Source organism: Lethenteron reissneri, chromosome 41 (assembly GCF_015708825.2).
Source record: "Lethenteron reissneri isolate LAM-NWPU_2019-01 chromosome 41, ASM1570882v1, whole genome shotgun sequence".
Classification (NCBI taxonomy): domain Eukaryota; kingdom Metazoa; phylum Chordata; class Hyperoartia; order Petromyzontiformes; family Petromyzontidae; genus Lethenteron; species Lethenteron reissneri.
Window position 1 is genome coordinate 10,063,162 of NC_083819.1, and position 144,179 is coordinate 10,207,340.

Sequence of the window (144,179 nt, forward strand, 5' to 3'; positions counted from 1 at the left end):
ATTGGAGGTGGATGGAGTGGTGTTGCTGATGGACGCTAACTAGCGAGTCGAGAACAACATCTTTTGCCTCTGTGGGTGTGGACGATCGTGAAATTCGCTCCTGGGCATCAGCTGGAGGGTGCCAGCGACAACGGGAGGTAGCGGATCAACGCACACGAGCAGGGAATGTGTCGGGGGCAGATACCCTGCTCGTCTGTGTACAATGTAGTTGGTTTGCTTTTTAGCTATTCCCGGCCGTCAGTCCACATCCGCTTGGATGTACACAGACCGTAATTGAAATAACCTTGATTTGAAATTTTCATGACTGAAAGGATCCATACTCTTTGGTTCTTTCGGTAAAGTCACGTAGATGAAAAATAATAAAATGAAAATAACTAAATTCAATCACGACGTTTCAGAGGCAACACAAGCTTCCGTCATCAGGTAGTGAATAGTTATTCACTACAGTAATTTTGCTGTGGCTGTTCCACCTGATGACGGAAGCTTGTGCTGCCTCCAAAACGTTGTGATTTAATTTAGTTATTTTCATTTTATTATTTTCTATTTTTTTCATCTACGTGACTTTACCGAAAGAACCAAAGAGTATGAAATAACCTTGAGCATTGTGGTGTCTGGAGATGGCGACGTGGCTTCCGGGATCTAATACAATGTCAGTTGCACTAAACTGGGACTGTTAAGTTCCTGGTCTTGAATATGGGTATCAGCCACACATGGTTAATGCAGGTTATCAAGTGTAGGGGAGTTTATGGTTATTACTTACACAGGAAATCCAGTGACTCCACACAAAATAAATCTACTTGGTCTGTCACTTTATGCATTATAGACCTACTCCCAAGTATGAAACATGTTGGTTTGATATCCATGTCCCACTTCTTGCAGGACATACAATGGGTGCACCCAGTGGAGTGGATATAACGTCTTGTAGGATTGCAACATTTCCAGACGGCTGCTCTGCAACACAAGGTGGTGCACTTCTAACCGGAGTTGGGAGTAATTACGAAACGCGGAAAATTCTTCATCTCGTGATAAACAACGGGACGCCGAAAACCGCAATCGAAATCTGGGGAAATCGTTACAATACGTAATCACGGAGTGACATCCAGGATGCAATTGAACTTCTCCCAATGCACGGCCCCACTCTGCCTCCCTCTCCAACTACCACGACGCTGGTGAGTGAGCCGTCGCTGCCTGGATGGATTGTTTTGTTGTCCTTCACGCCCCCCCCCCCGCCCGCACCTCCGATTAGCACGGTTGGCCATGTACGGTGTGAAAAAAGTTCGACATGCGTACATACAAGGGGGCGAAAACACACGCTTAGAGGTCTTGAGTTCAGTATACAAGTTTTATTCCCGAATAGTGTTCCCATTGACCCAACTCTTGTCAATGCCATTCATTACAAAATAAAACAAAAATAACCCTCTATACTTATTACTGGAAGAAACAACCGTATATGTATTCTTATTGAACAATTCCAAAAAAGTCAAATGTAAAATCTCAAATACAATTCAGAAAAAACAGAAATCCCTTTACCGAAAGGTTCATTAGAAAAAAAAACTCTTTATTCGGCATGCGTCTCAGACGTTGAATTTGAGAAATTCATCAAAAAAAAACTCTGAATCCCTGCCCTTCATACCTTGCATAGATAACCAAACAGCAGAACCACCATTATACAGCACGCCCTCCAACAAACGCAACGTTATGCTGTGTGTATCAAAGTCTTAGCCTATAAAAATGTATTTCCAAATAAAATATATGTACACCAAATATTTTTAGGTTATTTTCTTAACGCAGAACGATAAATAACTTTTTTTTCTCACCATGATTGTTTTTTTACAACGAGTTTGTGTTTTTATATTCTGTAATATAAACTCTTTTTGGTGCTACGAGCACACATATAGCCACGCAGTGTTCCATTTATTTTAACCAATGTCGCCTGATCGGAGGTTTCACCTGCAGATCCTGAAGGCTCCAGTCATTGCATTTATAGATATTTAGGGTTTGGTAATGTACACTGGGGGTTGCGTGATGGTCAGAGGTCAACTCAATACATCTACCTTGTCATCTCTCCACAGTCGACGAGTAACACGCTCTGTGGGCAGTCAACTTTGTTTGAGAGACTTGTTCCTGCCATGGACATGGAGAGTTCACCACCACTGGCTTAGGGAGGTGACAAAGATAAGCAACGGTACTGTGCAATGTGATAAACGGATGGAAATAAATCGTTGCAGTGAAGCCTGTTTTTGTTGGTTGTTCGGCTATTTTATTCAATTCAATAGGCCCAAATCACGAGTTGGCCAGTAATTTTTTTATCAAATTTCTGGTGAACGTGTTGATGCCTCCATTTACCAACTATGGCACGATTCGCCGAGGCAATGCACTTGCACCATACTGTAAAAAAATGCCAAGCTGAGGCAATGCACTTGCACCATACTGTAAAAAAATGCCAAGCTGGAACAAAGTGGCGATGCGCATCTCAGCTGGGGGCCCAGAGCTGGTGGTGGGAGCGTTGCTTGAGAGCCACCGAGAAGGGAGCGAGTGCTCTTACCGGTGCAACGACAGTGGTCGTGAAATGTGGTATTTGGTCACAGCTCAGTAGCATGGCTTGAAATGAAGGTTGGTAAAGCTGACGCGGGAAGGGAGGAGGGGGCTGGGGAGGCGGTGAGCTTTAGAGGGGAGTCGGAGGAGGCGAGCTCAGGCAGCAAGTCGGAGAGAAGGGGAGGTGTGAAGGGTTGGGGGTCAACTCAACCGTTCATCTCTCCACGGTGAAGGAATTAACACCACTTTGTGGGAGGTCATTGGTGCTTATCCTTTGCTGAAAACACGGACGTGGAAAGCCAGATGTGAGGAGAAATTATATGTTCCGAGATGAAGCTGGCTTCCGTATCTTAGATAAATGAGACTATTAAGCCCTTTGTGAATATACTGCTTTCTTTTTTAGAATGTTATTTACCAGGTGAAGCCCAGAGCTATTAGTTATTTTTCAATGACGACCTAGCCACACATGATAGCTTATCGACGTGGCTTTTCATGTGGGAATTTATAGTAGCAGCCAAATAATCTAAACGCATGTTTCTAAAAGTGGAGGGCAAAACCGGAGGAACCCGGAGAAAAATCCACACGACCATGGGGAGAGAACACGCAAACTCCAAAATGTATAGGCATCGTCAGGGTCGGGATCGAACCCACGACCTCCTGCATACCAGGGGAGAGAGATAACATATCCTCTCCACTGCTGGAGGACGTTGTCCCAATGAGCATATGCATGCTGATCGTTCCATCTGACCAGGTGTATTTCCTCCCTTGGGGGGCTTGTTTGATGCTTTTGTAGGAATGTAAAAAAATTCGACTACTGGCCCTGGGGCACCAATGAACATGAGTGCAGCTCCACCACTGACTTGTGCAGGGCGACGCGGTGGTAACTTTAAACCGCTTTCCCTGGCTGCATGGCGTGGCGGTTCGAGTGTTCCACTCGCAGTTATAGTGACGCTAGTTGAGATCAGGTTTGACAGGTTTGACTCCGAACACCGTCAACATCACCCTGGGTCCATAAAACGAGTAACACTTTGTGGGAAGTCAGCAAAAAGCAGCTGTTCTACATTGAGATTATCCACAGCCACAAGGACATGGAACTTCTCGCACTGGCTCAGGACTGCCAATAGGATGGGTGGTGGGTCCCACCTCAACGAACCTTTCAGTGTGCGAACACTGACACTTTGCAAACTAAATGACCTAATGGGTACTGGACATAGACAGTGTGTGCGTTCAACACGGAGTTAAAGTAGATGGCTGGAGGCAGGCCTTGCTGGATGGCACATCAATGTTTAGCCCAGGTAAATAAAGCACTGTGTAATTGCCCACGCTTCATATTGCTCCAACAGGCCTGTGGTTGGGGAAGCACTAAGTGAATATGGAGAAGAATGCACTGATCACTCCGACACAACCGCCACGAGGCCGATACGTTTCACGAGGTGCTGGCAGAATGGTGCACAGGGTAAGAGGGGTAAAGTTGGCAACAGCAGAGAGAAGCGTCCACATTGCCCATGCTGTTTATTCACAAACAAACTTACTCAGATCTGCCCATCTCCTGAACCCCATCTGTCCCATTCTCCCTGTCGGCGCTCGTCCACACGCACCTCCAGCGCTTGTTCGTTAATTCCCGCGGCCTCACATTTGCTCGTCGATGACGAGGTCGGAGTCGATGAAGACCATGTCTATCTCTTCGTCACACCACGTGTCCGGGTGAACAGCGGCTCCTCCCTGCGCACTCGGCACCAAGGCAATCGAAGCCTGCTGCTGGGTGCCGACGACGACGCCACCACCGTCGATGCGCGCGTTACCAACGCCATCTATCGCGCCGCTGCTGTTCTTGCCGCCGCCGGCTCCACCCAAGTAGGGGGGTACGGGGGCGGCCGTGTGCGCGTTGGCGCACGAGTTGGCGGTGGCGTTGTGTGGCCGAGCGTTTGGCGCGTGGACGCTCGCGAGTGACGGAGGCGGCCGCTGCTGCAACGGGGGCTGCACAGAGGCAACTCTGACCGCGGCAGCTGCTGCCGTTGCTGCGATCGTGCCAATGTTTCTGAATTCGGCAGGCGGATGAGCGTTGCCGGCGTGCACGCTGCTTGCCGAAGACGGTGGGTGGGCTGCTGTTGCTGCCGCCGCCGCCGCTGCCTGCGCGGTGGCCGTCGCCTTGCGAGCCGCCTGTCGCTGCTGCTCCTCCTGCTGGCGGTGCGACTTCATGTGCGCGTTGCGGCTCTTCACCTTAGTGAACACCCTGTGCGCGCGTAGGTTGGTCAGTCACAAGAAAAGTGCACGCGCGTACACGATCATGCGGACGGCCGTACACGTGACCGCGTGTACGGCCGCGCCTATCCACACGCAATTGAAGGCATGCTTACACGCAACCACACTCGGACACACATGATGAAACTACAAACTATTTTAATTTGAGCAGGGAAGGCCCACTGAGCTATATAGCTCTTATTCAGAAGTGACCTGGCCACAAATGACCGCTCAACGAAGTGGCTTATCACGCGGAAAATTATAGCAGCCAAATACTCTAAAAGCATGTTTCTAAATGAGGGAAAAACCCGAGGATAAGGAGAAAAATCCAGGTGACCACGGGGATTACATGCCGACTCCAAATATACAGACGTTAGGGTCGGAATCGAACCCACAACCTCCCGTATACCAGACGAGGTAGTTAATATCCCGCCATCATGGTACCTCATGATCACAACAAATATGATCAAATGTATGCGTAGGCGCAAACAACCACGATTCATAATTGGTTTCTGGGTCAGATCGTGTAAGTAAAATGTGTTTCGTAAACCCTCTTCTGCCCAACACAGCCAATTAATAATGTTGTCACATGATGAACAAAAGTGCCGATGTATTGCTGCCTCAGCAGCACACCGGTGTGGTGGGAAAAAATGTCAAAACATTTAACAACTGGGTATGATGTTTCGATAATAGTTAGAACCAGCAACATCAGGCAGTAGCCAGAATTATGAAGACGTCTTGAGTCTTTGGAGGGGACCATGTCCAACACACACTACTGAAGCGGTAATACATTGCCACTTTTGTTCACGTGATAACTTTATAAATTGCCTGTCAGGTGGACGAGTGTTTACGACACACGTTTTACTCACGCGATCTGACCTATTGGTCGCGAAAGTCTATGTGTTAAAAGTACACTTCCACATGTATATGCATACAAAGATCACGTGTATGCACAAAAACATACAAACACATGTCTTACACACGTCTACACATACACACACGACCACATATACGATTACACACAAATCCACAGCATACGGACAAAGACAAAAACACAATCAAAACTGACCTTATAAAATCCACATGCGCACCCTCTAAATACTTGTCTTATTCATATTCTATGGTTCTTTTGATAAAGTTACGTAGAAAAAAAATAACAATAAAATAATAAAAATATCATGACGTTTCTATCGCAACACAAGCGGTCGTCATCAGGAACAGGGAGGTTAGCCTCTGAGGGCAAGCTGCTTATAAAGGTTTAGAGATGGGCGGGGCAGCTAATGTTAATGTAGGAGAGGTCTCCGACACTGGCAGTAGGTTTACACCAATCAAAGAGCTCTTTGCAGTCACGAAAGTTTTGAGTCAAAACTTGTCTTATCCAAAAGGCACTTCTCATAATTGGCAATGGCACCCATGTCATCCTTCAGGGCAGCATTCTCACTAGCACAGGCAGCCACTATGTGGGCAGTGGAATGCCTCTTTATGAGCGACGCGAGAGCGAGCGCCGTCTACTACTAACGCGCGCGTGTCGGGGCGGCCTCACGCACTTGCCGCACTCCTTGCAGGGGAAGATCTCCGTGCCGTCCTCGTCGTAGTGACACACGGCCATCGACGCCTTGGTGCGGTTCGACGACGAGGTCTTGGTGCGAGGCCCCGTGTACGCGACGGACGGCGCGGGAGGCCGGGGAGCCCTCACCGTCACCGTCATCGCCACGTGCTGCTTCTGCTGCTGCTTCTGCTGCTGGTGCTGCTGCTGGTGCTGCTGGTGCTGCTGGTGCTGCTGCTGGTGCTGCTGCTGCTGCTGGTGCTGCTGCTGGTGCTGCTGGTGCTGCTGCGTCAAGGTCGGTAGCCTGGGCCCACCAAGGTGCGTGGCCGCGTGTACGGGGGATAGCCGGGGCTGCGCCGCCGCCGAGGGGGGCGCGGTGTTGGAGGGGGGCACGGCCGTGGGGTGCTGGGCCCGTTCTGCCGGGGCCGGCGGCTGCGGTGGCGCTGGGTTGGGCAGCCGTACTGGGGGCCCACGGAAGGGAGGGGGTGGCGGTATGGCGGGCGGCCCGGGTTTGGCGAGGCCGGTGCGGAACGCCAGGTCGATGCCGCCGTGCACACGGGCGTGGCCGTTGAGCGCCTGCTTGGATGGAAAGATCTGGGGAAGGGAGGGCATCCGGCAGTGTGAGCGGACTCCTGGCGCTGTTTGTGCTCGTGTGTAGCGCGTAGCACGGCGGTTAGCGCGCTGCGCTACGATCCCCGGCGAGCCGAGTTCGATTCCTGCTCACAGCCAACGTTGGTGACGAATATCTGAACCGGTCCTAGGCCTCCCCTAGGTCGACTCAGCCTTAAATGAGTACCTGGTACGGTGTGTAAATATCACCACTGGGGAGAAAAAAGCGAACGAGTGTGGTGTTTCACACACAACATGTGCCCATTAACACCACTTGCCCCAACAGCTTGTGCAAGCTAAATGTAGGATCTTTGTATGTGTGATAAAGTGTGCTTCTGGGCACTACAGCAGCAGAAAACTCCGGCCTCACACTTGCTTCTTTTGACTAGTGCCGGCCCGCGACAGGGACCCCTTGAGGAAGGTAGCCAGGCTTTACAGACCACTACCAACACTCATCAGGATGAGCAAGTGTCAGGCCGGCATTTTCTGTAGCAGCCAGAAGTACGATTATTACATGTGGTGACGTATGTATGTTGAACTTCTTTCACACCGTACGTAGCCAACCGTGCTAATCGGAGGTGCGGGGGAAGTGCAACAAACTAAACACGCGCCACGTCCCCATCCGCTATTTTCGTGAACGCGTGTGCACCCGCAGAGTGCGCGCGCATTTTCTGCATTTCTCACCGCCCCACAGCGTGGCACGTCGCACGTGAACGTCGTGGCGGCAGCGGCAGGAGGGGGGGGCGGCGGCAGAGGGTTTGCGGCCACCGCAGTCCGAGAGCCCCGGTGCGAAGCCATCACCTCCCCTTCCTCCTCCTCCTCTTCCATCACCGACGACGACGACGTGGGAGACGATAGCGACGGAGAGGGGGACGAGGACCGCCCAAGGTCGTAGCCGCTGCTCTCCAGCTCCTCCTGAAATGACGAGCGAAGCCGCGGTGATTTTTTGATGTCGCACTTTCGCGTCAGCAAACACCGGGGGGGGGGGTAGGGGAACCTTTGCGACCGCTGGTGGGCCATATCCGCGACTTAAATTCGCACGGCCTAGCACTTCACACAATGGCCCGCAAAACGATGCTTTCTGTTCATCGCTGGACGCATCTTTTACTGGTAACGTGGCATTTCTTATTGCAGCACGGTGACTTTTAAGTAGTGCAATCGTCTCCACCATTGACTCACCGACCTATAAACTGTCCTGATTTCTGTCTGAGACCTTACAACAATTCACTGGTAATACCACCTCTACTGTACGTAACTCAGCTCACTTGGTATCGTTAATTAAGGACATTTCACTATCTCCAGGTGATTTGCTCGTTAGTTTCGATGTAGTATCTTTGTTTACCAAAGTTCCTGTGCCTGACGCCATTGCAATCATTGAAGATTTGGTCCAACAAGGATTGAATGCTGATGTACCGGCCCTGGTGAGACACTGCCTCACCAACACTTACTTCACCTGGAATGGAACATTCTACAAACAAGTTTAAGGAACCCCAATGGGTTATCCCTTATCTCTAGTTGTGGCCAATGCTTTCATGGAAAATTTTGAGACAGATGCCATCCAGGCATCCACTCTACGTCCGTCCTTGTGGAAGAGGTACGTAGTTGACACTTTCGTCATCTGGCCACATGGCCCGCTAGCACTGAACCAATTCCTCAACCACATCAATTCCATACACCCAGCCATCAAATTCACCATGGAGGTGGAAAAGGATGGTAAGCTACCATTCTTGGATGTTTTAATCGAAGAGAGACCAGATGGCTCAATGAGACACTGTCTACAAGAAAGCCACCCATACGGATGCCTATCTAAAACCTGACTCCCACCACCATCCAGCCCAGAAGAATTCCCTCATCAAAACTCTACACCATAGAGCTCGATGTATTTCCAACCATTATCACCTAGCCAGTGAACTGGAAAAAGTACACCAAGCTCTCAAGATGAATGGATATTCAGACTACACGATCTGTAAAACTATCACCCCAACCGTTGGGAAAGAACCATCTGAGGACCCAATCAAAACCATCACCTTGCCATACATAGCAGGAGTCACCAAAAAGATTTCCAAAATAATGAGCAAACACTAGATCCAGGTTCGATTTAACACAGTACATACAATTCGTGATCTGATCCCATTTGTGAAGGATGTGATCCCTGACATGCAATACCGCGGTGTCTACAAACTAAGCTGTGTCTGCGGCAGTAGTTACATTGGGGAAACTAAGCGACACGTCTCAGACCATGTTGGTGAACATAAGGCAGATCTGAAACACAGTAGGACCAATACCTCGGCCGTGGCTGATTATTGTTTTAATGCGGTGGGCTCACACGAAATTGATTTCTCTAAGATGAAGGTACTTTGCAAACCCACTGACTATCAACAAAGATTAGTTCATGAAGCCATCCATTTATACAGACACAATTTCAACCAAGAAGATGGGTACAAACTGAGCAATCATTGGAATACGTTATCAACCACTTTAAGTCATAACTGGCTGTGATGTTCCCATCCTACCACCTTCCGATGTTAGTTGTTATTTTCGGCTCTCCGATTTTACATTAACATGCTGATCTCTCACGTTAACATAGCAACCTCAGCGCGCTTGCCATGGAGGCCGCTTACCGATTTTACATCAACATGTTCATTTTTACCTGGCAGCCCTTCAATTGGTGGAAAACCAACCACCATCGCGGTCGCCGCCCACCACTTACATTAACATTAGCTGCCCCGCCCATGCTGCTGACATTTGGGCTATGCCCATTTCAAACCTTTTATAAACAGTTTGCCGTTAGAAGCAAACCAACTTTTCCTGATGACGACCGCTTGTGTTGCGATCGAAACGTCGTAGTTTATTGCTATTTTCTTTGAACCTATCTTCGTGACTTTACCGAAAGATATATAGTTCTGAACGCACAGTCAAAAACGCACACAGTCCTCGTGTGATCAACGTTTCAACGAAAGTGTGGTTGATCATCAAAGGTTTGAATTATAAGGTTCCCCCAGTCAAAATGAATCCCTGCTCAAGAGGAGGTGCGGCGCTGCTCATCGATGTTTGCATCAATTGAACTAGTTGTAGAAATTCCATGATCCCATGGCGGGCCCCACCGATGAGAATGCCACTGCTGTGCTGCCAACTGATTGTTATTTCCCCAAATTTACATCGGTCATCCCAAAGCAGGAATCTCCTGAAAAAGTATCTTGGGACTCAGCGAGGCTTTCCTGGCAAAGAAAACGGCATTGGCATTGTCATTACGATTGTTAATACTTTACATGCCCACCCATCAATCTGGCAGTTTTTTGAGTGTACCGTGTTATGAACCTGATGACCCAAGTACGAGTCCTGGCCCCGGCTAAGATCAGTGGTAAGTGAACTGGTGCTGGGCTCTCCCCTTCACCAACCCCACACTGACGTGTGCGGTCAAGTCCCATCGAACAACTCCCAACGATCGACGCAGGGCGAGGAGGCATTCACTCGGCAGGCGACTGACAAAGAGCTGAAAACCATCGAGGTGTTGATACTCCTCCAACCGTACACAAGCGCAAACAGACCAAGCCCACCCCGCTCACCATGTCGCCGGGGCGCATGCCGCAGAACCGCGTGTGGTGTCGTCGGAACTTGATCACCTTCTTCCAGGTGTAGTAGTACTCGACGCACTGTGCCACCGTCTTGTTCTTAATCTGGAGGCAAGGAGCGTGGCGCGCACGTGCCGTTAAGAGCAGCAGCACTCGCACATCTAGCGTGCTGGAGGTCGGGGGGACATACGTTTGATACTTTTGTCTATGTTTTATGCGTGTGGTTTCTTCTATTCTATTTTGTATTTATAAAGCGCCTTTCACCAAGGTGCTTAACAATGCTTGTTGACTAAAGTACAAAATGGAAAGATAAGGGATGGAGGATCAGGTAGTGACTAGGGTGGAGGGAGCGAGGTGGAGGCTACGGCAGTGGAGGCATTAAGGGCATTAGGTGGTGGTGGTAGGGGTAGCGGAAGAGGAGGGGGAAAGGCAAGAGAACAGAGATAGCACCGGAGGGCAGTGCGAAAAGAGGAAAGTGAGGAGGAGGAGTCGCTTGTGGAAGAGTTTGTTTAGACCAGCCGAAAAACAAACCAAGGGCCCCTTTCCACTGACATGAGTGTTGTAATGTCACGATTGTAATCTAATCAGTCTATGAAGACAGCTAAAATGTTATTTTTTCTACGTAGAAAAATATGCAGATGTCATTCAGTCATTCGTACACGATTCAGGCATCGAAACACGTGTGCCAAAATCAATTTACATTTCGGTAAATGATATTTAAATTAGTTCAAAAGCCAGATTCTGGAATAAAATCAAAACTCAAAAGTGATACAGTTCATCGGGTCACTAGGGGGTTGAATCTTCCCATGCCCAACTATTAATAAAACTGTTGATGAAGAAAACCCAAGCACATATTTGCTATTCACCACAGTTCATCAAGGGAGTTCATAGCTAAACGACATGTTCCAGCCCTTACAGATTACACTACATTTTAGTGTCCTGTTTAAAGTCTTCCAGACGTACCACCACCTCCAATTAGCACGATATGGCTACGTACACGATGTGAACCAAGTTAAACATACATACATACAACAGGGGACATGGAACGCTACAGCATGCGAGCAGACACAAGCCAGTCCCTCCAGAAAAACGCGATTATGCGATCGCAAGTTTCCACGCAAAATCAGCCAAAGTCCGCATATTTATGCGGGGGGCGCGTTTTTTCAAATACGCCGCACTTTCGCCGCATAAATTGCAGATTTCCGCGCGCAAAATATGCGGGCTTGCATGATTTCATAATCCCCGCATTTTCGTTGCAAAAAGTCACATATATCTTAGCAGAAAGTTGAAAAATGTTGCGTTTACTTCACACAAGCGCAGCCAATTCCCCTGTTGCTATGGGAACGTTATGAAGTGACGTCACTCATTACAGTTGTAAGATTGCACTTTTTTGTTAGTAGTATATAAATTTACATTACTGTAAGACTGTACTGTTACTGTATTGCTTACGTTACTGTGCACTGAAAACACTTATTTTAACAGAAGATGTCTGTTTTGTATAGCTACCTCTGTAAAACAGGAAGCACACATTTTATTTTTAAATATTTTATTTATTCATTTTTACAGAAGTTGTAGCATATTCATTTTGTAAAGCTACAGAACTTGTTCGACTCAATGTTTTGTAAGTTTGAGCCATCTGTTTGTTAAGGTCTGAAATAAAACAAGATGAGAACTTAAATATTCCCAGCACTTTCTGTGATGTAGTATGCTTGCTTATCATAGGAAGTAATAAGAAATGACTCTTTACATTAAAGTAGTAGCCGAGTGAATAGGGTGTTGGGGGAATCACTTTTTTTTCTCTTTTTCATCAAACCGCAATTTTTGCAAGTTCCCGCAATTTTTGCAAGTTCCCGCAATTTAATCGCATAAAATTGCATAAATATCCCGCATATTCCATCGCATTTTTTAAGAAAACGTGCCGCATAATCAACGATTTTTGCCCGCAACAATCACCAAAAAACTCCGCGTTTTTCTGGAGGGACTGACAAGCGCGCACCTTCTTGTGCACCAGGATGAAGTCCTTGTTGTGAGCAGCGATTGCCTTGTAAAAGAGCTTCTTCTCCAGCGGCGTCCAGTTGTCCGACCCTGCAAGTGGTGCGAGGTGATAATCAATGACGCATTTCACGAGCAGCCAGCACAATAAGTTCACATTGGCTGTGCTATTACAGAGAGATTAACCCGACGATGCGGATTTGTCCACGAATGACTGGCTCAGGGCTGTCAGGCTGCATGTAGGCACTGCCTCGAACTCCAGGCATGGAGACACTTGATGACTTGAACCTGTTTGTAATGCGATGATGTACACTGTGTGTTTGTGGATAGGTAGGACTAGGTGTCGCTACAACGATTACATTACTTTATATTAATCCAGTCATCTCACACATGATATATTGTTGTCCCCCACCCCCGCACCTCCAATTAGCATGATTGGCTACAGCCCGCACGAAAGAAGTTCAACATACATACACAGAACGGCACTCCAGTATTCTGTATTGCGATGGTGAATGCCACTGCTTTATATTGATAGATGGGCAAAGGTGGTGCCGGGACGATGGCAGCACGCAATCAGGCCGCGAGTTAAATCCTCGTTGGGAGTCAACTCGACCCATCATCCCTCTGTAGGGATAAATTGAGGACCACTGTGTGGAAAGCAGCGGTTGATCTTCCAGAGAGCCTGAATTTCCACCGCTGGTTCAAGGATCCCCCCAACACTCGTTTGCAGCTGGGAAACGACTCTGACTGTGCATTACTCTTAGGAATGTCACGGCGATGCATCAATGCATCTGTTTAAGAGCGATCCTAATGCTCATGGTACAAGTAGATTATTAGCAATGTGAAAATTACATGCAAACGACACAATGTGATCCATACACTTAGGCGAACTGAGCAACAACAACTATAAACACGTGAAAAAATAAACCCTCAGTGAGACAGTGAAATAATGGACAGAATGAATCAAATCTTGATTGGAATTGCAACCAGGAATCATGAAAATCGATTTAATTGCTGGGGTATTCACTGTCAAATGCCTAATAAATGTAACACGACCCAAAGTCTAACGTGGCAGTGTTTTGTACCGAGAATGAACATATTAAGAAGCTGTGGGCAGCAGCCCGTAGATCTGCATGGCAGTAATTGGTGCATACTAGCATTCATGCAGTGATACCCAGCGACCTTCATATGAAGCATTCTGCACCTTGATGCCGTCAAAGAAAAGACGCACAAATGTATTTACGCTGAACTTCTTTCGTACCGTACGTAGCTAACCGTGCTAAACGGAGGTGCGGTGGAGGGGGGGACGACAACAAAACAATCCATCCATGCAGCGACGATTCGCTCACCAGCGTAGTGGTAGTTGGAGAGGGGGTCAGAGGGAGGCAGAGTGGGGCCGCGCAGCAGGAGAAGTTCCATTGCAGCCTGGACACGTGCACACGCACGGCACACGCGGAGGAGGAGACGACACGCGCAACCGTTACAGCAGAGGTGGGGGAGCTGACAGCATGCGGGGGGTGGGGGGGGTATTCCGCTTCGTTTTATACGGCCTGTGGCCACGTGGGGCTTACCACTTTAAAAGGCCGGCAAACGATATTCATCGGTCACTGCAAGCAAACCAAGCTTGATCGGACAATAGAGGAGAATAGTTTTGGCGTGGTAACACCGCGTTTCTCATCTTAGCACGCTCAGTTGTTTCTGTGGGCCAAATACACCTCAAATTTTCATTGTATATGGAACCGTGGCCATACGAGGCTGACTACGTGCAAACGACCCACAATCGGGACTTACCGAAAGAATCTTAGTCACTCTGATTGGGCATTAGAAGGGACTATTTTCTATCTGGCAAGGACCTCTTGAGGTGACAGAAGTGCGACTGCGGTGCGTTGTAATGTTGCTCAACCAAAGGTTTTTATTAAAGTCATATTATGCCTTTCCCTACCCCTGCATTATATGCTGCTGTGGGGGAAGTGTGTTAACCCCCTGGCCTAACACCAACAATACCATTTGCATCCGACTCAATTTATCGTGAATGAAAGACGCAACCCAAAAAACAAACAGATGCTGTCTTGTAGATACACACCTAGGCTGTGTCACGCAATGTCCAACAGGCGTTTGAAGATTCATAAATGAGAAAAAAAAGTCGAAAGTTAAAGCCACGTTGACCTTCAGACTCACTACAGCCAGCGCCGTTAGTGGCGACACAGCCACGCTGGAGGCCCCTCACCTCCACCCGCGAGGTGGTGGCCCCTGACCACGGCTACATCCATGACAGGTGGTGGTGCATGCTGGAAGCCTCCTCAAGTTAGTCTAACGGAGCCCACCACATGCAGGGAGATTTGAAGCCCATTATGGTGGCAACGGCCTTGCAGCCCATAGCCAGGATGAGAGGCAAAGCATTCGGTTTCTTTGTTCACGCAAGAAGGCTTTTACTGCCGTGTTTTGGTGAGGCATCATCAGCCTTGGTGCAAATAACTAAAAATAAGGCCTCCTGTCCAATGTCACTCCTCCTTACAACCCCGAACTTCTCTGGCTCGAGGGCCCCGGTGCAGTTGCACTGCCTGCACACTTGGTAGCTAAGCCACTCACCCAATATTGTTTTGGTTGGGTCTTCCTTTCAGGAGACTGGGACACTGATTCTCCCTGATTAATTGGTTGTCTATGGGCTGTGTGTGGAGGAGGTGGGGAGTGGTAGTGTAGTGGTTAGCAAGCTATGCTACGAACATGGTGACCCGAATTCGATTCTGGCTCAAGGCCACCAGTGACGATTATCGGAATACGTTCTGGGATTCCCCTAGGTCGACTCAGTCTCAAATGAAAACCTGGTGCGATGTGTAAACATCGCCGCTCGAGAGACAAAGGCAGCCGGGCATGGTGCTGGCCACCCACCCACCCCCTTTGCTGCCGTGCCGGCCTTCATAAGTGCTCGCAAACAGCACTTGCCCCAACAGTATGTTAAAGGCTATATGGGGGACCTTTGTATGTATGTTCAACTTCTTTCACTCCGTACGTAGCCAACCGTGTTAATCGGAGGTATGAGGCGGGCACTGTGTGTGTGTGTGGGGGGAGTACGGGACATGAGGAGGAGGGGGGGGAGAGAGGAGGAGCCGCACCATGACATCTCCATGGCTGCGGTGCAGGCAGTGCAGCGCCAGCTCGCGATTGGTGCCACCACCTGGCAGGGCGCTGGAGCACGCGAGGTTCAGCACCTGCTCCACTGCAGCACACAGAGACAAAGACCCCACGTGTAGCCTTAACAGACTAAATCTTGACTTAAAGCTTTCGTGACTGCAGGAATTCATATTCTTTGGGTCTTTCGGTCAAATCACGTAGATAGATTCAAAGAAAATAACGTGTTAAAAGTACACTTCCACATGTATATGCATACAAAAATCACGTGTATGCACAAAAACATATAAACACATGCCTTACACACGTCTACACATTCACATACACACACGACCACACATTCGATTACACACAAATCTATGGCATACGCACAAAGACAAAACAGACCTTACAAAATCCACATGCGCACACACAACACACGACTGGACACTTTGCCATGGACTCGCACACTCTAGATACTTGTCGTATTCATATTCTATGGTTATTTTGGTAAAGTTACGTAGATAGAAAATAATAATAATAAATTAATAAAAATAAAGTGAATAAAAAAAAAATATCACAACGTTTCGATTGCAACACAAGCGGTCATCTTCAGGCACCTATCGACGTGACTTTACCTTAACAGACTGTTGGGGGAAATGTTGTTAGCAAGCACCTATGAAGGCCGACACAGCGCAAGAGGGGTTGGACGCCAGCACCACGTCCGACCATTTTTGTCTCCCGAGTGGTGATGTTCTTACACACCGTACCCTGTACACATTTGAGGCTGAGTCGACCAAGGTGAGGCCCAGGACTGGTTTAGATAATCACCACTGGTGTTGCCCGTGAACGGGGATCAAACTCGGGTTATCAGATTTGTAGCGCAGTGCGCTAACTGCTACACTGCCGCTCCCCACACACGTGTGCATGTACACATAAGCACAATCATCCACACCAATACAATAATAGATACGCAATTATACAAGCATACATAGGAGCCGAACAAAGATACAGGCACACACGCGCATAACAACTACAACAGCTGCCATTTGTCACTAAGTGGCAGTGACGTCACCACAGCGCACTTTGAAGCCACGTGAAGTGTCGATGGCATCCTTTGACACTTCACGCGCGCACACACTCCCACGCACATGCAAGTACTTACGCACAAATGAGCATATATGCACCGACTTGCACACAAGCAAACATACACATGTACAAAGGACAATGTTACCCCCCTATAGCCTTATTGACTGTGAAAGCCAAGTGCCGTTAGTGAGCACTTATTAAGGCTTGCACACAAGGGGGTTGAGATATGGCCAGCTCTGGATCCAACCAACTTTGTCACACCCCAGTGCACATTTACACAGCATTGAAAGCTGAGTCAGCTAAGGTGAGGTTCAGGATGGGTTCAGACAAACCACTCGCCACTGCGATTGCTCATGGCCGGGAATCAAACCCCGATTGCTGATCTGTGCACAAACCTCAGCACCATTGCTCCATAGTCACAACCAAACATGTGCACACAACGCCACGCACCTTAGCATACAAGCAAACACAAATACAATGATTCCCCGTGTAGCCTTTAACAGACTGTTGGGGAAAGTGCTGTTAGTGAGCACCTACAAAAAGGCCAGCACGGCACAAGAGGCGTGGGTGGCCAACACAACGCTCAGCCGCCTTTGTCTCTCCAATGCTGTGGCTGAGTCGACCTACCCAGGACTGATTCAGAGAACCATCACTGGTGGTGGCCGTGAGCAGGAATCGAACCCGGGCCGCCAGGTTCGAAGCACAGCGTGCTAACCACTGCTCCACCGTTCCCCATACATGCACAAAAAGACAAAGATCCCCCGTATAGCCTTAACAGACTGTTGGGGCAAGTGCTGTTAGAGAGCACCTATGAAGGCCGGCATGGAACATGAGGGGGTGGGTGGCCAGCACCACGCCCGGCCGCCTTTGCTCTTCCGAGTGGCGATGATTTTATACACCGTACCAGGTACTCATTTGAGGCTGAGTCGACCTACAGGAAGCCCAGGAGCGGATCAGGTAATCGTCACTGGCGTTGGCTGCGAGCGGGAATCGGACTCGCGTCGCCGGGTTCATAGCGCAGCGCACTAACTGCTCTACTACCGCTCCCCACGACAAGAACACATATGAACACGAGGGCTCCAGCAGACTGCACGAATCAGCCCAGGGAACCACCACCCGGGCAGCAAGCGAGCGAGCGAGCGCCCATCCTCGCAGCGAGCAGCAGTCACCTTCGGCCATCGTGTCGGGCTTGGCGAGATCGGGCCACGGCTGCCACACCATGTGGGCGGGGTGCTTGTCCTTCTCCACGAGCCGCTTATCACGCAGATGGGGGATGTCGGCCTGGAACGCGGGCCCGATGTTTATATGACTGCACACAAAGACAAAGATCACCCGTATAGCCTTAACGGACTGTTGGGGCAATTGCTGTTAGCGAGTAGCACCTATGAAGGCCGGCACGGTACACGAGGGGGTGTTTTTACACACCACACCAGGTCCTCATTTGAGGCTGATTCAACCTCGGGGGAGGTTCAGGACCAGTTCAGATAATCGTCACTTGTGTTGGCCGAGAGCGGGAATCGTACTCGGGTTGCCAGGTTGGCATCGCGGCGCACTTACCGCTACACCACCGCAAACCTCTACATACACGAAACAAAGATCCATGTACTATTTCTTCAAAGACTGTTGGGGAAAATATTTTTTGTGAGAACGAATTAACAACCATAGTTTGGTCAGTGTCATGATCTCGTGTCAATTCTTCCCCTTCCACGCAGCCTTGCTGTGCAACAACGTGTGTGTGCTTGCGTGTGTGCATTTGCTCAAGGGGTGTGTGCGCTCAAGTGTCTGTGTGTGCGACTGTCTGCGTGAATGAGCCGATACATTGGTGTGCACATGCACATACATGTGTGTGTGTGTATATGGATGTCTGTTCTCGTTTAGTCCGAGTGCATGTTTAACTCACGGCTCAATCTGCAACTCTTCCCCTGCAGATGTGACCGCACTGCTCGTCTCTGCACTCACTGCAAGGCCAGACGACGCCACAAAGACGAAGGCACCTCACTTAGACTCATTGATGATACGGGCATTCATATGTACATGGCCTATGATTCACACAGAAGTTGCTGGGATCGTAGCACAGGAGGTGAACGACTCTGTCACTCGTCCCCAAGTGTAAGCAAACACACACAAACACAAATATTAAACAAATTTGAATATAAAATGTGACAAACTCTTTAGTACACATGGTATGGCCAACAACACCACCCCCCTGGCCAGCTTCGTCTCCCCAATGCTGATGTTTACACACCCCGCACAAGGTATTCGTTTAAGGCTGAGGTGGACCAATGGCGGGTCAAGGAGCAGTACAGACATCACTCATCACTGATGCTAGCCATGGCAGGGAATCAAACTAAGACTGTGAAGTTTAGGGTGCAGTGAGTGAACTACTCCGTGGCCAACTTTGCCACTATTTCCCACAAACACACAGTCTTCCAATCACTCATATGCGTACCAACGCACGCAACGTTTGAGACACACTCGCACAGCAAACACCCCCGGCACAAATAGCGCAGGGGTGGGGAAATCTTTCCCATGTGGTCCACGAGTGGTACAACATTGAGGGCGCCACGGTGGCGAGATGTTAACTACCTCGCCTGGTATACAGGAGGTTGTGGGTTAAATCTAGACCCTGTCGCCTGTATATTTGGAGTTTGCATGTCTCTCTCCCTCTGGTCGCGTGGCATTTTCTCTGGGTCCGCCAGTTTTTCCCTACACATGCGTATTTGGCTGCTATAAATTTCCACGTGATAAGCCACATCCGTTGAGTTATAATTTGTGGCCAGATCGCCTTTGAAAAAAAAGATCTATACAGCTCAGTGGGTCTTATCTGGTAAAATTAAATACAAATAGTAAAAAAAAAATTGTAAATCAAACAGCGGGCCGCATGTGGCCTGCAGGGGCCCCATTGATTCTCAAAAGTGCCGCGCGACCAATCGCCAACGGCGGCGGCAACCGGTGCGGTGCGGTGCGGTGTGGTGCGGCCACCTCACCGGTGCGGTTGAGCAGCGTGCGCGGCGTGGTGAACGCTGGCGTGGCGGCGCCGCTGGGCGGAGCCCCGGCCGCTGACAGCACCGTGCTGAAGTAGAGGCCCGTGCCGTGGCGGATGGGGCTCAGCATGGGCGGCGGTGTGTAGGGCGGCACCGCGGCATCGGCCGCCAGCGCGCGTGGCGATCGCAGCTGGCTCTGGTAGAGTGTGGCACCCGGGTAGGACTGCGACACCGGCAGGGTTCCCGGAGGAGGGATGATGAGCGGGTCGGGGCGATGCCGGTACTTCCACTTGCCCGGCACAGAGTGCTTGCGTGTGACCTCTTGCCGCGACGATGGACGCTGTGGGAACGACATTGAGGCGGCTGGCTTAAGCACGGAACGTTGGCTTCCCCGATGTCCGTTTGTTGTGTGTATGTGTTGTGTGTGTATGCCAAAGCACGCATATCAAGCGTATCCTCTTTCTAAGTTGAAGAAATTCCACGATTTGATTAAACATGAAGATTGATTTTTTTCTTGTACTCTCTCCAATTGTATACTACCGTCTCGTTTGTACGGTCTCCAAACTCTCACTTTGTTTACGTTTCATTTAATTCTATCGGCCTAAATAAAACATTTGCGTAAATTTTAACTATATCTTACACGCACAATTTTGTGCACGTACCTGAAATGGTAAGAACTAATTCTTGATACATGCACAATATTGTACGAGTATCAGTTATTAATTAACAATTAATGTAACGGTTTTATGTGATTCCTGCTGTGATTACAGGCTAGTACATTCATGGATTCTTGAATCTTGACATTTCACTGCATCACATGGGGGTGGGGCACATTTTTTCTGGTTTTCATTCGAAATGGGCTCTCAATTACTTAATTAACCCTCAATTGTCAATTTGACCTTTTTCATTGTTTTAAGCTGTTAAGCAGTTGGAGATTTCAACATCTCTCTAAACCCTACAGGAAGGCAGCCCTTGAAAACCTCAGTTGTGTGCCCCGGGCCTAGTGTGTGTGCTCACATGCTCTGTCTTCGTGTGCGGGTGTACAGCTTACGCGTACACAATTGTACGCAAACACACATCTGCATTCAGTTGTCTGCGTGTGTGGTGTGTGTATCTGGATGCCCAAGCACCTGCTGTTTGGATGGAAAGAGGGGGATAAAATGTATGCGGCACGAGCTTCAGAAGAGATAGATTGATGTGGTACAGAAGTATGTGGATCTGATTGATCTTGCTGATAACCTGTCCGAGTGTTATCAACATCTGTGGAGAAGGCTCGTGAAGAATGCCCTTGGGCAGTTAGAGGCAGTCGCCCTCCAACAACGGAGAGCAGAGGAGTGACACTCACAACAATGAGTAGAGGCGCTCGGCAGCTAAAGCGCTGCAAAGTTGGCACAGTGCAGAGTATAGAAGGTGCATCTGCCAATTATCTCAGCCAAACGAAGACACTAGGGTCTGTTCCGTGACCTCCTGCCAGCGAGCATTTTACTCTTCACTTGGCCTCAAGGTGCACCTAGCCTGGCAAAAGTACCGTGGTGATGTCACCGCCGCTTAGTGGAGAACGGCGGTGGATGTTGTTGTGCGTGCGTGCATGCATATACTGGCACGCACAGCATGCACATCTATGCGTATGTCACGTGCGTGTAACTAAGCGAATGCTTGCGCGCGCTCTTGCCGTGCGCGTGAGCTGTGCGGCACGCACGTGCGGCGTGTCCGCGAGGACCGTGGGCGGCGTCACGGCCGGCAGGGTCGGCGGGGCGAGCGTGGGAGGCGGCGGAGTCTTGGCAGGACCCGCCTCGGAGACACGCTTCAGCACAGGCATGCGGTCATCCGGCGCAACGCCCTCGCCGGACAGCGGGCGCACAGGCACCGACGACACGGGCACCGACACGGGCATGACGAACGGTGCCGGATCGCTCTGCTGCTCGTCCGGGTCCTGCTCGTTCCAGACGACAATAAATTGTCCCAATCACCACCACCAGCGCCGCCGTCGTCGGCATTAATTTGTAAACTCATCACTGTAAAAAGGAGTCTTTAACCACAGCACCACACAGCAATACTGTATATATGTCTGCCCAGTGCAGGGTTAGGGAACTTAAGGCCTGCACCAGCCACATGAGGCCGCCCACTTTGAAAGGGCCCACAAATGTAGTTTTTGGGATTAAAACCGTAGTAATGTACCTGCAGCAGTTCTGTGAAACGCTTCCCAGGCTGGGAAACCTAGAGGCTGATCTCTAACATTGGGTATGAGGCTACCTGGTGCAAATATTTCCAAATAAAGATTATCTTGTAATGAGGCCAATCGTAAAATTGTAATGTTATTATTTTTGTTTACAAACGTGAAGAAACAAAAGAGGCAATGTATGCCACACTTTTGACAGTCACACCCCCCACACCCAATGACTTAAACGAAACAAATCAACCCCATCATAATAATAAGTGGTTCTTTACTTCATTTGGAATATTTCAGCACTGAATTAAACATTGCTGGTTTAAAACCCAGGGGATACACAGCTCTATATCAGGGCATGTCACAATGTGGAAGAGGCAATTGAAGGGACCTCGCTATTGATGTTGACTGCCCCCCATCCCCCCCTTCCCACCTCATTCCCCCCCCTCACCCCCCGCCCAGAAGTACTTACCCGGAAATAGGGTACGTCCTCAGATCGAACGTCGGCATCCAGGCCTCCCGACAACGGAGTGGTCATTGAGTGCTCCAAGGCATGTTGGGATAGCTCTGGTGGGCATGGCTCACTTGCTGGCTTGTCTGCCTGCATACTCGCTGGTACCGGCCTGCATACAAGCAGAGTGCAACTTTTCATAAAGGACAACCAAAGGGTCCCCGGGTTAAATCGGGGCGTTTCCCATTTAGCAAGCCAGACATGGAAGGACGCTATTTCGGTAACTGCATTAAACAGAACCCAGTGATTGTTTTTTCGTTGCATGTTCCTTTCAAGACTATTGTAAGAGTACCATGGACTCTCGCGCGCGCACACACACACACACACCGACTCCTACCGTTTCTCGCTGCTGTGCGTTGGTGGCTGGGGCCCCAGTGCAGCCATTCCAACAGGAAGGCCAGCTCCGATCACCTCCACCGCTGCCTGCTGCTGTTCCCGTGCCTGCTGCTGCGCCAAAGCTGCTGCTGCTGTGGCCCCTGCGAGCACCACCTGCTGCGTTCCATCAGTCAGCTGCGCCAGTCTGTTGCCGCCGTGCTGCAACTGCAAATGCTGTTGCTGCTCTTGCTGCTGCAGTTGTTGCTGTAGCTGCTGTTGTTGCAGCTGCTGTTGCTGCTGCAGATGCTGCTGCTGCTGTAGCTGTAGTTGCATCTGTTGCTGCTGCATTAACTGAATTTGGTACGGATTTTTTTGGTTCATCGGGTTATGCTTAAATTGCTGTTGCAGTTGTAGCTGATGCAACTGCTGTTGCGACATAGGCATGCCTTGTTGTTGTTGCTGCTGCTGTTGCTGCTGCTGTTGCATGGCATGCGACTGCAGCTGTGGCTGCATGTCAGCAGTCTGTTGCACTTGCAAGTTATTGTTCCTCAACTGCTGTTGTAGCAGAAACATCCCGGCCAGATGTTGTTGCTGCTGCATTTGCTCTTGTAAACGTTGTTGCTGCTGCTGTTGCTGCTGCTGCTGCTCCTGCTGCTGCATTTGTTGCTGCATTTGTTGCTGCTGCCGTTGCCGCTGCTGCATCTCCATCTGAATTTGCTGCTGTTGCTGGTGAGTGCTCACTTGTGTGGACTGTTCAGGTTTTACCACCAACAGGTGTCTCAGAGTGCTTCCCTGGAGGGTGGCTTGTTGCTGCTGCTGCACTTGAGAGGGTGGCGGTTGCAATCTCTGCGCAAATGTCTGCGTGAAGGAGTTCAAGTCATGCAAGGCTCCAGATGCTGCCCTCTGCTGCTGCTGCTGTTGTTGCTGCTGTTGCTGCTGCTGTTGCTGCACCTGCTGCTGCTTTTGTGGCTGCTGTTGTTGTGGTTGCTGCTGCTGCCGCTCATGCACAGTGCCCTGCTGCTCCACACCATATCCGCCGTACTGCATGCCCACGTAGCCCACGTAGGCGCCCACGCTGTTGGGCCACTCGCCCAGCGACATGCCGGTGTCCGCTGGCGCCACTGCCTGGCTCCCGTGGTTGACGGTGTGCGGGAGGCTCGCCGGTCGTGGCGGCGGGTCTATATCAGTGCCTCGGTGTGGCGGCAGCAGCGCTGGTTGGAGGGCCGATGGCTGCTTGCCCGCGGGACCCGACACTCCGACCGCCGCGCCCGCCACTTGCGCTTCGGTGGCGACGCCGGCAGCGTTGGCGGCGTCGACGGCGAACGCGCTGCCATACAGGTGCGAGTGTGGGGCGCCTGGAGGCTTCCCGCCATCCCGCGAGTGCTCCTCCATTTCTCTCGCGCGCGATCCCAGCCGCGGTAACCGCAATTTGGCTCAGGTCAAATAAATAAAACGCATGGGAGGAACTAAACGGCTACGGTGATAGGGGGTGGGGGGGGGTGTGGGCACAGCGTCATCAGGAATGTGCAAGAGGAATAATCGCGTCGGGGGCGGTTTTGTCGACACTGCCGTTGCTCCGGATCAATGGCAAAATCAAACGTCGAGTCCCTGAGACATGAAAGCTTGAGTGAGTCTCGTAAATTTCCACTTGTAGTATTTCACTGTCGAAAAATAACACGGCAAAATGTATTAAACTATCGCTCTATTTTAATGTAGGTTGTCAGGCCTTACCGCCAACCAAACGTGCATTGTATTTGGAGGGACTTCGATATATATCCGTCTTCCCACTTGTGAGCGTGTCTCTGTGCGTATTTGGGGTCTTCTCTCCCCCCCGTTCCCGTGCTGCGATGGAGTGGGTCACATTGCGGGGACGGACGCGATGGTGACACTAATCCAATCAGGGCCCAGGTCTCTCATCTTCCTCTGCGGCCTGCAAGACATAATATCAAAGCCGTGTAAAGCTCTCTCCCAACACATTACAATGCATGGCATAACATTCCATTAAGGTGAGACAAAGGGAAAGATCGTTTCCGATTTTTATAAGCTCAGGTCCGGCACCTCGATAGCTACATCCATGAGTTTACAAGTGGCATGTGGTGTACAGGTTTGAGTTACCCTTTATGAAGGATGTGTTGTTGTATGGTCTCCCTATAGCCATTAAAATAGGGTTTTTTCCCCTGCACAATTAGCATGAGGCAGTGCTCATATCTGTTGATGGCAAGCAGAGAAAATATTTAATCTCTATGTCACTGTCCAATCTATCCATAGGTTAAGCACTATTCACTTGCCACAAAGTGGTACTCATTTCATAGAAATTTAGAGGTTCTGATGAGATGAACCAACTCCTGATTGGGATTTAAACTTATGACTTTGCTTAAATGTTGTACCACTTCTCGTAAGACTCTAATATTTCAGATTATCGTCTCTATCTATGAAAAGTTAAAGTCTGAGCGCTGTGTGTATGAATAGGATGTTGTTTGAACGGAACCTGTTGTGTCCAGTCCCTAAAAAAAACGAGTGAAGTTTAAAAAAAGACGTGTCAACTGAGTCTCCAGCTCCAGGAGCTGCTCTTTAACAAGTTAAATAGAAAATACAACTTCTGGGCTTTTGGGTAACAGTGCACGTGGAAGACGCAAGGAATTTAACAGCAGGATATAGGGTAGCCCACATGGACGTTCTGATGCCACGTGTCAATGCGTTGTCGATGTCATTATAGAAAAAGGAGGTCACGATGGGTTTGGCACATGTGCACGACAAACGGCGGCAGCTGATAAGGCCCGGGAACTCAAGTGGCATCCAGAAGCTGAGGACTAAGGGGAAAATAACAGGACGGTGGTGGTGGTGGTGATGCGACTGTTAGAGCTGACCTCCGAAGTCAAATGTCAGATGTGTAACAGCCGAAGGATCCTCGCACAAGGCAGCGAAAAAGTGAGGTGCGATGGGCATTATTGACCTCTGGATGCCGATCCAGATCTAGTTTTTCCGCTATCCCTAGACGCGAGCGTGTTAGGGGTGTAACGGGTTGGTTTTGTGTCTCCAGCTGGAGCGCTCACCCACGGCGTGGCTGGAGCGAGTGTAGTCAGACTCCGGGTGCAGGGACATCTCCCACGCAGGCCTCAACGCCACTCCTGCCGGCAGCACAAAAAGGGGTTCTGCTGTCATTCATGTGCACACGCAACGTCCGCGTTCCTTAGGGCGCGAGATGTTGACTACCTCGCCTGGTACACAGGTCGTGGGTTAGATCCCAACCCGGACAGCTGTAATAATCTAAATACACCTCATTTAATCAGATCATGGAAAGCGAAGCAGACTTGAGCTTGTATAGTACTTAGATGGGTGCACTCTACACAACAGGTTGCTTGCTATAGGCTGTGGGGCTACTTAGGGGGCAGCAGATGGCAGTGCAGTAAAATCCACTGCGGAGGAGCGACGCTCACAACAACGAGCGGAGTGCTGGGTGGCTAAAGCACAGCAAGTTGGCACAGTAGGGGGCACAGGTGGTGCATCAGCCAGTCATCTCAGTCAGTCGACCCGTGGCATCTAGGTCTGCCCCGTGACCTCCTGCCAGCGGGCGTTCGACACTTCACGTGGCCTCAAGGTGCACATGGCCTGGCACAAGCGTCGTGGTGATGTCACCGCCACTTAGTGGCGAATGGCAGTTGTTGTTGCATTCCGGATCTTGAAATATTGTCCTGAATTCGAAACAAATAGGCCCCTCTTGTTATTTTGGTTGCCGACTCGTGAGGCAGATGCTGTCACCTCGCTAGGCCACTTATCCACACTAGGTGGCGCGCCTTCGTAGGCCTTGCCAAGTTATAGCCATTGCGTCACAAACCCTGGTGGTGTTTAGTCTTCGGAGAGAATGAAAATGCTGAAGTGACATTTTCTTTGTGCGCAGTCATTCGTGACTGTGGTGAGACCATCAACATCGCTAAACTTGAGAATCTGGTTCAATCACAATACAGTGCCGTCAATGCAAGACGGACGCACGCACATAGCATCACAGCAGCGGTGCTGGTTCAGTGCTCTTGACGCGGTCATTATCAGCCTTCTCAGTGTCACTGGAGCAATGACAAGAACATTACATACACACAAAGCTTCCCTTCGGCTGTGTGACTGGTCCAAAGCCAGCGATGCTGTGCACCGCTGCAGCGAGCAACAGAAATAGCGACAGACGAGGCACGAGCGTGTGAGAGCACTGCTGTCGCTACTATCATTGGCCATTTAGATGCCATCGGTCGTGTTTAATCAAGGCTAAACCGTAGTGATAGCACACACGGCGTTGGCAGCCAGGCCATGAATTTGCCAAAGCCAACACTGTACCAGTTCCGTGAGGGGGGGGGTGCAGGCATGCGCTGGTGCCATTGCCAAATTACTGGTGCCCAGTTTTGCCCAAGTTTTTGTTGTTGTTGCTTAAACGTCAAAATCCACGAAAAAAACGTGTAGAGTTTGGTTCAGTATTATTTTCTTTGACTGAAAGGCAACGCGCTGTGAGCACCTGGTAAGAGGGTATGTATGGCACAATAGGGATGGTGTGTGACCACCATTGTACACGCCTGAATGTGTCAGTGCCGATGTTGGTCACAACGCCCCTCTCGCCAGATACTAAGGCAGAGGTTGACCTAGAGGATGCACGTGCTAGGTTATGATAACATTTAAACTTGTGCTGTGAATCACAGCCAAGAACCAAGCATTTCAACCACGGTGCCATCTGGCCGATTCCACGATAGTGTTCAATGTTTAAAGTCAGACCCCCCCCCCCCCCCCCACGGAAGGAGACGCAGAGTGGATCACAGTAGTTACACTGGCTGGTGATGTCTGCAAATGGAGGGAAAATATATATATTTCTGTGGTTGGGAAACTTTACTACAATCTAATGCCCTTGACAGCAATCAAAAAACGCTACATTTGCATCTGGAAGATGATACGCACACTGCACAGGAATTATCCGTATCAAATCAACACGACTGAAGTGATTTGTTCAGAAATGCGAGAAATCCGATTATTTGACAATATTGGGCCAATCTTATGGATCTTTATAAGGTGCAAATCAGGGCTGGATTAAAACCCCCCCACGGTTTACGTATCCTGGAGATAAAGACGAAGTGTCCCCTACTTCATTTGGTGTTGCTTGAATGGCAGTTAAAGCATAATTACAGTACATTCAAAGAACATTCCATTTAGTAAACATAAAATTTATATTAATAAGAGACTGCAATTAGAGTATACATGCATCAGCGTTGCACAGTGAATTAACAGGTCTCTTTTGCAAGGCAGAGCTGGGTTTAAATATTGGAGAACATAACATTCTATATTGCTGCAGCAATCAGTAATAATTACAAAAGCCGAAATGGATTTCACTGCTCAATTGAGCACGAAGCAGCGTTCATCTCTGTCGGGAATCTCAAGATAACGGGTACACAATCCACATTAATAATGAATGGTGGTGGCCAGTTTCTCCCTTCACGGGATGATCAGTAAACTTGCCACAAGGCAGAAGTAATTTTCCTTCAGGGCCGAGTCATCCCCAAATGGAATTTTTATTCTTTATTTTCCTCAACAGCATCGCCGCCAATGTTGGATGCAATAACATTTAAAAAGAAAAAAGCGACACATTTAATCACAATAGTAACAACAGTTATTGTGATTATTCATTCAGATGAAGCTTTCTGGCCCACGGTACTCTTTCAGGAGAGTCCTTCCTCTGAATGTTTGGCTAATTCCTATGTTGTGCACGTTTATACGTTGTTTTCTTTTAATACGATCTCGCGTTTCAAACACCGGTTCAGGCAACGAACACAGCACGGGTGGGGCATTTTTTTGGTTTCTTTACCAAGGGCTGAACTTTCAAATTCCTTTGAGGGGCTCCCATTAACACACCCCGGTCACTACTGTCGCTGCAACAAAAGTGACTAAGTGCACTAACATTAGAAACTCAACATTACCATGTTGAAATGTTTACCCTTTATTTACCCAATTGGTGTGGCTAATATCATAAATAAACAACGATTGGGGCTTTTTGAAGGCCGTATGGACATGTGATACCAAAAGTTTAATAGAAGTTTCAAAAGTGTATAAATTTACACTATGGGAACCTCATTTGCCAGTAAAAATATGATAATTGGTTTTTTACCCTTCTATCTGTCAGTTTTGTTGCCAGATAGAAGGGTAAAAAACCAATTATCAGTGTATAAATTATCCGAGTAAATGACACATTGAGCTATACAGCTCAAGGGTGACTCGGCCAGCAGACACACGGCAGAAATAGTTAATCAACACGATATCAAATAAAAAAAATATATAAATAAAGGTAATTACAACCAAATGATCTGATAAAACAATTACGGACATTCACATTTGTATAGTTTCGACCTCAACGATGTCTGTTTAAAAGAGTTACAGAGACGGCAGAGTGGTGATCCCCAGAGACGAGAGCAGTTGGTTAACAAAACTTTGGAGCAGCAGTAACACAAAACGCCTTTAAGCCAAGTTGCGTATGAAATCTAGGAATCGTAAACAATCAAGTTTGTATTTAGTATTTTGTAGCGGTATTAATACATCTGAAAAATAACGTGCAGATCTTTGGGTAACTGTATTATAAGTGAATATCGCCCAATGACAACTTCTTCACTGCTTCCAGGGACATTAGCCCTGTCACGGCGTGAAGGTGCAGGCCGGTGCAACCCTAGGCTCTCTGCCCTGGCCAAAGAGTCAGCTGTTTCAATGCTGCCGGCTTTGCAAGCAGGCGGGCAAAATCGCCCAAGGACAACTTCTTCCGTGCTTTCAGGGCCATTAGCCCTCGGCTCTCCCCGTCCAGGCCATAAAGTCATCAGCGGTCTCAATGTTGTACGCACCGCGTCGGCTTTGCAAACAACAGTCGGGCAAAAGCACACCACGCTCAGCGAGCGATAGGCAGTGATCTCACAGGGAGTGGCAGTGGCGGTAATCGAGGTGTTTTTGCTGCAGTGGTTCGTCACTGAGTGCTCCACGTGCGCCACTTACGACCCCCCCCCCAACCGACCCGGCTAGAACACCTAAATTGAGCCCAATTCTGCTGGGGCAATCGCAATTACAAGAGGCACCAGCGTGCTTGGGTCGCACGTGGCTCGTCAAAGACTCTACGGGCAGGTGGCTGGGTGGCTGGGTGGTGGCTCGGAGCGTTTGTCGAGCTGCTGCCACTTCAGGGATGCAGAGTCAGAATCCAGGTTTTCCGTCCCACGTGACTGAGCCGCGATGCGGCAACACTTAAAACTTTGCATTGGAAGACACAGCGGGGAAAATTCCCCATGCTACGTCCCGAGAGTGATTGAAAATTTGCGAACCGTTTATGTTACCACGACGCTCTTCGTGCGTAATTTGTGCAAAATTATTTCACGAAACCAAAAAAGTACCACGGATGTACGAACTTTTTTGAGCAACGCGATGATGATGCTTAAATCTTATATTGCTACATTATAAACCGTTACATAGATTTTTCGTATTAATTTAAGGAGTTTCTGTTTTGCTTAAAATTCTAAGCCTGCGTGCTGTTGTTGCATTTGCGATTATAATGTTTTTACATGTGCATTGTATTTGTAACATGTGTATCGCATCAACCTTTGCAATGAGAACTTTCAGTCTCAAAAAGGTCCTCATCTGGTTTCAAACAAAGCAGTTGACATCGATCGGCCCGGTCAAAAATAACTGCACCAAAAAAACGCATCATTGTCGTGTCGGAGTAGAAGCACTGACTGACATTTGCAAGGTTGCCAATTAAAATCCTGGTTGAAGGTCGACCTGGCCTATAAACCTTCCATAGTTGATTCAATTGAGTGCTCCTTTGCGTTAAGTCAAATAATGAGCACCCCCCACCAACATAGGAGTGTGGAATTTCCAACACGAAGATCCGGGCTGTTAACAGAAACGTCCATGCTGTGTGATCTCCAAGGCCACATTTCCAAGTGGATGCTATTGGATCACGTGGTGCATTTACATACGGCGATTGCACATTTCTGCCTAGTCATAAAAAAAACTTCACGTGAAAATAATTGCTTAGGCATAAACAACAACAAAATCACACGTCACCGTTTGCAAGAACAAGTTACCCTTTACCTGCTGTCATTTACAAATTTGAAAAAAAAATCACCCACAATTATTAAAATTACCCACTGCTGAATGACTCATCACTGAATTCTCAAGCAAGCAATGGGATGACATCCCCCCCATGCCCCCACCCCATGCCGACCCCACCATGCCCCCACCCCCATGTTCTCCCACGCGCCTCCCCCCAGGCATTGCGCATCACAATTCGCAAGGCAGAGGGGGGAGGGGGCAACCACTGTGGACTTATTACAGAAGTAGTCGTCGTTACATAAACCCCGGGTAAATTATTATCGGAGTAAGTCTCCGACTGGAACTTGACATTTTGAGACAGCGAGTTTAGTGCTGCAACCGCTGCACCACAAGTACTTATGGGCCCTGTTCAAAGCAATAGGTGGGTGGATGGCATTCACGTGTGACTGAAGAGCTACGTGCTAGGCATCTAAAAGTGACCGATCCATGCTTCCCACACCTCCGATGAGCATAGTCGGCTACGTAATGGAACCCCCATATGCATACATATGGGTGTTCCTTAATTGCTTCTCATGGAAGGAACCCCCCATTATTCTATACGCACGGCATGATGCACACAATTAATCCAGCAGGAATCGTCACGTGTGCGAGTCATTTGAGCTGCATGACAAAAGAAGTGGGGCCTGTTGAAAAGCCGCATAGCAAGTGGGCCACTGAGTCATCTGCGAATGAACACATCCCCATGTGTGTGAGTTTTCTCTGGGAATCTGGCTTCCTCCCACGCGCAAAAATACATTATTCATTAAATGTGAACTCCGCAACGGTCTGTCCACTACCGGAAAAAGCCCCCCCCCCCCCCCCCCCACATGCTGTTGTCATCCCTCATGGCCTTGCGAATCCCACTTATCCATCTTGTTCTCATACCAACAGTCTCGTCCATAAGCCAACTTCCCCTACAACAATGCGTCTTGCCCAACCAAACATACGTTCCTTACATGTCCGTTGCATTGCACTCTCATGCCTTTGGATTGCACTCTCATGCTCACATGCCCTTTGGATTACACCCGTTGGGTTGCACTCCCTCGTCGAGGAGGCCGCTCTCCGTTTTTCTACAGTTACATGCTAATCTCTCACATTAACAACATAATATCTCGCATTAACATAGCCACTTCCGTGCCCTCGTCGAGGAGGCCGCTTTCCTTCTTTTCTACAGTTACATGCTAATTTCTCACGTGAACATCACTAGCCTCGGCCACTTCTTTATGACCCTTGGGCTTCACCCATTTCAAACCTTTTAAAACAGTCTGCCTCGGCAGAAGACCAAAAACGTCGTGATTTATTTTCTTTTATATCTACGTGACTTTACCGAAAGAACCAAAGAGTATACTTTCCTTAGTGATCAATATGTTTATCATTTGTGTTCATTCCCTGAACCATGTCTTCCTATTTCTGTCGCTCATCGTAAGTAATACTTGGCATGCATCTCTTGTATGCTTCGTGTAATTATTCTTATGAGTGGAAATGTATTGCAGCTAAATACTCTAAGTGTACGTTTCTAAATATGATGGGAAAACCCATAGGACACGGAGAATCCACACGACCACGGGGAGAAAGACGTGCAAACTCCAAATATACAGGCGTGAGGGTCGGGTCGAACCCACAACATCCTGTATATAAACACAATTTAACTGGGAACTCGCGCAGTGATCAGTATACCCTCACATTGTGTTCGAGAATAACAACCCACCCCAAACCCCACCGACAAAAGTTTCAATTTGAGACCTTCTTGATTGTCAGTTGAGTGCTATAACCACAGTGTGACCTGGCCGGTTTTCAAGGCACCTTTTAAATTAAGATCATTGACGCTAAGTTGAGGCTCCCCTATAGCAACGCGTAGATTCTGCAGCTAAAGTACGTCATTATTCTCACGACGCACGCTCGAGTCACGCATGGGAGTAACAACACAAACACCGTGGGGTTCGTGTACAATTTTGCAGGCTCTAGATTCTACGCACACCACAGTGGCGAATGCAACCTCTGTTGGGCCAACTCCTATACGAAGGGTTTTGCATGTGGAGGACATCCAAAGGGATAACACTCGAAAGTCCACACAACCTAATCGGTATCCTACTTTCTATACTACTGCCAGTCTTGACCGCCCCCGCAGTCCAGTGGGAGGTTTGCGAATCTCGCAGCTCACGGTAACCTCACCGCCGCCGTCAAAGTTATCGCTTCATATCCTTAAGGCTTGCGCACCTCTGTGGCAACGGTCTGCATTTTCACAGCTCGCCGACTGCATGCGTTCTCATGCTTTATGTAATGTGTCTCAATTATGCACCGCATGTTCTTATTTAATTCCTTAATAACCTTATGGCGCCACCACGGCCAGCCCACATACGCACCGTCAAGAGTCCTCTCGGAGCGTACATGTCACACGTCGAGCACGTGCGTGTGATTGTGCGTCGTAAGTAAGTTTTAACATGACATTTTATGTACTGCACGTGAAATGTTAACTCGGACATCAAGTAGAACAACATTTGGCATGTAACGATATAGGCCATGAACACATGCACAGGGTCGAGGCACAGTTGGATTAAGCGTAGTCGTGTGTGTTTGAGTGTCGTGAATATGTTTAAAAATTACATGTTATGAACTGGCGATATTCAACAGCCACCGATGCACTTGACACTGGGCCAGTTTGCACCGACTTCACGATTCAGGTCTGGCCAAAGGTGAGCAATTTCTGCAGGGAATCACGAAAAGTTGACATTAAAGACTCGTTGGCGACATCATCAGCATTCTCAAGGACGGAAACATCATGTGCCAGTGTCAAACTCCGAATGTGAAATGTATCTCCTTACAGTGGCAAGGAGGGCGCCTCTGTCAAAGCATCCGACTCACTATCGTTTGGCCGATGGAATTTTTTCTCCGTTTTTTCCCCCCCTCCACGTTTAAAAACCACATGCGGTTAGAGCAGGGGTCGGCAACCAAAACAACAAAAGGGACAATTTTTTTTCGAATTCGGTACAAAACTCATGTGAATACATACACACATATATTACGTCACGAAGCAGTAGTTCAGAGCCGCATGTTTCCAACCCCTGTTCTAGGTTATTCTCCAACACAATGTGTGGGTATACTGATCACTGTGCGAGTTCCCAGTTAAATTGCGTTAGTCTACAGGAGGTTGTGGGTTCGACCCTGACACCTGGATATTTGGAGTTTGCACGTCTCTCTCCCCTTGGTCACGTGGATTTTTTTCTCAGAGTCCTCCAGGTTTTCCCCTCTACATTTAGAATCGATGTGCTTTGAAGAGTATTTGGCCGCTTCAAATTTCCACAAGATAAGCCACCCCCCGTTTATACAATCATTTGTGGCCAGGTCGTTTCTGAAAAAAAGCTACGAAGCTCATTGGGCCTTACCTGGTAAAGGTAAAAAAAAGTTCAATTCCAGTTGGAGCCCGACTCGGTCCAGGCCCACCAACTCGTTAGGGGGGGGGGGGTCTACATAGACTGTCCTTTGGCCTACACCGAGGGAATGTGCAATTCCGCCAATGCCTCCGGGTGGACAACGGAGATGCCCGCCGCCCACGCGCGTGCGTCTGGGCAGGCGGGCGGCTTCGACTTTTGTTTGATCCACAGCTACGAACGTTGACCGCGTGTGCGGTGACGCGATGCGAGGGATTCTGAGAGAGTGTTAAAGTCGGCAATGGTTCAAGGTGGCATTGACGATGTCTGTCCAGTTGCACACAAGCCGCCACACACCTGCCCAAGTGTATGTATAAAATATAACCCCAACGCGCCATAGTCAGAAAAACTGAGGCTATTAAAAGCACTTTTCGGCTGTAAGCTGACACAAGCACAGCAATGCTGCTGTATCCACTGCACGTGTGACCATGAGCAGAGTGGCCCGGACGCCAGAGCCCAGGTCAGATGCATTGAATGTCACTGCTGTTTCATCAGGCGTTCCAGCCGATGTGCTGCCAAGTCAGACACCCCGGCGGCTTAAAATTCCTGAAAATTACGCACCAGGCACACACAAACAACGAGCAAGTGCACACTCGCGCACACGGAGACCCGTACGTAGGTGCACTTGCACGCACAGACGTACACAGGCATGTGCAGACATACGTGGATGCACACACAAAGACAGGCCTGCATACACATGCACACACGAGCGCCTACCAATCTGCAAAGTAGCACACAAGTGCGCATGTAAAGCCCATGCAAGACGCAGAGACATGCATTTGTGCGCTTGACTACGTTAGAATTTCTGTACCCTTTATTTAGATGGCCCAGGGATTAGTGGTTGGTTGCACAAAACAACTTGATCGACATCAGTTTGCAATCGAGTTCAGTGAAAGCAAAAGCTTGATTTGGTGAACTTCAGCTCTGAGGATTCAAACTGTGGGTTTGATAGCCATGCGACGATGAACACAATTTGCTGCGCATGTTAGGCTGCATCACATGGCATGGTAACAGGATGTTTACGTGACTTCAGATGACTGCGGATAGAGGACATGGCAAGCTCGATTTGCAGATGAGGGCACACTGACACACAATCAACTAGAATACTGCAGGTTACTTCAGATGAAATTCTTTGACATCTTCCAGGGCCGTTCTAACACAAGGCAGCAGTTTCAAATCAATAATTAACAATCTTCTAACACGACACTCATAGCGCATTTGGAATATAACTTGGATGGCATTTTAAATCAGACGTTGGTGATGTCGGCTGAGACCGCAACTCGCCACACTTGAGAACCCGGTTTAAATCACAAATAGCCCGCAGCCTGGATAAGAACCCGAGACCTCGGGCAGTGCCGGGCTCAGTGACTTGGACATTACGAGTTCACTTAGTGACTCAGACACCCAAGCACTGTGAAGGACGAACACACAAAAGGGGACATCAAATTACACATACGAATGGTTCAATAACTGGAAACACACACACAAAACTGCATGTGCACTATAAATAATGTCAACGCTTACCACGATGAACTTTGCCAAAGAGGTTTGGCTTTTCTCAACTCTTTCTTCTTCATTCATATGGCAGTCGGGAAAGGCAACAGTTTTTGAAACGTGTTATAGTTGAAGGCTACGGTTTTTTTTCCAACCAATACAAGAAGGCATGAGAAAGCTGCGTGGATCGCAGCAACACTGCCAGGACATTGCATGGATGGCGGATTCATCGATGATGAGTTTGAGATTTAAAACTAATTTACTTTTGTGTATAGTTTGTTGTTCTTCCACCGCACTTCCGATTAGCACGGTTGGCTACGTACGTGGCAAAAGAAGTTCAACATATATACATTCATGGTTTGGACTTATCAATGAGATAAAGACATGAGTAATATCCTGGCGCAGAAGATAGATTAGTGCTAAATACAACCACATTTCTCATGTGATTTATAACTTTGATCCTTACCCATCTATCGATCGTCCAATTTTTATGTGCAATTATATTGGGATACTGTGCTGCCTTGGTGTGGTCTGGGAATGTTTGCTGTTGTTTTGCTGCCTTGCCCAAGCTTGGAAAATTATGTACTTATGCAATTTTTACTTGTATACTTTTTCTGATGTATTTCTTATTAGTGATTTGCTTACCTTTCTGATACTTTGCACTCCTATCGTTTAAGGTATTGTTTGTTGTTGTAACGTTCTGACCAAGAAAAGGGGCTTCATAGCTCATCGGATTTCTCCAGGATAAACAAAGATTCAGTATTAAATCACTAACAATGGAAGCACAACCAACTAACAGTAAAGAGCTGCAGTAGTGGCAGCATTTATTTAATTCAGAAGGACATCCTCAATGGAATGTTTTCCATTTCAATCTTGGCTCGGAGTATTATTATAATGCACGATTAACTTGCACACAAAAACAAAGAAACCCATAGAGCATTAAATACCATTGGGTCAGGTTCTGTTAGAAAACGCCTATTGCGGTTGGCACACCACGAGGAGGGGATTGGTGTGGCCCTGTATAATGCCCGACCAAGTTTGTTTCCCCGGTTGTGACATTTATAATAACCACACCTGGTATCAATTTAAAGCCAAGGCGACTTAGGCCAGGTTTAGAAACGACTTGCCACTGATATCAGATGAAAACTATGACAACTATTTTGTATATTTTAGCAGATAAGGCACACTGAGTTACAGAGCTCTTTTTCAGAAGTGACCTGGCCACAAATGGTAGGTCAACGAAGTGGTATATCACGTGGACATTTAAAGCAGCCAAATACTCTAAAAAGCATGTTGATTCTAAATGTGGGGGGGGGGGGGGGGGATCGGAGGACCCAGACAAAAAGCCATGCACCACAGACAGAAAGACATGCAAACTCCAAATATATAGCAGGCGGGATCAAACCGACGACCTCCTGTATACCAGGTGAAGTAATTAACAACTCACCACCATGGAACCCCAGATGGCTGAGATGGTCATGTGGTGAACTAACCTCTAAACTATTACTCCCCCATATACGTATACACACAAAGACATAGGTCCCCCCAATTAGCTTGACACAATGTCAGGGTGAGTGCTGTTAGCCAGAATAACAAACGAGGGGGTGGTGCAGACAGTTATCACCAATGGCGGAGCCAGGATTTTCAAGAAGTGGGGGCAACCCCTCCAGCAATGAAAAATGATAGGAGTTGTTAGTAAGGACTTGTCCCTTGCTTTTTATTCGACGCGTGTGCGGTGATGGCGCAGCCATCGATCGAGGGTCGAATTCGAACCGTGTGTGATCGGCATCGCGCTCGCCGAAGGTATGCCTTCAGGGAAGTCATGTACTGCATACGCAACTGCGCACAATTCTGTGAGTCACTTATTACTGCTTTGCCGTTACTTATTGCCAATTATGGACTCAGACTTTTGTCCTATCATCTCATAGAGTCCCTGGCACGTAATAATATGCTACACAGTGACAGTGGAGTGGGGGGGTCGCAAAATGACGATTTATTACTAATAAACCCCAATGATCTGATCGAAATTAGGGATTTCGATCGGATCATTGGGGGGGCATGTGCCACCCCCCCTCCCCCCACTGGCTCCGCCAGTGGTTATCACTTGTGCAAGCAGTCACATGCAAGTCAACAAAGCGGAGGCTCAGTACAAGTTCACTGGTAGGGAATCGAACTAATCTTTGCAGATTTGTAGCATAAGAATATTAACTACTGCACTACCGCTACCCTCCACAACACAACAATATAGCCTTTAATAGACTGTAAGGGCAGGTGCTGTTAGCCAGTAGCACCTATGAAGACCGCGACAGCACATGAGGGGGTGGGTGGCCAGCACCATGCCCGCTCACCTTTGTCTCCAGAGTGGCGATGCTTACACCACCATATACTAATTTGAGGCTGAGTCGACCTAGGGGAGGCCTAGGACCGGTTAAAAAAATCGTCACTGGTGTTGGCCGCGAACGGGAATCGAACTCGGGGCACCGGGTTCATAGCGCAGCACACCAACCGCACTGCACTACCGCTCCCCACCGCGCACGCACGCACGGACGCACTTTGCACTAGCAGGGAGATAGCGGGAGGTAGCACTTGCCAGCGAGCGTGGTGAACCCTATACCGGTCACAGATACTTTGCCGCAGTGTCAACACGGACCGTGAAAACTTGGGGAGTGGGGAGGGCAGTCACATGCCGTTGTTTACCGATGGCGGACGGGGCCGCGGGTAAATTTAGGAGCGGCAGCACAAGTGCCTACAGGGCTTCATACCACAAAGAGGAGGAACAGCCATTGCGCCTGTTTAAACCAAAACCATACTAGTTTTGTTTTACTATTTTTTTTTATTTTACCAGGAAAGGCCCACCAAGCCAAATAGCTCTTTTTTCAGAAGCAACCTGGCCACAAGTGACAGCTCAACGAAGTGGCTTATCACGTGGAAACCGATAGCAGCCAAATACTCCCAACGCATATTTTTAAATGCGTAGGGAAAAACTGGAGGACTTGGAGAAAAATCCACGCAATCATGCAAACTCCAAATATACAGGCGTCAGGATCGAACCCACGACCTCCTGTGGACCAGGCGAGGTAGTCAACACCTCAGCACAGTGGCGCTGGGCGTCAGTGGAAGGACCAAGTTACCATTTGCTAGCAAATAACAGCAACCCCAATATAAACAGGTGATTAAGTGGCTTAAGGGTGGCATGGTTACTGTGACAATTGAACTGACACAGCCATCACCAGAGTACTGAGATTGAGACTGCGAGCCCCAGGTACTGTGCCGTAGAGCAGTGTTGCAATCTACAGGGTGCTCCAGATGTATTGTGACCCCCCCCCCCTCCATTTAATTCTCTAAAACTTCATATATATTTTAAAAGTTACATTTATTTAAATCAGAAATGAATATGCAAAGGAAAAACATTTTAGGGGTCAATTAATTGGTGGGCGGGGTCAGAAGACATCTGGAGCACGCTCTACATGCGTCCACATCACCATGAATGTGACCGATCTCCGATTCTTTTAAGCAGGCTGAGCCTGGTGAGTACTTGGATAGGAGATTGCCTGGGAAGATCAGGCGCTGCAGACTTGGGCTATGAGATCAGAAAAGTTGACCTCGATACCAACTCGAACTCACTGACTGAATGCAAAGCCGACTGCTCTAACGGCAATACCAGCCGACCAGCGTTATTATCGTCTCTACTCATCCAGGAAAGGCTTTTTGCAGAATCAGGGTTAATTCTCAGAGGAGTTCTGCTTTAAGACATTCGGCCAAATCCTCTTTTAGTAGTTGGCACGTGGAGTACTAAAAATAACAAACTGTTCCGCCTATTGTGGACACTATGCATATGCCCATTGAGCGCGGTATCTTTGGAAAGTTGTTCTGTTGTGGTCTTCCAGAGGGAAAATCTGACCCATCGTTTATGGCTACAATCAATCGTGTTGACAAAGTTTCTAGTTGCTTGAGAGACAGCGAGTTGAAGACACGGAGAAACAACAACAACAACAAGCCAGGAGAAGAGGGTCAGGAGTGGTGGTTACTGTGTCGACCGGTGGAGAGAGATCTCGGGAGTTACCTTCAGCCCACGGTGCCTCTATCTTATTTCGTATGGCTGATGTCGATGCAAAGCAACAAACTACATACTCGTTGGTTCTTTCGGTAAAGTCACGTAGGTATAAAATAAAATAAATCACATTTCGGGCGCAAATCACGACGTTTCAGGCGCAACACAAGCATCCGTAATCAGATGACGGACGCTTGTCATCACGCAGTATTAATGACAAACATAGCGAGTTAGGTTTTTTTTTTTATCGGTGCTTGTGCAGGGCATTGTCGACAAGGGGTCCCCCCCTGCCTAGGGACTACAACGTAAATAAGTCAAGTGGCATTATAATGAAACTGCGAGCAGCGCACTGCAGGAGTAGAGATTTGCACAACGATGTAGGGTGTCCGGCCCCACAGCCTAAAGTTTTATTTTATATCTACGTGATTTTACCGAAAGAACCAAAGAATATGGATTCCTGCAGTCACGAAAGCTTCAAATCAACAAACTACAATTTCACAATCAGGTGGTCAAGCCAGATAACCGTGTCAGGAGCAGCTAAAGTGTATCGCTGCGATGTCTGCTTTGTATTTGTGGATCGGGTTATTGCGTCGTTATATGCTGTACGTTCTGTTCAGTAAACAATCTGCTGCACCCAAAGTTTTTTTTAGTTTCCATTTGTCCATCAGGTATCCGCATCTGCCATGGTTTGTACAGATGCGGTTTATGGCGGACCATGCGATTCATGAAAGATAAAACCCAGGTATCTTCTGGGGTTTGATCTTGCCTGTGATCTCTGTGGAGGGGTGTGTCATTAAAACACTGGTCTTGCTAATCACTAGCGAACTCACCAGAATCCAAACATAACGACCGTCTAAGGTGCCGAAGGATTAATTGACTCCCCGATGCAAAAGAGGTCAACGTCCTTGGATACTGACTGCATACTGATAGGATATATTACAATATCTCTAAATCTGCTGTCAAAAGACAGCTAATAATATCTTGTTGCGCCGCGAGGAAAATAAACTTGGGGGCCGTCCATAAATGACGTCACGCACCTGGGGGGGGGGGGGTCAGACATTTGTGACGATGTGTGACGAGGGGGGGTTGAGAAATGTGACGTCACATCAAAATGCGCAACTTTTAATAAATATACACAACGGTTCTACTTAATTAAATGGACTTTTACATAAATGTTGTCTCCTACAAGATCAGAGTGCAGCGCCACATTAAATACTCACTACAATGACAATAGTTTATAGCGATTTGAAGCATGTTTTATTTTTCGGAGGGGAGGGGGGCAGAGCTTTGTGACGTCATACTTGAGGGGGGGGGTCTGACTTTGTGATGCCATGTGACGAGGGGGGGGTCAAAAATCGCATGACGTCATTTATGGACGGCCCCTTGGGTGCTGACCACCTAGATCGCCAGCCATCTGCTTCCCACTACCCCCCACCTCAACCAATCGGTGGCATGCGGCTGATTGGCTGTCATCTAACAAGGGCAGGGCTTGTCGTCTGGAGTTTGGGTGCAGCAGATTGTTTACAAATATTGAGCACTGGCCCTCCCTCGCTCTTCAGTCCACCACGCTTGTAACTTTCACTGGAGAGCGTGACGTTTACACGTATTCCGCTGCAGAGGGAAACTCTCCTACCGTTGGTCACGTTCACATAGGTAAAACTAGTGTCACTATCGGCACTTTCATTACAAAACCTGCTGCTTTACCGTTTCACAGCGGCAGCTATTAAGTCTAGTTGTGTCGCGAGGCAAACATCGCCATTGCCGCTCATGGTGGCGAGGTGTTAACTACCTCGCATGGTATTCAGGAGATTTTGACCTAAAACTTTCGTGACTGCAGGAATTCATATTCTTGGTTCTTTCGGTAAAATCACGTAGATGGAAAATAGAATAAAAAGAATAAATGTATTATTTTTAATTTGATCATTTTTATTTTATTTTATATCTACGTGACTTTACCAAAAGAACCAAGAATATGATATTCAGGAGGTCGTAAGTTCAATCCCGACCCTAACGTTTTTATATTTGGAGTTTGCATGTCTCTCTCTCCCCGTGATCTTGTGGATTTTTGTCCGGGTCCTCCAGTTTTTCCTTTCAGCAACATTAATTTAGAATATTTGGCTGCTATACATCTTCACATGATAAGCCACGTCGTTGAGAGATCGCTATTAAAAAGAGCTATACAGTATAGATTAGTAGGCCTTACCTAGTAAAATAAAAAATAGTTGTTTTTGCAGTTTAAAATACAAATAAAGAGGGAGCTGAAGCTTGAGATACTTTAATCAAAGCGTCAGCCACATGTGGCTAAAACAGGTCAACACGTTTGAAGAGCTGATGTCCCTCAAATCAGTCACTCTCATTGCAATGTTATTCTAATTGCACTCTTAGCATAATTCCATGAGACAACACAATATCAATGAAAGACACTGTCAGTGAATAGTGCCTCACTTTGTGACGGAGAACAACCTCAGACGACAATGCCTTGGAAACCCTGGACAATACTTGTGTACCTCTGGAGACCATCTGCTGGGTTTCTTATCTGCACGATGCAGCGTGGTCTTGTATGCCCTCCACAGAGTGTTCTCGTCATAGGGCAATTAAACCAAAGCTCTAATTGATCAACGCTGGAATAACACAAATTACGTGACAAACCAAGTTGAGTTTAACAAAAATTAAATATGGGGTCATTAGTTATCAGGCTGAGACTATGAACTAAAAAAAGGTTTAATCACGGGCAGCTGAAATCTGGAGTTGAACCCAGGGTTTTTAAGCAGTGCTGGCACCATGCCCAGAAATGGTCATACAAAAACAACTTGTAATCACTTTTTGGACTCACATCCGGTTGTTAAGACTTTTGGCTCAATGATGCATGGACTGCTTTAAAATAAAACATGTTTTCATAGATCATTAGACCTCCTTTGCCAGTACCAAAATATAATAATAGGGGTTTTTCCCTTTTTTCTGGCAACAAAACTGAAACCTTTTTACGAGGATTCATGTCTGCATTAACCACAATACTTGAATACTTGAAACTGATTGGTCCACACCAAGGGACGACCGTCCCTTGGTGTGGACCAATCAGTTTCAAGGACAATGCATATACAGTATTATCATAGTGTGTTTTTCGTTTGCATTTGACTGCAAGTATTGTGGTTAATGCAGGCATGAATCCTTGTAAAAAGGTTTCAGTTTTTTGCCAGAAAAAAAGGAAAAACCCCTATTATTATGTTTTCATAGCTTCATGTAAACATAGCGTTCCTTATATATATAAAAGAGTGTTCAATATAAATGCTTAAAAAGTTTAGAAAATGTCTGCAGATTCAAATACTGTGCAGGGTTATGAGCTTCTTAGTCTACATGCACAGGGAAAAGGATGTATCGTGGTAGGTAACCCTGGGTGCAACTGAGACTGGTGCAGTGTGGTAGGGTATGTTTAAACTTAAGTGGGCTATTGTTTTGGTGGAATGCTCTGACAATGGACATGTCCACAGTACGATGGCAGAAATTGGCTGGTTCATCAATGGTGCGTCAACTGCAGTGAGGCATTCTGTGCCTCAATGTCAATCCCATCGCAAATATGGCATAAATAAACCTACCACATCTGTCATTCACAATGCCTTATAGAAGATTAATTATTAATATATATGTTGAACTTATTTTGCACCGTACGTAGCCATGGCTAATGTTTTACGTACCAATGCTTCAAATGTTCACTTATTATATATTTGCTTTCTGTCATCACGCAGTATTAATGATAAACATAGCGAGTTAGTTCTTTTTTTAAAACGGTGCTTGTGCGGGGCATTGCCGACAAGGCCCCCCCCCCTCCCTAGGGACTACAACGTAAACAAGTCAAGTGGCATTATAATGAAACTGCGAGCAGCGCACTACAGGAGTAGAGATTTGCACAACGGTGTAGGGTGCCCGGCATCACAGCCTTAAGTTGTTGCACGCCAAACGCCTCCGTGACGACAGCATGCACACAGCGGGGTCATCGGCGAATATTGCCATTTTCCACCCGATGTGGTTTATTGATTAATGCCATAAGTGCCGCAGTAAAATATCAGAACGAGCCTCACACGTGCTTACGACGACATTGATGCTGTGTTATCCCCATTGCAACCGGCCGGCAAACTGCTATTATCGACTGCGTTGTTAGTGGTCGCAGTGCGATAGATGCGTACGCGCGGGTCAAATGAAGCAGTTTCTCCAGGCACACTCAAGAACTGTAGAGGAGACTTGTAACAGGGCCCCATAGCAGCAGCAGCAGAAGTCTTAGGGCGTTACCACTGTTGGCAATGATCAGTCCAGGGCTGCAGGGAGAACCCGGCGACCCAGACCGTGCCGGACTGTTCCTGGAACATTCCTGGAGCCACCCAGCACGCGTCTCAAGTCCAGTGACAACGGGGCGCTCCTTGAGTTTGGCCTGCCCCCTCTGCCCCTCGCCCAGTCCCTGCTCCTCTGCAGCCAGAGGGGTGTACAGTATAATGTAGTGGAGGTAGCTGCTGCTATCCTAAGCTAAGATCTACGTAGGTTGATTATCCGCCGTGTTATATCTATATATATGTAAAAGGGAAATTTGTGAATATGTGTGTCTGTTTAAAATGTTTAGCGTACTTCCCGACATGCAACAAACTTGAAATTTGCCACGTGGGTACTTTCCAGACTGTACACCATGCAAAAAATATAAAAATAGACTTTGTATTTTGCACGGCAAGTGAACTGTGACGTCACATCTCTGTCATGTAACCCACATGCGGAAGCATGCGGGTTACACCCACTTACGCACCCCCCCCCCCAACCCTCCGCGAGTAAAGTGCCATGCAAATGTGTTGCAGGTCTAAGGCGTTCTTCGCGCAGCATTGCTTTATTATTTGAGTCGTTTACTGCCGTACGCACCCTGAAAGTTGTCTGTGTCTGCAGCAAGCGCCTGTATGTGTACCTATGGACAGGCGCGCATGTTTGGGGGGGGGAGCGGTAGTGTAGTGGTTAGCACGCTGCGCTACGAACACGGTGACCCGAGTTCGATTCCCGCTCATGGCCACCACCGGTGACGATTATTTGAACCGGTCTTGGGTCTCCCCTAGGTCGAATCAGCCTCAAACGAGTAACTGGTGTGGTGTGTGAACATCGCCACTGGGGAGACAAAGGCGGCCGGGCGTGGTGAATCCAAGTCCCGGGCGAAGCCGGGTAGTAAAGCGAGTTACGATATAAAGCACTGCCCTTGAAGTGGACCTGTGGGACGCACCATAAACGACTACGGGTCTCTTCCCCGTAGAACCTGTGACGTCACTCGTCAGAATCGCAATTATAACATTTATTTATACTGGAAGAATCCGATGAGTGGCCCGACAGAAAGCGGGCAGCGTCCTGAGCCAAAGGGGCTACTACGTAAGTGGCTGCATTAGTCCTGGGCATAGCTCGAAATCAGCTGTGAGAACGAAGGTTATTATGTGCTTGTGAGAACACAGCATGGGGGTAATAACCCTGTATATGTTAGTCTGGTGGGCTGACGCTGTGGTTAGAGAGGGCTCGACTCGCAATTGGAAGGGATTGTGAGTTTAAATCCTAGGTAGAAGTTGAATCGCCTCGGCCGTCCTTCCAGAATCAACAGCGGTCATCCACAAAGGTTGTGATAAAGAGATAATGGCCTTTGCCACAGGAACGTGGAAATTCCATGACCAGCTCGGGGTCATCAACCGAGAAAAGAGCACCGCCAAATGGTAATTTGAATCAGGAGACAAACTTTTTTCAACTTCTCTAAAGAAAGTAATGTAATAATTCATGCAAGAAAATCTCATCATGTCTCAAGAATCAATTGCCTATTAAAATTATTATGCTGCACGTTATGAAAATGTCGAAATGAAAATATTAAATACATAAACATCCAGAAAAGCTAATGACGTGAACAGTGGTAATACATTTGATATTTATAGGAATGCAATAATGCAAACCAGGTCACAGATCGCCAAGATTTCGCTAACGGAGGGAGCGCGCAGTGGGTTGCACTGCCCAGTTGTTGGGCTAAGATAACGGCACCATATTTCCAACTTCCTGCCCCAGGGCCTTGACTGAGTGGCACGCAGGGAGGTGGAGGAGTCATCTCATTGGTCGGAAGCGGATTCAACTCTCGCCAAGTGGGCATGCGTCAAAGACTTGTTGCGTATATTTTTCAGTGATTGTCCTATGAAGAGAACAGACCTGCCATTGGAATATGAAATTTCTATAACTGGCTCAGAGCTACCATTTGAGATGAGTCCTGCACAATACTCGTTAGTGTAGGAAGAAAATGTAATATTGCGTGTTTTAATGGTTTTGCTCCATTTTGCAAAGGACAAACTAACGAAAACGTTTCTGGCATGATGTTTATCTACCAGGGGACTAATGCTCAGATAACACACACTAAGATGAAAGAACCCGGCGACCCAGACCATGCCAGACTGTTCCTGGAACATTCCTGGAGGAACCCAGACCATCGCAAGTCCAGTGACAAAAATGATAAAATCTTGCAAATCTATTAGAGTACTTTGTGTGTGTACAGCAGACTCACCCAACTCAGTCACGAGTCAAGATCCTTCTTGCTCAAATCGTTGGGGGATGTCCCCCTGAGCTCGCCGTGAAAATTCCACATTGCTATGGCAAAGACAACCACCGTGACAGATATTTCAATGACCTCACAGAGATTGTGGCCAGAGTCGAATCTGACCAGGGTTTGAACTCGTAAGCTTCCGGCCATAAGCTGAGCGCACTGACCAGAGGGCCAGCTCTCTCTACAGTCACGCAGTCTCAAAGCAGCATGTTCGTACTGCATATTTAACTTATTCTGCACAGTACACAGCAAACCTTGCTAATCAAAGGTGCGGGGCAGCAGAGGAAGCACAAACTAAACACAAAAATCAACTGTAAATAAATGAGTTTTCAATCTCGATTATTTAAACGCACACTGCACAGGAGTTTTACTCTTAATGTGAATCGCAAGTGAGGCACGGTCCCCTGATGCTCTACACGACGGACATTTAGCAGTTTAACCCCGGTTGCGCATGCACGTGTACAGCTACCTTGAAATGTAGATCTTGTAATAATAATTAAAATGTATAATGCGCATTCATCCTAGGTTCCCAATGCTCTCGATGAGGGGGCCTCCCCACACCGTGCAGGTCTTCCGCACGGCCGAGTGCAGGCAGGTAAATGTGGGAGCACAGAAGTGTAGTATAAAAAAAGATTGTGTATGTATGTTGAACTTCTTTCGCACCGTACATAGCCAACCGTGCTGATTGGATGATGCTGGTAGCCTTCTAGCCCCTTTTCAAACTTGTTTATTCTTCTCATTGGTTCATTCGGTAAAGTCACATAGAAGGGAGATAATAAAATAATAAAAATAAAACATAATAAAATAATACAATTCTCACTGTGAGAATGAATCCCTGCAGTCACGAAAGCTTTAAATCGAAACTTGTTTATTCTTATTCGTCCATCTATATTGTCCACACTGCATTGTTTTTGCACAATTTATTTAGTCTCAATCACTTCCTTCCTGAGTGAGTCTGGTGCCTCAAGATGAACTGCATGGGAGGGTGCTCTATAAATAATAAATGATGACGATGGTTGCCTAAATGATCAATTCAACAGCCCTTCACAGTAGCCCTGCTATTATACTGCCACAAGCATGCCAATCAAACAGACCAAACACTCCTCATGGGGTCTCCATTCAAAGCACATTGGCGGTGTAAACAGACGTGCAAAGCAAGATTTCATCCTTCCCAGCCTGCTGCGAATCCTGCAACTGACAGCGTGTGCAGTTCCCACAAAAAAACGATATCACCAAGTTGAGAGAAATCTCAGTTACGCAGTACCACGGGAACACACACCATACACTGAAATCCAAACTGGAATATGGTAGACAAAGTGTAATAATGGCGGCAATGCTATAGTAATGGTGAATTCGAATTACATTATTATAGTTAATATCACAGGCGTTGCTGCGGAGTCAAACAAAGACATTTTAACAACCGCGTTTACTTCTGTTCTCTTTCAAAGTGGTTTACGTAGTCCATCAAAAAGCAATAGTGTTGGTGGAATACGTATCGTGACCTCCTTCTCACAAACCCTGTAATTAGGCACACGTGTTGGGCACACGAGTAGGCCGCATGGCCACGTTGCCTAGGACACGCATCGCGAGTGGCACTCAGAAGTCGGCAAGCCAAAGGAACCATCCGGTGACGACGGGATTGTGAGACCAGATCTTAACTGTGCCCACGGCCAAGGGATTATAACAGAAGCGCTGGCAAAGGTGTGGTGGCATCAGTGGCAATGACATCGTTGCCCCTTTTTGATCTTGGTGAGAATGAAATTAAAAGCACAATGAAGATAGCTCAAACATGAGGATGGGATGGCCACACTTTCTCAAAATCGAAGAGTTGGGTCGTCTGAACGACAAAATGGGCACAGATTCAGTTATTTTGAGCTGGTGGTCAGGATAAGGCTGAGGGATGTTGCACACGCAAGGCACACCTGTGTGTGTTGTTCAATGTATCGGTCTCCAGCCTGCATTCGTTTTTCAGCTGTGATGGGGTTTCTCATCATGTATACATTTTAATTACACGACACAGAAACGAGCTCTTGGGTGCTTCCCACTGGCCTGCTTTAAAGCACTTGACGACATTAAAAGGAGAACACGTTACTGGCGGTACGGTTTAGGCCAATTATGTTGTTTGCTCTTTGCTGCAATTTCAATCCTGCGAAATGGACAATATACACAGAGTACTATTATACAGTGTTTATGAGGCGTGTAATGATGCTGTACTGGCCCAGTGATGCAATCCATTTTCACGATATGAAGTTGCGATTCTAAATCAAGAATAATGTTTTGGTATGCAATTGCTATTCCAGCTGTTCAAACAGTGTGTTTACATTGTAGTGATAACCGCATGGGGAAAAAACGGTACCAAGTTTGCAGCACATTTGAAAATATTATTTGCATATATGGTAAATGTTTGAGTCTCACTCACACAATGAGATGGATGCACCATGAGCCTTACACTCCACTTGAGTCAACGAATCAATGTTTGATTCAGGCCTAGTCCACATGTAGGACGGTCATATTTGTACCGTTTAAACCTTGACATGTGATTGTGAAAAAAGCACATACCCGCCGCATAGGTTCACAAACTACAAGGTTTTCGGCGGTGCATTCTCTGTTGACAGGCATCGACAACGCAATTCCAAGTCCTGGAATTCCAACACAGCCCTGATAACGGGTGCGTGTGCAGGCATATCTCAGTGCGCGTGTGGATGCGTGTGGGTAGGGGCGGTGGGGTGTAGCAAAGCAAAATGTTCCCTTTGCTAATGCACAAAGATAAACTCAGCTGTTTAACAGTACAGGCTGTAAGGGAGAGTGCTGTTAGCACGGTGCGTTGGAGAGGTGTGGTCAGTACTACTACGCCCAGTTGCCTCCGACCCCCCCCCCCCCATCATTCGTGTAATTTACACACCGCCCCAAGTACTCATTTAAGGTCAAGTTGACCTAGGGGAGGCCCAGGACCGGTTCAGATAGTCGTCACTGGTGTTGGCCGTGAGCAGAAATCGAACTCGTGTGGCCAGGTTCATGGCGCGGTGCTCTAACCGCTGCACCGCCGCTCCCCACATGCACACACACTTAGGCAAACCATAAACATGAGTAGAGACACGGAGGGAGAGACCCAGGAGGGAGAGGGAGAAGAGACGGATTTCCCTGACTGCCTGTTGATGACCCCACACTTAGAAACACCGACATTCGAAATCACTAGAATTAGACAGTCGACAAACATGGCTGGACAAACAACAGGATGTAAAATTAAACACTTGGCTGGTTTAGTCACACAGATGTGGAAGGTGCGATACGCACCTGCATTGCATATGGGGAAGGCTTGGGAAGAGTGGAGAGACCACATGCTACGGATGTTGAGCATGGTGGAGATGGAACCCAGTTTGCCAGTTTGCAGCATATTGCACAAATAACTGCATCAAAGACAAAGATCCCCTTATACTGGTAGGAACGAAGTGGACCAGACCACCAATAGATTAATGTGTCCGTCCGTCCGTCCGTCCGTCCGTGGGAGGGGTGGTGTTGAGGGTGGTGTTGGAAATGAAAGACTACGAGTCTTTAAATCTCACAGCGTTTCTTGTCAAAACAAACACTTTTAATTAACGTTACACTAGAATACAGTATTTTTTTCTTTAACTCCTCTATACCTGGTCGATATCTCTGTACCGGTACTAAGTATTATTCCTACCAGCCCACCCCGCAGGGTCCTGTTCGCCTTAAACGACTGTTGGGGCAAGTGCTGTTCACGAATAGCGCCTATGAAGGCCGGCACGGCACACGAGGGGGTGGGTGGGTGGCCGGCACCACACCCGAATTCGAATTCGAACCGTGTGTGATCGGCATCGCGCTCGCTGAAGGGAAGTCGTGGACTGTATACGCAAATGCGCACAATTATGTGAGTCACTTATAACTGCTTTGCCGTAACTTATTCCCAATTATGGACTCAGACTATTGTCCCATCATCTCATAGAGTCCCTGGCACGTAATAATATGCTACACAGTGGCAGTGGGGGTCGAAAAATGACGATGTATTACTAATAAACCCCAATGATCCGATCGAAAGCGTATGGGAAGCAGTGGCGCAATGGCTCACGTACTGAGCCATGGTCTTGGTGAAGCTTGTTGCCATGCACTAACATTGCTGGCAAGTGGTATCCAAATGTGTTCTGGATCTCCCCTAGGTAGGTTGACTCAGCCTTAAATAAATATGAGTGCGTAAACTACGTCGGGGGGATAAAGTAGATGCTGGCTAACAGCACTTACCCATATAATCTGTGAGGAAAAGGGGGGTTTTTGGGTTTTTTGCTGTGTAAATGTGTGTGTGCAACAATGCATATCTGCCTTAATACTGTACTACTTGTGTTTTCTACAAGCACTTGTCTCAACAAGCCTAAACAGCAATGCACGGGAATTTTGTCGGTGTGCAGAAGGCAACATGTTTAGTGAGCACAATATGAACCCAGCGATTCAGGTTAAATTCCTGCCCAGGATACACATGATCATAAATGACAAGGTGACACATGGGCCTACCCTAGGTGACCTGAAACGAAAGTGAGCAATCGTGGTGGTGACATTAACAAAAATAATGGAAAGACAAAGGCGGCCAGATGTACATAGTTACATCACCCCTTCAAATAGCACTTGCACCCCAAGCTAATAATGATAAACGGGAGATTCACATTTTCCAATAATTGACTCAAAATCCAAAGTCATTGGTTTCCCACTCCAACCAATGTGGCATGGGTCCACAAATCTTGTTAAAAGTATTGAGCCAATGGTGTAAATTGCGCATTTCAATGGCAGGGGTGGGTCACTTGATAGCACAACTGTTGATGACTTTCCATTGAGTTGCCACTAATATTTATCCACCCGGAAAGGATGTGGCTCTGAGTCAACCCCTGGCCAGGATTTGTGCTCACACAACCATCGAGACTGCCAAGTCGTGCATTCTCACCAATGCACCACCTGGCTGGATAGGCGAGTGGCGAGTGACAAGTGAAAGCAATATTACTGGTAGGAACTCACTGGTTCCACCAGCCCACAGGGGATTATTGTGTGCGTACGTCGTGCATGGAGGGGCTGGGTGGGGAGGGGAGGGTGGGGAGGGTGGGGTTGGGTGGGGAGGGGAGAGTGGGGAGGGGCTGGTCACCCCGTGGTGCCCTTATAAAACTCAACGTTTAACCTACTCACGCCGGCTTGTGCCCGCCCTCACAGTCGGGCATATGTGCGGAATACACCACGCCGCCATGGACCCTGGCCATTGACCGAGCAACCCAACGTTCCTAACAGCTCCCTCCGCAGGAATGTGTTGTTTGTGGTGGGGCAAAGTGTGGGTGGTGTTGTTTTCGGTAAGGAAGATGGAACATGTCTACACTTCTCCTGGCAGGAGAGAGGGGCAGGGGGGGGGTTCCGCTTGTTCTTTTCAGTGCCATTCGCCCTGTGTGCATTACACAACTTAACCCCAACCCACCTTCGCCTCCAACACACGTATTAATAAATACACTCAACCGAATCGGACACACTGCTCTGGTGTCCACTTTCAAAAGCCCCGAGTGGCACACGGGCGCGCGCGTGTGCGTGTGTGACAGTGAAGGAGTCGTGGTTACTCACAGAATGAGGGCAGAGGAGGGGGAGGGGGTTTCATTACAAGGGATTCTAAAGCCAGAACCCACTTATGTAATTACGGTATTTGTACGACTGATGCATCTTAGACGAGCAGCTCGGAATTTATGCGCGGTAAAGTCACGACGGCCGACGAGCAGGAACAACAGGGTACCCCCCCCCCGCCCTCCTCTTGGGGCAGGTGGGTGACAATGTCAGCCGCAGCAAAAGCTGCTCAACTGCTTTTCATAAAGGTTTGATTCCCGCTTTAGGGCCGGCAAAAAGGCAGAAGAACAAAGATCAAGAGGTCACCACGGCTCATGCCACCGCACTTGACCAACACCCCTCCCACCGGCTTCCACCACATCCTGCAGCTGCTGCACAGCTCACACGTGACCTTCGAAGTCTGCTCTAAATAGGGATGTAACAACTTGTTAATTAAAATGAATTCTCGCACTCGTCGGGCATGCATCAAATGATGCAGGATAAAATTTGAAATCTTTTTAGTGATTCATTTCTCGAGGGGTTTTTTTTCTTTCTACCACTAAAGATTCTATTAGGAGGGGGGGAGGGAATAATAATCAAAATGTGAACATAAATAAAACTGTTTAAGTGGGAAAATGTTTACATCGATAGCTCCATCTGCCTTTTCGCACTCCCCTTGTTGCCTGATCTCTGACACCATGACGCACACACAATGTTTTGGTTATTTTACCAGGTAAGGGCCCACTAAGCTATACTGCTCTTTTTCAGAATCTACATAGTTGCAAATGATAGCTCAACAAAGTGGCTTATCGCATGGACATTCATCACAACCAAATATTCTAAACGCATGTTTATAAATGTGAAAGGAAAACCTGGAGGACCCGGAGAAAAATCCACCCGACCATGGGGGGGGGGGGGGGGGGGAGAAAGAAAGACGTGCAAACTCCAAATATAAAGGCGTCAGGGTCAGAATAGAACCCATGACCTACTGTATACCAGGCGAGGTAGTTTACCTCTCTCCTCCATGGCGCCCCATGCATCGCATCCTCTCTCCCATTCCTCGCTCTGTTCTAGCACCAAATATTTCTCAAACTGCAGAATTCTACTTGGCAACCCACTGCTTACGTGTGCTCACACGCACACGGATATGTAAACATACACACATGGGCACTTACACACATGAGTGCAAAACACATATAAAATTAAAAAGCACACATGCGTATATGCATTTCCAAACATGCACACTTGTCCATTTACATTCCGCACACACTGGCACGCACACACGTAGATATCCATGGAAACGCAGATGCACAATAAAGACAAAGATCTTCCGTATAGCCTTAACAGACTTGCCGGGACAAGCGCTGTTAGCGAGCACCTATGAAGGCCGACATGGCAACGAGGGATTGGGTGCCAGCACCACGCCCGGCCGCCTTTGTCTCCCAAGTGGCAATGTTTACACACTGCACCACGTACACATTTGAGGCCGAGTCCACCTAGGGGAGGCCCAGGACCTGTTCAGATAATCGTCAATGGTGTTGGTCGTGAGCGGGACTCGAACTCGGGTCGCCAGGTTCGTAGCGCGGTGCGCTAACCGCTACACTACCACTCCCCACATGCACACACACATATAGGCACAAACATAAACACGGAGGGAGATACCCAGGAGGGGAGAGAGAGAAGAGACGGAACTTCCGGACTGCCTGTTGGTGACCTCTCACTTAGACACACCGACATTCTATAGCACTATAATTAGACAGGGTTGAAAAAATTTACTGGACAAACAATGGCATTTAAAACTAAACGCTCGGCTGGTTTAGCCACACAGAGTGTGGAAGGTGCAATATGTGCCTGCAATGCATATGGGTAGGATACGGTAGGAAAACGACAAAGGCATGCATGCTGAAAATGAGTCGCAGGTGATTAAGGGTGCAGTCGAGCAACAAGGTTTCTGAACATCAAGGTGGTTGAAGACCAGAGTTTTGATGTCTTCACCTAATCTGGATGGGTTGTCTCAATGCATTCCAATTTTATCCTCACAGTAAAATAAAACCCTTCAAGGAATTGGTGAAATATCCTCGTATAACCTCCCCCTTAAAGGGCCAACTTAAGCATGAATGAATAAAGGTTTATTTCACTATTATCTTAAAACCGGATCCACACTTTAAATTGAGCACCGGGGAGCGCCCATGACCATCAGCTGCCCTGAGCCCGTGCGGAAATGCTACGTTTCTATAGTTGTGGTCAGTTTTGCCATAGAATAGCCCACAGCAGTTAGCTTCCAACTGGTAGTAGAAAGATTATGGGCTGAGAACACCCTGACTAACGTACCTTCCGACGGAGAGTGCATTCCTCCGCCAGTCAGAAGCGGTTGTCCGACGCAGACACAGCGCCGAGCATAGCAACGTGGAATTGACACCGCTGATTCAGCGCCACCAATGAAGAAAAATCCACCCAACAGCACAGGGACACCCTGTTGTTCACTTTTACGACAGGCCTTCCTTCACTAAAGTTATATAATTATTTGTATTGCAGTACTTAACACAATCTCTTATTATATTATGCATGCAAACTCAACGGTGCTATAATATAGCTAATTTGCAATCTTACCGGTGTGCTTTCGGCACTCAATAAGAAATTCATCCTGCCCGACGTCTTAGAAAAGTGATGACAAAACCATCTCGCTCTGAAAACCACGAAAACCTCAAGATAGTGCCACCAGTCATGTACAAACACAGACAATACACCTACCTACATGTCATCAATGCTGCCTTACAAGATTAAACAAATGTATACAATTATTAGGGGGGTTCATCTAGCAGTGGATTGACAACGAGATGAACATTATTATTTATTCATAATATTTAGGGCAATGACCATTCTTCACAGGAGAGGGCTGTCAGCATATTTTGCTTGATAGTTGGATACCAGGTAAATTAATATTTGACCAGTTAAATGTTTTGACTTGCAGCTCATAGGTCCAAGTATTATTTCTACTTGCCCTCCCTATGCACACCGAGTCTGGCCATGCGGCACTGTGGTTACAGAACTCGAACCGACGATCATAAAGCCGCACGCGTCAAAATCGTGGGAGGAAGTCCACTTGCCCCGTAACCTATCTATAGGGTCAATAAAGTCAACATCACGTGGTGGGAAGACAAGTGCTTGTGCTATGGATATACTTGCTCCCATCACAGAAATATGAAATTTCCACCACTGGCTCTATGCCACCAACAAAGATGTGCACCGCACCCCCGGCCTCTGGCGTGTTTGATCGCAGCAACACTTCAATGTGCTCTGAAGGGGCCTCATTATTATTGTGGCTAATGCTAAAAAATTATGCGTTTTTATGTTACAGGGCAAAGCTAATGACAAAGATGGAAGCGAGATGTTGTTAACACGTGCGTGCGCACACGCACACAGTGGTCCGGATCACATCGCTAATGCTGGCGGCCAGCCAGGGTCCTCCCCAACCCACGGTACACGACAATAAAAATGACGCAGCCACAACACACGGAGTGTGTCTACCAGCCAGCGTGGGGACGAGCGAACGGTTGTGTAATGCTGCATTTTGCTTAAGGGACCAGAACCTTCCCGTGGGCACGTGCAGCAATGTGCAACGCTTTGGCGACTTAAGTCTCATCACAAACGCAGCGTTGACGCATTGCAGCGGAGCCACAAGAGCCCGACTCCTACCACGGAATGGCAGTGCCAGGGAGGTCTCCACAAACGCACAGTACCAGCCGTGTAACAATTCCCCCCCCCCTCCTCTTCCAGCGATTTCACGAAGTGTCGTCATTTTGGGTCGCAATTCGACGAAGCAATTATGTATTTTAGTTATGTTTTATCCGCACTTGTTTGTCTTCTCATTGTTAATGCTTTAAAACTACGGTTGAAAGAGTTTATGGATTAGATTTGTACATCGGTCTCTAATGGGTGGACATAAAGATGCTCCAATGAGTAATCCTGCAGAGTAAAGTTGTGCTGCTGTTAGGGCCCTGCCCTCTTCAAAATTGGCGAAAGAGATTAAAGCACTGCCAAAAACTGAGAAATAAACTATTTGCAAATATGCAAAATGCAGTTTGCCCTGACAGATACCCATCGCTTGTCTGTACTGTGAAATAAAATACTTTCAAAGACAAACGCATGTCGGAAAGTAACATGTGTAAGCATGACTTCTCCGGACTTGTTTCTGTCTGGTCTGCTGTTTTGTTCACTCCCTTACTTTCATGTAAAATAGCATATCATTTATGTACAAGTTTGCCTAAACTGTAAATAGACGATTTTTAAACGCACGATTCCATGCTTTTATCGTGAATACAAAAACACATTTTTTTTAAAAATCGATCACTCAAGTGATGCCCCGGACTGCAGCAGACAACGGGAGATGGCAAATAAAAAAAACTCCCCGTTAAAAAAAATAAGGAATAAAACCGGCACCTTATCGTCAGCTGGTGACATGTTGGCGAATTTTTTTTGTAGTCACAAATAACAGGTGCTTGCGAAGTCATAAAGAGTAGGATTGTTGAAATCCCTGCGTCTTTTCCTGGTCTGAGCAGCGTCCACGAAATGGTGTCTGGGTGTCTCTGCTGGCATTACACGGCAGACGCTGATGAGCGACGATTAGCCCGGTGGGAACACTGCGACACAGGTGTGCCCTTGACCCAGGATGAAGTCTGACGTACCGACTGGTTATTGTTGTTCCACTCACGCAACAGCTCTGCAGAGGCATGATTTTGCACGCACGTACGCACGCACGCGCACACGCGAGCACGGGACAGCTGGCTGCGGCTCTCGCAATTTCCCCTGTGGGCGGTTTCGTTTGGGGGGGAATAGTAGAAAAATGATGCAAACCTAGCTTCCCTTGGCCACTGTCTTGTCACATTTTATGCTGCCTGTCATTTGGATCTTGCTCGCAGAAAAAGCGTTACGTGCGTGGACATGCGCATGGTGACGGCATGATGATGAATGCATGGCAACGGCAGTTCATTTGATGGTCACGCGCACACATCGCATTTTTCCATTTTAACCTGGCATCTCACGTACCTCGCCTACACACCAAACTGGCTTGGGCCTTGCGTAGGTCCAATTAGCAAATAAACCAATTAGCCTTCACGCGGCCAAAGGACACCCTACCAGGAGACATTTTCCCACCTTAGCGCTCCTTATCTCTGTGTAGCGGCAATCAATACCGCAGGGAATATGCTAATTTCACAGCTATGAAGCACGCAGGCACTGACAAAAATCGCATTACTCTCGGGTGCTCTGCGTCAATAATCGGCAGTGGGAAGAGACAAAAGGCGGCTGAGTGTGCACGGTTCTCGACCAGGGGTCAGAAACCAAAGTAACAAGAAGAGACTTTTTTGTTCGAATTTGGTATAAAAAAAACTCAACATTTAAAGAGCCACAATGCATGTGGTCCGTAATAAATAACGTCACGAAACAGTCCTTAATGAGCCGCAGGGTGTCGACCCCTGCCCATGCTCAACTGGACTTCCATGGTAAACTGGACTTCCCCGTTCAGGGGTCAGCAACCAACATAACAAGAAGAGTCGTAACAGTCCCTTAATGAGCCGCGTGCGACTTCGGAGCCGCAGGCTGCAGACCCCTGTTCTAGACGCAACACTGTGTACCATACGGCTCTCAGCAGGTGCTCACTAAAAGCTCTTGCCCCAAAAGTCTCTCAGGGTTAACAGGGGGATATTTCTTCTTTTGTGAAAATACGTGGTGATTTTGGTCCAATGCAGTGACCCCATCGGCAGGAAGGAAGGATGGACAGACTTTTAAGGGGGGTTTTCCAACACCCACACAACCCATTCAAATCAGCCTCACCACTCAAAGTTGCACGGTCTAAATGTTGTCGTTACTTAACTCAGCAGTTCCTGCAAGCGTCACAAAACTATTTTTTGCATTTTTTTGAAAGGCATAGAAGGAGGCATAGAACTGTAATGGGCCCATCTGATTGATCTCTTTACTCATTTTTGAGGACACCACTAATGCTGCAACTTTGAGTGCATTCTCCCCATACTTTTTAAGTCAGAGGTGCAGCTTAATCAAGAGCGAGAGTCTATTTACAAAGTCAATAAGTCAAACTCCATTCTCCAACGAGACATGCACTCGTCGTGTTCAATTTGAAGCCATGAACTAGTGCTGTATATTTATTCCACGTTGGTTTTCCTACAAAGTTGTCCACCTTTCTAATGACCCCACAGGGAACGATGGGCTGAGTTGACTCCCAACCGAGATTTAAACTCGGCACCTTTTTATTTTAACTTAAGCATTTGACCCCGACGCCGCCCGGTCGGATTTAGCAGTTTATGTATCCGAGGATAGGGTCATTTAGTTTTCACATTCATCGGCGAATGGGCTTAATGTGCCAAACTCAATATACCCAAGCATAACCCACCATAAGATGTTTAAAAAATGTGTTTGTCTTACACCAAAACCCTGGCTGTCTGAAATTAGTTTTGCCCCTCCATGAGTTTAAAGTGACATTTAAAGTCTTGTTTTCCTGCTAAAGAGGTATCAAATGTGTACTAGACAATAAAAATAGGCTTCGTACGCAGTGTGGCTTTCCCTGGAAAATAACAGTGTGTTCCTTTAAATCACGAGTCTCATTTTGGGGTTTGAAGCTACGATTCCTGGAGGTTGCAGGAAAATCACTGCAGCCACGATGCGCCACTGCTCTGCGCATGCCACAGCCGGCACGAAGTCAAAGGCGGAAGACTTTTTTTCAGTTGCGAGCCGGACTAACGTGAGCTGGTGTTTTTCTCTCTCTCTCCGTCCCTCCCTCCCTGCCCCGCTCTTTGCAAGAATGCAACCACAATAGATAACTTGGCGAGGCTGGGACATACAGTTGCCGCGCCTACGCTCAACACAAGCTGAGCAGGCCTGTCCACAAAGCGAGCTTGCCACCAGCTCCAAGCGTGCCAGCACCCACATTCGACTTTTAGCGCTGCGTGGTGAAGTATGGTCAACCCCCCCCGCCCACCATGACCAACGCACCCAATCCAGCGTGCCGGCATCCTTAATTTATTCACAAGTACGATTACAAGTGACATTGGCCGAGTCTGTGTGTCACTTTTTATAAGATCAGGGCGCAAGGAATGTTCACTTGTCGGCTGTGACATAAACATGCAACGACCTGCTCTTGTGAATCAAGTAGCATTGTCTTTCAAACGATACAAAAACAATATGGTAATGATGCAAAAACACGATGGTATTCACATTGCTCCATATTTCCACCTCAACAAATAGGTAACAATTTGTATTTATTAATATCCAACCGGGGTGGCTCAGGTGACTCACAATGGCCATGACAGAGCATCGGGTCTGCACCGTTGGAAAAAAGGGATTTGAAACCAGGCAGCCCACCTGTGGTTAAACTATGTTCGGTAGTCCAGAAAGTTCATTGTCTTGATCCAGTCAATGAAACGTAAACCATGACATAGATTTATTACGGGCTCAATTAGGACCCCCTGTACAGATGTAGAGTGGCAGTAACCACCCTATAAATATATCCGTCACTAGTTCAGGGGCCTTTGGTGCAAACGAGCGCCGCCCGCCGCTTGTTTGAACAGGTAATCGCCTTGACTACATTAGATGTTCAAATTCAAGGTAAGATAGGGTCCGTAGAAGATGCCAAAGGCAACGAGATCGTTTTGGGGGGGGGGCTTCATCCTCCACGTTCACGTGTGTCTGCCATTGAAGGAAGTTTTCAACGAAAAAATTATGATTTGCCCTTTGACAAACTTCTACTAGAAACCGGCCGAATGACTAGGGACAAACAGAAAAATCCCCAAATGCTAAAAGCATGGTACTTGACCAGAATAGCTATGTTTATCAAGTGAAGAGGGTATACATAGAAACGGTTAAATGTATCATCACGGAGCAAAACCACTTGCAATCAGAAACCACGGACTATCCACCTTTGGCATTAGCACTGCCGTATACGACTCAAGTATGCACAGTTGTCCAACGGTTCAGGCAATTGACTTCCTTCAGTGCAGGGCAGCCAGACTGACTTGCAACTTGTTCACAAGTCAGTGCACGACGCCTTTCAAAACTGAGAACTTTGCATCGAGCTGATGCGAGCAGATTTTCATCAGCAGCCATTTCAAAGCAAACCGATCCTCAAACGGTCAAATAGAGGCACGCATCGATTACAATAATACACAAACGAGAGGGCGGAAGTGAAATATATTTTTTACACACCAACTTTAAGGGCGACATAATTGTTTTACCGGTTTACACATGAATAACCGTGAATGGGCGAGGTTGAAGGATGATGACGCATACATCCCACTGCAAACGCCGCAATATGTATGCGCTCTGTGTGCTCCGCGGACACACTGTAAACCCTAATTTGCATAGTGAAATGAGCCTCTGCTGCTGATGTTACTTACGTTAAGCGATAACGCATGCGGTCAAGTTTAAGGGAGGATTTTTGTTTTTAATTCCTCCGACTAATCGTTCTCCAATTACTGTAGAGCTGCGGCCTTACGTGCACAGTAAATTAGGATGCTCTTGGCCTTTGCGAAAGTGCATGCAAATCGTTGAGGTTTAATCAATCTGATTAGTTCATACACGAAGAATGGAGGAGAAAGATTCCACCTGGTGCTGCGACAAATGTTACCGGCGATGAGCAGCACACAAAGGGAATGTGAGATAACCCAACGTAAACAAGCTGCATTTTTCACAGGGATTAGATTTTATCTCAAAACTAAATCCCACTGCAAGCAGGGGTGCAAACAAGTCTATATTTTTTTAAAAATCAACAGCGTCCTTGTCGATATGGGTCCAGAGTGCAACGCAAAACAAGGACCCATATCTTTAAAACAGGGTCCATTGGCAATCATTTAGAAACGTGCGCTGAGAGTATTTGGCTGCTATACGTTTGCACGTGAAGGGCCACTTCGTTGAGCTATTATTTGTGGCCAGGTCACTTTTAAAAGGAGATACATAGCTCAGTGGGGCTTACCTGGTAAAAAATATCAACAAATAAAACACTGTTTGTAGTTTAGTAGTTTATAACATCTCGCAGGTCGCCTGCATTGATCCAAGCAAGCCTGACTGCTGATGAGACGTTATATGTCAAAACCGGTCCATAGTCTTGCTTGTAGTCCATCAATGCTGCCGAAAGGACGCACTCCCAGAAGACTGTTGTGAAAGAAATACTTGCATATTTTCCACGTAGACAGAAAAATTCAGAAGAAGACACGCGGTCTGCTTATCTATTACATTTCAATCAGGCAACAGTGAGCCCTACACCAAATGCCCGAGCAGCTCACTGCAGGCAAGCAGGGTCGATCAGAGGGGCCGACATTGGGGCAGAGTTTAGAGATGAGATCCTGGATTTGAATCTGGGAAAAACGCACCGGTTAAACTGGGCTATCAAGTGTTGTGAGGTGCTCGTCACTATTAATTACACACAAAAATAAACAGAGTAAAAAAATCATAAAGTAAATACAATTATATTAAATTGATTAAATGTTTTGTTTAGTTAAGCAAATGACCAAAAAATATTCATAATTTTCGTTGCATTTTCATGTGACAAATGCTCTTATCAGGACATCCATTGTGGATGAGATGCCTTTCAAATTGACTTCACTTCCTCCCCTGGCTCGAGAACTCCGCCACAGGTTGTTTTTGTACATTTAAGGTGACGCAAACTCATACTGAATTAAAATTTGTACTTCTTCTTTTCAGCCAAAAGTCCCATTCGTTTTGCACCGGGTCGGCTGCTCAGATTTCCTACCTCCGCGTGCCTCTATTTAGCGTCTTTTTTTTCCACCCATCACATCCACTGTCCTCATCTCCGTTTCACTGCATCCTTCATCTCGTCCTCGGGTCTCGCTCTTAACTCCTCTACTCTTCAATAGTGACATCTCCATAGCCCTTTTATCACTGCATCTTGTTTGTCTCTTTCCAACACGATTCCAAACCATCCAAAATCTCGCCCTGTACCTTCCCGAGAGGATAAGTAGCTTCTCACATTGTTTAATGCACAGAACGTACTGCAAGGCCTCTAGAGAGACTGCACGCGGTAGCAGCGTAGCAGCGGTGGTGGTGGTGGTGCAACAATTGGTGCAACGTGCACAGCATTGGCAAGGCGAGCAATGCTATCGCAGCTCAACACAAGGAACGGTTTTGCCACGTTAATCATTTCCGAAATTACGACTCATAGGGACACTTTCGGTTCGACAAATTAGTTAAGACGCCGAAAAATACGAACCGAGCCGAGCCCAAGGAAGCTTGGGGGGGGTGGGTGGGGGGGTGGGGGTGGCCGAGTGATTTGCATTTGCGTAAAAAGAAGTGTCCGAGTAGCTCCGACGACCGATTGCTGCAATGTCGGCGTCACAGCAGCCACAGCGAGAGAGACTCCCCCGGTGCGTTTGAATACTGTCGCCTCCATTGAGAGGCAAAACCAGAATCTCGAGTTTGGAGAGTTTTCCGGTCTTCGCCAACCAGTGAAGGGATTGCACAAGAAACGCACACTGCACAAAACTTAACGAAGTCGGGTTTTACACTCAATTTGGCCGAATCTTGCAATCGCCACGCGAGTTTGCTAACTGTTGCATTTAGCCACATGACCCTCCCCGAATGTGCCCAACATCTCATCAAACCTCGTAAGCTAAGCAAGGCTGGCCCTAGATAGCGATTGGATGGGTGATTAACATGCATAAGACAGGTTGTTATAGGCTCCATGGGGGGGGGGAGCATAGTGCAATGCAGCAAAATCGATTGTTATACAGTATTTCTATGCCCCCATGCATATGCTCCCTGCCTTCACCAATCCGCAGTCACCAGCATGAATTATGGTCAAATAACCCACGCGGCGAGGGAAGATCATAAGATCATTCATCCACTTGTAGACTGGACACGTACACGCTTCCCATCAACTTATTATTACACGCATTAATTACACCGTAATAGCATCAATTCTGTTTCATTTAGCGTGATTTTAACAACCCTCCGAGCGAAATAAACAACAATGCAGTGTACTTAAATGGCGGTTTTCCTGGATATAAAGTACATAAGCGATGATCTTTAAGAATCATCTCACAACAAATGAGACAATAATGGCAACCGCGATAGCGTGAACAGCGATGAAATATTGCGAGTACATACGGTTACCCGACAGGGTGGCGCAGTGGCTCGCAAACGGGGAAAGTTGGGAGTTCAAATCCTGGGCAGGGTCAACTCGGCAACGATGATGAGGTTGAGTAATGAGCGACTGTGTGTGCGCTCCGGGTTAACAGGAGACGAGCACCACCTTTGCATTCGATAGAACAAGAATCCGCTATGCAAGAACGTTTGAACGTTGCTGTACGTTCACCCAGGCGATGATTAAAATAGTTTGGAATAGTGAAATGCTATTTGAAGGCAAGTAACTACCACAATGATGATCCGAAACACTAAACGAGCACAGGGTGAACACTTGTCCGTCTCACCTGCAAGGGGGAAATGCAACTGCATGCAGCAGGACTCGCATTCCTTTTCAAGCTTGAAGCACAAATAATCCACCCCGGGTTTTTTTTTCTCAAGACCGCAGCAGGGAGGAAGGTGCAGCCAACGCCTAGGTCACGCCACAGCTCTCCTCCGACTTCACTTCCCACGTCACTCATCCGTGCCCGCGCTGAGCTCGGCAAAGTCACGGGCTGCAAAACGTGGACCGAACCGCCGCATCTTCATCATCGAAACTATCGAACATTGAACCCTGAAGTTTAAGGGGCAATACGTAATGGAGCTGTAAAGCACTAAAATGCCTTGCCAGAGCGGTTGCACGAGTCACAAGCCTGCGCTAAACGGCAGTGAAGTAGCCGCTGCGATTAATCACCACCTTCAAAGAAATGGGTTTCATCCGCACATGCTGTAGTATAGTGGCTGCATGACGAGAAAGGATACAACATTTTGTTTTACCGCAGCTGTTCTATTTGACTACGTGCACTCACAAGCCTTGAGAGAACTGGTGCAACCAACCCACCCACCCACTCATCCAGCCGCTCCAAAAAAATGCAAAACAAATAAGGGGCCTACCCCAGCACCGCCACTCCTCCTTTTGCAACGCAAGCCACCTAACAACTCATCACGCATTCTCGTTTCCCGGTCAAATGGACCACCCCCTCCGCCCTCTCCATGCCCCCCCCCCCCCATTTGGAAGGGGAGCATGATGTCACGATGACATCATGGGGACTGTCAGCCGCGGCGGCTTCCCTCCGCCAGGCCACTTGCATCCTAATGCATCGTGCGATCATTAGCATCGTGCACGAGAGACAACCGGTAAGCGACATGGGGCCCGGATTCACTTCGGTGAAAATGCATCGTCTTAAGCCGCTTGGCAATTTGCTCCATTGTCGGTGACAAAGACATCGTTAAAGCTGTCACTGATAATTAAAAGAAAGACTCACAGGAACGCTCGCCTACCAACACGTGAATCTGACTCCAGGAAAGAAGCATGAGTTTCCATTGAAAGGAGAACAAAGACAGTCACTGCATCATTCGTGTTCAGATGTGCTTCTGCGGCCATCTGGAACACACTGGAGCTATGCACTTTTAAATCATCTAGATTTAAAACTCATTTCTTACGAATAGCTTTTTGTGCTTAGTTTATTGTCCCCCCCCCCCGCACCTCCCATGAGCACGGTTGGCTACGTACGGTGCGAAAGAAGCTCAACATTCAACAGCACATTTACATCGACCCCTATATACCCCCCCTCCCCAAAGAAAAACCACTACCTTCCCTCTCCAGCATTGTCGTTGATATTGCCCAGCACTCTGTGGTCGCCCGCAGGAACACGCGTCACTCCGCAAGCGTGAATGCACACACATGGCAGCACGTGTCCGGCGTAACCCCCTGCCGGCCACACTCACAGGGCACACTATTGGAACGCGGACGCTTGCAAGCCACGGGGCGGGGGGGGATTTGTTTGTTAGTTAGACTTTAGCAGACGTTGCGAGTCAGTGTCTCCCTGCTGCAATGAGCAAGGGGGCGGCGGTTATGTGGCCGGGTGGCCCTGTGGCTACAATGACCAACCCCCCTCACCCGCAATAGAATGGCAGCAAGTTACAAGCCTGGCCAGTGAGTTGTCCCAACCCCTGACCATCCCATCACACCAGATTAAAAAAAAAAAACATGACCCCCGAGTTACACTTTATGAAACGGTTAATAACGGTTACAAAACGCGCCATCGACATTAAAGTTGTGGGCTCCATTGGCGGCCCTGAACCAGTGGTCAACATTCCACGTTACCATGGCAGTGGGCCACTCTCTTCACATGAAGAATACTACCGACGTCCTGCCAAGGAGTTCTCATTTTTTTAGACCCCAGAGAGATGATACGATTCGACCCTTTACCGAGATTTCAAAGAACACCCAATAGATCTCTCTAACCCCCACAGTGCTGCACAACTGGTAAGATGGCTGATGGTGAAAGTATATGTCTTAGTTGACAAACAGCACAGGTGCTTGGGTACCGCAGAGCACAGCGAACAGTGCACACATGCAAATGTTGATTTCTGACACCAGGGTCATGACCCCGGGGGGGGGGGTGTGGGAGGTTGTGTGTGGGGGTTTTCTAGACGTGTTCACGTGGACAGGAGTCCTGCCAAGTAGTGCATGTGCATGCTGGTGTACATGTGTGAGCCTGGAGTATGAAGTGCGGAGCGGCAGTGTAGCTGTTATCGTGCTGCGCTACGAACCCGGCAAGCCCAATACTGTCAAGGCTATAAGGGGGGGATCTTTGTGGGGAAGATGCTACCAGCCAGTTAATGGCAGCTGCCTTCCAGTAACAACACGAGGCAGAGGAGCAACGCTCACAATAATGAGTTCAGGGCTGGGTGGATAAAACACAGCGAGTTGGCAGAGGTGGGAGTACGGGACGTGTATTTGCCAATTATCATCTCAGTAAAACCATAACATGCGGGTCTGTCCCATGACTCCATGCCAGTGAGCTTTCACCATTTCAGATGGATATTGGTGTACCAAGCCTGGCACAAGCACATAAGTTACAAAATTGCCACTTGAGCGGCTGTTGTTTAAGTGTATGTTCACGTGTGTAAGCGTGTGTAAGCGTGCGTGCACGCGTGTACGTGTGGTCGGCAAGTGCTTGCATGAAGGTATATTTTTGGTAATTGAATTTTTGCCAAAGGCCCCACTTTGATGGCAGCTTTCTGTCGGTCCGCAAAAGCCACGACCGGAGTTTAAAACCCTGCTGCTTTGACAAACTGCTCCGTGCCATCGATGCAGGTCTTTGCATTCCATTGCTACAGGGCACCACCCCTGCACAGCTGCAGTCCTCATCACATCCTCGCGTCTCTACGTCATCACTCCTCCACCCTTTGATGGTTCCACTCTTATATTTCCATTAGTTTCCCTCTAATATGCCAAAGTTATCCTTTAAGTGCAATTGTTTTTTTTCTTCTAACAGCGACTGCAACGAGCACAATTCCTGTTTGCGTTATCCCACGTGTGTCTTATGGGATTATTAGAAACACATGCCTCAACATGCTCCTTTTAAGTGGTGATGGGTTTTTTTTAATGATTCAACGCGACTACTTGTTTACTGGCTTACGTTACGCCGGGACAAAAACAACGCGCGGATCACATGAACTCATCGCAACTTTCATAGCAACGCCGTCCAAAAGCGGCAGCATGCCATCGAGACGCTACGATTAAGAATGATGATACATAACTGGCAGAAAAAAAAGACAGAGGATGTTTTAGGAACCTTGAATTAAAATGCACAGGCCATGTGGCACTTTGGTTCAAGTGCTCGACTCACAAAAAAAAGGTTGCCAGTTTAAATCCCGGTCGTGGGATGGTCATCATCTCGATAGGTGACCCTGATGAAATAATCAACATTCCACATTCCATTGGCAGGGGAAAATCTCTACATTATGTACAGTATGCATGTTTAACTTCTTTCCCACCGTACGTAGACAACCGTGCTAATCGGAGATGCGAGGCGGGGAAGGACAACAAACTAAACACAAAAAGTAGTTTTAAAAAAATTAGTTTTCAATCGAAATTTAAGAGTGCAAAGCTGCAGTGCCTTCCTAATACCGGAAGAGCGTTCCAGGCGGCACCAGCCACCGCGCCGCACAGCAGCGTACCAAATGGCTATTCCTGTTGCATTATAAACCTGCTTCGAACACGAAGCAGCGGGTGAAAAAAAGGGTTGCTTCTCGGTACGCGACGTAACGACCGCCTTAGCAACTGCTCGTCTGTGAATAATCGCTGAATTAGCACCAGCCGGGAGGAGCACAATGAGGCGTGTTGAGATACCGAGTGCGAGCCGCCAAGCAGCAACTTACGGAGGCAAGGATTTCGGTTTGCGCCGGACGTGTAATGATTCCCCCCTTCCCATCCATCTCCTCCGCAATTCAATGAGCCGTCATTATTCCGCATCACGATTCGACTCACAATTACGTGCCATTGCCCTTGCGACGATTTGCAGATTTACGTGGGTACGACTAAAAAAAGGCTATCCACATGTCAACTTCAAGGTTTTTGGGCACCACGTTGTAAATTGTGGTCTTAAATAATTTCTCAAAGTCACTGCCCCTTACTATCCTGTAGAAGCACCACTTCCCAATTTTTTTACATACAATTTAAATATATATCTGATAAAGGGGAGTGTTTGTAATGAACGTGAAGAGGTTTTTATAGGAAGTAATCAATTCTTTCACACGGAATACAAAGTATATATCCTCACCGTGCCTTTGATTAAATGATCATGAACGTGCCCGATCTTGTCAAGAGGCTAAGGAGGCTGCAGGCTGGATAGTGCTTGTATGAGTGAGCACGACGCACAAACAGGTTGTTATAGGCTGCGTGGTAGGCAGCAAAGGGCAGCTGCAGAAAAATACATTGTTATACTGTACTGCTGTGCTCATATATGCTCCCTGCCTTCACCAACCCACACAAAGCAGTGGCACGTTGTGGGCAAGCCGGCATCCAGCAGTGCAAAAACAACCACAAGTTCGCCTTGACCATGAGAATACATTTTAATTGCTCAATAGTTACATCACTAAAGCCACGAGTGGAATCGGTGACTCCTGCTTGGGCTGCTTTTGGCAGCGAGCACTGGGCATGCATCCAGGTGGAGCTGACCACCACTGTGACTATTGTGCCACGGTGGCGAGATGTTAACTACCTCGCCTGGTTCGTCGGTTCGATCCCGACCCCGACGCCTGCTGTATATTCGCGTGTTCTCTCCGTGGTCGCGTGGATTTTTCTCCCTCCACAATTAGCATAAACGTGGGTTTAGAGTATTTGGCTGCTATACATTTTGACAATCAGGAAATGGGCCTTACCTGGTAAAATAAAGAGTTTAGTTCATTGTGTTCAGTGGCCATGCATGTTGTGGCTCTGAGTACAGGCGAATGCAGATTTGTATTATGCATCCATTTGCATTTGTGATCTTTCAAATGTTACCAACATTCCCGAACAAAAGTACAAAAGGAGCTCACTCAACTCCACCTCCCCTCCCCCATCCTCCCCATTGTTCAAAAAGTTAATTAAAATGCTGATTCGCGTCCAGAGAGCTTTATTTACATTTTAGTTACTTTTAACAAGAGGCTGCTTGACTCTATTTCCCCCACAGTACAAATATGGTCTTTGTACTCATTACAAATTCTGTTTTTAAAAAAGAAATCACACAATCCCTTCATTAGTCACGGACAACTTTTCTTGAGTTCTGATTTAATCACTGATTAACTTTGAAGCTGAATCCTTGTTAACAAAAAAAGGGGTCTTCGTCCCTCTCCCCTCCCCAAAGGCCACACAGACACATCGTGGCTGCACCTACAACTTCAAACAAATCGCCCCTGTTGAAGATTACAGCTGCCTCGACGACTGGCGGCTCTGGACTGCCCGTCTAGGCTACACGTACTAAGAGGAGTTTATTTTAACTTTGCGCCGAGCCTCTAAAGAGGTGGTTCTTAACCTTTACTGCATGCAGCCTTGCAACCCTTTTGATCTTAATCGTAAAAAAAATATGTTAATGTATTGGCTTGATGAAACAAAGCAGTTGTACTTAGGTGCCCATGCTCAATTTGTGTTTCGATGATCTACCTTCTAAAAAAATCTGGTCACAGAAAGGGCATCTCGCACACCCAGGTGAAGAATCACCGCTCTTGACTTTTTAGGAAAGCTCGCTTAATTTTTGATTTTGCTTGTGAGAAGAAAACAAAAGTATCCGGAGAAAGGCCAAGCATAAGTATGTATGTTGAACTTCTTTCACACCGTACGGAGCCAACCGTTCTAATAGATGCGGGAGGACAACGAACTCACAGAAAGCAGTTCTAAAAAAAATAGTTTTCAATGTAGAACGTGGTCCAGATGCCCAATTAATTGACTACCAAAACTTTTTTTGTTTTGTTTTAAATAAACCTTACCTAAATTTTGTTTACGTTTTAGAGAATTCAATTGGAGGGGGGGGGGGTCACAAGACATCTGGACCACCCGTCCACCCTGCAGATTTAAAGTGCATAGCTCAAGTGGCTTCCCAATATCTTAAGGAGAGAGCGTTCCAGACGGCCTCAGAAGCGCGACTGAAATAGCGCGATGCGGTATGAAAGGATAATACTCGAACATGGACACACACTGCAGCAGCCCAACGGGCTAAAGCACTCACTTTCATCACGGGCACCGTTTTGTGATTGAAAAACACATGGGAACGGTTAATTAATTAGTTTCAAGTTGTGTACGTTGTATGTAATTGGTTAGATGGTCTTGGCAGCCACTAGTTGCATGACTGCGTATGTTGATTTTCTTTGACGATTTTTTTTTATTCTTTAATCGAATTGTGAGAATTATCTGATCCTGAGGTGGGCGCATCTTTACACACCTTGCAATGGGTCTTTACTCAAACAATAGCTTCATATATTGTTTATGTAATATTACTGTGCTAATATCAGAGTTGATGATGTTTGGAGAGTTGAGTGACTGGGCAATCCAGTGGATATCTGCTGGGTTTACGAACCCGCCCCGAACCTTCGTGCCGCCGCTAAAAACGGCGTAACGCTACGTGTGCAGGAAAGACGCTGAACGTATTACAAAGACCCCCCCCCCACCACCTCCGATGAAAGTCCAACTTCGTTTAAAATAACCGGGGCTGGGCCGACCCTCGCGAGGGTTTACAGGGTATTTTACTTTACGTGCTGCATTGGGGGTGTTAAGAGGGGTGAGTGGGTGTAAGAGGGGTGTTTAGCAGTGCGGTGTGGAGAGGGGTGGTATAGAAACGACTTCGAACAGTCCTTCTGCCTCAACCACCCTGCTAATAGAGCCCCTTTACAAATGAGCTAATTCCCAGAAATCTGGAACACAGCCACCGCCATCATTATCTGCGCCACATGCCCACAGTCTGCCACCTCGGTGGCCCTAGCATTCAATGAGTTGAAGCAACAAAGCAACAATCAAAGCCACTCCGCACAGAGAGAATGCACCATCTAAAACAAGCACACACAACAGGCCTTCATGGCCCACGCTGATGATGCCACCATACCCTTGGCGTGTTTCCTTTACAATCAACACCCAAACTGCAAATTTCATCTATTGGTTTGAGTTCTCCCCTCAGTCATCGAGGTCTGGGTACTGCTCCCATGCCTGTCTCAGCAACCAGCCCTCATCCGTCCCGCTCATTGCAACCTCCTCTACCTGATTATGCCTAAAACACGTTTTCTTGGTATGTTCTGTTTCTAACTTCAAATTGCTTATCCTATCATAGCATAACAGTCCAAGCATCCAACACCTATGTTCAAATGCCAGGAGCTGTTTTTCGAATTGAAGTACACTTGTTATTCGAAGGCTAATTTGGCAATTATCAAATCAAAATTGTACCTTCTGTCATAAAGCTCCAACAACACAGTGAGGTTTCATTCGGCCTTTTTCAGTTGAAAATATAAACCAAGTGTTGGTATCTTCAACCTGCAAGAGTCAGCAACTGTGTATATGCCAGAGTGTGCTGGTGCAGCGGTGCCATCGTGGTTAGTGCACTGCACTACGATCACAGCGGTCTGAGTTAAATTTCTGGCCACGGCTAACATCAGTGACGAAGATATAAACTGGCCCACGGTTTCCCTTAGGTCAGCCGTAACTCAGTACCTGGCGCAATGTGTTAACATAAGCACCAGAAAGACAAAGGCAGCCAGGCATGGTTCTGGCAATGACATTCAAGTATTTTTTTGTCTTTGTACCAGGATATGCATTGCAATGTGTGTATATGTATGTATGCAAAAGCAAGTCCTTGCTTCATAGGTGATTGTTAACAGCACTTGCCCCAACAACAACGTATGTAGGCTATATGAGATATTTTTTTAATCTTTGGTACTGTGTGTGTGCTATTAGAAATACAGTATAACACTGCACAAATTAACATCAGCACTGTCACAGTTGTAAACAACACACTTAATAGCTGCAAGGCACTTGAGGCCAAGCAACGTTAAGCAATTACACCGTCACCCACTCTACCCAGTGCCACTCGCGTTTAAATCGGTGCGAACGTCATTAGAATTACTGCCGCGTGTTGGCATACGTGCTCAGAGTGGCGAATCTTTTGTTCCCTACTCAACCCACGGTTACAAACCGCCGCAACGAGAGACCGTAGAGTCATCAGCAGCAGCAGCAGCTATTGATACCTTAAACCTGAGTCGGCCTCCCCGTGGGTCAACTCAGCCTAAAAAAATGCACCCGATGCAGTTCCATTAAATTCATGGACATTGGTGGGCGCGTGTTTTGCTGCACACACCAGTTAGCCGACTATAATAGGTGCTTGCTAACACTGCCTACCCCACGAGTCTATTTGGAAGATAACATGTGTTGGTACAATTATCTTTGAGAGGGTGTATCTCTGTGTGCGCCTCCGCCTAATCGCGATTTAAAAGTCGGAGTCATGTGCATTGTAGAAAACTGGAGTAGAATAACAGTAGTTTAGTTAACAGTCGAAAGTTTAAAAAAATTCCGTGTTCAAAAATCAGAGGCAATGTTAAATCTCCATAGCTCCCTGTCCCGCCAGAGTGAACGATGACAAATCCACGTTTCTAGTTGTTCAAGTGTACCATAAGCAGGGTGAGATAACTATATTTAGGGCATTATCAAATACTTCCTGATACAGTGACCCTAACCAATAATGCTGTATCATGCCTGACCAGATGCTGTCTTTCTCAAGCAACGGCACACGCTGAATACAATACAAGCCATGCCGAGTGGTAGTTTTGCTTATTTCAACAGAAAACTGAATGTAGCTGTGGTTGAAGTTAGCCTGGGGTGTCTGTGTATCCTGCAAATGTTTTAGACTCTTTTAAAAAAACAATGCAACCTTTTAACATGCTAAGCACCTTACATTGACCTTCTTGTCTGCCTAATAATTTGCCTAGCACACACAGATGCCAAGGTTGGCCTCGCAGGCCTGTTTGGGTTCGTGTGGTCAGACAGCATCTATGGAGACAAGGAAACGTTGAAGGCCGCCATCACACAGCTTGAGTCACTGTAATCCCATCTAGGACCCATTCTTGACCACAGCAAATACTCATTTGAGGCAGAGTCATCCTAGAGGAGGCCCAAGTCAGTTGCAGATGCTAATAATTACGACTGTTGTGCTTCAAGAATCGAGCTTCAATCAACCACTGTTATGTTGTCTACCGGCCGAGTCGCCCTTAAGAAATAGCTTCTAAGCTCAATGAGCTTTACTCGGGGAAATAAATTTCTGAATAAAAACTTTCGATTGTAGAACTGTAAACTTACATTACCACGACACCCACCACTAAGCACATACACGTGGCAAAGATCTCCCATTTGTCCTTATAGACCTGCTGGAATACATCATATTAGCAAGGATCTATTTAATCCTGAACAACACACAATGAAGTAGAGTACACAGCATCACGCAGGTCCAGCCAACCCTTATTTTATTTGTAGCGATGTTTGATGATTCTGTGTACTCACATAGGCTGAGTCAGACCGAAGCAGACCCAAGTCAACTTTACAAACCACATTTTGTTGTTGATAATTACAAGTGTAATATTGTATGGCCAGGAAATTTGACTTGAGTTGCTGGTGTCAAGAGTATGGCGATGTGAACGTGTATCCCGTTGTTACAAAAAACACACTCATTGGCTGGCGGTGCTTGGGTGCTAGACTGAGAAAGTCACGTGGAAATATTTTACAAGTTTAGCTGCTGAAGGAGCATTGCACCTTAATTAGGAAATGGATACCGTGTGACCGAATGCCAAAAACTTAAAATACAAAAGTTTGACAATGATATGTCCATCTTTATACAACCTCTACAGAACATACCACTGCAGAACCTGCCACATGTCTGCACAAGGGACATCTTAAGCAGTATGGAAAATGTGTTCGGACAATACGTTAACATGTTGTCAATTAGTTGGCAATGAAGACATTCTACAAATGCACACTTGAAAAAAGTGCAGAACGTGGACTCGTTATGAGTAGTTCAGCAGTGCTTCATTCATTTGTGCGCATGCTTTATCAGTCTTCTACGTTGTACGGCTAATGTTAATGTTGAGAAACAGCTATCATTTTACACTGACGTAGTTGAGCCAGGATAACTTCGTTAGGAGTACCTCCGATTAGCACGGTTGGCTACGTACGGTAGAAAGAATTTCAACATATATACAGGAGTAGCAGAGTGGTGCATCGATGCTGTGATGCTTCCTCCTTCATGGGGCGCCACGGTGGCGAGATGTTAACTACCTCACCTGGTATACAGGATGTTGTGGGTTCGATCCCGACCCTGACACCTGCTGTATATTTGGAGTTCGCATGTTCTCCCCGTGGTCACGTGGATTTTTCTCCAAGTCCTCCGGTTTTTACCTCCACTCGACCACGGGGAGAACATCCAAACCCTAAACATACAGACGTCAGGGTCGGGACTGAACCCAGGGTCAGGATCGAACCCACGACCTCCTGTATACCAGGCATGGTGGTGAACATCTCGCCACCGTGGCGCCCTGGGACATCTGTGAAAAAAAGAGCTTCACAGCTCATCGAATTTCTCCAGAATAACTCAAGATTCTGATTCTATGAACACTCATGACTCCCCCCACGGGCACACATGACCAGGGGGAGGAGAGGGGGCCAGGTTTGGGGGTGGGTCCACGTCCCGTTTTGCAGACACGGCCCAAAACGACGCGGGCAAACGCAAACACCGCGTCCCGCTGCCCACAGAGAGAGAGCCCCTCACGTGCCCGCTCTCGCCAATCCATTTCCGCCTCGCTCACAAACAGAAGGCGTTTTTTTGCTTTACAAAACAAATGTCCAACACGAGAGCACACATCGCACTCTGAATACACACAACTGTCGTAAAACAAGCGAGACATCTTGCTCTCAGATCCCAAGCTCCCTCTTTGCCTGTACTTTGCCCTCGGGTGCTGTTTTATTGTCTCTGGTGAGTCGTGAATTGTCCTCTGCTCGACTCGGCGAGTGTGGTGGGTTGTACGGCATTGCGAATGCGTTCGCGCATGTACGTACGTATGTATATGGAGGAGGCTCATGAAGGATGCTACTAGGCAGGTGGAGGCAGTCGCCCTCCAGCAACAACGGAGGGTAGAGCGACGCTCACAACAACGAGCGGAGCGCCGGGTGCTAAAATGCAGCACGTTGGCACCATCTCATTCATGGCACCTGGGTCTGTTTCATGATCTCTTGTCAGCGAGCCTTCGACACTTGACGTGGCCTCAAAGTGCACCTGGCTTGGCACAGGCGCCGTGGTGATGTCACCGTCACTTAGTGGCGAATGACGGATATTGATATTTGGTACATATGGTGAACAGCTTTAAACCGTGCTAAGCGCACGTGCAATGTCATGAATTCTCCTTGGCGATGCACAAATGACTCCACCCTCACACTACGTAAGCAAATACAGTTGCTGCAGTTCACATAATGGCTCCATTTTCCGAACTTTCTTAAGTGTGCGTTTGTACAAAAATGTTCTCATACACCAACGGAAACTGCTTAAGTACTAAAGCGTTCTCTTTCAGACGTTCTGACAAACTAGCCAAATGCAGGCTAGCCTAATGCAATAGGAGGAAATTGTACGTTCCGTATGGAGGTGACAAAGACACAATTGCTAAGCTCCCGTATTGTAAGATTTGCAATGATGGACCATTGCCCAAAACGTTGCATATGACATATATAATTTTTAAGGCCAGAGTGTTATTGACGACAGTGTTGTGGTTCCCGTGTTGCAAGGGTTGGCATGTGGATGTGGTAGTGTATTAATTATTTTGTATTAATCTGCCAGTCATCTCAGTCAACCCATGGCACCTGGGTCTCTGTCCCGTAACCTCCTGTCAGCGAGCCTTCGACACTTCAGGTGCCCTCCAAGTGCACCTGGCCTGGCACAGACGCCGTGGTGACGTTCACAGTCACTTCGTGGAGAATGGCGGGTATTGGTATGAATTAATACACTACGATGATTGCTATGTTACAATCTTAAATGAGTAATGTTTGGGGGGTTCATTTTTCAAAATTTGGCAAAAAATGTACTCGACTAGCAGACAATAGTTGCGTGTTTATGTGTGTGTCTGTGGGTAATGGGGAGCGGTGGTGAAGCGGTTAGCGCGCCGAGTTCGATTCCCGTTCACGGCCAACACCAGTGACGATTATCTGAACCGGTCCTGGGCCTCAAATGAGTACCTGGTGCGGTGTGTAAACATCGCCACTGGGGACAGAAAGCCGGTCGGGCGTGGTGCTGGTCACCCACCCCCTCGTGCACCGTTCCTGCCTTCATAGGTACTATACCCTAAGAGCACTTACCCCAACAGCCTGTTAAGGATACACGGGGGATCTTTGTCCTTGTATTAATTAAAGTGCTGACATTTCAACAGCTAAACATGTAACATTTCAACGCGACTTCCCCACTCTGCCTCCTTTCCGGCCAGCAACCGCAATCCAACATACAGAGCAAACTCAAGTTTTTCTCCGCACAAAATAATACGTTAGGATCATCAGAGTATAACACTGAGGTTTTACGAGTCCTGTTCACACACAGCTTAAGCTAAATGTCAAAGTGTCCTCCACGTTATACGAATTACTGGATGCTTAGCTCATTGCTGGTACTAAACCAGGTGTGTGTAAACTCCACGTTTCTATGGTAGAAAGCAGAGTTCACGGAACACAATTCGAGCACCTTTGACTTCCCTAAACAAAAGAGATTGCAATCCCGCATTCCCATGGTGCAATAAATTCATTAACACAACTACTTCTGACGTCCAACCATCTTAGAGCAGCTTCAGCGTTTACAAGACCGGGCCCACTACAACATGTTCTATGTTGTACAACTCCCACCAGTGTTTGATCTCCAGCACTAAGCGCTGCAGGCTCGGCAAGCTGGTACTGTTTTATCGACCCCCGGACAGACCAAGATGAGGATCGTGGTTATGAGTCGATGCTAAACCACAACTTTTCAATTAATGGTCTCAACAATTGTCGCGTGCAACTGTTCTGAGTTTTGTATGATCAGGCACTTGAAGGGTTGCATTCATAGATCGGCATACAAGGATGGGGCCTAAAGCCAATACGGTGGTTATTGGTGATAATGCGACTTGAATACTACAGCAGACCTTTTTTGTTAAGGACGTAAGAGGAAAACCCCAAGTCAGGGTGTTGGTGAAATTATGAAGATCATGGTCTAGCAACGGAAAGGAAGCGACAGCGAAACACGGTGGCCAATTTGACCCATTGATCTTGCATCTCGACTGAAAGACTTTGTTTTATCATGTTGCAAGTACTGCATTGAATTGGGAACCTGAGAATGGCAGCGGCTGCGTGCCGGGACACGTCGTCCGCTCTCTGCTCGAACGCCTTCGCTCAGAGCAAAGAATTAAGACGTTACAGTGCCGAAGAAGAAACATGCAATCGCATTACACTAACGAGGAAAGAGAGACACGTTTGCACCGTGCATGTTGTTATTATTCGTGCTCAAGTATCTTTAAGAGCGCGTAGAGGAGAGAGAAAGAGTTGTGTGTGTGTGTGTGCACACATCGTGACGACGCCTTAACCCCGCATTGTAATGCGCGGCCCGGCAACTTGCAGTTTGTAAAAATCAATAACCAATAACTTCAGCGCTGTTCAGCTCTCTCAGCTGCACAGCGTGTTGGCATTAACATCTGTGTCACGTATAACAAGTCTTTAAAAGTTAAATCTTCCAAAAATATATTATTTTTTAAAAGTGTATAAAGGGGCCGAAGGGTCGAAAATGTGTGGGTGGCGGGGCCTTGTTTGGCTACCGAGCGCCTCGCACCTTCGCCCGCGGGAAATCCAGGCGAGAACGGTCAAGCGGAGCAGACCCGAACCGGAGATAAAACATCGACACTCACCTGAAGTCCGTGGTGGTGTGCGGGTCCCGGGCATCGGGGAATTCCTCAACGATTACAATGCAAACTACAGCACTGTAACACGAGACGCCTCAAAGCCCAGAGAGACACGTGTTTCTGTTCGCGAGCACCTATTCAAGCCGGCGTGGGGCACGTCGGCAGGCGGGTGGTGTGGACAGGAACCACGCCCGCCCGCCTTTGTCTCCCCAGTTGCTGCTGTTTACACACAAGCAGAGTTAACTTCGCGGAGAATGCCGCAGACAGGATTATAAGTCACTCAGCGCTCACCATATGCAATACTGGGTCTGTGCAAACAGCACACATGCAGAGTAACACACTAAGCCAAAGCTGCCGAGCATCACCTATGAAGTCCGACACGGCACACGAGGGGGGTGGGTGACCAACATCACGCCCGACCGCCTTCGTCTCCCTAGTGCTGACGATTGCACGCCACAGCAGGAACTAGTTTACGGCTGAGTCGACCCTGGGGGAAGCTCATGACCGGTTCGAATATTCGTTGTCACTGTTATTGGTCCGTGAGCGGTAATCGAATTCGGTTCGTGGCGCAGTGCGCGATCCGCTGCTCCCCCATATGCACAGTAAACACGTATGCACATACACCCATACACATGCACCCATACACGTGCATAATGCACACACGTGCACTGCGTACACACAGCCCGTACACGATTGTGGCGAGCGCTGTTTGCGCCGACCTAATAAACCAGCCACAAACAAAGCCGACAATCGCCACTCACCCCGAGCACGACGGTGAGGTTACCACGGCGCTTGTGCCAGGATATGTGCACTTTTGAGGCGGCCACGTGAAGTGTAGAAGGCTGTCGCTGCTTGCAGGAGGTCACGGGACTGACCCATGTGTTACTTGACTGACGGAGACGACTGGAATATGCAACAACCTGGAAACTCCACACTGCCCCCAACTTGCGGTAGCGTTAGCCGCCCGGCGCTGCGCTCGTTGTTGTGAGCGTAGCGCCTCCGCCCCCCGCCGCTGCTGCTGGAGGGCGACTTCCTCCAAGCTGCCCAGTAACAGCAGCAGCAGCAGCAGCGTCCTTCACGAACTTCCTCCACATAAGCCGATTTTAAACCAGTCACCGGCAAATCCACTCAGCTCTACACCCCCCTGTAGCGCGCACCAGTCCACCTCGTCTCTAGCCCGTGCCGCGCTCGTTTAGCCCCCTCGATCCAACCAAACAGAAGCTGCCTGGGCATGCGGTGGCTATGCCATGCGGTGCTTCGTGACCCAGCCTGGCCATGCGGTGGCTATGCCATGCGGTGCTTCGTGACCCAGCCTGGCCATGCGGTGGCTATGCCATGCGGTGCTTCGTGACCCAGCCTGGCCATGCGGTGGCTATGCCATGCGGTGCTTCGTGACCCAGCCTGGCCATGCGGTGGCTATGCCATGCGGTGCTTCGTGACCCTGCCTGGCCATGCGGTGGCTATGCCATGCGGTGCTTCGTGACCCAGCCTGGCCATGCGGTGGCTATGCCATGCGGTGCTTCGTGACCCAGCCTGGCCATGCGGTGGCTATGCCATGCGGTCCTACTTGACCCAGCCTGGGCATGAAGTGGCTATGCGGTGGCTATGTCATGCGGTGCTTCGTGACCCAGCCTGGCCATGCGGTGGCTATGCCATGCGGTGCTACTTGACCCAGCCTGGGCATGAAGTGGCTATGCGGTGGCTATGCCATGCGGTGCTTCGTGACCCAGCCTGGGCATGAGGTGGCTATGCCATGCGGTGCTACTTGACCCAGCCTGGGCATGAAGTGGCTATGCGGTGGCTATGCCATGCGGTGCTTCGTGACCCAGCCTGGGCATGAGGTGGCTATGCCATGCGGTGCTACTTGACCCAGCCTGGCCATGCGGTGGCTATGCCATGCGGTGCTTCGTGACCCAGCCTGGGCATGAGGTGGCTATGCCATGCGGTGCTTCGTGACCCAGCCTGGGCATGAGGTGGCTATGCCATGCGGTGCTACTTGACCCAGCCTGGGCATGAGGTGGCTATGCGGTGGTTATGCGATGCGGTGCTACTTGATCAAGCCTGGGCATGAGGTGGCTATGCCATGCGGTGCTTCGTGACCCAGCTTGGCCATGCGGTGGCTATGCCATGCGGTGCTACTTGACCGAGCCTGGGCATGAGGTGGCTATGCCATGCGGTGGCTATGTCATGCGGTGCTACTTGACCCAGTCTGGCCATGCGGTGGCTATGCCATGCGGTGCTTCGTGACCCAGCTTGGCCATGCGGTGGCTATGCCATGCGGTGCTACCTGACCCAGCCTGGGCGGGCATGCGGTGGCTATGCCATGCGGTGCTACTTGACCCAGCAAGCAAACGCAGCCTCCCTCGCCTGCCAGAAGAGCTCACGGATGGGAACCGCGTCCTTGGCTGTGTGACAGGGAAGTCCTTTGCTCCCCCCAAAACTATTTACCATTTTGATCGTGTACTGTATAGGTAGTTCGAGAAGCCTATCGTGGCTTGCAGCAGTCGAATTTCCATTCTATCTGGTACACATGTAACGGTGGGGGGGGGGGGGGTCGACGCAGGTGTTAAGTTGATGGACGGCTCCCTACTGGTCAACCATGTTACGTGTATGCTGATGACCCGACAATCGCTGCTCACTCTGACAAGTTGGATACGTTGCTAGCCGAAGTTGGCTGGATCTTTGCCACATAAGATGTTGTGGGAGGGGACCTGACCGCCAGCCCTACCAAAACAACCGCCCCGGGTACACTGTGTTATTGAACACCTTACCCCCAGATTTCCATACACGTACAACACTTTTATAAATCCACTGCTGGATGAGAGCATCGGCCACGCTTATGCATCCTATCTCGTAAGCTAAGCAGGGTCTTGAGCCTCTGGAATAATTGCTCGGGTGGATGTAAATTGCAGCATGAGCAGCAGCGGATGAGTTAAGCAAAGTCCATTGTGTGTGGTTTTATGTGTAGTACAGTACTTCTATGCTCCCCGCTCTCACGAAATCTCAATAACTATAGTGGGAGACGTATGGTCACAACCCACACACACATATCTAGCACTTGCACACACACATTAATGATGCGCAGGAGTAAACACAAGTTTGTCTTGAATCAAACACAAACGTGTGGCGCCCTCACCTCGTCACCTTCACTGCGGAGCTCCACGCGATGAGGCGGTCGAGGAGTTGGGATGAGGACGAGATGGATGGAGGAGGAGGTGGTGGGGATCACTAAAGTGGTGAGTTGCCTTGTCGAGGGGAGAGAGAAGTGGCAGTGATTGTAAAGGCACGAGGTGGTGAAGAGATTGAGCAGAATAGAGGAGGTTAAAGAGGCTGACGGCGGGAATCGGAGCGAAGTTTATGAAGTTTGTGTTTGTTGTTTATGTTGGTGGAAGTGGCGCTGAGAAACCAGGGAGATTTTAGCAACACTGCAGGAGCTGCAGGTGGGGACGACTGAGGACAAGGGGATGGTGAAAGAACGATGATGATGATGATGTAGACGAGGTGACGGAGAGAGAAGTTGTGGGTGAGTGGAGGGAGAAAGATGCAGCGGAGCAACTGGGAGAGCTCAGCAAGGGGAAGCAGAAGGCTATGACCTGGAGAGAGAAGATTACAAGATGAGGTGGTGTGGTGATGATGATGAAGCAGAGGAGGTGGATGAGGAGGTAGGGAGGTCCGGGTGATGGACCCAGGATGTTGATGTTGCGGCCCGTGCAGTCCAATCGGCTTCTTTAAGTCCCTCCAGGAGCGAGTGGCAACAGCAGAATCAGCAACTGGGCAACTGCAGCAGGCGTCGTGACGAGAACAAAGGTTCTGATGATGTTGTTGATGTTGTTGCTGCTGCTATTGATGATGGTGGTGGTGGTGAAGCCGATTTTGCAAACGCACGAGTGCTGCGTGACGTCACTCAAGCCGCGGCACCGCGGCCCGACCCGGCGCGGCCACTACGCGATGAACAAATAGTTCCGTCGTCAGCAAACTTACACTTGCAAATACTCAATGCAACAGCAGCAGCAGCGACAACAAAAACACACACGCAGACAAGTGCACACATGCTACAAGTGCCGATGGATTACACATTCGTCATTACGGCAGCGCTGTAATTGTGTGTGCGGAGCCTGGGTGCCTCCGCTGCGAGCAGCTGTACGGGGAGGTGAGTGCGGTGTATCCCTCCGCGGGCGAAGTTATTAAGTGAAATTAAAATTTCATTTCTAAATAGATAAAGCAAATTTAAATTGGAACAAATATACGTGTGAACAAGGGTAAAAGGGGCTGCACATGACACATCGATAACGTCGCGATAAAATATTAATTCGAAAGTTTAAAAATTTACAAATTTACATCTGTAATCTCCCCCTTAAAGACACGGGCGACATCATCCCATGCGGTGACTGCGCACATTTTATTTGATTTCTAACAGACAACAGCGACGAACGCGAACGAACAAGCGAGCTCGGTCAACTCTCCTAACTAACAACTCCAACGCTGTCATTTGACTCGCTCGCTTGTTTGTGTGATTTTCTAATAAAATGCAAAACAAACAGCGAGGTAACCGCACATTAAAACGCACTGCACCCACCGCATTGCTTTACACCGCACATCCATCGGGGCCACTTGGGGCCACTGCACATCCATTGGGTCCACTTGGGGCCACTGCACATCCATTGGGGCCACTTGGGGCCACTGGGCATCCATTGGGGCCACTGCACATCCATCGGGGCCACTTGGGGCCACTGGACATCCATCGGGGCCACTTGGGGCCACTGCACATCCATTGGGGCCACTGGGCATCCATTGGGGCCACTGCACATCCATCGGGGCCACTTGGGGCCACTGCACATCCATCGGGGCCACTTGGGGCCACTGCACATCCATTGGGGCCACTGGGCATCCATTGGGGCCACTGCACATCTATCGGGGCCACTTGGGGCCACTGGACATCCATCGGGGCCACTTGGGGCCACTGCACATCCATCGGGGCCACTTGGGGCCACTGCACATCCATCGGGGGCACTTGGGGCCACTGCACATCCATTGGGGCCACTGGGCATCCATTGGGGCCACTGCACATCCATCGGGGCCACTTGGGGCCACTGGACATCCATCGGGGCCACTTGGGGCCACTGCACATCCATCGGGGCCACTTGGGGCCACTGCACATCCATCGGGGCCACTTGGGGCCACTGCACATCCATTGGGGCCACTTGGGGCCACTGCACATCCAATGGGGCTACTACACTGCACCTGAATTGGGGCTACTACACTGCACATCTTAGACCTACACTGCATCTGTACTGGAGCTTATCAGTTTTTCAGTTTTCAGTTTCATTAATTTGGTATGGCCCCGAGCCATTCGGCTCTTGAATCCGGTGCAAACGCAACAAAAAAAACGTGAACAAGAAAACTTTTTAAGTGACTATGGGCAAACAGAAAAATCCAGAAAAAAACTGCAAAATCTTTCAGAAAAAAAGCACCGTACACCAATGCTCTAAATTAAAGCCATCATTCTAACTCCGTACTACAACAAACAACACCTGTATGAGAACTACACGGCATCTGTAATGAAGCTACTCTGCAGCTCTATGAAGTGCATTCTTCCAAACCTTGGGATAAACTGAAAATGCATTTAAAGTCCAGTGTACTTTACTTTAGTGTACACAAGAACGGCACATTCACTGACGAGTCACATTAGATCACTTGGAATAGAAATTCCTGCATAGTTGCCAATGCTTTTGGTTCGTAATTTCATCGTTCTTTGACAAGATTCCATCACTTCTACTTATCAAGATGATATCTCACCATGGATGTTTCGTTTTTAAATTTCGCGCTTGTATATATCGTTCTGTTTAAAAGACAATATTTTACTGGTAGGAACCTCCTGGTTACACCAGCCCACATGGATTATTGTGTCCGTCGTGCAGGGAGGGGCTGGGTGGGGAGGGATGGGCTGGGTGGGGTGGGGAGGGGAGGGTGGGGAGGGGTTGGGTGGGGAGGGTGGGGCTAGGTGGGGAGGGGAGGGTGGGGAGGGGCTGGGTGGGGAGGGTGGGGCTGGGTGGGGAGGGGAGGGTGGGGAGGGGCTGGGTGGGGAGGGTGAAGAGGGGCTGGGTGGGGGGTGGGAGGGGTGGGGCTGGGTGGGGAGGGGCTGGGTGGGGAGGGGCTGGTCACCCCGTGGTGCCCTTATAAAACTCAACGTTTAACCTACTCACGCCGGCTTGTGCCCGCCCTCACAGTCGGGCATATTTGCGGAATACACCACGCCGCCGTTGACCCTGGCCATTGACCGAGCAACCCACTGAGCTATAGAGATTTTTTCAGAAGCGACCTGGCTACATATGATAGCTCAACGAAATGACTTAGGGGCCGTCCATAAATGACGTCACACGATTTTGGACGATTTTTGACCCCCCCCCCTCATCGTCAGACGGCGTCACAAAAAATCAGACCCCCCTCAAATATGACGTCACAAAGCTCTGCTCCCCCCCCCCCCCAAAAATGCTTCAAATCGCTTTAAACTATTGTCATTGTAGTGCGTATTTAATGCCCCGCTGCACTCTGATGTTGTAGGAGAAAACATTTATTAATAAGTCTATTTAATTAAGTTGAACGTGTTGTCTATATTTACTTAAAGTTGCGCATTTTGATGTGACGTCACATTTCTCAACCCCCCCCCCCCCTCGTCACACATCGTCACAAATGTCTGACACCCCCCCCCCCCCAGGTGCATGACGTCATTTATGGACGGCCCCTTATCACGTGGAAATTTATGGCAGCGAAATACTCGAATAAACCCACGTTTATTGGCTTAATTGTGCGTGCGCCTGATACTGCGCCGCAAGTCCACTGGGATTTTGGATCTCACTGCACTTGAAATGGAACGGCATCGCTGCTGCTGCTGCATCACATGTCTCTACGGGAGACCCTTGGATATCGCGTAGGTCATCGTTCCTGGAAAGTGCCGCGAAAGCCAAAACCGCGATATTCAAAACCTAAACAATGGTGTTCGGGTACATGGTCACCAAATATAGACACATCAAAATTGAAACAAGCAATGAACTGCGTGCCAAATAAACTAAGAAATGTACATAAACACGTAAAGCCCCTGTACAAACAAAAAACATTCCAAGACATAGAAATGGAATACGGAACCAATACTTAATCGATGATGATCCAATGTGTGTGTGTGTTTGTCCACTAATGGGAAGCCGTAGTGTAGTGGTTACCATACCCGGTCACCCGAGGTGCGGTGGGTAAACATCGCCACTGGGGAGACAAAGGCGGCCGGGCGTGGTGCTGGCCACCCACCCTCTCGTGTGTCGTCCCGGCCTTCATAGGTGCTCGCTAACAGCACTTGTCCCAACAGTCTGGGGGGGGATCTTTGTCCGCGAGATGCTAGGGGGCCGTCCATAAATGACGTCACACGATTTTGGACGATTTTTGACCCCCCCCCCCTTCGCTACACGGCGTCACAAAAAGTCAGACCCCCCTCACATATGACGTCACAAAGCTCTGCCCCCCCCCCCCAAATATAAACATGCTCCAAATCGCTTATTTATTGTGGCGCTGCACTCTGATGTTGTAGGAGAAAACATGTATTAAAAAGTATATTTAATCAAGTAGAACGTGTTGTCTATATTTATTTAAAGTTGCGCATTTTGATGTGACGTCACATTTCTCAACCCCCCCTAAGTGCGTGACGTCATTTATGGACGGCCCCTTAGCACGGCAAAAGTGCCAATGCCTGTCTCGCTCCGCACCACCGCATCAGCCCAATGATACCAGCACTTTTGGGGGCGCTATACCCGCGAATGGCCAAAACCAACGCCCGCGATCGCTAAATTCGCACAGAAAGAGTTTGCCCACCGATAGAGAGAAATACATTGCACGTGCATTGCAATGCAGGTTTTGGCCGTACCATGGCACTGCAATGGGGCTGTAACTGTCCTGTCCACGGTGCACCACACTCGGTACACTGCACCAAGTATCCTGAAATGTACCCGGTCCATTCCCTCGGTGCACCCCACCCGGTGCATTGCAACTTACGCACGACACTGCACCCAGTGCATTGCAATTTACGCACTGCACCCCACCCGGTGCATTGCAACTTACGCACGACACTGCACCCAGTGCATTGCAACTTACGCACTGCACCCCACCCGGTGCATTGCAACTTACGCACGACACTGCACCCAGTGCATTGCAACTTACGCACTGCACTGCACCCAGTGCATTGCAACTTACGCACGACACTGCACCCAGTGCATTGCAACTTACGCACGACACTGCACCCAGTGCATTGCGACTTACGCACGACACTGCACCCAGTGCATTGCGACTTACGCACGACACTGCACCCAGTGCATTGCAACTTACGCACGGCACTGCACCCGGTGCATTGCAACTTACGCACGGCACTGCACCCGGTGCATTGCAACTTACGCACGGCACTGCACCCGGTGCATTGCGACCTACGCACTGCACCCCACCCGGTGCATTGCAACTTACGCACGGCACCCCACCCGGTGCATTGCAACTTACGCACTGAATCCCACCCGGTGCATTGCGACTTACGCACTGCACCCCACCCAGTGCATTGCGACCTACGCACGACACTGCACCCGATGTGGTCGCAACTCGCAACCACTCATCCGCCACACTCGTACCTAACCCGCCACCTTCCCGCGTATCATTAGGGACACATTTTGTTGACCGGCATGATCTTAAATCATACTTTACCCTGAACTCTTCCGAGCAACCTATCGGCCACAGTCCCGTTATTTTGCACTCATATTGACCATGAAACAAATTTAATCGATTGGCAATTTAACCTTATGGCGGGACCCATGGGGTCCCATAAGCCCCTGGCTCTCGCATAAACATTATATTAGAATGTCAAAAAATACTTTGCTCTTTTTCACGAATGGGTTTGAAGGATGGTGGCAAGTGTTGTCTTGTTAAACTATGCCTTTAAAAATGAAAACTACTTACCTGCAGTACCTCTATTTAAATACGCTGGAGAAAAAATAATTTACACCCCTCTGTCAATCATCCTCTTTCTTAGTGTGGATTTGTAAACAGTACATAAAATAGTACGCGTTTTCAATGCGTTGTTCATGTTGTAACAAGCCTTTATACCAATGTTACTCTACAGAGTAGTGGGTGGGGACTATGGCTTAATTGCAAAAAAAAAAACTATTTGCACAGATGCATACGGACAAGAGAAGTCTTATCAAACAGGAGGAATTAACGGTGCAACGCATCTCATCTGTTCAATATCTGCAGGTAATAGGATTGGCATCGATTGATCCTGCCTGCAGACATTGGTAGATAAGAGAGCAGTTTCACTGTATTTTGCATACCGTGATGACAAATAAAGGACTTAAGTCGTGTAGGCAGTTTTAGCAGCTTTGGATAAGACTCATGATCCTTATTCTTAGGTTTTTTTTGGTAAAGTCACGTAGGTAAAAAATTATTTTATTTTACTTTTATTAATTTAAATTTTTTACCTACGTGACTTTACCGAAAAAACCTAAGAATATGAATCCTTGCAGTCACGAAAGCTTCAAATCTAGAACTCGTGATCCTGCCCATACCCGAGCATGGATTGATTTCCCTTGTTCAGCTCTTCTCGCTGGACACGTGACATTACAGAACGGTCCGCGCCACGTGGGTCGCGGCGTTGATGTGCGCCGTGGGACGGAGTCTCCAAAAATACATGAATTAATTACGATTTTGACTTGCGTTTCTTCGGGACCCCGGTGTCCCGTCATGAGGTTCAATTCAAGCATTCGCCAAATAGCAAAATTATTTTTTGTAATGCGTTGTGTAATAAAATGGGAATGAACGCTTTTCAGGCGGAATGCTCGCGTGTAAATATCGAATCGCGGTTTGGATTTTTTGACGGCCGTCGGCTTCCGTAGCTCGCGAGTCGGACTTCTGTATCGGCACGCGGGCCGCGGTGACGTCATGTCTCCCCGCTCGTAGTGACGTCATCTCTCCTTGCTCGCTGTGACGTCATCTTTCTCTGATCGCGGTGATGTCACTCTCTCCCATCCCCGCGTGCAAACTCAATGCGGGTGACGTTCGCCTTTGCAAAGCTGGTCCAAAGATTGAATTTAAAATGCAATTAAACTACTTGCTTAAATTAAACGTGCATTTGTCCACGGCGTCTATTACAGCATAGAATACTCGTGCACCTTTTTGTCGGTCCTCTGCTGGACGACGGCCTTCCCACACACCTATTTTGGGTCACGAGTTGGGGAGGATGGTGGTGGGGTTGGGGTTGTTGTGTAACCACAGTTCACAACGCCGGTCAACAATGTGCGTTGTTGAAGGCGGGGAGAATAAAAGTGCATTACAATGCAGTTTGCTGCACTGCTTACGAGCTCTGCAACATTAACCCCCCTGCATCATTTCCTCGTGACACACTTTGATGATTTGCTGTGGCTTTTGCTGATGAGCGCCAATGTTACGCAACCCGTCTTCGTCTCTCTTGTATGGCGTACTGCTGATGAAACCCATCCACGCGTATTGATTTTTAAGACTTTCTCCGGGTGGTTGAAGGTGGAGGGAGTGGACGATGCCAAATGGGGAGCCGAGTTCGATTCCCGCTCACGACCAATAACTAGTGACGATTATACTGAACAGGTCCTGGGCCTCCCCTAGGTCGGCTCAGCCTCAAATGAGTACCTGGTTCGGTGTATCAGCATCGCCACTGGGGAGACAAAGGCGGCCGGGCGTGGTGCTGGCCACCCCATCCCACTCGTATGCCGTGCCGGCCTTCATAGGTGCTACTCGCTAACAGCACTTGCCCCAACAGTCTGTTAAAGCCAAAACGGGGGATCTTTGTCTTTGAACAATGCCAAGAGGTCATCAAAGCCATTACCGTTGATGTCCAACACACGTGGCCATCGCTTCCTTCTTTCTGCCACCTTTCACAGCTGTTGTATAGTGGGAACACACGTCCAAGGTTTTTTTTTGTATCATAACGACCACCAGCTGGCTTGAGATTTGGCTTTCCTTTGTTATTATACGGTCGATGCGTCCTTCGAGGACTGCTCGTTTTGTCTCAGAGCCATCTCATCTGGCTTAAAGTCTTCGAGGAAAACTAAAACGTAACATTGTTAGACAAAGGCCAAATTAAGGGAAATTAAACGGAGCATTCAATTCCGCGATTTCCACCCCCCCCCCCCCCCTACGCTAATGCATCGCAGGGCTGTGGGAGATCACGACGGCTTGTGGAGAGGCAGCAGTGGAGTGATCATGGCTGATGATTTTCATTATTCACAGGTAAACTGATCCCGTAGGCTCACTACACCTGAGGCCCTGGTGCCATTACAGGTGGCTTTAGACCTCCAGGGTAGTCCAGATGTCTTGTGACTCCCCATTTAATTCTCTACAACGTAATATATTATTTTAAAGCAAGGTTTATTTAAAACATAAATTATATGCAAAAGGGAAAAAAAAGATAGGGGTCAATTAATTGGGGGGTCACAAGATATCTGGGCCACCGTATAGAATCTCAATTTGTCCTGACACGGCTATCACTGGAAAAATAAATACTGTAAGGACAATTGGCCTCCTTAACGTATCTTTCCCTTCACAAAAATAAATAAAAGTAATTTATAACACATCCCATCAGCCACGTGGGCCGTCTGGGAATGCATACTTTCAGCAGCGTAGGTTCAACACAACTGTGGACCAGTTTCAACATTCAACGTCTCATCAGCAATCCAGGCTTTGCGTGCCCCAATTGGTGAACTGCCAGTTGTTTATTATAGACATTGACCTTCTCTTTGGCCCGGAATCAGAATCTTTAGTGACACTGGAGGAATCCGATGAGCTATGAAGCTCTTCCAATCCACACACATATGCCCAGCAGGGTTTAAGGTAGACGCCTGGCTTGTTGGATAACGCGAGCCCCATTATGAGCTCACAGCACCTCAAACAGGGGCCCAGGTTGAGCCACGGGTGGGCTCCTGGCCGCTGAGTTCACACCTCGAAAATCCCAGGTGGCACCCAACACCGCTCTCTGCTGCCGTGGCCGAAGCCTCCATCGCCTTGGTTATTTATCCCCCTCGGTGGATTGATGATCACAGCTGTTGACACAGGGGCGGGGTGGCCAAGGCAAAGGCAGGAGGAGTATTTGTGTGAAGACCTATCCGGCGAGGACCTTGTGCCACACACACACACACACGCGCACACCGGCTAGGCGCTGAGCCAGAGAGAACAACAGGCAGAGCAACGAGCAGGGCAGCAGCTAACTACGACAACGCAGTCGTTGTCGTCGCTTCTCTCCGCACACGCGGGGGGCGGGCAAGGCACGCCAGAGGAGGAAGGACGGAGAAGGGAAGGGAGCGTGTCACCGGCAATGAAGGCCAAGGCGGTCATCCTGGCGTCCCGTCCCGGTGAGTGAACCATGCGTTCACTTTCAGTGCCCCCCCCCCCAACTCTCACCACCGTGAGCGAACCCGGGGCCATGCGCTCACTCGCACTGGCTGCATGCTCACACGTGCAGCGCAACACCCAAGACAAAGATACCCCGTGTAGCCCGAACAGACTGTTGGAGCAAGTGCTGTAAGGCGAACACACGTGAAGGCCGGCACGGCACACCAGGGGGGCGAGTGGCAGGCCAGAACCACCCCCGGCCGCCTTTGTATTTCCCAGTGGTGATGTTCATTTTCCACACCATGGGGAGACGCGCGCGGGTTGGACTGCACACACGGACACAGACTGCACACACGAATACATTGTAGCAGCACGCATCACAAAGTTGGCCCATAGCTAGACCAACTTTATTTTTACCTTTCCTCCTTCACCTGCATCTGCTACAAAGTATTGGCTAACCAAATACGGCTTAGTCAATCGGCTGAAAGACCTCCACGATAGTATTTAGGCAGTGCACTGCGTGAACGATAGATGTCCTCAAGCGTTTCACGTTAACTAGGGCTCGTCAGTGTGCTGCTATAGGGTGCCAAGGCACGTCCAGAAAATTAATGCGAAGCAACCGCCTTTTGTCCACGTTGATTTAGGTCTCGGTATTGGCAGAATCAACTGCAGTGTTCGTGTCTAGTCATACAATTTTTAAAATTCTCGACCACATTTAACCGACAGGTAATTGTAAACACTGTAACTTTCGAATGTATCCTTTTATTTGTGAAAAGTCAGATGAAAATATGAAGTTGCTTCTCTCGCGAAATCCTTTGTGGATGACTTATCCAAGAACAAACAATGGATAATGGGATGAATTCCTGCCACTTCCACGTCACTCGTCTATGAATATTAACATTTCGCGAGCAGGAAACATCCATCCACGGGCAATGCTAGCTCTAGCAGGTCGTATGTGGCCACAAATATTAGTCATAAGCAACAGAGCTGAAGGTAAGAGGACATCCCACCGTGGATGGATGGCCTTTCAGCTGATTGACTAGGCTATGGATTTAATTCGTTCATGTTGTTTTATTCATTTATACCATATGATGCACTTTCCAGCCACCTCTGATACACTTTCAGGCAACTAACCTTGTACGAATGCTTCCATTAATCCGTTTTTATGTTGACAATTAACACATTATTTTTTTATAACAATTATGGAAATGTAATGCACGTGAAACGTGAAAGTATAATTTAGGCGTACGGAGCAAACAGAACCGTGATGAGACAATAAAAGTTATATTTAAAAAAGTATTTAAAAACACGTTTTAATGAAATGTACTGTACGAGTAATGGCAGAGCTCCACGACTCCAGGAAGTGGCCCCGAAGCTTGCCACAACGTCAGGGACCGTGGCCAATTACAGCCAACGTCAGTTGAGCGTGGACAATTAGACCCAAGCCGAAACATAACATATAAAAAATAATTTTAAAGATATATATTTTTATGATAGAAAATACTTTTGTCATCAGTATGACATAAGTATACCAAGTTTGCAGTCGATACCACATTGGGAAGTGGGTTAAAATTGAGTTAAACGATTTGAGGACACAACAACGACAACAACAACAGTTCATACAAAGCGTGTAACAATGAGACGCAAGATGGAGATGGTTCAAGCCAAACAATGGGAATTGATGTTTTACTCGAATAGTGACCCCAGGTCGTGACACTTGATTACACTCAAATTCCGGAGGGCGTCTCGGCCCTTCGCCCCTCGCTTGTCGCCCCCATTGATGTCCTCTTCTTACCCCCCACCCCCCAATGTCTACATATACTACTGACTATTGTATGTAGGGTGTGTAGGCTGGAGGCATATTTGTCTACAAAAAGAGATTTATTTTTTGGTTGGGGGGGGGGGCGGTGACATTCTTTGGGGTGGGGTCAACGATTTTTGGAAAACTGTTGGATCAACTTTTTACCCCCACATCTGGGAGGGGGGTCCACTTTCTACAACTTTTTGATCCAGGCCTTCAGAAAGGCTTGCTTAAGTTAGTTGACAGACAAACGGAACGCCGGGCTTTTATAATAGAAGATTCACACAATCACTGTGGGAGTGAATTGATAGATTCCCACTTTGCTACCCTGCCTTGCATGCATGTTGAACTTCTTTCGCACCGTACGTAGCCAACCATGCTAATTGGAGGTGCGGGGGAATGAATCGGAGGTGTACGGATACTGCTGAGATTCCACTTCTCCATGGTGCTGCGATAGGTGCCGACGGGGAACCTAGGATGGAGAATTTCAAGGTGCAGGAGCAAGAGGTGGTGGAGGAGCCCCCCGAAGGGCACGTTGTGCTGAAGACGATCTACCTCTCTGTGGACCCTTACATGGTAACAAAGACAAAGGTTTCCTCGTATAGCCTTCAACAGACTGTTGGGGCAAGTGCTGCTAGCGAGCACCTATGAAGGCCGGCATGGCACACGAGGGGGTGGGTGGCCAACACTACGCCCGGTCGCCTTTGTCTCCCAAGTGGCGATGTTTACACATCGCACCAGGTATTCATTTGAGGCTGGGTCGACCTCGGGGAGGCCCAGGATAATCGTCACTGGTGTTGGTCGTGAGCGGGAACCAAACTCATAGCACAGCATGCTAACCGCTACCTGGGGGCATGTGTGTGCGTGTGTGTGCGTTACATGGTAACGCACACACACACACATGCAACACACGCATGGGACTACCCCAGGGGAATCGGTCTAATGCGTGTGTGATACTCCCAGGCTACGAAGTCGCCAGTGGATAACAGGGTGGTAAACGGGTCGCTTGGTGTGGTCTTGGACTGCCTTTGTTGTTATTTTTGCTGCCTTGCCCAATCTTCATCAATCGGACTTATGTAATAAATGTATCTGTTATTTATGTATATTGAGTGATCTGCTAACCATGTTGCATTGTATGCTGTTGTCACTTGCTGATCCGCCGATACTGGACATCTGTGAAAAAGAGCTTCATCGCTCATCGGATTCCTCCAGTCTTTATAAAGATTTAGATTCTGATATACATTTTTGACTGGTATCTCCTCTCTCATATGTGTGGGGTTTTTCTCTCTTCAAATTCTCTGGTGTCATCACAGAAGCATGATATATACCACTAATAATTACATGGCCACAATTAAAAATCTTTGAGTCTGCGGTCTAAAACAAGGCTGTGTAGCGATGCCATGTGACATGGAAAGGCTGAACTTGTGGTCACATTGGCTGTCAAATAATCCCCGATTGCGCGCATTATTACTGTTACCTCCAATTTAGGCCCCTTTTGTGCCATGGTGGCTAAAACTGGAGCTTGCTAACGGCACTTGTCATACGCACACCCACGCGTGTGCGTGCGTATACAAGCTCGTTCGCAGCACTTGCTCCAAAATTCTGTTTATGCTATACGGGGGATCTTTGTATTTGTCTTTGTCCATACAAGTGCAATACTCACCACTACACACGTGCATGCACACACGTTGCTGGGGTGTGCGTGTCCGTGCCTAGCTTATGTGAGGTGAGCTGAAGGTAACCGTTGCAGATGAGTGAGCCCAGGGGAGAGTTGCCACCGAGACATCCCGGTTAGACACTGCCTGGTAACGAGTGCACAGTCGTCTACGGACGTTTTCGTAAGTCGCCGTAAAGTAGCAGACATCACCGAAATGGATGTTTATTTATTTAGCTATTTCACCCACTTGGATTAAATGTGTTCATGATTTAAAAAAAACATTAATAGTGCAGGCAGGACAACCGTACGTTTCGAACAACGCATTTCAAGCAACAACAACAACCCACAGAAAAAGTACACAGCCTCTGTGCATTATGCAAAAACCATCAGTTTCCGAAGAATGGCATTGTGATCCTCTTGTATGTCACAATCAAAATAAAACGTGAGCAAATGTGATTGACTATACTTATCAATACTCAGTGCTGCAAATTCTTGCCTCTGGGAGTGTGGAAGTGGGAACTCCACCTATATGGTTTGCAGAAGCAGACTTTGCAGCAGTGGGCTTTGGTGACGAGACTATGTTGATGAGCCCTAGTAAGTGTGAAACCAGCCCAAAGTCATCTCTCATATTACTGCTGCCTATCAGTCACGTCATATTTTCTCAAATTTATTTTGACGGTGGCTTAAGACAAGAGGACCACAATGCCCTTCTGCAGGAACTGCTGATGGTTGTTGCATAATCCACAGAGGCTGTGTGCTTCCCCCTAGATATATTCCTTTTGTTTCATTTATTTCATTAGCATCGTGCCATGAGTCAAAGACGTTCTCCAGCAGGAGTTCTTGCAGTTGGCAGCGTGGCATCACATTATATCTTTGGGACCTTTTTTCCAGTATCAAAAATGAGAAAAGGTTTTGCCCTTTCTGGCAATAAAACAGGTGTTAAGATGTTCAAACACCAAATAGATGCCTTTTGCAAGGAATCAAGTCTGCATTGACCACACGTACTTTGTGGTGAACATGCAAACAAACATGCTCTAATAAAAAAAGGTGTCAGTTTTGTTGCCAGATAGAAGGGTAAAAAAACAATTATTAAAGTTTTTACTGGCAAATGAGGTTCCAATGGTGTAAATGCTTACCCCGAGCTCTCATACTCTGATGGTGCATTGTCTTTGAGTTGTGCGCCTTTTGGCGTCATCTGGTCCAACACCATGTGAGACTAGGCTCTAAGGAAAGCTGTCTCGGGTGTGGACCAATCAACTTCAAGGACAGTGCATATATTATCAGAGTTATGTTTTTTGTTTGCATTATGGCAGCAGGTATTGTGGTCTATGCAAACATGACTCCTTGTAAAAAAAGGTGTCAGTTGTTGCCAGATAGAAGGGTAAAAAAACAATTATCATGCTCTGATAATATATGCATTGCCTTAGAAATTGATATGCCTAGACCAGTTTGTTTGGATGTTTTTCCACCCGCGCTGTACCCGGTCTGCGTGTGCCCAGCGCTGCCGCATGAACGAGGACCCAGGTACCGACTACTTGTCGGCGTGGACGGTGGGCGGCGTGGCGGAGGGCGGCGGCGTGGGTGTGGTGCTCTCCTCCCGCGGCGAGGGCCTCAGCCCCGGGGACGTGGTCACCAGCTTCTCCTGGCCCTGGCAGACGCACGCCGTGCTGCCCGCGAGTGGCCTGCAGAAGGTGCCCACCCGCCCGCCCGCCCGCTGTCTCTCTACCAGGCTCCCGCGTGTGTTCTATCAAGTGTGTGGGACTGCGTGTGTGTAAGTAGGTGTGAGTGTGGTGCCAGTAATCTCAGTCAGTCAACCCATGGCACCTGAGTCTGTTCCGTGACCTCCTGCCACCAGCGAGACTTTCACTCTTAACGCCTTAGGGTGCACCTAGCCTGGCACAAGCTCTGTGGTGATATCATTGCCATCTATTGTTGTAGTTCTGTCCACCCCACCCCCTCGTGTGCCTTGCTGGCCTTCGTAGGTGCTCGAGAATAGTAATTGCCCCAACAGTCTGTTAAGGCTCTTAACGGGGATCGTTGTTGTTTATTTATCTATGCCCTGAAGTGCACCAAGCCTGGCACAGGCACTGAAGTGACGTCACCGCCACTTAGTGCCGAATGGTGGCTGTTGTTGCTATGTACTTATGTGTGGTGCATCTGTCAGTTGTACTTAAGTATGCCTTGCCAGGCTTCATAGGTGCTCGCTAACAGCACTTGCCCCAACAGTCTGTTGAAGATATACGGGGGATCTTTGTCTTTGTTTTGAGGAGTGGTAGTGTAGCGGTTAGCATGCTGCACTAGGAAACCAGCTACCCGAGTTCGATTCCTGTTCATGGCCAACACTGGCGGGTGACAATTATCTGAAACAGTTCTGGGCCTACCCTAGGTCGACTCAACCTCAAATGAGTACCTGGTGTGGTGTAAATATCGCCACTGGGGAGACAAAGGCGGCGAGCACCTATAAAGATTGCCATGCCAATCTTTATAGGTGTTCGCTAACAGCACTTAACCCAAATCCACTTAAGGCTATAAGATTAATCTTTGTCATTGTACATGACTGTGTGTGTCACTGTTTCTGCACATGTGTGTATAGAATTGACCAAATATCTTACTCGTATATCAGATCTCTGGAGAGTGGATTGTTGCATTTCCTCTCTGGGACTCTTCATGATCTTTGACCCTGTAGCCTCAATGTGAACTTGTATGGCACAAGTGCTGTGATTATGTCAGCGCCACTTAGTGGTAACTGGCAGCTGTTGTTATTCATACGTGTGTATGTAATTGTTTTCACATACGTGTGTATGTGAATACAATGTACTTTTTTACATGCCTAGATCTGTGTGTGTGCCTATCTGTATGGCCCTAATAGGTGCTTGCTAACAGCACTTGCCCCCACAGTCTGTTAAAAGGCGATACGGGGGATCTTTGTCTTTGTTGCACCTGTGTGGGTTCTTGTGTATGTGTCTATTGTTTTTATTGTGTTCATGTGCCTATCTGTGTGCGTGAATAGTCAAAATGGAGATATATTATGTTGTTGTTGTGTGTTTGTATCTTTGTGTGCACGTGCACGTCTTATGTAGACGATGGAGTGGTGTTGCAGTCACTAAACCCAGGTTCAGATGTTGGCCATTGTATCTGCATCACTGAGAGGGGGCGTCATCAGTTTTTCTTTCGATTCCGTTATGATGACGTACGTCATCGACATGGAACCAGAATAAAACATATCAGTACCAAGGCTCCCACAAGGCCATACAGGAGGGCGCGTGGCACAGTTTGGCGCCAGCTATCGTAGAGTGCGGTCGTGTCACTACAGATGCAGTGGTGAAGGGTGACGCCCACCCTGCAAGTTGCATACGTCTTGGAACGGGAAAGGGTTAACAGCACTAATGGAAAGCTGTACTGTATCAACACCTCACTTGGATCTCACTAAGGTCGGCTCAGCCTTAACATGCATACCTGATGGAGTGTGTGAACATCAGCACTGGAGAGACATAGGCAGCCAGGCAGGGAGAAGCAGTAGCTTCGTGACTAACTCACTGCACTATGCTCCAAGTGACGTAGACACAATGTCTGGACTTGTGTGACACCAATGTACTTGTTAAAAATAGCTACTCAGATGTAATCTGTAATTTCGTCACTTATCGCTCCCTTTTCACTAATACCACGGTCATTCTAAACAACTTCGCGCCTTGATACCTACACCCATGTCAAGGATTCATGACATTAGATTGGGTTCTTATCTCATCCTGGACAAAACATTTGACTTCCTTCATTACTCGCATTGCTCCGATTTGGAATTCCCTCCTTGTTCCTATAAGCTTGCTCAATGTAAGCAATGCTTTGATTCTCATCTGCTGTACTATCATTAATTCTCTCTGTCACTGGCTGTTTTGCATGATAGTCCTCTCAGCAGAGTCTCAACACCCTTCTTCAAGAGACTCCTGCTTGAAAGTTTTACTGTTTAATACAATATTAGAAATACATTTTGCTGGCTGGCTTCCTGCTTGGATTCCTGCCTGTCTGGCTGGCATGGTGCACAATTGCGTGTGCGTGGATGGTGACATCACAGCGCACATCTGTGTGATGCCACCCGCATCCCATATCCCTGAACTAACTTCTAGCTGATGCTATGCCTCCCCCCACTCAAGCACCCACCCACCCTCCCTCAACCCATGCCACGGTACCCGTGCAAATGCACGGGATACGCTATCATATTCTACAACTATATTAGACAAAAGTATTGCTGGTTGGCTGGCTGGAGGGAGGGATGGACAGACGATCACATCCAAAGGACCCCGCGGGCTGTCAGCCTTTTACCGATTCGCCTTTCACCATGAGAAGGAAACCGATTTCCTCGTTGTGCAAGCAGAGCCCTCCCCAAGCCTCCCCTGTGTTGCAGCTGGCTTCAGCGTGGCTGGCGGAGCGGCCCTCGCTGGCGCTGGGCGCCGTGGGGATGCCGGGACTCACGGCGCTGCTGGGGCTGCGCATGGGGGGCCACGTCGTGCCGCGCGGCGGGCAGACCCTGGTGGTGAGCGGTGCGGCCGGGGCCTGTGGGCATCTGGTCGGGCAGGTGAGGGTGGGCCCCAAGGTGGGCAGGGACATCGTCCGAATAGAAAAGCAAAACGCGTCGATGGGTGTCGGTGATTACAAAAACAAAAGGATGAAAAAATCACGCGTGGATTCTGTAAAGCCTTCCCAGCACGCGTTGTTCCTAGGAAGTTAATTACATTTGTATGTTATCGTACTATTGGACTCATTGGATAAGTATTTTTTTCGTATGTATATGCGTGTATGGTAAACTTATTTCACACCGTACGGAGCCGACCGTGCTAATCGGAGTTTTCAAACATCGCTGCAACCTTCCGGTGATATTTTCTTGCATTTGCTGGAAAGAACAGGGAAACTGTGTATATTGTGAAGAAAATAGGCGGACGAGAGCAGGTTGGAGTCCTTTTGGACAGAACTACAATGACGACAACGCCACTTAGCGGTGAATCGTGGCTGCTGTTGTGTATGTGTGTATGGTAGTATCGGTGGTGAGTCTGCCAGTCACCTCAAGTCAACCCATGGCACCTTCTGGGTCTGTTCCATGAACTCCTGCCAACGAGCCTTAAACAACATCGCGTGGCCTTAAAGTGCACCTAGCCTGGCAAAAGCGCTGTGGTGATGTCACCACCACATAGAGGAGAACGGCGGTTGTCGTTGTTTGTTAGCACACCGCGCTACAGATCCAGTGGTCCACGTTTCATTCTCGATCACGGACAACTTCGGTGACGAATATCTAAATAGGTTGTGGGCATCCCCTAGGTTGACTCGGATTTAAATGAGTATAGTTCGTGTCGTCCGAGAGTCATTACACAGTACACGGTGCGAATTAAAAACACATTCCTGCGGAGGGAGCTGGTAGGAACGTTGGGTTGCTCGGTCAATGGCCAGGATGAGCGGCGGCGTGGTGTATTCTGCAAATATGCCCGACTGTGAGGGCGGGCACAAGCCGGCGTGAGTAGGTTAAACGTTGAGTTTTATAAGGGCACCACGGGGTGACCAGCCCCTCCCCACCCAGCCCCACCCCTCCCACCGCCCACCCAGCCCCACCCTCCCCACCCAGCCCCTACCCACCCTCCCCTCCCCACCCAGCCCCACCCTCCCCACCCAGCCTCTCCCAACCCAGCCCCTCCCCACCCTCCCCACCCAGCCCCGCCCCACCCTCCTCACCCAGCCCCTCCCCACCCTCCCCTCCTCACCCAGCCCCTCCCTCCCCACCCAGCCCCTCCCTTCACGACGGACGGACACAATAATCCCCTACGGGCTGGTGTAACCAGGAGGTTCCTACCAGTAACATCTCCACTGGGGAGACAAAGGCGGCTGGGCGTGGTTGCTGCCCGCACTGCCCGGTGGTGTATTACATTGTCCTTCACATGTGCCCGGTCACAGCACTTGCCCCAACAGTCTGTTAAGGCTATACGGGGGGGGGGGGGTCTTTGTCTTTGGTGTCAGATCGCACGGCTGGAGGGCTGCAGCAAGGTGGTGGGGGTGTGCGGCTCGGCCGCCAAGTGCCGCGTGCTCACCGCCGAGCTGGGCTTTGACGCGGCGGTCGACTACCGCGCGGAGGACCTGGCTGGGCAGCTGCGCTCGGCGTGCCCCAAGGGGGTCGACCTCTACTTCGACAACGTCGGGGGGCCGCTCAGCGACGCCGTCATCGAGCAGGCGAGACGGCGACGACCACGCGGCAGTTCGACGTCCCCGTCGGTTTTTCGGTTCGCGATAGTCGCGTCCTGTACTCGCGTTGTCCGTAGAGGTTGGGTTTTTTTTTAGGGGGGGTTAGGTCAGATGGCTTGAATGTAAAATGTGTCGTTAAACCCGCCAACCACCCGACAACGGCCAATCGGTAAGGTTGATCACGAAAACGAAACGTGACGATTAGTTACTACTTGGGCATGCCGGTGCGTTGGAGAGTAAACCCACACATGGATAATATTGGTCGTGAAAGCCTACACACATTAAACTAACCTCACGTTGCTGTTTCTGTAACTTGGTGCTACTTTGCAGACGGCTATGCCGTTCTCTTTGGGTCCTTGCATGTAAAACAAATATATTTAATGACAGTCGTCTCTTGATGCACGACTGCTGCATGAAGAGAGATTGATGATGTGCAACAGCATCATCATTTAAGGTAAGTTCATTTCTAAACTATTATTTAATACTTTAATAGTTCGTTGAATTTACTTTATGTTTATTATAACCACTTTTTTGCGTGTTATGATAATTTTAATGTGTTCAATAGCTCCTGTATTTATTGAAGGTATTTCAATGGAGGTTTTCGTCGAGCCATTATCCTGCAAAAGTTGCTTTTCACGAGCATCTCTGGAATGTATCCCGAATAACGAGGGAATTCTGTACACATCTCATCAGCCACATGGCCTACTCGGTGATTTTTTTTTGCCCACCAGCATTGGTCTAATACAAGCAAACTCTAGATCGGTTTTGGCATTCAGTGCCTCATCGGCAGACAGGCTTGCTCGGACCAATCCTGGTGAACTGCCAGATGTTAAAAGGCTAGGACCCCCTCTGTTAGATATGGGGTCATGTTTTGTGTTAATTTCACTCTGTTTTAAATTCAAATTTTCCCATATTAACTTTAATTTCGGGAAATGTATTTTGTTTTCCACTATTTTCGATTTTTTTTATAGGCAGTGCAGTTGTTTTTCCTCTGGCGCTCAGTGCTTGTTAATTGCTTTTATAATTTTGGTGAGCCAGGTCACCACGGTCTCTTTGAGTTCTCACTTTTGGTTCAACGAAATAAACTCGGGAACCGACACGGGGCGCACGCCTCTAACCCCCCAGTGCCTTGGACGCGGAGTCGGTGGACCGCGCGCACACACCACTGCGCGAGACTCTCTGCCGTGCTCCGAGGTGGAGGCCTGTATCTGCAGTGTAGCAGGAGAAATTTGGCCACAATTTTCACTCTCCCTTGAGTTGATGGTCTGAGACAAACGCGCGAGTGTTGCACACGCAGTGTGGCTCCGCGAGATGTTAACTATCTCGCCTGGTGTGCAGGAGATCATGGGTTCGATCCCCACTCCTGACACCTGTATATTTGGAGTTTGCATGTCTCTCTCCCCGTGGTCGTGTGTATTTTCTCCGGGTCCTCCCGGTTTTGTTCCCTCCACATTTAGAATCAACGTGCTTCTCGAGTATTGGACTGGTATACATTTTCGGCCATTTCCTTGAGCTATCGTTTGTGATAGCCAGGACGCTTCTGAAAAACAGCTACATAGCTGAGTGGGCCTTGCCCTTGTAAAATAAAACATTGTTTAGTTTAAATAGTTTAGTTTATGTGCCATGAAACAACCAGTGTGCTATGGTCCAACGTCCTCCACGACCGCACGGCTGCATGTGGAAGCCCCGAGTCAGCAGAAAATTTGCAAAAGAGTTGTATATCTACAAATAACATCGGTTCAGCAAAACACGTAATTACAAACCCAGTGTGCCCGCGTGACCTAAGGATATGCTGATACTGATCTCAAAATCATATTCGCGATTTGTAAACATAGCACAGCAGAGGATGTGGCAGCGACTCACATGCCCGTGCGTATTGGCGTAGGGGTGGATCTGTGTAGGTCAGTGTGTGTGTAGGTATGCATGCGTGGGTGTGATTGTGTTGAAGTGTATGTGGGTTTGTGAACATTATTTAAGGTTATTTAATAGGGATGTGTTTGGTTGTGTGGATATGTGTGTGCATGCGTGTGGTTTGTGTGTATGCTCGTGCAAAAATTATTTGGCACATGTCCTGACGGGTACTCTAACATCTGACCATGTGTGTCTGGTGCTCGCCGAGCTTCGTTGACTTCCGTTTACTGAACGAATGCATTATCAGGTCACACTCATTACACACAAAGTGCTTGCCACAAATGAACCACGATACCTCGCTCATCTTGTCAAGGAGCATAAACCATTACGCAAACTCCGGTCATCATTCGCAGCGGCTTTTGACTAGCCATCGAGCAAAGACGGTCACCACATTGAGCGTTTTTAGATGCGCTTCTGCAGCTGTCTGGAACGCTCTTTTTACGATATTAGGAAGCCACTGGAGCTATGCACTTTAAAATCATCTAATTGATAACTAATTTCTTTAGAACAGTTTTTTTCGTTTAGTTTGTTGTCCTTTCCGCAGAACACGGATAAGCACGGTTAGCTACGTACGGTGTGAAAGAATCTTCTTGGTTCTTTCGGTAAAGTCACGTAGAATGGAAATAATAAAATAATAAAATAAAACATAATAAAATAATTCTCACGACGTTTCGGCCACAAAGCAAGCAGCCGTCCTCAGGTGAAGACCAGGTCTGTCGGGGAGACAGCGTGACTTTACCGAAAGAACCAAGAAGATGAATCCCTGCAGTCACGAAAGCTTTAAATCGAAAGGTGTGAAAGAAGTTCAACATACATACATGTTGCCTTAAAGCTTTCGTGACTGCAGGAATTCATACATGTGTGGATTGGTATGTTTCATTCTCTTTGGTTCTTTTGGTAAAGTCACGTAGGTATAAAATACAATTTTATACCAATTTAGAACTGGGTTTTCAGTCATGAAAGCTTCAAGTCAAGATTGCTATAGTTCAGTTTGTGAGTTGATGCGTTTGTATGTTGCCTTCTTGGTAGTGTGTATGTGTTAGTTGAGGTATGCATACCTACACGTGCACATACATGCGTACGTGTGCGAGGTTTAGGTGTGCGGAGAGCAGTAGTGTAATTATTTCGCTATTGCTGGCGACTTGAGTTCAATTCCCAATCACTGCCAACATCGGTGACGAATATCCGAACTGGTCCTGGGCCTTCCCTAGGTCGACTATGTCATTAAAAAAGTACCTGGCACAATGTGTAAGCATCAGCAGTGGGGAGACAAAGGCAGCCAGGCGTGGTGGTTGCCACACCACCCCCTTGTGTGCTGGCTGTGTTGGCCTACAATAGCACTTGCCCCAACAGGTAGACGGGGGATTTTCGTCTCGTGGTGTATTGTATGTATGTTGAACTTTTTTCGCACCGCATGTGGCTAACCGTGCTAATAAGAGGCGTAGGGGAAGGATAGAACAGCTGGTGTTGTGGGTAACTGGTGTGCGTGCCTCTTTGCAGATGAATGTGGGGGGCCACGTGGTGCTGTGTGGGCAGATCTCCCAGTACAACAAGGACGTGCCCTACCCGCCTCCTCTCCCACTGCACACACAGACCGTGCTGCAGGAACGCAACATCAGCAGGCATGTGCACACAACGATGACAACAACCGCCGCCGCTCGCCACTAAGTGTCAGTGACGTTACCACGGCACTTGTGCCATGCGAGGTGCACTTCCAGGCTACGTGAAGTGTCGAAGGCCCGCTGGCAGGAGGTCACGGGACAGACCCAGGTGCCATGGGTTGACTGAGATGGCTGGCAGTTGCACCAGCTGTGCTCCCCACTGTGCCAACGCTCTGCGGTTTAGCCACCCGGCACTCCGCTCGTTGTTGTGAGCGTTGTGCCTTTGCCCTCCATTCTACCGAGTGACGTCACCGTAGAGCTTGTGCCAGGCTCGGTACACTTTGAGGTCATTCCGTGAAGTGTGCAAGGCTCACTGCTGGCAAGTGGGTCACGGGACAGGCCCGGGTGTTAAAAAGAGTGTACTGGCTGAGATGACTGGCATATGCACCACCTGTGCTCCCCACTGTGGCAGCACATGAGCAGATACGGGCGCACACTAACAGGCACGTGCATGTATGACGGCGCACATGGGCACACAAACTCGCAGAGGTGGGACAAAGTCATTGTTATGCAAGTCCAAGTCGAGTCTGAAGTCATCAAATTCATGACTCGAGTCTGACTCGAGTCCAAGTCACATGACTCGAGTCCACACCTCAGAGGTGGGACAAAGTAATTGTTATGCAAGTCCAAGTCGAGTCTGAAGTCATCAAATTCATGACTCGAGTCTGACTCGAGTCCAAGTCACATGACTCGAGTCCACACCTCTGCAAACTCGTGGCAAGGCTGTGTAGGAGGTGTGCCCTACACACACCTGCAGAGGTATGCATCCATGCATCCACATAATCCTTTAATACATACATGCCCCCCCCCCTTCCCCCGACATTGGAATGTAGAATTTTCACCACTGGCCGAGCACCACCAATGGGGGTTACTGCCACTCAATTGCTCGAGCAGGGAGAGGCTCCCCTTTGACTTTTGCTACGCCGCATCTAACGTGGTGCGTACGCTTACGTAGTGCGGGATACGTGCATGCGATGAGTGCGTGCATAATAAGCATGCCATGATTCACTCTTTCGTGACAAAACTCGTCCTCTGTGGCCTACATCGTGCACGCAGAATCCAAAGTGGCTGCAGTTTTCATGACCCGATTACTCACTTTATGAATCAGGAATACACGCGATTACGTGCAATTGTACTGTCGTTTCCGCTCATCCCACACTGTCCCAATTGTGCTGAATTCATTACGCTTTGTTTACCCAGGATATCCTTCATCTTGGGACTCTTTTTTTCAGGAGGGTCCTGACATGCTGCCACTAGCCATAACATCTCCTGTCACGATTGAAAACTCGAGCAGCTATAGCTGTGCAGCCCTTCCAGTGACAATCAATGAACAACCTCTGTCAGCTACATCACTAAATGTCAAACAAGAGCCTTGAAATACACTGGAGAACTCTATCTAAAGTAATTTCAATGTCTCTTTATCCACGCTCGCGGGACATCTTTTATATGCCCTGCATGAAGTCTTTTGTCACATTTTAATGGCTCGGATATTTTAAGTCTCGGCTTAAATGAGCCACACGGAAGTGAAACACCAAATTAAGTTGACAGTTTCTCGTTGCAATGATTGGATTTGCTTGGGTAGAATGGGGATGGTTTTAGTTTGTATGTGTTTGGGCGATTTATCTTCCTTGTACTTTGCACTATTATGTGTTTGTATGTTTGCCGTTGCAACGTTCTTCTCCGCTCCTACTGGACATCTGTGAAAAAGAGCTTTATAGCTCATCGGATTCTTCCAGTATAAATATTCTGTTGGTCATTGAGCCGAGACTATCAACGTTCCACTTACACGCAAGACCATGGTTTTATCATAGGCGGTCGTCTGGACTGGAACCCGTTCCGAGCCGGTTGCTGGCTCACAAGCTCTGAGCCCCGCGCCACACGGCCACCGCGCGCACTGGGATCCGAGTCTAACGCACGTCCGTGTTTGTATCCAGGGACCGCTTCCTGGTGCTCAACTACCCGGACAAGCACGCCGAGGGTCTGCAACAGCTTGCCAGCTGGGTACAGAGCGGTCAGCTCAAGGTGACTATGCCTCGCGCTAAAGCAGAACGAGTTTGACATGCTGGCTGCGCTATCTGGAGGGACGTTCTAGGAGGCGATGAAAATCTCCGCGCGGAAAGGCAGAGCCTCGTGGTGTTGTGTGGAAACGGGTTTGTATGCGTGTACGCTTAGCTTTATTCGCACCGTATGTAGCCAACGGCGCTAATCGGAGGTGCGGGGAAGAGACATCGAGGCCACGGAGTCGCACCTCGAGTCACTTCAATAGAACGCTTCTCATCCAAATGTTAAAATCCTGTGCCCATGTGCGCCTGGAGATTGGTGGACAGATTAGAGCTGCATCCATGCTGTGCCTTGGAAAGCCGTGTATGATGCAACATGAAATGGTTAACAGCTGCTTCCGTTACCTTCCATTGACAGGTCAAAGAGACAATCATGGACGGGATAGAAAATGTTGGAGGTAAGGATTGAGTTTAAAACACAAGTGACAGTACATGATCAGGCATGTCGATAGGAGCAACGGTTCCCTCTTACAGTCAAGTTAAAAAGGTGCGGTCATGAATCTTGAGACACTGTGCCCTTTATGGCAAGGTGTAGGTCAGGCAACTTGGAAGTTTAACAAATAATGCCGATGTAAGCAGGAAAGGGGTTTTGTTGTTACAGACGGAGCACAGATTACTAGCATGGGAATTGTGCAGTGAGCAGCAACCCAGAGGTCACGGTGCAGGATCTGGGCGATTGAAATATTGGCGAGGTGTGTGTGTGGGGCATCAACAGCAGTGGTTGTTAATTCCACACTCCTGGAGTGGCACCCAGAGGTCAGCAACCATCGGCGAAGTGGCAGTGTTGATCGGAGCAGTCCTGGGAGACGGAGTGTCAACTCCTGCGGTGGCTAATGAACCGAGCAATAGGAAGCAATGGCAAAGTGTGGTACCATCAATTGGAGTGGCCGAGATGACCCATTGAACCTGCCTGTGACTTATACAAGACTGAACATTTAACAAAATTCTAGATTTGAAGCTTTCGTGACTGCAAGGATTTTTCGGTAAAGTCACGTAGCTTAAAAAAGGAAACAAATAAATTAAATCATGATAGAAAACGTTGGAGGTAAATCATGATTTAATGTATTTGTTTTCTTTTTTTAACCTACGTGACTTTACCGAAAAAACCAAAGAGTATTTAACCAAATCTTGGTTCATAATAAAAGTTTTTGGGTTAGATCGCGTTATTTATAAATGTGTCGCAACCCTCCGCCACCCAACACGGCCAATAAGTAAAAAATGTGTCACGTTGACAAAAGACAGACTATTTTAGCCCACTGGTGTGTTGAAGAGTGAATCCACAACATTTACAACTTGTTGGGGTTCAACAATGATGTCATCCTGCACTATTTAAGACCGGAAGCAGGTGGATGGCTTCACAGTTCTGGCAAATCGCCCGAAGATGCTGGATGTAATTTCCAGTGAAACGTCGTACTCAAATTGTAAATGTTGTGGATTCACTCAACGCACCGGTGGGCAAAAGTAGTGAACTATTTGTCTTTTGTCAACGTGACACATTATTTTTACTGACTGGCCGTGTCGGGTGGTGGAGGGTTGCGACATTTATAAACAACGTGATCTAACCCAAAAACCTTTATTATGGTTGCGAAAGCCGATGCGTTAAGACAAATCTTGGTTATTGATTCAACTGTTTCCAAACCCATGCAGTTTTTAGTTTGACAATACAGTGCGGCGTGAAACAGCCACTAGTCATTTGCTTGGAACTTTGTCCAAGTGCTAACATCAGCGAGCATGTTCGGAAAGTTTTGACTGCGTGAAGTCCACAATCCACCTTGGGTTGGGCTTAACGAGTACCAATCTGTGGCAACTCTACAGCGGTTGTCCTCAGGAAATGACCCTTGCAATTGGAATGTGGAAGTTTTATCACTGGCTCGGGGTGGTGAAACTTCCGGTGACACCATTTTGTGTGTATGAAATGCACGATTAAAACTGAAAAGGTAGAAGAGGGATCAGCCTTACAGATGTTTACAAAAGGAACTGAGTTGTATAAAAGCGGCACACTCATTACCTGACTACTCTTAATCCATAATAGATGTTACTCACATTAGTTTTGTGATCTCGTGAAGGAGCATAAACCATCACGCAAACTCGAACAAAGACGGTCACTGCATCGCATGCATTCATGTGCTTCTGCTCTTCCTATGCACTTTTAAATATAGATTGACAAACTCGTTTCTTTAGAGCTGCTTTTTGTGTTTAGTTTGTGGTCCTTCACCTGCACCTCCAATTGGCACGGTTGGCTACGTATGGTGTGAAAGAGGTTCAACATACAAAAACATGAAAATGGTGGCTCTACAGCATGTAGAACAGTTGTCTCAATACCCCACTTAGCTTCAAGTTCTGTATATAACTCAAGACGTAGGTTTTGAAAGGCAATATGACTCGTACATAATTGGTTGTGGGTCAGGCCAGATCAATTTGGCTAAATTTGTCGCAAGACTCTCCACCACTCGACAAAGCCAAACAAATTGCCGGATGGCATACGAGCGTTTCACAACGCACCAATTATCGTTTAAGCTCACACCGGTGAGTTGTAGCAATTCTCACAACCATATTTAACACGGTGTAGTTTGCGTCAGGAAAATCCAGGAAGTCTTGACTACCGTATAGTCGCAGTAGTGTGACCCCAGACCATCTTGTAACTTGGTCGGAGCCACAACTGTGACCATGGCTATGGTATGCATCAAGCCAGTATGCATTGCAAGGTTGGCACTGGCTGCGTCGTCGTATAATGCACGTTGTGTCCTCGCCCCCTCCCCGCAGCTGCCTTCGTGTCCATGATGCAGGGCGGCAACATTGGCAAGCAGCTGGTGCTCGTGAGCCCCTTGTAACGGTGCCCCTGCCACAGCCCGCACGAGGGTGGCAGGAACGGCGGGTGGGCTGGTGCGGCCGTGGCCGCGTGATCTGCCAGCGCATGCCGAACCCCCTATCCAAGTCAAGATATCTGTCTGGCATGTCCGGGGCACACGCAGGATCACATCATGCGGTAGTAATGGCAACTGCTCGCCAATGGCACGCTGCCCAATGGTTTAAAAAAATGTTTTGCTAACGGTAGGCCATTGTGTGGGCAAAGAGCACTGCCACTGGCAGAACAGGTGGTTTCGCTCGGTTTTTTGTAGAAACAAAGGGAGGTCCCCTCTGTAGAGAAGCTTTAGCATAGTGGAGTACAGGCAAGCCACAATGGGATTGTTGAACATCAACGTCACAATGCCTACGCATTGGCCATGTGGCAGTGTATGGAGTCAATTAGAAATGGGTAATTACACTCGCAATATGTGCTAAGAATTGCGCTTGTGGGAATCGATTATTCAAGCATTCTAATTTGACAAATCAGTGGCAAATCGATTCTTCAATTGAATCGCATCCCCAAATTGAAGTTGCATGGTGTTAATCGTTACATGCATTAGTACACGATTTAATCCCATCATAGTTTGCGAGAATGAATAAATTCGGCTATCACTCCATCTTCCATGTAAACATTGATGGTGGATCACCGATCCATAATTGGAACTGCAGGCGAAAAGCAGGGTCTTGCTTGTAGCTTGCAGCTACTGCCGTGTGAACTAATTGTTGGTACTGCAGCTTGGTGTGGTAGTATTGAACTGCTGGTCATCATCAATTTGAACGGTCAGGTTGGTGGATCACACATGGCTGACGATGTTTACAGCCACTTTTTATGTAATGAGATGGTGCCGCCTCAAGGTGGCACTACACCCAAGTCGGTTTTTACGGAGCATTATCGCGTTGCCATATATTTCAAGTAAACATTTCTCCAGGCTCTTCTTCCACTTGTAAATCTAAAGTAAGAATTCGCCTATTATCTCGTAGGACCATAATAAAAAGGTCTTCATGCTCCTCAAGAGTTTAAAAGTGCCTCTTTTTTCATCAAGGCACAGCAAAGTTTTAAATCAACAAAGTGTCTCCCTGGTGTAGTGCATCCATTGGTGGCTTTAAACTGTAGTGGGAAATTCAAACTCGATTATGGCTGGGGCCAGTGTCTCCATTGGACAACCACTTGACTGCCGACAAAATGGTAGCGAGAGAGTTAATGGGCTAAGATGAGCCCTGACCATATTTGACCTCTCCCCCCCCCACTCGGTTTCCGCTCTTGAAGGAGCAATCCGAAATTAACAAATAAATGACCGAAACAAAGACATACAAAAACCACTCGGCACCACCCGCTGCATAGGCATATAAAACGCATTTTATTGCCGAGCCATTGATGTGAATTGTTTTGAGAATATACATTAAACACAAAAAGTTACATGTTGTACAAATTTGTGTTGGGTTATCTGTGCCGGTCTTTTGAGTATATCAACTTCTTTGTTGTAATGTTGAATTAATTACGGATTGACGCCTGTACAGCGCTGGGGTTGACTGCTGAAACTTGGTCAAGTGTGGTCTTTATAGCCTGCACAAAAGGGGGCAGAAAAACATTCCATTTAACCTTTCGAAATGAGGCACTAGGACCAGATGCACACAGCATCCAACAATTACCACACACACTCAAGAGAGGTCCCTGTTTAGCCTTAATCAGTGTCGTGGCAAGTGTCCTTTGAGAGCTCCTCTTAAGACAGCACCACAAGGGCTGGGTTTGTGGTCAGCGTCATGACCATTGAATGATTATGAATATAACACCAAAACAGGTATTTATAATTTAAGGCCGAGTCTGCCGATGGGAAGCTTAGGACACTTATTACATCTCATTACCATCTCGTTGGAATTGTGAACGGCTTCATTCAATGTCTCACTTGTACCACGTCTCATTCATTCCATTGGCCGGAAAGAATATGATCAATGTAAATGAAATGGAAGGTAACTTTTAAGAACAATTTGACATCCATCATTGGCTTAAGAATTTACTTTCATCAGAGCATGCCTAGCGAGCTGCTACCCACTCGCACACTTGGGCCAACATCGGCAGCAACAAGGGGTCATGCGTGCTTTCCAAGGCTGTCCACAATTGTCAGGTTGGTGCCATTTGCACTACCCAGAAGGTACGGCTGCATCCACGCTCGAGCTCACACTGGACTTGGTGGACATGAGGCACGGCGTGATTCCCCCGACCCGGTTCAAAATCGGTTCTTTTAGTCCCGATTTACCGTCTTCCTTTGTAATGTTCCTTGTGTGTTTTTCTGTCACGATTGTGCAGTTTCGTTCATTCCACTTGACTACGCGGTATATCGCTTGCATGAAGCATAAATGGTTCTCACGTACATGATTCACTGTATCGATTGTAGGAATCGGGGGTGGTCCCAGCAACAAAAACATGGTGAGGGGCAGACTGTTATACAAAGTCAATAGTGTTGGGAAACGAAATTGATTACCTAAAAGTTTTCATTACATGACAAATGTATCTAAAATTACAGCCGTATATTTCTTTATTTCCAACTGTACACTTGTGTAACATCAAAAATTATGGCACACAATAGTCACCTACAATTATTGGGGGGAATGAACGGTTAACATCGTGCTGGTGACATAACCGATTTTAAACTAATGATGCATCGCTGTGCCTCGCAGCCTCTGCTTTAACGCACTCGCTTCAGTATTTTCGTGAATGGTAGATACACCACGGACTTTAGTGATAGATACACCATGGTGGCAAGATCTTAACTACCTCGCCTGGTATACAGGAGGTTGTGAGTTCGATCCCAACCCTGACGCCTGCTGTATATTTGGAGTTTCAATGTCTCTCCCCGTGGTCGCGTGACTTTTTTTCAGGGTCATACGGTGTTTCCCTCCACATTTATAATAAACACGCATTTAGAGAATTTGGCTATTAAATTTCCACACGACAAGCCACTTCGTTGAGCTATCATTTGTGGCCAGGTCGCTTATGAAAAAGAGCTAAAAAGCTCAAGTGGGCCTTACCTGGTAGAATACAAAATAGTTTATAGTAATAGTTTAAGTATTTCGACAGATGAATGCGTGCATACGTACGTGATCTCTCGGAAGGCTCTCTTCTCCTGGTACTTCACTTTGTGTTTCCTCTTGAACCTGGGACGGAAGGATACGAATGTATAGATGTCAACGTAGGCACGCAAAAGAAGGTTACACTTAAAACAACAGAGCCGGCAAGTGTTGCAAATACGCATGGCAGGGAAGCTGAATGTGGTGTCCCGCTTGCACCAGTGATTTGCAATAATCTTGCACTCGTGTAAAGGCTGCATGAGTGAGCGTATGCATGTTTCACTACGAAAGAAATAATACAAGATTTATGGAAAGCTTTCAATCCTTTATCCAAGCCAGGTGATGCTGTGATTAAAACCAGTAAGAAAGCCATAAAAGAGGCCATTTCTGGTGGAGGACAATCAGCTAAGGCCAATGCATACATTATCAAAGCATATTTGTTTGCATTTTTCACCACAAGAATGTGTGGTTAATGTAATAGGTGTCTGCTTGGTGTTTGAACATCTTAGCACAACTCCTGTATTCTTGCCAGAGGCTAAAGCCTTTTATTTTTGAGAGTCTTGATACCGGCAAAAAGGGTACCGGATATAACGTTGATGCTGTATGCCTAGACACAAAGTGCATACATAGACTGTGTACTACGTGTCTACGTGTGTCCGCATAAATGTACACAATGCTGCTCCGAGTGGCCTTAGATGATACCACCACAATTGGACCCAGTGACAGCGACTGCTGCTTTGATTGTTGCTGCTATGCTTGAGCGACCACTCACTTGGCTCTCTCTCTGGGCTCCAGCATGTTCCGCTTGTGAAAGCTCTTGAATCGATCCATCAGCAGGCTGCCCTCAGGCTAAGGGAGTCAAGAGGTGGGAAAACAAGACTTGTAGGCAAAGAAACAACTCAACAACATCCAACCCTCAAGTGGTTACATGTATTTGTCATGATTTTGGGGGTGATGGTTCAAGAATCGATCATTTTGTGCGAGTTTCTATCAATCCCTTAGGGTCTCCGTTTTATAGTTGTTCCACTCCATGCCTCTAAATGGTACGTTGCCAAATAATTTGTATAAATCGTAAAGAACGGATTACTAGCTCACGATTTGAATAATGTATCATGGGCATAATAATTTACTGCATCATTCCACGCCTAAAGTGTTAAATGACATTATAATTATCACTGGAAAGCCCCCTCTTACAATATTTCCTTTCATCGCAAAGCAAACCACCAGCCTTGGTGGGATTGTGGTTAGAGTGCTCGGCCTTCTAAGTGGATGATTTCCAAGTTCAAATCCTGGTCAAGGGTAAACTCGAACTAAAATCACCCCTGGAGGGATATTATATAAATCGAGTAGCACTTCACGGTAAGATTTACCACCACGAGCTAGTGGCCTCCAAGGGTGAGTGATGAGTGCCCACCCCATGGCTCGTTAAGGCAGGACAACAAGGTCTAAAGGTGTCCGAAGCCAGTTTGCATGGAGTTCTGTAGTCTGGTAATGTCTGCTGGGAAAACGTAAAACTTTGCGAAGTTACCGTCTATCCAACTGCAAGCCAATGGCGAGCCAGATTCGTGTCACAAATGATCAATTCGATAACTGTCCGTAAGAGAAATCCACTTGTTTCAATGTAAGAATATCAATTGTGACGAGGGTAGACAAACAATGAATGAACATTACTGCCGTTTGTATCATGTTCTCCCAGTGCATTAATGCCTACATGGACAATGCAAAATGTGGTAACAAGCACACGTACAATATAACAGGCACACGCGCGCACACACACACAAAGCAAACGCGCGTAATCACATGGGAGTGCCAACACACATGTAATCATGCAAACACGTCTACTAAATTTGAAGCATACAAACACGCATGCTTCCGTATGTTTGTGTGCGAGCTGGCACAGTGCCCTTTATATCCAGGAAAGCCTCAATGACTTTGACCAGCCAATTCCATTAAAACATGTAGAGGATACCCATTCAAGTGGAGGAATAACACTTATGCATACATACATACACATAATAAGCAGGCACGCATTGGCAAGCATGCACACGCACGATCATACACACAGCTTGTGCACGAGCATGCGCATATGTTCACACATGCATGCAAATACATGCATCCGAGTTTGCACATGCATATACAGTACATGCTTAAGCATGCAGTGCGCGTACAACCGCGTTACCTTGAGCTCACGCAGCGTGCCAACGAGTTCGTCGCTCAGTTTCAAGTCAACATCGGGCTCCGCATATCTGCAGCACAAGTGCACGCACATCCACTGAGCGTCCTGCCATGAAGCTCCTTGCATCAAACAGTGTATACTGAAAAGACCAGAAGCTTCCTGCTGGTTAAGAGAGTACTTTAGAAGAGCATAAGAATGCTGTTAGTCATGCCGCATGGAGAATCGCACCCATGTCCCTGACGTGTGTGTGTGCGTCTCTGTGCGTGCTCACTCGAACACCGGTGACGAATATCTCAATAGTTCCTGGACCAATGGGAGACAAAGGCGGCCGGGCGTGGTGCTGGCCACCCACCCCGATGCATAGCCATGCCGGCCTTCACAGGTGCTGCTCGCTAACAGCACTTGCCTCAACAGTCTGTTAAGGCAACAAGGGGGAGTGGGGGAGGATCTTTATTTTTTCTCACTTGAGACGTCCCAGCCTCTTGGGCTTGTTGATGTTCCGCAACCGCTTCTCCTGGCGGTGCAGCTTGCGCCGGGCCAGCTCCGCTTGCCGGGCGTGCACCTCCTTGCGCACCCTGCGCAGCTGCTGCGCCTCCAACCCCCGCACCCGCGCCACCTTCTCAGCTTTGCGGCGCCGTTCCTGCACGCGTCGGGGGGCGGTAGTGGGTGGGAGGGAAAAAAGACGTCACACGTTAAAGAGGGTCGCACACGGGGATAATCGGCGCCAAGGGAAATCGCATCGCTTGTCGCGGCACGACAAGTGGTCGCTTGCGACAAGACGCATCACAGCGAGTGATCGCGTGTCACGGTTGTGGCGTTAAGGGGAGTGGTTGTATGGGCCATCGCAGTGAGTTGCTGTGCGCTGCGACGCTTCACGTGTGCATCGTGGGGTGAACGCTGCGTCTCCGTGTCAATCCAGCGTACCCTTTGCTCTTTGTTGTTCCATTCCATTGAGTTTTCTCATTTGGTTTCACCGGTCTGTTGAGCCGTCTACCGCTAAGACGATGACTCCATGGCTACAGATGGGTTGTAGAAGGGGTGAAATAGCTCGGGACGACGGTGTCAGCCCCTCGCCTTGGAATCCTCCCTTGTTACTCTCGCATCCCATTTGTCACCGTGATGATGGACTCATCACAGTGAGGTTTTCATTCATGAAATTATTCATGAAATTGGAATGCGTGTCAAGAAGGCATATCGACTAAATCGGTGTTCTTCACTAATGTTCAGAGGTTGGGCCATTTTCGCCAAGAGACATCACTATTGTGAGGGCCACCACACCGCTTGAAGGGGCGTTTTCACATTTGTGTATTGTCTGGGGGCCGCACTAAAGGCCACCAGGGTTCGCCAGTGGCCCGCTGCGGGCCTTGCAATGAAGAACACTGGACTAAAATGATACACGAGGTCACATTGTATACTGCAGCGCCCTGAAATATTACGCTAAAGCGAAACAATTCCATGAGATCCTCAGCAATGCTGGCGTGGTCCCAGTGTGCCCCAGCACTTGCTCGTCTCCCACCTGATCCTTGGCTGCTTTCTCGCGGCGCCGCTGCTGCGGGGTCTTCTTGTCCAGCCGGCTCACGGCGCGGACCGACACCTTCTTCTCCACCTCCTCCACGTCCGCCTTCTCTGCCTCCTCCTCCCCCTCCGACTCCTCGAAGAGGCCCTCGCAGATCTCCTTGAACACAGATGCCTGTGTGCAGCCCAGAAGCAGCGAGAATGGGTCAACGATATTCATGTAAGTTGAGTGCAGTGCAAAGTGGAGCATTGAAGTGCAGCGATGGGGCCATGGAGCACCATTGTACAGTGCAGAATGAGCCGTACCTACAGTGGAGGTTGAAGTGTAGAGTACTTCAGTGTAGGAAGGTAGTGTGCGGTGTAGGATGGTGGTGTAGTGTAGGGGACCATGGTGTAGTGCAATGTAGGACCATGGTCCAGTGTGTAGCTTAGGGCCATAGTGCAGTGTAGGGGATCATGGTGCAGTGTAGGGGAGCATGGTGCAGTGTCGTGTAAGACGGTGCAGGCGAAGACCTGAGTGGGCCGTTCTTGCCCCGCAGGATAGCGAAGCTGTCGTTCCAGCTTCCGCTGCTCACGCAACTTCTTCACCTCCACCGCATGGGCATCCAACAGCAGCATCTATTAACGACACATGCCCACAAGCGCACACACACAAACATACCCAAGAACACACATGTACACAGAACACGCACTGTCAGCTGGTTTTAAATAACGTTGACCATCCTAAACGTTTCCATAGAAGGCACCTGTTGTCTGGCGCAGATGCACAGTCCAGTTTCACGAAGTCTCTCAACAATTGAGCCCTGTGACTCAAACCAAGCCTGTGATTGAACTGAGCTCTGGTGGAATGAAGCGAGCTCCATGGAGGAGCGGGGGTGGAAAGTGCGGTGCCCTCAGCCCCGCAAGCGCGGCCAACGTGGCCGGCACGGGGTCCCACACGGATCGTCACATTCTGGCCTTGCAGCCACGAATACTGGGAGCGCAAGGATGGCTTTCATCATTGGGCACCGCAGAGGCACTTTTGAAGGTTCACTGGGGTCAGGTAGGTGACTGCACAGCTGGTGCGGTGGGATGCGAGTTGGCTGTCAACACTGGCCATAATGATCCAACTAAAAAGGGTTCAACTCTGCCCTAGCTCATTAACCTCCCCCTTTAAAGTATCTAAGACTGGCTTTTCACAATGACTTTTAGCAGCCACTCAACATATTATAGCCCTATCACTAATAATTCAGCTCAAACCTCCTTCATGAACAAATTAACTAGGACCAAAAGTAGCACACGTGGGTTATAACCATACCCCACTGTTGGTCAGCTCATAACTCTTAACTAGTGTCATCTTGACCAGCAGCTAGGAAAGAGACCATCTGGTTATCAGTTTGGTAGTATTTGCATATGCATGAGGGTGTGCCAGTAGACTGTAGGCTTTTTATAGGATCTTTGTGTGTTTGGTGTGGAAAGCAGTTGTGCAGATACTGGTGACCTGGATTTGATCCCAGGCCATTGATATATTTATTGTCAACATGCATGCTTCATGTGTGTATATAATAAAAGACTGAACAATACCCTCCTCCAGGAAGGGGTGGCTCAATAGCGCTCTACACATGACAAGCTACATACTGTGCGTCTTAAACATTTTAAAAATCAACTAAACAATGTATTATTTTACCTACTGAGATATGTAGCTCTTTCAGAAGCAACCTGGCTACAAATGATAGTTCAACCAAGATCTTATCATGTGGAAAATTATAGCACGCTAAATACTCTAAACGCATGACGTAAATTCTAAATGTGGAGGGAAAAACCAGAGGACCCATGGAAAAATCTACGCGACCATGGGGAGAATATGCAAACTCCAAATATACAGGTGGCAGGGTAGGAATCGAACCCACGCGCTCCTGTTTACCAGGCGAGGGAGTAAACATCTTGCCACCGCGCCACGGTAGTGAGATCAAAGGGAGCCCTCAGTGAGTTGTTTCTGTACGGCACAAGGTGACTCGGCACCACCTGGGCCTACAAGCGGGCATTAGTCTGCCTGCCAGAAGGAGGTGTTTTAAAGTACAATACATCACCTGGTGGTCTTCGTAGGCCGGGTTGTAAGAGAGGCCTGGGAGTGGAGCTTCTACAGCTGGGACACGAGATGGCTTTTCCAGCATCAGAATGTGTGGCTGTAAATGAAAAACCATGCAAGATCCGACCAGCAGAGAGCACACAACTGCATTAACAGAAATACATCAACCCACAGAACCACAGACACGTACAGACAAGCAACTACACAAACATTCACAACCACAAACAGAACCAAATTAATACACCATAACCACATGACACTAAACACAGCCATCGACTGAGGCATGCATATAAAGAGGTGGTCCAAGTGGTGAGTCAGGGTATGAAGGACTGTGCAGTGAATGTGGTAAAGCCCTGGAAAGAATTGGGTGGTTAAAAGAGTACCAAGAACACTGACCCCACATGGGTGGGAATGCCAGGAAATAGTGATCAATAAGTATCGAAATGAGCATGTAGCATGAGTCATTATATGGTGAGTGAGAATTTTGAAAGCGGTACATACAGACGGTGAATGCGTACAAGCAGCATGCACAGCAGGGCTGTGAGTAGGGCTCACCTTCACCCGTTTGCGCTTGGTTTGTTCAAGAAACCAATCATCCTGGCCCTGCAGCTCCTTGCCCAGGGGCCCTGAACCACACGGCGACATCACAATCACATTTCTTTAGAACTGCTTTTTAATTTTTGTGTTTAGTTTTTTGTCCTTCCCCCGCACCTCCCATTAGCGCGGTTGTCTACGTACGGTGCTGAAGGAGTTCAACGATCTTGTTTCATATAATTTTTGTTTAACAATTGAGTGTACATTTCATATATTGAATGTTTAATGCACAAATAAATTATGGATATAGTTAATTACATTGTAGTGTAATTGGAAGCACTGCGTGCATACTGACATATCTTAAACCTGGGCATCTCTTGCTAAATGCTCCACATGACCAAAGAGCCCCTTTGGTTACCTGACTACATCTAGCCATGCAGGTGGCTTGGTAGCTCAGAGGGCTGATACTATGCTGGAGCAGTGAGCAGGAATTGCTGAGAAATTGGTTTCAATTGTGCATCCCCACCACGAGCGATTCAACAAAGTGGTAAATTTTACGACGGAGTTAATGGTCTCTGCTCAGCCACCAATGACTGCAGAAAAAAGTATGTAACACTTTAGTTTATCATCTAATTCTGCATATTTTAGTTCCCAAAGATGAAATATTTTAGTATGATTGACATTCTATAAGCACTCTGAACAGAGTACATCATGAAAGGTGTACGACCAAAAATGGAGAAAAGACCAATTGAATCTAATTCAAAAGCAGTTATGTGCCATCATATACCTGGGCGAGTCTTTGTCCCAATGTTGAGTTTTTAATGTACATTTCAAAACCTCGTGACTAAATTACCGCAACAGCACCAATTGAAATATAGCTGTATAAACAAAGCAACAACAAGAATCACTGGCCGCAACAGCTGCCAGACAACAGCCCCGACTGGAGGTGGGTGGCCTCACCGTTGGTATCCCACAAGTCATAGAATGGGCGCTCTGCCTTCCCTGGCTCGGGCGGGGCGCTGGCTCGCTTCCGCGATGCACGTGCCCGCGCAAGCAGCAGCCTCTCGGCACGAGCGTCGGCGCCGGAGTTGGGCCCGTACCGCTCGCACCGCGCCACACGCCGGCGTGCGCGACGTGCGCCAGGGACTTGCTGCACGCTCAGGCTGTACAGCGCCACGCTCGTATAAAACACCACTCCCCTTGAATATGCGTGCAGCATTAATTCCTTTATTGTAATTTGTCGATAAAAAACACCTGAAATTACAAAGGTCCCTCATTTTGCGTTAGAGACTGACGGTCAGAGTGCTTTCTGTCAGCACGTATTAGGCCACGGTGGTGAGATGTCAACTACCTCGCCTGGCATCCAGGAGGTCGTGGGATCGATCCTGACCCTGACGCCTGTATATTTGGAGATTACATGTCCGTCTCCCCGTGGTCGCATGGATTTTTCTCCGGGTCCTCCGGTTGACCCCTCCACATTAAGAAACAGGCGTTTAAGAGTATTTGGCTGCTATGAATTTCCACATGATCTGCCAATTTTGTTGAGCTATCAGCAGTCGTGTTAAGAGCACCATGCCTGAAAACCTTGGTCTCGCAAGTGCTTAAGTTCATACAAAGCATCAGGCACTCATTTAAGGTTGAATAGACGTAAGGCATGCACAGGGCATATAGAGATATCACTTGCTGTTGCTGGCTTAGAATCAAATCCATAATGGTAGAATTCTAACCCCACACACGAACCACTGACATATTACTCACTATGTACACTCACAAAAGTAGACATATCCTATACACAATAACGCTATTATATATGAATATACACATTATAATACTGTGCACATTGTTAATACACTAGTGCGATTAGTTTAAAGATTAACTATTTTTCTTAACACACTCACAATATCACGACCAAATGACTTATTTTAGATTTATAGACTGCCGGGCCACGTTCTGATCGTGAGAACCAATTTAGTTTGGTAGTGGCAAAGCCATGCACACATGGTAAAACATTCGTCTCCACGCCACTGCACCAGGTACAGGACTGTCGTTGTTTTAAAGATGAATCTCGAGGAACACTCACTTTAGGGGGGTGTCTACTCCGGAGCTGGGCTGCAGAATGAGATCGATTTTCAAGGGCCTATCCCGGCCCTTGTTCGAATTTTGATCTGTAGGGGGACAAATGCAGTCAATACAATCTTAAACGACTGAGTTATCGAGTAAAAATTAAAGAGCAAAAGATGGGGAGCGGTTATACAGTTTGGCTTGTGATATAATTCTTTACTTTAAAAAAATGTTTTAATGCACGTGTTATACCGTCTACAATATGGTCAGCGGTGTAAAGTTAAGTGTCTGGTTGATCGGTTTATTTACGAGTAGTGCTAGGATCTCGCTGGCTAGTGCGATTAGTTTAAAATTTGATTTGCTCGTGATTTTGGTTAGCGACAGGTTATAGCTGGTGCGGTTTGGGTTACACGTGTATGATGTGAACATTTCACTTTCTGTTTACAGCCCCTTGTGAGACTCAAGCATGCGTATGCTTTTATATTATCGGCGAAAACGTACCTTTCGGTTTATTTTTGGTGTCTAAGAAGAAAATGCTTGCATCCGGCTGATCTTTCACCAGGCCCCTGTACAAAGAGACACGCGGCAAAGGCGGCACGACATTGTCACTTCGGTAAAACCTAAGCCGATAATTCACACGCGCGCCGACTATTCTGAATCACACGACATAGCGGAGCATCTATAACATAATTGTATTAATTAGTTCCCGTTTTAATTGAAAGGCCTCAATCCCACGAACAAGGCGTGGTGTGGGGGGGGGGGGGTCGCAGCCCTCAGCTCCGCGGGCATCGAGTCGCGCTCGGCGGCAGGTAAACCAAGCAAGGCAGGCTTGCATTCGCGGCCTGGCATCATAACTCGCTCGTGGTCTCACCCCGTGGTCCGCTCCTGCAGCCTCACGTCCTCCAGGAACTCCTCGACGTCCGTGACATCGCTGTACTTGACCCAGTTCTTCTTCTTGTTCTTATTAATTTTTTTCCGTTTCGGCCGCGCCTCGGCCACTTGCGCACCACGTTGCTCCGCCATCTTGTCCACCAAAAGGAACGACGCGACGTCACTTCCGGCCTCGTGTGGGGGGGGGGGCGCGAGTTTCTTGGGTTTCTAACGGGGGGGGGGGCCGCGAGTTTCTTGGGTTTCTAACGGGGGGGGCGATGCCAGAGCAGAGGGATTCCCTCCAGCTACAGCGTCTTTGTTCAATCAGAACCAGTGGACTTGTCTGTCTGTGTGCTCACGCATATCCTTGCAGCGCTTTTAACTCACAAACTGTTGGGTGGACGTCTCTACAAAATACACAGGTACAACACACGAAGTCTCCGGACGATAACGCGCTATTTGTTTTTCACACTCCATCGAATGTAAACTAATTAAATCACTTTGTTATAATTTGCGGATGCGGAAAGGCCTACTCGCGGTCGCGCCAAGAAAATCCACGCGGCGACGTGAGGGGGCTTCTTCGCGTTAAAAAGGCAAAGAAACTACGGAAGAACAACACTGAGGTAAATTCTGAACAGTGTGATGTCCTCTCCTCCTCCCCCCCACCTAAATGTGTGCAGTTACTGATATAGAGTCGGTAGATACTACTGTAGAGTCGGTAGATACTACTGTAGAGTCGGTAGATACTAATGTAGAGTCGGTAGATACTACTGTAGAGTCGGTAGATACTACTGTAGAGTCGGTAGATACTACTGTAGAGTCGGTAGATACTACTGTAGAGTCGGTAGATACTACTGTAGAGTCGGTAGATACTAATGTAGAGTCGGTAGATACTAATGTAGAGTCAGTATATACTATATACTATGATAGAGTTAATAGTTACCACTATAGTCAGTAGATACTACTATAGATTAATTATATACTACTATATGCTTTAGATACTACTGTAGAGTAAGTAGATACTACTATATGGTCGGTAGTTACTATTATAGAGTCGGTAGATACTAGTATAGAGTAAACAGTTACCACTATAGTCAGTAGATACTACTATAGATTCACTATATACTACTATAGGCCTTAGATACTACTGTAGAGTTAGTAGATACTACTATAGATTCACTATATACTACTATAGGTCTTAGATACTACTGTAGAGTCAGTAGATACTATTATAGAGTCGGTAGATACTAAAGTAGAGTCGGTAGATACTATTATAGAGTTAATAGTTACCACTATATTCAGTAGAATCTACTATAGATTTACTATATACTACTATAGGCCTTAGATACTACTGTAGAGTCGGTAGATACTACTATAGAGTCAGTAGATACTAATGTAGAGTCGGTAGATACTATTATAGAGTTAATAGGTACCATTATAGTCAGTAGATACTAATATAGATTCATTATATACTACTATAGGCCTTGGATACTACTGTAGTCGGTAGATACTACAAACAGATACCACTACAGTCAGTATATACTATTTGGTTCTTTCGGTAAAGTCATGTAGATAGAAAAAGAATAGATCACGACGTTTCGATTGCAACACAAGCAACCGTCTTCAGGTGAGAGAGAGAAACAGGCTGCTGAGACGAGGCATTATATAGACCCGAGAGAGGGGGGAGGGGGGGGTGCCACATCGGGCAAGAGGGAGGGGGAAGCTCGGTGAGGGCCGAGCTCGGCTAGGGTCCGGAAATTAGCTTGTAAATGCAAGCTCGGTGAGGGCCATGTCAATGCATGAGACTAAGCGAGTGGGAAATCCCAAGAGGGAAGGAGCGGAAGAGAGAGGTGTTTCGATCGCAACACAAGCAATCGTCTTCAAGTGAAAGAGAGAAAAGAAGGGGGGCTGAGACATCAAACTCATGACGGCAACTCAGAGAGTCGGCTAATATTGGCAGGTAGGAAGGGAATATGAAAGTAGTTACAACTTTACCTCGTTGATTACGTCCTTCCAATTATTGCTTAATTTGTATCCATCTCGGTTTATGTTATGTCTGTGTTTATATATCTGGATGGCTTTATGAACAAATCTTTGATGGTAGCCCAAACGTTTGCATAGTACCTTGATCTTGGAAAAAACAATTTTGTGTGAGCCCACAGCGTTAAAAAAGAGATCAGCCACGGCAGAAGTATTGGTTCTGCCATGTTTCAAATCTACCTTGTGTTCGCGAACAAGGTCAGAGACATGTCGTTTTGTTTCCCCAATGTAACTGCTACCGCAGGCACAACTTAGTTTATAGACACCAGGGTATTGCATGTCAGGAATCACATTCTTCACAGATGGCACATACCAAAAAGATACAGAGCAGGGGCTACCAAAAGGATCTATTATTTTTCTATTTCCGTGATGTTACGAAAAGAACCAAAGAGTATGAATTTCTGCAGTCACGAAAGCTTCAAATCAAGATCAGTATATACTGTTGCAGAGTCAGCAGATACTGCTATAGAGTCAGCAGATACTGCTATAGAGTCAGCCGATACTACTATAGAGTTAGTCGATACTACTACGATCAGTAGATGCGACTGTACAGTCAATAGATACAACTACAGAGTCAGCAGATATGAGTATATAGTCAGTAGATACTACTGTAGAGCCAGATACGACTATAGAGTCCACTAGATACTACTGACTATTTTTTTTAGGGTGAGTAGGTATATATACGTAAAGTCACGTAGAACCTATATACGTGACTATACCGAAAGACCCAAGAATATTAATTTCTGCAGTCACGAAAGCTTTAAGTCAAATTAAAATTGGCTGGGGGGGGGGGGGTAAAAAGATTTTTGGAGGCGGGGGGTTGACAATTTTTGGAAACCTTTTATATCAACTATTTATCTCCTACATTTTATAACTTTTTTTATTCAGGACTTCTGCAAGCCTCTTATAATTTTGTTGACGGATAAATGGACAGACAAACGGAACACCGGGCTTTCACAATAGCTTAGTATTTGTTTATGTACATGTTATATAAGACAAGTTTTGAAATATATTTTTCCTCCGAGCAAAGCCGGGTACTTCCTGCTATCTTACCTATAAACGTCATTTTTTGTCTAGCAACACAAACGAGCTTGCTGAGCGGCGACGGGAGGGAGGTTCTCCTTGGCGGAAAAATGCCAAAAAGAAAAAAATCAAGGCTCTGCCAGAAAAAAAAACACAATAAGAAAATGGTGCTGTGGTGCGTACCGACAGTGGAGGAGCAGCGGCTTTCCCAACAGCTAACCAACAACGAAGGCACCTCAGCCTTCGTTGAGGAAACTGAAGAGCATTGTGCATGGAGACAAGCTACAGACAATATAGTTACTTCTGCACATGCACACGCTGAGATAAATCCTGAACAGTGTACATGTATACAAGCTACAGACTGTACAGTTACTTCTGCAGATGCACACGCCGAGGTAAATTCTAAACAGTGTGCATGGAGACAAGCTAGAGACTACACAGCCACTTCTGCACCCCAGGCTGAGGAAACACCAGAACAACGGGAAACTCGAAAAGCCAGGGCACGCACAGTCACTGCAGAAGCACGGGCTATGGAAACTACTGCGCAACGTGAATCTCGACAAGCCAGGGACCGCATAGCCACTGCAGCAGCACGGGCTAAGGAAACTACTGCACAACGTGAATCTCGACAAGCCAGGGACCGCGCAGCCACTGCAGCAGCACGGGCTGAAGAAAACCCCGAACATCGTGCATCTCTACAAGCCAGGGACCGCATAGCCACTGCAGCAGTACGGGCTAAGGAAACTACTGCACAACGTGAATCTCGACAAGCCAGGGACCTGCGCAGCCACTGCAGCAGCACGGGCTGAAGAAAACCCCGAACATCGTGCATCTCTACAAGCCAGGGACCACACAGTCACTGCAGCAGCACGGGCTGAAGAAACCCTGAACATCGTGCACCTCGACAAGCCAGGGACCCCACAGTCACTGCAGCAGAACGGATTGAAGAACACCCTGAACTTCGTGCATCTCGACAAGCCAGGGACCGCACAGACACTGCAGCAGGACGGTCTGAAGACAACCTTGAACATCGTGCATCTCGACAAACCAGGGACCGCACAGCCACTGCAGCAGCACGGATTGAAGAACACCCTGAACATCGTGTATCTCGCCAAGCCAGGGATTGGACAGTCACTGCAGCAGCACGGGCTGAAGAAAACCCTGAACTTCGTGCATCTTGACAAGCCAGGGATTATACAGGCACTGCAGCAGCGCAGGCTCAATAAAACCCTGAACTTCGTGCATCTCAACAAGCCAGGGACCGCACAGCCACTGCAGCAGCACGGGCTGAAGAACACCCTGAACTTCGTGCATCTCAACAAGCCAGGGACCGCACAGACACCGCAGCAGCACGGGCTCAATAAAACCCTGAACTTCGTGCATCTAAATAAGCCAGGGACCGCACAGACACTGCAGCAGCACGGGCTCAATAAAACCCTGAACATCGTGCATCTTGACAAGCCAGGGACTGCACAGACACTGCAGCAGCAAGGATTGAAGAACACCCTGAACTTTGTGCATCTCGACAAGCCAGGGACCGCACAGACAATGCAGCAGCAAGGGCTGAAGACAACCTTGAGCATCGTGCATCCTGACAAGCCAGGGACCGCACAGACAATGCAGCAGCAAGGGCTGAAGACAACCTTGAGCATCGTGCATCTCGACAAGCCAGGGACTGCACAGTCACTGCAGCAGCACGGATTGAAGAACACCCTGAACTTCGTGCATCTCGATAAGCCAGGGACTGCACAGTCACTGCAGCATGGATTGAAGAACACCCTGAACTTCGTGTATCTTGATAAGCCAGGGACTGCACAGTCACTGCAGCAGCACGGATTGAAGAACACCCTGAACTTTGTGCATCTCGATAAGCCAGGGACTGCACAGTCACTGCAGCAGGACGGATTGAAGAACACCCTGAACTTCGTGCATCCTGACAAGCCAGGGGCCACACAGACACTGCAGCAGCACGGATTGAAGAACACCCTGAACTTCGTGTATCTCGACAAGTCAGGGACCGCACAGACACTGCAGCAGCATGGATTGAAGAACACCCTGAACTTGGTGCATCTTGACAAGCCAGGGACCGCACAGACACTGCAGCAGCAAGGATTGAAGAACACCCTGAACTTGGTGCATCTCGATAAGCCAGGGACCGCACAGACACTGCAGCAGCAAGGATTGAAGAACACCCTGAACTTTGTGCATCTCGACAAGCCAGGGACCGCACAGACACTGCAGCAGCACGGATTGAAGAACACCCTGAACTTTGTGCATCTCGACAAGCCAGGGGCCGCACAGACACTGCAGCAGCACGGATTGAAGAACACCCTGAACTTCGTGCATCTTGACAAGCCAGGGACCGCACAGACACAGCAGCAGCACGGATTGAAGAACACTCTGAACTTAGTGCATCTTGACAAGCCAGGGACTGCACAATCACTGCAGCAGCACGGGCTGCAGAAAACCCTGAACATCGTGCATCTCGACAAGCCAGGGACTGCACAGACACTGCAGCAGCACAGGCTGAGGAACCCCAAAATAAAAAAATGGTACGTCATAGGCAATTCTATCATGCTGCTGGATCAAGAACAAGAAGAAATAACCCGGATTAAAACAGAGCAGGATTAAATTACCAATCTGAGATCGATTATTATCAGTCCATGGTGATATTAGGCTCTATATCAATTACTTGCGAAGAATGCGGTACTAAAATGTGGAAAGGAGAATCCAAGGGAATGTGCTGCAGTGATGGAAAAGTCAAACTTTGTCTTGTGCACCCCGCCCCCTGAGCCACTGGAATCCTTGGTATCTGGCCATACTTCTGTAAACACTTTCTGACCAACATCAGGAAGTACAATTCCTGCTTTCAAATAACTTCTTTTGGTTGTTGTATATATGCCCCTTTTCCAAAATTTATATTGAGTAATTCTGCCAATATTTTTGTTGTAATAATCGATCTGGGTGTTGCATGGGGCAAAAAAGGGTGAAATAATACACCCCTCATAACTCGAGAATGAGAAGCACGGATCCCTGGCGATACAGACTGGGAACAAAGGTTAATAAAACCCTCAGAATACCTGCGTTAACAACTATGGTAGATCACAAATCTTGGGTAAACATAAACCAAATCATAATTATTAAGTATTAGACCTAGGGTCATTCAGAAGAGATACACGGCAAAATAGGTCAATTACACACGACAAGATAAAATGCATTCCATAGAATCGGAGCCTCCCCAACTGCCTTTGTCTTCCAGCAGCACATGGTAGCAATAACCTATGTAGGCAGGGAGGGCGCCTCCCCTTTATATATCAAACACCATGAAGAAATTCCAAACCACGATGGAAGTGCTGTAAACATACGAAGATAAAGGGTAGTATATAATATTTATTTTTCTCTCTCTAAACCCGTAAGAGTGAACGGAAAGAATGGCGACAAGAGGACACACTTCAAAAGACAACGCCCCTTTTTGTGAGAGACAACAAGAAAAATGTAACACCCCCAACTGTGAGGGAAGATAAGGGGGGAATGCAGCTGAACAAAGGACAAAAGGAACCACCCCCCTGCTGCTTCCAGATTAATTATGGCAGAAAATAAAAAATAGTCGCTCTACTCGGAGGGGCAACTAGCAGCTGTAATCAAAAAGGAGAGAAGAATTCAAAGGGATTCCCGTTTCCTTTGTGAAAGACGCGCCGAGGGGGATAATTTCAGATATAAGCAAGGACAGAACACACAATTTAGTTGTGCAAGTGGCAGGCTCCGGGAATATGCCCCCGTGACAGGTACTCGCAGTACTACCATAATACCACGTGGGCAAGAGTGTCGGCGCTGGCGACCAGCGGACGAGCTGCGAACGCAATCGTGCATCACCGAAGGAGAGCACGGAGAAGGAGAGAGAGCGCGTAACCAGCGCAACCGAGGAAAAATGTTGGCGCTGGCGATCAACGGACGAGCTGCGAGCGCAATCGGGCACCTGCAAAGACGAGCATTGTGCCTGCAACAGGCCTGGAGTTGCTGCCAAGAGAGAGAGCGCTATGTGTATGACACGCCCACACACACGACTCACCGCCTGGCAGGGAACCACTTAACTCAAAAAGTGGAGCACAACAACAATACACCCGCACACACACAACACACATATTGGGACTAATAAGATTGCTCCGAAAGTTATCTTTGTGTTTCAAAAAGGGTGGTCATCTAAAGTGGGTGCACTAAATAATAGCTGATCGTGAAAAGCATTGCTGTCCATTGAATTACGTGGATATGGTCGTTTAGAAGTATTTTAGTCATTCTTTTTCGTTAATTGTATAACTGTACCAATGAATTCATTGATGAAACGAAACATTTATAAACATCTATGTTACGAATCTCCACATTCACAGAGATATTATTGTATTAAAATATTTCTTTTGATCACAGAATCTTGCCTACAAATTTATTGAAGCCCTTAGCCAATTGATAAGCATTAGACAAGCAGGCACACTGCTGCACACCATTGTTCCAAGACATTTTGTTAATTGCATAATCTTACCAATGGATTCATTGAGGTCTTTTGCCTTCGGCACATTTTTTTTATTACTGTTCGTATTAATATTGTCACATAAAAGGTTTTTCCTGTCGCCATGTATGGTTGCTTTACTCTGAGGAATTAGCCAATTGTTCTCTTACCCAGTTAAACAAACGTAACCATTGAAGGTGAAATGTATGGATCAATGAGGAGGACATCTCCAGGAGTACTGTGTTGACATTCCTCGCATAAGAGTTTGCATATTAGAGTGTTATGTTTTTTTTTTAGGTATTAAAGTTGCTTAACACAGAAGAGTCTGAGTTCATACATAATACTGTATCCTGCGGTGAGATCTGAATTTTGGGATCTGACATAAACACAAACATAATCGGTTAAAGTTAAAGCGAGAATCATTGTATTATCATGATGGATAAACAACCCTAGACAATGAAGCCAAGCCTAATTATTATAAATTACATACACTTGCATAACTTCATACAATTACACCTTCATTTTATTGTTACGATAGGAAATACGCCGAGGCAACGAAACAGAGCCTAATTAGCATAAATGGGGAATTTGCATAATTACATAAATTAGCATATTTTTGGAACCTTTCACATTTTTATTTTTCATTTAATATTTATTATTTTTCCAATTTTTTAAGACCTAATATATACAACATGGTGCAACAAAGGAGATCGTGGAGCCAGGATTTATGCCCACGTTCAAAGTTCAAGACTAAGTCTATCATCGAATCGGATCCATTCAACCACTGCCTGGTGAAGAGCACAAGTTTATTCAGATATACTTCATGGGAGATGATGGCCAGCAAGGTAACCAGCAATGCAGCAATATTCCTGGTGCCAGACTAGAAATTGTTCTCTCACTCCATGTTCAACCAACACAATTTATTGATTTCAAGTTTCAAACATGCAGCACAACAAGTGCATCCAAGGTGTCAAGGGGTGGAGCATGCACGGAAGATCAATTCCCCAACTTGTGGTGAGGTTGCTGTTCGTATGGTGGGCGAAGAACATGGTAAGAGAGACATTGTGCTTCGATACCAAGGCAACACCACTAAACGGATTCCTGAGACAAACAGAGCATATGATGCGCTACAATACCCCCTGATAGACAACACCATCAAACGAATTCCTGAGACAAACAGAGCATATGATGCCCCATGTACTGTGGCGTGGGCAAAATGGGTACCACTTACAGATTCCTCAATTTATCAAAGCAATGCGCCAAAATCATCCTGACAAAACCGTCTCCTCTAAGTACTTCTATTCCTTCATGTTCATGGACAGAGGAGCAAACTGCATATTAAGGTGCGCCAACCTTTTTCACCAGTATGTTGTTGGTGAGTATGCCAAATTTGAGAGTGAGCGCCTTCTTTACATTAAACACAATCAAAAACGCCTGCGTGTAGAACAACATGTTCATCCCAGGGATGCTATCAATGCTGATGGAAATTCATTATTTTGCCCTCATCCTTCACAGGTGGACCAAGATACACGCATGAGAGGACTCACGATGCAATGACCTACGTCAGGCAATATGGCAGAGCCCGATCTCTTTATCACCTTCACTTGCGATCTAAAATAGAAGGAGATCCAGGTTGAGCTTTATCAAAACCAAAAGCCAACAGAGAGACACGACATCATTGCAAGGGTGTTTAAACTCAAAGTTGATCAACTCGCAAGGCTTATTACGACAAAGGAAGGCGGCATCTTTGGGATGACAAGATCTAACTTGCACACCATTGTGTGGCAAAAACGTGGTCTTCCTCATGCCCACATATTGCTATGGTTAAGGGAAAAAAATTCATGCAAGTGAAATTAACACATTTGTAAGTGCTGAGCTACCTGACCCCAAGAAAGATGTGGTCTGCAAGCAAATGGTCCATCGCCCATGTGGGGAGCTCAATCAAAATTCACCATCTATGCAAGACCGCAAGTGCACCAAGAAGTATCCACACGAGGATATAGAGGATGGTTAGCCTCTATATCGTCGCAGAAAAACTGAAGATGGTGGATTTGAAACAACGCTCAGACCTGGCACTAACTCTGAAATGAAGGTTGACAACCAGTGGATAATTCCCTACTGCCCTCTTCTGTGCAAGATCTTTGAGGCCCACATTAACGTGGAATTCTGAAATTCTGTGAAAGCCATAAAATGTTTGCAAATGCATCAACAAAGGGTCTGAAATGGCTGTGTTTGCCTTACAAAAAGAGGGGAAAGTGTGGATGAAGTTCAACTTTTTTGTCGAAGGAAGATATATCAGCAGCAACGAGGCCATTTGGAGAATTCTTGGCTTTCCCGTCCACGAGGGTTCTCCCCGTCAGCGGTCTATTTGGTAGTTCACCTCGAAAATGGTAACGCATCTACGTCACCCGAATTAAATGCCCAACAATAGGCCCTGCCTCCACGAGATACGACCCTTATGGCGTATTTTTTTTTTATGCCAAAGTGACCCATTTGCTTGCAACCTGCTCTATCATAAAATTCCCTCCTACTATACCTAGACTGCTAAAAAGAAAATGGAAGCGACGTGCTTGTGACAGTGAATCCGATGCCTTCGGAAGAGTCTACACAGTTCATCCCAACAATCAGGAGTGCTACTTTCTGCTAACGCTTCTCCCGTGTTGTCAAAGGACCAAAATCTTTCCAAGACCTAAGAACAGTGGACGTTGTCTGTCAAACATACAGGGAAGCTTACAATCTTCGTGAAATTCTTGAAGATGTTTACACTATGAGATCTCTTTTACCAGTGGCAAAATATAGTAGTAGGTTTTTACCCTTTTAAACTGGTACAAAACTGACACCTTTATTCAAGGCATCATGTTTGCAATAACCACAACACAAGTAGTCAAAAAAGCAAACAAAAAGAAGCAACTCTGATAATGATAATGATATGCACTGTCCTTGAAGTTGATTGGTCCACACCTGAGACGGCTTTATTTAGAGCCTAGTCCCCATTGGTGTTGGACCAGATGACACCAGAAGGCGTACAACTCAAACACAGTGCAATATCAGAGTATTGAGAGCTCGGGGTAAGCATTTACACTATGAGATCTCTTTTACCAGTGGCAAAATATAGTAGTAGGTTTTTACCCTTTTAAACTGGTACAAAACTGGCAAAATATACCAGTGGCAAAATATAGTAGTAGGTTAAAAACCTACTACTATATTTTGCCACTGGTAAAAGAGATCTCATAGTGTAAATGCTTACCCCGAGCTCTCAATACTCTGATAATGCACTGTGTTTGAGTTGTACGCCTTCTGGTGTCATCTGGTCCAACACCAATGGGGACTAGGCTCTAAAGAAAGCCGTTTCGGGTGTGGACCAATCAACTTCAAGGACAGTGCATATTATTATCATTATCAGAGTTGCTTCTTTTTGTCTGCTTTATTGACTACTTGTGTTGTGGTTATTGCAAACATGATGCCTTGAATAAAGGTGTCAGTTTTGTACCAGTTTCAAAGGGTGAAAACCTACTACTGGCTGATGCTCCCTCTCGCTCCCTCACTGGGTGCCGGTATCGCACACTGCTCGTGGTGCCTCCGTGCTAACCAGCGCTCACCCAACCACCGCTAGGGTTGGTACTGCAGCCCGTAACCCGGGCTGCCCATAATGACATTACTTCGCAAGCCCCGGCACCATACAGTGACGAGTACAGTCACTACATCTACAACACTTTTTAGTATTTGTGTATGTGTATGTTATGGTTTTTTAAGTGAAGACAAGTTTTTAAATATATTTTCCTCCGGGCAAAGCCGGTTACTTCCTGCTAGTTTTACCTATACAGTGATCCCTCGTTTATCGCGGTTAATGGGGACCGGAACCCCTCGCGATAGGTGAAAATCCGCGAAGTAGGATTGGCCCCCCTAGGAATTTCCGTATATGTGTGGGTACCAGAATGTTTAAAATATGTATATTTATACTTTAGATATATATTTTTTACTTAAATTTATTTAATTATAAAACCTTAATATACATTCACTCACTCACATATATTTTACTTAAATCTATTTAATTATAAAACCTTAATATTATACATTCACTCTCTCATACGATACGTATTATGATGCGCAGCCAATCAGCTCACGGGATACTGTACATCCACTCGTGTTCTCATTCGTCGATCTTGCGCTGGGAACCAATCACGTGCCTTGTCTGAGTGCCCGTGGGTACAGTATGTACAAAGCCTCTGAGAGAGTTTTTCTCTTTGTCTGGCATCCTGGGAAACCGTTTCTCTCGCGCATCACGATGAAACAACGCTGCTTTCCGCAATACGGCTGCCGATATGGCGGTATTTTTGAATTTTTATTTTTCGATGAATATTTTTGAAAAATCCGCGATGCACTGAGGCCGCGAAACTTGAACCGCGAAGTGGCGAGGGATTACTGTAAATGTAATTTTTTGTCTGTCAGTCTCTGTCTGTCTGCGCAGGCCTTGCAACGCTTTTAACTGACAACACTTGGGTTTATGTTTCAACAAAGTACACATACGACACACGAAGCCCCCGGACGAAAACACCCTATTTGTTTTTCCCCTTGCTCAAATGTAAACTAATAAAGTCACTCTTTGTCACAATTTATTTTTACGCTGATCATGTCGCCGAAAGCACGCATCTGCACATACGCGGGAACGCTGACTCACGGTTGCCCCGAGCAACGGACATGAACTCGCTGAGCGGCAACGTGAGGGAGCTTCTCCTTCGCATTAAAAAGACGAACAAGAAAAACATCAAGTATAGTTCCTGCTGCAAGTACATGCTGAGGTAAAATCTGAACAGTATGATGTCCTCTTCTCCCCCCCCACCCCAATGTGTGCAGTTACTACTATTGAGTTAGTAGATACTACTATTGAGTTAGTAAATACTACTATAGAGTCGGTAGTTACGACTACAGAGTCGGTAGATACTACTACAATCAGTAGATACAACTGTAGACTCAGTAGATACTATACTATTTGGTTCTTTTGGTAAAGTCATGTAGGTATAAAATAAAATAAATCACATTTCGGGCACAACACAAGCGTCCGTCATCAGGTGGGAAAGCTTCAAATCTAGATTCAGTAGATACTACTATAGAGTCGGTAGTTAATACTGTAGAGTTGGTAGATACTACTGTACAATCCGTAGATACTATACAGTTAGTAGATACTACTATAGAGTCACTGCATACTACTGTAGAGTCGGTAGATACTACTGTACAATATGTAGTTTCAACTATAGAGTCGGTAGAGACTACGATAGAGTTAGTAGTTACTACTGAAGTGAGTTCAACTGAGTCGCAGACGAACTCCTGGAGGCAACACATTTATTTAACACCAACACACGAGGTAACTGCCCCTTTACAGAATAACAACCTATGGTGGTGACCACCAGGCTAACTACACTAATTATGTCACTAGCTACAACGGACCGGACCAAAGCTCGGGTCCAGGTCCATGTGTTGGAGACTCGGTAGAATGTAGGACGTCGACGAAGGTGAACAACAACGCCGGCCCCTCTGGGGGACCCGGCTTATATCCTCTGCGGTGTGGCTGGCTCCGCCCTTGACCACGACCACCTTCCAGAATGCTCTAGCAGGATCTGGACCCCGACCTCGTGACCACCCCTAGCTGGGGGCCCATTGTAGACTTAACCGGTCACGTGTCCTCTCGGGTCAACCAGAGTGCCACGGCCTTTACTAACCCCATTCCTACAGCCGGCACTCCCACACCCTATCCTGTAGGGGACCGGCACTGCACGCCAAGCGTGGTGCCATCCAGCGCTCTCAATCACCACTCACCCAGCCCTTCTAGGGTCGGTACTACACCCTTACCATTGTGGTGTCCGCGATGTTACATCGCACGCCGTCCCTCTAGGGCTGGCACAGCACAGTGACATCCCGCGATGTCACTACACTACTATCGAGTCAGTACATACTACAGTCAGTAGATACCACTACAGCCAGTATATACTACTGCAGAGTCAATAGATACTGCTATAGAGTCAGCAGATACTACTATACAGTTAGTAGTTACTACTATAGTCAGTGGATACTACTATAGAGTCGGTAGAAACTACCGTATAGTCGATAGATACTACCATAGAGTCAGTAGATACTACTACAGTCAGTAGATCCCACTTTAGTCAGTAGATACTGCTATAGAGTCAGCAGATACTGCTATAAAGTTAGAAGATCCTACTATAGAGTTAGCAGTTACTACTATAGTCAGTGGATACTACTGTACAGTCAGTAGCTACTACTGCAGAGTCAGTAGATAATACTATGATCAGTAGATACTACAGTCAGTAGATATTACTATAGAGTCAATAGATATGAATGTACAGTCAGTAAATACTACTGTCAGTAGATCTACTACGGTCAGTAAATACAATTACAGTCATATACTACTACACAGTCAGTAGATACTACGGTCAGTAGATACTACTATAGAGTCAGTAGATACTACAGTAAAGGCAGTAGATACTATTGTCAGTAGATACTACTACGGTCAGTAAATACTATTACAGTCAGCAGTTACTACTATACAGTCAGTAGATACTATTATAGATTCAGTAGATACAACTGTACTCAGTAGATACTACTGTACAGTCAGTAGATACTACTGTAGAGTCAGTAGATACTATTGTAGAGGAGTAAAATGGGGACGTGACTTCATGTGTGCCGTTCAATGCGATTACATCACGTCTCCTAGAGTACTTAAGGGAGACCCCGTGACGAAAGCGGGGTCACTGTGGGAACTGGTAGAGTAAGAAGGGTGAAGAGGGAACCAGGGGTAGAGAGGGATCGAGTAGTGAATCTGGGGAGAAGCCGGTGGTAGCCGATAGAGGTGCTCTCTCTCCGGTCGGTGGAGTCGGCAGAGTCCCCTATCCGACACGAGAGAGCGAGACCGGAGCTAGCCGGGCAGGGACCAGGACTCAGTGCAGGACCCCTAGTCCCTGGGAGTTGTGTACCCTTGTGTGTATTTGCGAAGTCTTTAATAAACCCTTGGTGAGGCCCATAACTTATCTCCTTCTCCGAGTGCGTTCGTGGGAACCTCTCTACACTATTACTGTCAGTAGATACTACGAGGGTCAGTAGATACTACTGTACTCAGTAGATACTACTCTCGAGTCGGTAGATACTACTACAGAGTAGGTAGATACTACTGTAGAATTGGTAGATACTATTATATTGTCAGTATTTACTACTACCGTCAGTAGATACTACTAGAGTCAGTACATACTACTGTAGAGTCAGTCAATGCGAGAGTCAGCAGATACTGCTATAGCATCAGCAGATACTGCTATAGAGTTAGTAGATACTACTACGATCAGTAGATACTATTACATTCAGTAGATACTACATGCAGCAGATACTGCTATAGTCAGATACTGCTATACAGATAGTTACTACTATAGTCAGTAGATACTACTCTAGAGTTAATATATACTATAGATTCAGTAGATACTACTATAGTCATTAGAAACTACGGTAGAGTCAGTAGTCACTACTATAGAGTCAGTAGATACTGCTATAGAGTCAGAAGATATTGCTATACAGTCAGCAGATACTACTATTGAGTTAGTCGTTACTACCATAGTCAGTAGATACTATTATACAGTCAGTAGATACTACTACAGAGTCCGTAGATACTACTGCAAAGTCAGTAGATAATGCTATGATCAGATACTACTACAGTCAGTAGATATTACTATACAGTCCCTCCAGAAAAACGCGGAGTTTTTTGGTGATTGTTGCGGGCAAAAATCGTTGATTATGCGGCACGTTTTCTTAAAAAATGCGATGGAATATGCGGGATATTTATGCAATTTTATGCGATTAAATTGCGGGAACTTGCAAAAATTGCGGGAACTTGCAAAAATTGCGGGAACTTGCAAAAACTTGCGGTTTGATGAAAAAGAGAAAAAAAAGTGATTCCCCCAACACCCTATTCACTAGGCTACTACTTTAATGTAAAGAGTCATTTCTTATTACTTCCTATGATAAGCAAGCATACTACATCACAGAAAGTGCTGGGAATATTTAAGTTCTCATCTTGTTTTATTTCAGACCTTAACAAACAGATGGCTCAAACTTACAAAACATTGAGTCGAACAAGTTCTGTAGCTTTACAAAATGAATATGCTACAACTGTAAAAATGAATAAATAAAATATTAAAAAATAAAATGTGTGCTTCCTGTTTTACAGAGGTAGCTATACAAAACAGACATCTGTTAAAATAAGTGTTTTCAGTGCACAGTAACGTAAGCAATACAGTAATAGTACAGTCTTACAGTAATGTAAATTTACATACTACTAACAAAAAAGTGCAATCTTACAACTGTAAAGTTGCATAAACTCCTGAATAAAACTAACTACGTAGCCTCTAACACTTCATAACGTTCCCATGGCAACAGGGGAAATGGCTGCGCTTGTGTGAAGTAAACGCAACATTTTTCAATTTTCTGCTAAGATATATGTGACTTTTTGCAACGAAAATGCGGGGATTATGAAATCATGCAAGCCCGCATATTTTGCGCGCGGAAATCTGCAATTTATGCGGCAAAAGTGCGGCGTATTTGAAAAAACGCGCCCCCCGCATAAATATGCGGACTTTGGCTGATTTTGCGTGGAATCTTGCGATCGCATAATCGCGTTTTTCTGGAGGGACTGGTAAATACAACTGTCAGTAGATACTACTACACAGTCAGTAGATACTACGGTCAGTAGATACTACTACGGTCAGTAAATACTATTACAATCAGCAGTTACTACTATACAGTCAGTATATACTATTATAGAGTCAGATACAACTGTACTCAGTAGATACTACTGTACAGTCAGTAGATACAACTACAGAGTCAGTAGATACTACTATAGTCAAAATATACTACTGTAGTCAATAGATACTATTACACTTATTTAATACTTCTATAGTCAGATACTACTGTAGAACCAGATACTACTATAGAGTCAGTAGATACTACTGTACTCAGTCGTTACTCCTATAGTCAGTCCATACTACTGCAGTCAGTAGATACCACTACAGTCAGTATATATTGCTGCAGTGTCAGTAGATACTGCTATGAGAGTCAGCTGATACTCCTATAGAGTAAGCAGATACAGTTAATAGTTACTACTATAGTCAGTGGATACTATTACAGAGTCAATAGATACTGCTATAGAGTCGATAGAAACTACCGTTAAGTCGGTAGATAATACCATAGAGTCAGTAGATACTACTACAGTCAGTAGATACCATTTTAGTCAGTAGATACTGCTATAGAGTTAGTAGTTACTACTGTAATCAGTGGATACTATGACACAGTAGATACTACTGTATAGTCAGTAGATACTATTACTGTCAGTCAAAACTCCTACGGTCAGTAGATACTACTGTAGGGTCGGTAGATACTAACTACTACAGAGTCAGTAAATACTACTGTAAAGTCGGTAGATACTATAGCGTCAGTATATACTACAGTCAGTAGTTACTACAACAGTCAGTATATACTGCTGCAGAGTCAGTAAATATGACTATAGAGTCAGTAGATACCGCTATAGAGTCCGCAGATACCGCTATACAGTTAATTACTACTATAGTCAGTGGATACTATTGTAGTGACATCGCGGGATGTCACTGTGTAGTGCCGGCCCTAGAGAGGCACGGCGTGCGGTGTAAAGACATCGCAGATACCACTATGGCAGCGGTCGGGAACCTATGGCTCGCGAGCCATATATGGCTCTTATGGTGACGGCATATGGCTCCCAGACAATTTTGAGTGGGAAAAAACATAATCAGTTTGGAACTGATTTTATAATACTTGTGATATTGCTTAATAATACTGTGTCATTTTAAAGTAAACAGAAATTAGTTTTGAAGATAAATTTCACGGGTCCCGTTACCCGTGACCCGTGTGTCGGGTCGGGAACCAATGACTCGCGAGCATGTCACGGGTCATTGTAAAGGTGAAGAAATGTATTTGATCAGATAGCCAACTAGTTTATCCGCTTCAACCCTTGTAACGGAAAAGATGGCGAAAAGAAAAAAAGACGATTACCGTGCATTCCAGGCTGCGTGGACAGATGAATTTGCATTTGTGGAGAGAGCAGGATCTGCGGTATGTCTAATATGCAATGATAAAATTGCATCGATGAAACGGTGAAATATGAAGCGGCACTTCGATACGCACCATGCTTGATTTGCATCGAAATATCCAGCGGGGGACAGCAGGAAAAAGGCATGCGAAGAGCTACAGCGGAGAGTGCAGACGAGTCGGCAGCAACTACATGTTTGGACCAAGCAAGGTGACGGGAATTCCGCTAGCTTTGCGGGTGCTTTGGCCATAGTAAGGAATGGAAAGCCATTCACAGATGGCGAGTATGCCAAAACATTCATGCTTCATGTGGCCAATGAACTGTTTGATGACTTCCCAAATAAAGACAAGATAATCAAACGAATAAAAGACATGCCTCTGTCAGCAAGAACTGTTCACGATCGTAGCATCATGATGGCAAATCAAGTCGAGGAAACACAAATTAAGGACATAAACGCCGGGACATACTTTTCTCTCGCGTTAGATGAGTCAACAGACGTTAGCCATCTATATCAGTTCAGTATAATTGCCAGGTATGCTGCAGGTGACACACTGCGTGAGTAAAGCTTGGCTGTTTTGCCAATGAAAGGGACAAGAGGAGAGGATTTATTCACGTCTTTCATGGAGTTTGCTAAAGAAAAAAAACTATCGATGGATTATTTCTGTCTGTACTGATGGTGCACCCTGTATGTTGGGGAAGAACAAAGGATTTGTAGCGCTTCTCCGTGAACATGAAAAGAGAGCCATCCTAAGTTTTCATTGCATCCTGCACCAGGAGGCGCTTTGCGCTCAGACGTGTGGCCAGGAGCTTGGTGAGGTGATGTCGCTGGTCATTCGAGTGGTCAAATTTATTGTTGCCCGAGCTTTAAATGATCGCCAGTTTAAAGCTCTGTTAGAAGAAGTTGGGAATCATTATCCCGGTCTGCTTTTACACAGCAACGTGCGTTGGTTGTCAAGGGGGAAGGTGCTCAGCCGTTTTGCAGCTTGCCTGAGTGAAATCCGGACTTTTCTTGAAATGAAAGGCGTCAAGCATCCTGAACTAGTCAACACTGACTGGCTCCTCCAGTTTCACTATCTCGTGGACATAACTGGCCATCTGAACCAGCTCAATGTGAAAATGCAAGGTATTGGAAATACAATCTCATCCCTTCAACAAGCAGTGTTTGCATTTGAAAGCAAGCTGGAAGTCTTTCTCAGGGACATTGAAACAGGTCGTCTTCTGCACTTTGAAAGACTGCGACAATTTAGAGATGCATGCTTAGCAAGTGACTCCACTCAACATCTGGATCTCCAGCAGCTAGCTGGCTTTACGTCCAATCTCCTGCAGTCATTCAAAGCACGTTTTGAAGAATTTTGTGCGTGCACTGGTCTTTTCAAGTTCATCACTCATCCACATGAGTGTGCAGTGGACAAAGTCGACCTGACATGCATCCCCGCGGTCTCTATCGGAGACTTTGAGCTGGAAGTTGCTGACCTGAAGGCATCAGACATGTGGATGAGTAAGTTCAAGTCACTTAATCGAGAGTTGGAAAGTCTTGCGCGACAGCGAGCAGAGCTGGCGAGGAAACACAAGTGGACATAAATGAAAAATCTTCAACTTGAAGACCAGCTGATTCTTAAAACTTGGAACGAGCTTCCTGTGACATACCACACAATGCATCGTGTGAGTATTGCCGTATTGACCATGTTTGGCTCTACATATGCATGTGAGCAGTCATTCTCACATATGAGGAACATGAAGACCAACCTACGCTCACGTTTAACTGATGGAAGCCTCAACGCCTGCATGAAGCTCAACCTCACTACGTATGAACCATACTACAAGGCCATCAGCAAAACCATGCAGCACCAGAAGTCGCATTCAAGTAAGACATATTTAATTTATTATACGTTAAAAATACTATATGGCTCTCAATGAAATATATTTAGAAATATTTGGCTTTTATGGCTCTCCCAGTCAAAAAGGTTCCCGACCCCTGCACTATGGTCTGGGTGTCGTACCAGCCCTAGAGGGGCTCTGTGAGCGCTGATTGATAGCGCTGGATGGCACCACGCTTGGCGTGCAGTGCCGGCCCTACAGGATATGGTGTGGGAGTGCCAGCCGTAGGAATGAGGTTACTAAAGGCCATGGCACTCTGGTTGACCCGAAAGGACACGTGACTGGTTAAGTCTACAAAGGGGTCCCAAGCGGGGGCTAGGGGTGGTCACGTGGTCGGGGTCTAGATCCTGCTCGAGGATTCTGGAAGGTGGTCGTGGCCAAGGGCGGAGCCAGCCACGCCGCAGAGGATATAAGCCGGGTCCCCCAGAGGGACCGGCGTTGTTGTTCATCCTGAAGAAACCTTCGTCTACGTTCTGCGTTCCACCGAGTCTCCAACATGTAGACCTGGACCCGAGCTGTGGTCCCGGTCCATAGTAGCTAGTTACGGTGTAATTAGTGTAGTTTGCCTGGTGGTCACCACTATAGGATGTTATTCTGTTAAGGGGCAGTTACCCCGTGTGTTAGTGTTAAATAAATGTGTTGCCTTCAAGTGTACGTCTGCGACTCAGTTGAACTCACTCCACTATTATCAGTCAGTAGATACTACTATAGAGTCCGTAGATACTACTGCAGAGTCAGTAGATAATACTATGGTCAGTAGATACTACTACAGTCAGTAGATATTACTATAGTGTCAGTATATACTAATGTAGAGTCAGTATCTACTACTGTAGTCATTAGATAATACTGCAGAGTTAGTAGATACAACTATAGCGTTAGTAGTTACTACTATAGTCAGTGGATACTACTATTCAGTCAGGAGAAACTACTATAGAGTCAGTAGATCCTACTACTGTGAGTAGATACTACTATGGTCAGTACATACTACTACGGTCAGTAGATACTACTACAGTCAGTAGATACTACTACAGTCAGTAGATACTATGATACAGTCAGTAGATACTACTGTACTCAGTAGATACTACTGTACATTCAGTAGATACAACAGAGTCACAGACATACTCTTTGGAGGCAACACATTTATTAATACCAACACATGGGGTAACTACCCCTTACCACTATAAAAACCTATGGTGGTGGACCACCAGGCTAACTGCACTAATTACACAGTAACTAGCTACAACAGACCAGACCACAGCTTGGGTCCAGGTCCACGTGTTAGAGACTCTGTAGGACGTAGAATGTAGAACGTAGATTCTTTAGGATGAACAACATCAGCCGGTCCCTCTCGGGGACCCGGCTTATATCCTTTGTGGCATTACTGGCTCCGCCCTTGGCCACGACCACCTTCGAGAATCCTCGAGCACGATCTTGGACCTGACAAGTGACCACCCCTAGCCCCCACGTGGGGGCCCTGTGTAGACTTTACCAGTCATGTGTCCTTCGGGGTCAACCAGAGTGCCATGGCCCTTTGTAACCCCATTCCCATGGCCGCCACTCTCACACCCTATACTGTAGGGGTCAGCACTGCACGCAGAGCGTGGTACCATCCAGCACTGTCAGTCAGCGCTCACCAATCCCCTCCAGGGCCAGTAATAGAGTCAATAGATAATACTGTAGAGCAGGGGTCGGGAACCTTTTTGACTGGGAGAGCCATAAAAGCCAAATATTTCTAAATATATTGCATTGAGAGCCATATAGTATTTTTAACGTATAATAAATTAAAAATGTCTTACTTTTAATGCGACTTCTGGTGTCGCGTGGTTTTGCTGATGGCCTTGTAGTCTGGTTCATACGTGGTGAGGTTGAGCTTTATGCAGGGGTTGAGGCCCCGTGACCCGTGAAATTTATCTTCAAAACTAATTTCTGTTTACTTAAAAATGACACAGTATTATTAAGCAATATCACAAGTATTTTAAAATCAGTTCCAAACAGATTTTTTATTTTATTTTTTTCAACTCAAAATTGTCTGGGAGCCATATGCCGTCACCGAAAGAGCCATATATGGCTCGCGAGCCATAGGTTCCCGACCGCTGCTGTAGAGCCAGATACTACTATAGACTCACTAGACACTACTGACTATTGTATGTAGAGTGTGTAGGTATATATGCCTATGGGGGGGTTAAAATATTTTTGGAGGGGGGGGGGGGTCGACAATTTTGGCTTTTAGATCAACTTTTTATCCCCCACTTTATATGACTTTTTGATTCAGGACTTCTGAAAGCCTCTTATAATTTTGTTGAGGGACAAATGGACTAACGGAATGCCGGGCTTTCACAATAGCTTAGTATTTTTGCATGTATATGTTATGTTTTTAAGAGAAGACAAGTTTTCAATTATATTTTCCCCCCGGGAACACAGCAAATATAGTATTGTGCCAGACTAAGGGGATGCGCGTTAAGTCTGGCTCTATGAGCATGGGACACTAACCCTGCACCATACAAATCCTCTGCGTGACCTTAGCCTCTTGGCTCCATGAGCCTCGAGAGCGTTAACACTCAACAATTTTTAACTTGTAACGCGCACTCGCTCTCATAAAGGAATTATTATGAAGCTGAACCACTGACGAGCGGGAAGACGGCAGCCACGCGCCGAGCCGGCATCAACACATCAGAGACAGCTATAAATGCCCTGATAGTACATTGTCTTTGTACTGTTCGCCTTTTGGCATTCTCCGGTCTGACAATGGTGAGACTAGGCTCTTAAGAAGGCTGTCTCTTCTGTGTAGAGCAATCCGTTTCAAAGACCATGCATATATTATCACAGCATGTATTTTTTTGCTTGTTGACCACAAGTACGTGCGGTCAATGCAGTCATGATTCCTTGCAAAAGGTTTCTATTTGGTGTTTGAATATCTTAACACCAGATTTATTGCCAGACGAGTGGGTACCGGCGTTGTCCGGGCGAAAAAGACACACACACATCGACTTACACACACAGACATCGACCCACACACACAAACACATCAACCCACTCACACACACATGGACTCACACACACATATACATAGACTCACACGCACATGGACCTACACACAACAACAACAACCGCCATTCGCCACTAAGTGGCGGTGACGTTACCACGACCCTTGTGCCAGGCTACGTGCATCTTGAGGCCACTGAAGTGTCGAACGCCCACTGGCAGGAGGTCACGGGGCAGACCCAGGTGCCACGGGTCGATTGACTGAGATGAGTGGCTGATGCACCACCTGTGCCCCCTACTGTGCCAACTTGCTGTGCTTTAGCCACCCGGCGCTCCCCTCGTTGTTGTGAGCATCGCTCCTCTGCCCTCCGTTGTTGTTGGAGGGCGACTTCCTCCGACTGTCCAGTAGCATCCTTCACGAGGCTCCTCCACAGAGGCCGATCTTGACACCGCTGGTACCAGGCATCGGCAAGTCCACTCAGCTCCACATCCTCCTGTACCACATCACTCCATCTCTTCTCGAGCCCGTTCTGCGCCCGTTTAGCCCCCTCGATCCGGCCGAACAAAAGCTGTTTAGGCATGCGGTGACTGGGCATGCGGGCTACATGGCCCAGCCAACGCAGCCTTGCCTGCCGGAGGAGCTCACCGATGGGACTTTGTCCAGATCTTTCAAGGATTTGTGAGCTCCTCACACAATCCAGTCTGGTTAAACCCAGGATGGATCATAGGTAGGCCAGCCTAAATGTTTCTAACCGGCGAAGATGTTCCATTATGGGGTTCCACGTTTCGCAAGCGTAGAGAAGGGAGGGAATGACTGTGGCCGAGAAGACCCGAAGCTTCTTGCGGAGCGACAGACCAGGTAGCTTCCACACAGCGTTACGCAAAAATGAAAAGATAATGCCGCTCGACTAATTCGGAGTGAGAGCTCTGCTGTTAAACAGGAGTTTCTAGTCTTGCCTGCTGGTCTAAAGTAATGTAAATATTCGTGATTGTCTACACGAGAGCATCCAACATAAAGTTGGCCATGAGAAAAGCATGGAGTTAAAAAAATCAGTCACACCACTGTTATAGATTGTCCTTGTGCCTTGTTAATGAACATTGCAAAGCTGAGCTGGATGGGGAAATGAAGCCTCCGAAATTCAAAGACTCGTTTGTTATTATAGGTATGCGAGGGAGAAAGACGTCTTCACCTTTAGAATTGCTTGTAATGATTGTAGCTTCAATAACATTTGAATGTAATTCTTTGACTGTTAACCTCGTGCCTTTGCATCGTCTAGGTGGGTCCAAGTTTCTCAATAGCAAGACAGGTGCCCCAATGTGTGGTAGTAAGTTTTGTACTAGAACACCCGGGAGCTGCAGAGAATTCAAGATACAACTGGCTAGTGAACAATTTGATCATGGTCCAACACCGAGTCAATAGATTTGTAGGACTTGTTCTCTCCAGGTAATTTGTGCAACAACATGCAATTGATTCTGTGAACAGCATCATTTCTTGGATCCAAAATGGCCCTCTCCCGTAGGCAGATAACATCTTGAAAGTGTTGTTGCATGTTTGGGTACACTTTTTCCTCCAGTTA

At 47.4% G+C, this 144,179-nt stretch overlaps 4 protein-coding genes across 8 annotated transcripts; 2 read left to right on the top strand and 2 right to left on the bottom strand.

Moving 5' to 3' along the window:
* Window positions 1–1,328: 1,328 nt before the first annotated feature.
* LOC133352670 (transcriptional-regulating factor 1-like) lies at window positions 1,329–81,108 on the bottom strand. 5 transcript variants are annotated; one of them, XM_061568454.1, is made up of 15 exons: window positions 80,374–81,108; window positions 25,723–25,797; window positions 22,692–24,599; window positions 22,316–22,466; window positions 21,376–21,609; window positions 19,680–20,016; window positions 18,593–18,650; window positions 17,862–18,001; window positions 15,609–15,712; window positions 13,845–13,920; window positions 12,500–12,588; window positions 10,498–10,608; window positions 7,616–7,846; window positions 6,324–6,916; window positions 1,329–4,768 (listed from the first exon to the last, which is right to left on the bottom strand). In XM_061568454.1, exons 3-15 carry the CDS (start codon window positions 24,059–24,061, stop codon window positions 4,165–4,167), a joined length of 4,098 nt encoding a protein of 1,365 aa, XP_061424438.1. In that variant the 5' UTR covers window positions 24,062–24,599; window positions 25,723–25,797; window positions 80,374–81,108; the 3' UTR covers window positions 1,329–4,164. The 5 variants fall into 5 exon arrangements, with proteins under 5 accessions (XP_061424438.1, XP_061424440.1, XP_061424441.1 ...); XM_061568456.1 differs by lacking the exon at window positions 80,374–81,108 and adding an exon at window positions 77,999–78,192; XM_061568457.1 differs by lacking the exon at window positions 80,374–81,108 and adding an exon at window positions 77,244–77,629.
* An 8,162-nt stretch (window positions 81,109–89,270) lies between these two features.
* PTGR2 (prostaglandin reductase 2) lies at window positions 89,271–108,970 on the top strand. Its single transcript, XM_061568242.1, has 9 exons — window positions 89,271–89,638; window positions 91,877–91,995; window positions 94,576–94,767; window positions 97,476–97,646; window positions 99,074–99,283; window positions 102,707–102,828; window positions 104,802–104,889; window positions 105,286–105,325; window positions 107,691–108,970. The coding sequence occupies exons 1-9, from the start codon at window positions 89,602–89,604 to the stop codon at window positions 107,756–107,758; spliced, it is 1,047 nt and encodes a 348-aa protein (XP_061424226.1). The 5' UTR covers window positions 89,271–89,601; the 3' UTR covers window positions 107,759–108,970.
* Window positions 108,971–109,109: 139 nt separating this feature from the next.
* NOP53 (NOP53 ribosome biogenesis factor) lies at window positions 109,110–120,256 on the bottom strand. Its single transcript, XM_061568241.1, has 13 exons — window positions 120,066–120,256; window positions 119,696–119,760; window positions 119,214–119,298; window positions 118,094–118,296; window positions 117,155–117,225; window positions 116,601–116,696; window positions 115,045–115,149; window positions 114,533–114,706; window positions 113,481–113,656; window positions 113,020–113,086; window positions 111,613–111,689; window positions 110,871–110,927; window positions 109,110–109,338 (listed from the first exon to the last, which is right to left on the bottom strand). Exons 1-13 carry the CDS (start codon window positions 120,215–120,217, stop codon window positions 109,332–109,334), a joined length of 1,335 nt encoding a protein of 444 aa, XP_061424225.1. The 5' UTR covers window positions 120,218–120,256; the 3' UTR covers window positions 109,110–109,331.
* A 97-nt stretch (window positions 120,257–120,353) lies between these two features.
* LOC133352565 (uncharacterized) lies at window positions 120,354–130,765 on the top strand. Its single transcript, XM_061568295.1, has 3 exons — window positions 120,354–120,486; window positions 120,592–120,687; window positions 123,182–130,765. Exon 3 carries the CDS (start codon window positions 124,676–124,678, stop codon window positions 125,756–125,758), a length of 1,083 nt encoding a protein of 360 aa, XP_061424279.1. The 5' UTR covers window positions 120,354–120,486; window positions 120,592–120,687; window positions 123,182–124,675; the 3' UTR covers window positions 125,759–130,765.
* The last annotated feature ends 13,414 nt before the right edge of the window (window positions 130,766–144,179 follow it).

Coding starts and splice junctions, on each gene's coding strand:
- PTGR2 (XM_061568242.1), top strand. CDS start 89,602: ATGAAGGCCAAGGCGGTCATCCTGGCGTCCCGTCCCG. Junction 94,768..97,475: donor CCGCGAGTGGCCTGCAGAAG/GTGCCCACCCGC, acceptor CCTGTGTTGCAG/CTGGCTTCAGCGTGGCTGGC. Junction 99,284..102,706: donor GCGACGCCGTCATCGAGCAG/GCGAGACGGCGA, acceptor GCCTCTTTGCAG/ATGAATGTGGGGGGCCACGT.
- NOP53 (XM_061568241.1), bottom strand. CDS start 120,217: ATGGCGGAGCAACGTGGTGCGCAAGTGGCCGAGGCGCGGCCGAAACGG. Junction 119,299..119,695: donor CACCAAAAATAAACCGAAAG/GTACGTTTTCGC, acceptor GTCCCCCTACAG/ATCAAAATTCGAACAAGGGC. Junction 111,690..113,019: donor GCACGCTGCGTGAGCTCAAG/GTAACGCGGTTG, acceptor TGACTCCCTTAG/CCTGAGGGCAGCCTGCTGAT.
- LOC133352565 (XM_061568295.1), top strand. CDS start 124,676: ATGCAGCAGCAAGGGCTGAAGACAACCTTGAGCATCGTGCATCCTGAC.
- LOC133352670 (XM_061568454.1), bottom strand. CDS start 24,061: ATGGAGGAGCACTCGCGGGATGGCGGGAAGCCTCCAGGCGCCCCACAC. Junction 7,847..10,497: donor GCATGCGCCCCGGCGACATG/GTGAGCGGGGTG, acceptor TCGTCATTTCAG/GAGGAGCTGGAGAGCAGCGG. Junction 6,917..7,615: donor ACGTGCCACGCTGTGGGGCG/GTGAGAAATGCA, acceptor TCCCTTCCCCAG/ATCTTTCCATCCAAGCAGGC.